General features: G+C 43.5%; 1 protein-coding gene across 1 annotated transcript; it reads right to left on the reverse strand.

Moving 5' to 3' along the window:
• Positions 1 to 12,032: 12,032 nt before the first annotated feature.
• On the reverse strand, positions 12,033 to 85,117 carry LOC126282308 (myrosinase 1-like). Its single transcript, XM_049981963.1, has 11 exons — positions 84,979 to 85,117; positions 84,680 to 84,810; positions 77,164 to 77,298; positions 56,710 to 56,832; positions 56,453 to 56,633; positions 44,814 to 44,908; positions 42,277 to 42,424; positions 35,655 to 35,770; positions 26,983 to 27,117; positions 26,786 to 26,892; positions 12,033 to 12,277 (listed from the first exon to the last, which is right to left on the reverse strand). The coding sequence occupies exons 1-11, from the start codon at positions 85,115 to 85,117 to the stop codon at positions 12,151 to 12,153; spliced, it is 1,437 nt and encodes a 478-aa protein (XP_049837920.1). The 3' UTR covers positions 12,033 to 12,150.
• Between the last annotated feature and the right edge of the window lie 59,062 nt (positions 85,118 to 144,179).

Genomic DNA, 144,179 nt, shown 5'->3' on the forward strand with positions numbered 1-144,179 from the left:
GCGACATTATGAAGGTGTGATAATTAAAGTGAGTGGATTTGTCTGCATCAGGAGTATGAGACTGCACTCCCAAAAGTGCGTCTATATGGGGGCTGCATTCTCATTAGTCTGACAGAAATCGGCGTGGAGCCTGTGTGTTCAATGGCGACGCAATTTCTTTGTTGCAACGTTATCGTGAGTGTGTGAGGATTAAAGTGAACGGATTTATCTCTATCGAAAGTATGAAACTGCACTCGCAGAACTGCTTCTATTTGGGGGCCGCAGGCTCACTAGTGTCTCTGAGAGAATTCGGCGTGGAGCCTGTAGTGTTCAATGGCGACGCAAATTCTTTGTTGCAACATTATCGTCAGGTTGTGAGGATTAATGTGAATGGATTTATCTCTATCGAAAGTATGAAACTGCACTCCCAGGACTGCTTCCATTTGGGGACCGTAGGCTCACTAGTGTCTCTGAGAGAATTCGGCGTTTAGCCTGTAGTGTTCAATGGCGATGCAATTTCTTTATTGCAACGTTTTTGTGAGGGTGTGAGGATTAAAGTGAACGGATTTATCTCCATCGAAAGTATGAAACTGCACTCCCAGGACTGCTTCTATTTGGGGACCGCAGGCTCACTCATGTCTCTGAGAGAACTCGGTGTGGAACCTGTAGTGTTCAATGGCGACGCAATGTCTTTCTTGCAACGTTATCGTGAGGGTGTGAGGATTAAAGTGAACGGATTTATCTCCATCGAAAGTATGAAACTGACTCGCAGGACTGCTTCTATTTGGGGGCCGTAGGCTCACTAATGTCTCTGAGAGAATTCGGCGTGGAGCCTATAGTGTTCAATGGCGACGCAATTTCTTTCTTGCAACGTTATCGTGAGGGTGTGAGGATTAAAGTGAACGGATTTATGTCCATCGAAAGTATGAAACTGCACTCCCAGGACTGCTTCTATTTGGGGGCCGCAGGCTCACTCATGTCTCTGACAGAATTGTTCCTGGAGCCTGTAGTGTTCAATGGCGACGCAATTTCTTTGCTGCAACGTTATCGTGAGGGTGTGAGGATTAAAGTGAACGGATTTATCTCTATCGAAAGTATGAAACTCCACTCCCAGGACTGCTTCCATTTGGGGACCGTAGGCTCACTAGTGTCTCTGAGGGAATTCGGCGTTTAGCCTGTAGTGTTCAATGGCGATGCAATTTCTTTATTGCAAAGTTTTTGTGAGGGTATGAGGATTAAAGTGAACGGATTAATCTCCATCGAAAGTATGAAACTGCACTCCCAGAACTGCTTCTATTTGGGGGCCGCAGGCTCACTAGTGTCTCTGAGAGAATTCGGCCTGGAGCCTGTAGTGTTCAATCACGACGCAATTTCTTTGTTGCAGCGATATTATGAAGGTGTGATAATTAAAGTGAGTGGATTTCTCTGCATCAGGAGTATGAAACTGCACTCCCAAAAGTGCTTCTATATGGGGGCCGCATTCTCATTCGTCTGACAGAAATCGGCGTGGAGACTGTGTGTTCAATGGCGACGCAATTTCTTTGTTGCAACGTTATCGTGAGTGTGTGAGGATTAAAGTGAACGGATTTATCTCTATCGAAAGTATGAAACTGCACTCGCAGAACTGCTTCTATTTGGGGGCCGCAGGCTCACTAGTGTCTCTGAGAAAATTCGACGTGGAGCCTGTAGCGTTCAACGGCGACGCAATTTTTTTGGTGCAACGTTATCGTGAGGGTGTGAGGATTAAAGTGAACTCATTTATCTCTATGAAACTGCACTCCCAGAACTGCTTTTATTTGGGGGCCGCAGGCTCATTAGTCTGACAGAATTCGGCGTGGAGCCTGTGTTTTCAATGGCGACGCAATTTCTTTGTTACAACGTTATCGTGAGGGTGTGAGGATTAAAGTGAACGGATTTATCTCTATCGAAAGTAAGAAACTGCACTCCCAGAACTGCTTCTATTTGGGGCCGCAGGCTCACTAGTGTCTCTGAGAGAATTCTTATTTGAGCCTGTAGTGTTCAATCGTGCCGCAATTTCTTTGTTGCAACGATATTATGAAGGTGTGAGAATTAAAGTGAGCGGATTTCTCTGCATCGGGAGTATGAAACTGCACTCCCAATGGTGCTTCTATATGGGGGCCGCAGGCTCATTAGTCTGACAGAATTCGGCGTGGAGCCTGTGTGTTCAATGGCGACGCTATATCTTTCTTGCAACGTTATCGTGAGGGTGTGAGGATTAAAGTGAACAGATTTATCTCCATCGATAGTATGAAACTGCACTCCCAGGACTGCTTCTTTTTGGGGGCCGCAGGCTCACTAGTGTCTCTGAGAGAATTCGGCCTGGAGCCTGTAGTGTTCATTCGGGACTCAATTTCTTTGTTGCAACGATATTATGAAGGTGTGAGAATTAAAGTGAGCGGATTTCTATGCAACGGGAGTATGAAACTGCACTCCCAAATGTGCTTCTATATGGGGGCCGCAGGCTCATTAGTCTGACAGTATTAGGCGTGGAGCCTGTGTGTTCAATAGCGACGCAATTTCTTTCTTGCAATGTTATCGTGAGGGTGTGAGGATTAAAGTGAACGGATTTATCTCCATCGAAAGTGTGAAACTGCACTCCCAGGTCTGCTTCTAGTTGGGGGCCGTAGGCTCACTAGTGTCTCTGAGTGAATTCGGCGTGGTGCCTGTAGTGTTCAATGGCGAGGCAATTTCTTTCTTGCAACGTTATCGTGAGGGTGTGAGGATTAAAGTGAACGGATTTATCTATATTGGAGGTATGAAACTGCACTCAAAGGACTGCTTCTGTTTGGGGGCCGTAGGCTCACTAGTGTCTCTGAGAGAATTCGGCGTGGAGCATGTAGTGTTCAATGGCGACGCAATTTCTTTGTTGCAACGTATTTGTGAGGGTGTGAGGATTAAAGTGAACGGATTTATGTCCATCGAAAGCATGCAACTGCACTCCCAGGGCTGCTTCTATTTTGGGGGCCGCAGGCTCACTCATGTCTCTGACAGAATTGTTCCTGGAGCCTGTAGTGTTCAATGGCGACGCCATTTCTTTGCTGCAACGTTATCGTGAGGGTGTGAGGATTAAAATGAACGGATTTATCTCTATCGAAAAATGAAACTGCACTCCCAGTACTGCTTCTATTTGGGGGCCGCAGGCTCATTAGTGTCTCTGAGTAAATTCGACGTGGAGCCTGTAGCGTTCAATGGCGATGCAATTTCTTTGTTGCAACGTTATCGTGAGGGTGTGAGGATTAAAGTGAACGGATTTATCTCTATCGAAAGTATGAAACTCCACTCCCTGGACTGCTTCCATTTAGGGACCGTAGGCTCACTAGTGTCTCTGAGAGAATTCGGCGTTTAGCCTGTAGTGTTCAATGGCGATGCAATTTCTTTATTGCAAAGTTTTTGTGAGGGTATGAGGATTAAAGTGAACGGATTTATCTCCATCGAAAGTATGAAACAGCACTCCCAGGACTGCTTCTATTTGGGGGCCGCAGGCTCACTAGTGTCTCTGAGAGAATTCGGCCTGGAGCCTGTAGTGTTCAATTGCGACGCAATTTCTTTCTTGCCACATTATCGTGAGGGTGTGAGGATTAAAGTGAACGGATTTATCTCTATCGAAAGTATGAAACTGCACTCCCAGAAATGCTTCTATTTGGGGGCCGCAGGCTCACTAGTGTCTCTGAGAGAATTCGGCCTGGAGCCTGTATTGTTCAATCGCGACGCAATTTCTTTGTTGCAGCGATATTATGAAGGTGTGATAATTAAAGTGAGTGGATTTCTCTGCATCAGGAGTATGAGACTGCACTCCCAAAAGTGCGTCTATATGGGGGCCGCATTCTCATTAGTCTGACAGAAATCGGCGTGGAGCCTGTGTGTTCAATGGCGACGCAATTTCTTTGTTGCAACGTTATCGTGAGTGTGTGAGGATTAAAGTGAACGGATTTATCTCTATCGAAAGTATGAAACTGCACTCGCAGAACTGCTTCTATTTGGGGGCCGCAGGCTCACTAGTGTCTCTGAGAGAATTCGGCGTGGAGCCTGTAGTGTTCAATGGCGACGCAAATTCTTTGTTGCAACATTATCGTCAGGTTGTGAGGATTAATGTGAATGGATTTATCTCTATCGAAAGTATGAAACTGCACTCCCAGGACTGCTTCCATTTGGGGACCGTAGGCTCACTAGTGTCTCTGAGAGAATTCGGCGTTTAGCCTGTAGTGTTCAATGGCGATGCAATTTCTTTATTGCAACGTTTTTGTGAGGGTGTGAGGATTAAAGTGATCGGATTTATCTCCATCGAAAGTATGAAACTGCACTCCCAGGACTGCTTCTATTTGGGGACCACAGGCTCACTCATGTCTCTGAGAGAACTCGGTGTGGAACCTGTAGTGTTCAATGGCGACGCAATGTCTTTCTTGCAACGTTATCGTGAGGGTGTGAGGATTAAAGTGAACGGATTTATCTCCATCGAAAGTATGAAACTGACTCGCAGGACTGCTTCTATTTGGGGGCCGTAGGCTCACTAATGTCTCTGAGAGAATTCGGCGTGGAGCCTATAGTGTTCAATGGCGACGCAATTTCTTTCTTGCAACGTTATCGTGAGGGTGTGAGGATTAAAGTGAACGGATTTATGTCCATCGAAAGTATGAAACTGCACTCCCAGGACTGCTTCTATTTGGGGGCCGCAGGCTCACTCATGTCTCTGACAGAATTGTTCCTGGAGCCTGTAGTGTTCAATGGCGACGCAATTTCTTTGCTGCAACGTTATCGTGAGGGTGTGAGGATTAACGTGAACGGATTTATCTCTATCGAAAGAATGAAACTGCACTCCCAGTACTGCTTCTATTTGGGGGCCGCAGGCTCATTAGTGTCTCTGAGTAAATTCGACGTGGAGCCTGTAGCGTTCAATGGCGATGCAATTTCTTTGTTGCAACGTTATCGTGAGGGTGTGAGGATTAAAGTGAACGGATTTATCTCTATCGAAAGTATGAAACTCCACTCCCAGGACTGCTTCCATTTGGGGACCGTAGGCTCACTAGTGTCTCTGAGAGAATTCGGCGTTTAGCCTGTAGTGTTCAATGGCGATGCAATTTCTTTATTGCAAAGTTTTTGTGAGGGTATGAGGATTAAAGTGAACGGATTCATCTCCATCGAAAGTATGAAACTGCACTCCCAGAACTGCTTCTATTTGGGGGCCGCAGGCTCACTAGTGTCTCTGAGAGAATTCGGCCTGGAGCCTGTAGTGTTCAATCGCGACGCAATTTCTTTGTTGCAGCGATATTATGAAGGTGTGATAATTAAAGTGAGTGGATTTCTCTGCATCAGGAGTATGAAACTGCACTCCCAAAAGTGCTTCTATATGGGGGCCGCATTCTCATTCGTCTGACAGAAATCGGCGTGGAGCCTGTGTGTTCAATGGCGACGCAATTTCTTTGTTGCAACGTTATCGTGAGTGTGTGAGGATTAAAGTGAACGGATTTATCTCTATCGAAAGTATGAAACTGCACTCGCAGAACTGCTTCTATTTGGGGGCCGCAGGCTCACTAGTGTCTCTGAGAGAATTCGGCCTGGAGCCTGTAGTGTTCAATCGCGACGCAATTTCTTTGTTACAACGCTTTTGTGAGGGTGTTTTGAGGATTAAAGTGAACGGATTTCTCAGCATCGGGAGTATGAAACTGCACTCCCAAAAGTGCTTCTATATGGGGGCCTCAGGCTCATTAGTCTGACAGAATTCGGCGTGGAGCCTGTGTGTTCAATGGCGACGCTATATCTTTGTTGCAACGTTATCGTGAGGGTGTGAGGATTAAAGTGAACAGATTTATCTCCATCGATAATATGAAACTGCACTCCCAGGACTGCTTCTGTTTGTGGGCCGCAGGCTCACTAGTGGCTATGAGAGAATTCGGCGTGAAGCCTGTAGTGTTCAATGGCGACGCAATATCTTTGTTGCAACGTATTTGTGAGGGTGTGAGTATTAGAGTGAACGGATTTATCTCCATCGAAAGTATGAAACTGCACTCCCAGGACTGCTTCTATTTGGGGGTCAAAGGCTTACTCGTGTCTCTGAGAGAACTCGGCGTGGAACCTGTAGTGATCAATGGCGACGCAATTCCTTTCCTGCCACGTTATCGTGAGGGTGTGAGGATTCAAGTGAACGGATTTATCTCCATCGAAAGTATGAAACTGCACTCCCAGGACTGCTTCTATTTGGGGGCCGTAGGCTTACTAGTGTCTCTGAGAGAATTCGGCGTCGAGCCTGTAGTGTTCAATGGCGACTCAATTTCTTTCTTGCGACGTTATCGTGAGGGTGTGAGGATTAAAGTGAACGGATTTATCTATATTGGAGGTATGAAACTGCTCTTTCAGGACTGCTTCTATTTGGGGGCGCAGGCTCACGAGTGTCTCTGAGAAAATTCGGCGTGGAGCCTGTAGCGTTCAACAGCGACGCAATTTTTTTGGTGCAACGTTATCGTGAGGGTGTGAGGATTAAAGTGAACTCATTTATCTCTATGAAACTGCACTCCCAGAACTGCTTTTATTTGGGGGCCGCAGGCTCATTAGTCTGACAGAATTCGGCGTGGAGCCTGTGTTTTCAATGGCGACGCAATTTCTTTGTTACAACGTTATCGTGAGGGTGTGAGGATTAAAGTGAATGGATTTATCTCTATCGAAAGTAAGAAACTGCACTCCCAGAACTGCTTCTATTTGGGGCCGCAGGCTCACTAGTGTCTCTGAGAGAATTCTTATTTGAGCCTGTAGTGTTCAATCGTGCCGCAATTTCTTTGTTGCAACGATATTATGAAGGTGTGAGAATTAAAGTGAGCGGATTTCTCTGCATCGGGAGTATGAAACTGCACTCCCAATGGTGCTTCTATATGGGGTCCGCAGGCTCATTAGTCTGACAGAATTTGGCGTGGAGCCTGTGTGTTCAATGGCGACGCTATATCTTTCTTGCAACGTTATCGTGAGGGTGTGAGGATTAAAGTGAACAGATTTATCTCCATCGATAGTATGAAACTGCACTCCCAGGACTGCTTCTTTTTGGGGGCCGTAGGCTCACTAGTGTCTCTGAGAGAATTCGGCCTGGAGCCTGTAGTGTTCAATCGCGACGCAATTTCGTTGTTGCAACGATATTATGAAGGTGTGAGAATTAAAGTGAGCAGATTTCTCTATATCGGGAGTATGAATCTGCACTCCCAAAAGTGCTTCTATATGGGGGCCGCAGGCTCATTAGTCTGACAGTATTAGGCGTGGAGCCTGTGTGTTCAATAGCGACGCAATTTCTTTCTTGCAATGTTATCGTGAGGGTGTGAGGATTAAAGTGAACGGATTTATCTCCATCGAAAGTGTGAAACTGCACTCCCAGGTCTGCTTCTAGTTGGGGGCCGTAGGCTCACTAGTGTCTCTGAGTGAATTCGGCGTGGTGCCTGTAGTGTTCAATGGCGAGGCAATTTCTTTCTTGCAACGTTATCGTGAGGGTGTGAGGATTAAAGTGAACGGATTTATCTATATTGGAGGTATGAAACTGCACTCAAAGGACTGCTTCTGTTTGGGGGCCGCAGGCTCACTAGTGTCTCTGAGAGAATTCGGCGTGGAGCATGTAGTGTTCAATGGCGACGCAATTTCTTTGTTGCAACGTATTTGTGAGGGTGTGAGGATTAAAGTGAACGGATTTATGTCCATCGAAAGTATGAAACTGCACTCCCAGGACTGCTTCTATTTGGGGGCCGCAGGCTCACTCATGTCTCTGACAGAATTGTTCCTGGATCCTGTAGTGTTCAATGGCGACGCAATTTCTTTGCTGCAACGTTATCGTGAGGGTGTGAGGATTAAAGTGAACGGATTTATCTCTATCGAAAGTTCCATATATTGACCATAGCCGCATTAGCAGCTTGGAACTTGTAAAATTGAATCGCGACTCAATTTGTGTGTTACTTCATCAATGTGAGCGTTCAGGAGTTAGAATAGACTGGCAGTGGTGCATCGGTGACAAGCTGCTTGACTCCCAGGAGATGTTCTATACGGTGACTATATCTGTGTTAGTCGCTTGGAGAGAAGTCTGTATTGTGTCTGTAGCATTCAATCGCGAATGTATTTGTGTGTTGCATCGTCAATATGTGGGCACGAGGGTCACATTAAAATGGCATTTGTGCGTTGTAAACAATGTACTTGACTCCCAGGAGAAGTTCCATACAGTTACCGATGCCGCTAGTCAGTCATAAACCACACATACGAAACGTAGTACTGGGGAACACCGAGATGATGAACTAAATATGAATATTTGTCTGACTGACAACTTTGTTAAAGTTAGTGAGAGACATCCCACCTCTCAGCGTTAATAGGAGCATAGGTGGTTAGAATTCTGGTGTCATTTTTCTCTATATGAACACTATCATACTGTGCAGTAGGCCCATTTGAACCACAAATAGTGAACTGTAATAGCAAGGCTTTGAATATTCTCTACCTCAGCCACCACATCAAAGTCACAGTCGAGTGAAAGACCCACATTCACCCACTTAGATCCACTTGTAGTCACGTTGTAACTATTGGAAAAAAACAGTAATCTTGTGGAGCTTGCCCTCAGCTTGAGTAATGTCTGCAACTGTGCTGCAACATACTGTAGTTGGATGACACCAGCTCCACAGACATAAGACCTCTTGTGTACAGTGACTGCTGCGATTAAGAGAGGATCTAATGCGTTCCTCATCTGTAACAATAGCAACAGAAACCTGAGTATAAACTTTATGAATACATTGTGGAATAGCTGGAAAATGCATGTGCATGGAAGCAGTATGACACTGGAATTCTGTGACGTTCACATGCAAAATAACCATATCTTTATAGCAAAAATAACTGACAGATATTTACTGATAGGCTTCTTCTTGCTAGCTGATTACTGCTGTTGCTGTTGGTGGCGCTTTGTATTGTCAGCAGTGTAGATGGTAAATGATAAATGGTAAATGACAGCGCTCATGCAACTGAACTATAAAAATTAAATTTACTTGGATGGTGGGGGGCGAGCTTGCACACTATTGGCTGCCCCACATTTTCACAAAAATCATAATGCTGTCTTCTACAGGGGGAGGGCGGGAGAGGAGGTAATTCTGGGAATAATGGCATTACTTCGGCTGTGGAGGCTGGCGTTGGCAGTACTGGGAAGAGAGCTGATGCTGATGTCAGCAATTCCAGAAATGCTGATGCTGATGTCAGCAACACTTCTCCCAGAACATACACTGCGCCTCTACTACAACAAACAATACACGTAAAAAAATGTAGCGTTGAGGAGACATGAACCCTAATAACCTCCATTGAAATCTAGTGCCTCAGACACTGCAACTGTCATGTAACTGTACAGTCCCACTCTTTTTTTGTTTAATTGAGGAAGACCTATCTCATCTGTAAACAGGCATGCGACTCTGCTGCCTGTCGATGGATTCGAATATTCGTTTACAGTTGGGTTTGAGGAAAAGGATGGTGGGGGTGAGTCCACGGATGGCTACTGAAGACAGAATACGAACATTTACTGATCAACTGCAATACATTGGTTGTTTGCCCTCTAGGCGAGTTTTGCTTCCTCTTGTAACGTTCTCAGGGGTGGCGAATGTGGCTGGTGGACGCTCACACATACACCCACTGCTGCGACTGTAGCTGCGCTGTCATAACTGGAACCTGCTGCCTCAGCGGCAGTGCTATGGCCCTGGTGGGTCATACCGTGGCAGCTGGAACCACACGCCGCAGGGCTCTGTTGTGATCACTGCCGGTGGTGGTGGTGTGGAAGGGGTGGGGGGTGCAGTGGCAGTGGCGGTGGGACAGACAGGTCTGTTCCCCGTCTCACTGACCATCCCGGTGGTGGCTGCCTGGCATCGTTGGGCCGGGGCTGCCCACTCTGGCCCAGGCCACAGGTTTGTGGAGGCTGCGTCCCAGGACGATGGCGACAATGCGTTACCACAACGCACCGGAGGTGATGACTGCCAATACGGGTGGTGGCAGCATCTACTCTGTAGGAATCAGCATGGGTTTCGAAAAAGACGATCGTGTGAAACCCAGTTCGCGCTATTCGTCCATGAGACTCAGAGGGCCATAGACACGGATTTTTTGACTTCTGCAAGGCGTTCGATACAGTTTCCCACAGTCGTTTAATGAACAAAGTAAGAGCATATGGACTATCAGACCAATTGTGTGATTGGATTGAAGAGTTCCTAGATAACAGAACGCAGCATGTCATTCTTAATGGAGAGAAGTCTTCCGAAGTAAGAGTGATTTCAGGTGTGCCGCAGGGGAGTGTCGTAGGACCGTTGCTATTCACAATATACATAAATGACCTTGTGGATGACATCGGAAGTTCACTGAGGCTTTTTGCGGATGATGCTGTGGTATATCGAGAGGTTTTAACAATGTAAAATTGCACTGAAATGCAGGAGGATCTGCAGCGAATTGGCGCATGGTGCAGGGAATGGGAATTGAATCTCAATGTAGGCAAGTGTAATGTGTTGCGAATACATAGAAAGAAAGATCCCTTATTATTTAGCTGCAATATAGCAGGTCAGCAACTGGAAGCAGTTAATTCCATATATTATCTCGGAGTACGCATTAGGAGTGATTTAGAATGGAATGATCATATAAAGTTGATTGTCAGTAAAGCAGATGCCAGACTGAGATTCATTGGAAGAATCCTAAGGAAATGAAATCTGAAAGCAAAGGAAGCAGGTTACAGTAGGCTTGTTCGCCCACTGCTTGAATACTGCTCAGCAGTGTGGGATCCGTAACAGGTAGGTTTGATAGAAAAGATAGAGAAGATCCAACGGAGAGCAGCGCGCTTCGTTACAGGATCATTTAGTAATCGTGAAAGAGTTACGGAGATGATAGCTAAACTCCAGTGGAAGACTCTGTAGGAGAGACGCTCAGTAGCTCGGTACGGGCTTTTGTTGAAGTTTCGAGAACATCACCAAGGAGTCAAGCAGTATATTGCTCCTTCCTTCGTCTCGCGAAGACACCACGAGGATAAAATCAGAGAGATTAGAGCCTACACAGAGGCATACCGACAATCCTTCTTTCCATGAACAATACGAGACTGGAATAGAAGGGAGAACCGACAGAGGCACTCAAGGTACCCTCCGCCACACACCGTCAGGTGGCTTGCGGAGTGTGGATGTAGATGTAAATGTAGATAGTGGCATTGATGACTACAGTGGCAGCATCATTCTGGCGCCTCCTAGGCGCTGACCCGCATCACGACAGTGACTGTGATTACTCTGAACTGGTGGCAGCACTGACTGACACAAGCTCTGCGTGACTCCAACGCCTCATGACGGTCGATGACGGCGAGCTGGCTGACGAACCTTAAATATGGCGTTCTGCCACTGACGTTAAACAGTTCTTCCTCTCCAGTAGGTCGGTGGAACACTCTGGTGTTCATCGGCTTTCGTAACTGATCCGATTACCATCCTCGATGTTGACACCCTGGCGTGTGACGAACTGCTTCTTGTCACGTCTTTTGTTGGTTGGTAACACAGTGTTCCCATCGTGTTGCTGAACTCGGCGTTCCGCGACCCACTCACCCTACTGCTTTGCTGCACAACAGAATGTAACACACATACGTCTTCTGGTTCCCAACATTCCTTCACATTTTAACTAATTTCATTATTGTAAAACTTCTATCTTTAACAAACTTAATCGCCCTAATCATTCGACGCTCTACACAGCCTTTCAGACAGATAAAAGGATTAAAATGTGTATGCTGTGTAAAACGATATACGGTAATTCTAAGCCATCACAGAAATTAAAAATATGTGTAAGTGAAATCGTTAAAACGAGAAGGGAACATACACAGTGGTAAAACTGTGTTACATGTGGTGCTGCCGCTGTAGCCAACGTGTGTTGTGTTACAACTGGTGAGCACTGTACGCAACCGAAGGTACCTGAGCGTAACAAGAAAAGCGAAATGTTTTGTTTTGCGGACAGTACATTCTAGAGTATCAGTTATATCAGTATACACATCTACAGTGATCGAAGAGTTATAATGAAAGGGTAGAAATAAAATCTTGGTATTTCTTTTAAACCGGTTCATTTTTTGCAGCTTTTATTTTTTAAAAAATACTTCAGTCTTTCAATAGTCAAATTTCGCTTACAACTCATTTCAGGCTTATATCAGCACATGGAAACTTTCTACCAAAAGTACTGCTCTGGAAGCTGTCTGGTTCCGTACACTTCTGCTATAAAGGCAGCCGAGTCCTTGGGCGTTCTCGTTCTGTTTGGACTGCTGAAATCCACCTCGTACACTCCGAACTTTATCCTGTGTAAAAATATTACCGTATTACGCCACACGCGTTTGCAATACGCCACACACACACACACACACACACACACACACACACACACACTCATTATTTAAAAATAAATCGCACACACAGTAAGCCTTTTTTTATGTCTATTATTACAAAAATTTATCCTCATGAACATTTCAGCATCAGTATGTGGAGAGTTGATTGATATGTGGATAGCAGTTTTAGAACTGGTTTACATTATTTTCTAGATCCAGATGCAGCAACGTTAACGATTAGTAACATTTTTGGAAAACAGCGATCTTGTAAGCTGTATAAAGTGAGTGAAAAAACTGTAGATCGCAATGGTACGTATAGAATCAACAAATGGATTTATATAAAAGAATTATTATCCATGTTAATTATGCACGAATTACACTGTGTTCTGAATAACACGAAATTTAGTAGAACGTTGGAGCACTCCTCTGGCCTGAACTTGCTATCTACGGTCGCCATTGCCATGGAACACCGTAGTAAGATGGTCAACAAGTGTCAAAGATGTGTATCCATAACGACTGAGGTCGATCGCAGCTGTCAAAGATAAGCAGATTGGTGTCTTGAAGTGGCCCCAGTACAATCTTTACTATGAGTTGCCAGCAAAAAGCTAGTCATATGGTAAATGTAAATGGTTGCGAAAACATACTTGACCTCTTAGCCACAAACAATCCAGAGCTGATAGAGAGCATCATGACTGATACAGGGATTAGTGATCACTAGGTCGTTGTACCTAGGCTCAATACCGTTTCTTCCAAATCCACCAGAAACAAATGCAAAATAATTTTATTTAAAAAAGCGGATAAAGTGTCACTAGAAGCCTTCCTAAGAGACAATCTCCATTCCTTACGAACTGACTATGCAAATGTAGACGAGATGTGGCTCAAATTCAAAGATATAGTAGCAACAGCAATTGAGAGATTCATAGCTCGTAAACTGGTAAGAGATGGAACGGATCCCCCGTGGTACACAAAACAGGTCCGAACGCTGTTGCAGAGGCAACGGAAAAAGCATGCGAAGTTCAGAAGAACGCGAAATCCCGAAGATTGGCTAAAATTTACAGACGCGCGAAATTTGGCACGTACTTTGATGCGAGATGCCTTTAATAGGTTCCACAACGAAACATTGTCTCGAAATTTGGTACAAACTCCGAAGAAATTTTGGTCGTATGTAAAGTACACAAGCGGCAAGACTCAGTCAATACCTTCGCTGCGCAGTGCCGATGGTACTGTTACCGACGACTGTGCCGCTAAAGCGGAGTTATTGAACGCAGTTTTCCGAAATTCCTTCACCAAGGAAGACGAATGGAATATTCCAGAATTTGAAACACGAGCACGTGCTAGCATGAGTTTCTTAGAAGTAGATACCTTAGGGGTTGCGAAGCAACTCAAATCGCTTGATACGGGCAAGTCTTCAGGTCCAGATTGTATACCGATTAGGTTCCTTTCAGATTACGCTGATGCTATAGCTCCCTACTTAGCACTCATATACAACAGCTCGCTCACCGATAGATCTGTACCTACAGATTGGAAAATTGCGCAGGTCGCACCAGTGTTCAAGAAGGGTAGTAGGAGTAATCATTGACGTCGGTTTGCAGTAGGGTTTTGGAGCATATACTGTATTCAAACATTATGAATCACCTCGAAGGAAACGATCTATTGATAAGTAACCAGCATGGTTTCAGAAAACATCGCTCTTGTGCAACGCAGCTAGCTCTTTATTCGCATGAAGTAATGGCCGCTATCGACAGGGGATCTCAAGTTGATTCTGTATTTCTAGATTTCCGGAAAGCTTTTGACACCGTTCCTCACAAGCGACTTCTAATCAAGCTGCGGGCCTATGGGGTATCGTCTCAGTTGTGCGACTGGATTAGTGATTTCCTGTCGGGAAGGTCACAGTTCGTAGTAATAGACGGCAAATCATCGAGTAAAACTGAAGTGATATCAGGTGTTCCCCAGGGAAGCGTCCTGGGACCTCTGCTGTTCCTGATCTATATAAATGACCTGGGTGACAATCTGAGCAGTTCTCTTAGGTTGTTCGCAGATGATGCTGTAATTTACCGTCTAGTAAGGTCATCCGAAGACAAGTATCAGTTGCAAAGCGATTTAGAAAAGATTGCTGTATGGTGTGGCAGATGGCAGTTGATGCTAAATAACGAAAAGTCTGAGGTGATCCACATGAGTTCCAAAAGAAATCCGTTGGAATTCGATTACTCGATTAATAGTACAATTCTCAAGGCTGTCAATTGAACTAAGTACCTGGGTGTTAAAATTACGAACAACTTCAGTTGGAAAGACCACATAGATAATATTGTGGGGAACGCGAGCCAAAGGTAGAGTTTCATTGGCAGGACACTTAGAAGATGCAACAAGTCCAGTAAAGAGACAGCTTACACTACACTCGTTCGTCCTCTGTTAGAATATTGCTGCGCGGTGTGGGATCCTTACCAGGTGGCATTGACGGAGGACATCGAAAGGGTGCAAAAAAGGGCAGCTCGTTTTGTATTATCACGTTATAGGGGAGAGAGTGTGGCAGATATGATAACACGAGTTGGGATGGAAGTCATTACAGCATAGACGCTTTTCGTCGCGGCGAGATCTTTTTACGAAATTTCAGTCACCAACTTTCTCTTCTGAATGCGAAAATATTTTGTTGAGCTTAACCTACATAGGTAGGAATGATCATCAAAATAAAATACGAGAAATCAGAGCTCGAACAGAAAGGTTTAGGTGTTCGTTTTTCCCGTGCGCTGTTAGGGAGCGGAATGGTAGAGAGATAGTATGATTGTTGTTCGATGAACCCTCTGCCAAGCACTTAAATGTGAATTGCAGAGTAGTCATGTAGATGTAGATGTAGATGTAGATGTAATACAGACCTGTTTTACAAGAGAACAATAGTACTTCGAAGCCAATAAACTGTTCTTTGTGGTGAAATTACGTCACAACTGATTAAAAAATAGCGTCTGATCATATAATAAAACTGGAATGTTGGTCTTACTGTTTAATAGAGTACATTTTGTAAAAAAAAAATGTATACTTTGAAACCTATAGCTCGTACTTGTCGAGAAATTACGTCAGCCTATAAAATCTGGCGATTTGTTTATTCTATACACATACCCTACTGATTAAATAGCCGATCCTATGAATATTTTCTTCTAGTTAAATAAATTATTTCCACCAGATGGACAGCTGACGTTGACGTCATACAGTACAAACACGCCCGCATCAGATTTATACAGAGTAATTTTTCCCACAGTGTACAAACTATAGGGATTGATCGATGAAAGGATAAGGAACAAAAAAGATCTAACAAACTTATGTCTGGAAATTATTTCCATGCTAGAGACCATTTGTTGAATCATTCATTGTTACAGAGACTGCGGTCTAGTACGCACTGTACCACGCAGTCACAGTTACAGTATTTGTTGAAAATGGTTCCTTGTGCCTGAACTCATGCGTGTACGCGCCGTAGCATATTCTGTCTCACACGTTCACATCGTCCAGGTTTCATCCGAATAGTGTCAAAGGCAGATATGGATTGAGCTCTCCGTACAAGATACTTTTGAGATGGTCCTCTAACGAGAAATCACACGGGTCCAGATCCGGTGAACGAACAGGTCATGCAACTGGACGCCCCTTCCCCGTCTGATCGGTCCATCGAGGAAGACACGATTGGGATGCGTCCGGACGTTAATGGTACTTCTTCCAGCAGGGGAGGCAAATCCACCCGCAAGAAACGCCGACATTTCTGACCCGTTAGGCGACGTGGAAGGAGGACTGGTCCCCAAATGCGGTCGCCAGTTATCCCGGTCCCCACATTCCGCCTGCATCGATACTGATGATTCGCTGTCACCCTACCATGGGAGTTCTGCATACTATCCCATAGATAGTTGATATGAACGCGGAAGATACCACTCCGCGTAAGGTGGGCTTTTCTGTGAATAGGATGGAAGACACAAATCCCGGAATCGTGGCTGCCTGCTGAAAAAACCAGTGGCAAAACTACTCCCGACGTGGAAAGTCTGTTGCTAATAATCCCTGCCCACACTATAAGAGATAAGGGTAGTAACAACTCTCATGGAGAATATTCCACATGGTCGTCTGGATTACACTGTACTGCCTGTTACTGCCTGGTACTGCCACGGCGGTCGTCTTCCACAGTGTTAATCACATTTTCCTCAAAGTCTGGTGTGCGAACATTTCGTGTATGTCTTTCATGATTTCCTACTTCCTGAAACGGCCCTGTCTCAGATAAACGGCGAAACGCTATTGCAAAGATTTAATGCTGTGGTTGTTGTCGACGGGGCATGTCTTCTGATATAACCTTGCTGCCGGCCGCCCGTTGCCATTCGCCTTTCCGTAAGGGAACATCATGTCGACAAGCCCTCGATTCGAAAACATAATTATTGTGTACAACGCTGTATCACATCCACTACAAGCTGAGTTACCTAGAGAAGTGAGTCGGACACAATATTGCCAATTACTATGGCAGGAGAGGGCGCTAGGATATGACGTTTGAGGAACAGTACAACCTCCAGGAGGAAACCGTGCATACTGTGACTGTGGCTGCATAGTACAGCCCGTATTAGACCGCAGTATGTCTAATACAGTATGGCTGAATAAATTGTCCTTAGCATGGAAATAATGCATTTTCGGACATGAAGTTTATTAGACCTTTTTTGTTCCGTATCCTCTCACCGATCAATCCCTATAATTTTTACACGGTAGAAAATATCACCTTGTATAACGCAATGCCAACAGTGTCAGTTTTAGCGACTTAGGTCAGCTGAATGTTCTCCTCAACGTCAACTTCAGCGGGTGATAGCGCCCCTTCCATTTTAGTATGCATAAATTACTTCATTTTAAGTCACTGACTTCTTTACGTAATTAGGAGTTTTCTATCTTTCCTAGTTTTATCTGAAGATGGCCAAAGAATGGGACGAAACTGGTCATTTTAATAAAATAACAATCGCAATCTAGACTGTGTTTTCACTGATGTTAACGGCTAGACCACGATTTGCAGACAGTATCTAAGGAAATTGAACCACATAACATAGCTGCAGTAACGGAGACGTCTGTCATATACTGAAGTGAGGAAAACCCTAATATCGTGTCGGATGTCGTTTTTCCCAGTTTAGCGCAGCAAGTCGACGTGACATGGACTCAAAAAGCCTTTGGAAGTCGCCTCCAAAAATATTGAGTCATGCTACCTCTATAGCTCTCCGTGCCTGCGAAAGGTTCAAATGGTTCAAATGGCTCTGAGCTCTATGGGACATAACTTCTGAGGTTATCAGTCCCCTAGAACTTAGAATTACTTAAACCTAACTAATCTCAGGACAACACACACATCCATGGCCGAGGCAGGATTCGAACCTGAGACCGTAGCGGTCGCGCGGTTCCAGACTGTAGCGCCTAGAACCGCTCGGCCATCCCGGCCAGCACCTGCGAAACTATTACCGGTGTAGGTTTTTATGCACGAACTGACTTCTCAATTATGTCCCATAAATGTTCTATGGGATCCGGGTAACCAAATCATTCACTCGAATAGTCCAGGTTCTTCATACCAGTGACATGGCGCTTTGTCATCCATAAAAATTCCATCGTTGTTTGGGAACATGATATCCGTGAATTACTGGCTGCTAATGGTCTCCAAGTAGCTGAACATAGACATTTTCAGTCAATGATAGATTCAGTTGGATCGGAGAACGTAGTCCATTCCATGTAAACACAGCCCACACCATTATGGAGCCATCACCAGCTTGCACGGTGCCTCGTTGACAACTTGCGCCCATGGCTTTGTGGGGTTTATGCCGCACTCGAGCCCTACCATCAGCTCTTATAAACTGAAATCGGGACTCATCTGACTACTCCACGGTTTTCTGGGCGGCCAGGATCCGACCGATACGGTCACGAGGCCAGAAGAAGTCGCTACAGGCGGTGTCGTGCTGTTAGCAAAGGCACCCGCGTCGGTCGTCTGCTGCCATAGCCAATTAAAAACACATTTCGCCGCACTGTCCTATCCTATACGTTCTTCGCACGCCCCACAATCATTTCTGCGATTATTTCATGCAGTGTTGCTTGTCTGTTAGCAGTGACAACTCCACGCAAACGCCGATGCTGTCGGTCGTTATGGGATTGCCGTCGCCCACTGCGCTGTCCGCGGTGAGAGATAAAACCCGAAACTTGGTATTCTCGGCACACTCTTGTAGCTGGGGATTTCAGGATACTGAATTCCCTTACGAATTCAGAAATGGAATGTCCCATGCATCTAGCTCCAGTCTTGCAGCAAAAATCACGTCGGAAACCTTTTCGCATGAATCACCCGAGTACAAATGAGGCCTCCGTCAATGCACTACCCTTTTATACTTTGTGTAAGCGATACTATCGCCATTAGTATATGTGCACATCGTTATCCCATATCACCTCAGTGTAGAATGAAAAGGCGAAGGAACGTTTGGTGCAAACGTGTCTACTTCTATCACATACTGACAACTTTTAGGAAGATGGCGTTCACTATCGATTTTCTACATTGTTCTTCTGCGATCTGTCTCTAGTTCTGTTAGGCTCTCATGCTAGACAAACAGTTCTTTAGCCGTTCCTATTTCCCTTCTTCGCGCACGCTCTGATATACCTTACCTATATGAATCTCCCACTCCTGGGTTGTTCATTCGGTTATTCATCATTACCTCACAGATTTCAGAAGACGACTGGGTAAACAATACAGAAAATGGAAAGATGCCACTGACACGTGTCTAAGTTTTTGACTCACATTACAGGTAGTCAGACGACAGAAACGGCAGCAAGTCCGTGTAGTCCATTGACGTCACTGACAGGAACCGCCCGGGGACACGTGGCAGCGGCATTAATTTTGAATCTAACCGTCAGTTTGCAGTTACAGGGATTTACAAAAATGTGGAAACATCAGAAACACAACAATTGCCATGTCTAACTGGGGGCCGGAAAATCCAGTGGCATTTAGAACAGCTTCCCATCGTCTCGGAATTGGGAAATATAGGTCCTGTAGATTTTCCAAAGAATCTTGTACCTGCGATAATGATGGAAACAGAAGACGGGAATAAAAATTTGTGCCACAGCCCGGACTCAAACCCGGGTCGTATTACTTACTAGGCAGAAATGCTAACAAATGATAATTAATTGAAACGCTCAGCTGCCGACAGGTGTTGTTGATATACGTCGATGGGGACAGCTGGAAATGTATTCCCCGACCGGGACTCGAAACCGGGATCTCCTGCTTACATGGCAGACGCTACGCGGCCATTGACCTTCATCTGTGCGAATGCGCACAGGTTTCCCGAACTCTTACGGGAGTCGTCACCTTCGTGGGAGGGAGTAATGAATGGATGAGCAAATATCTATTAGGAACATTACGTATGTAGATTGTGGACAGTTGGGAATGTGGGTCTCACGGGAAGCGTGCAAGGGATGACTTCCTGCAGCCACGCTGCTCATCTGTGTTCGCGGTGGCTCAGATGGACAAAGTGTCTGCCATGTAAGTAGGAGATCCAGGGTTCAGGTCGGGGCACACATTTCCAGCTGTGCCCATCGAGGTATATCAACAGCTGTCGGTAGCTGAGGGTTTCAATTAATTATCATTTGTTCTACAGGAGCTGCACGGCCATCAATGGTATCTGTTCTTTCGAGAACAGTTACTATCTTGATATACAGAAATACTAACCGTTACACCACCGCAGCACTACGATCAATAGTGCTGCCCGAGTGCCCGCCCCAACACAAACTTCAGTTCATATCTACAGCTTATTTTCCCCTCATTCTTTCTGCAGAATAGTGGAACGATGATGTAGATGGATAGCGGTCACGCCGTTTCTCTCCACAGTGGACCACAAAGGCTCAGTAACACAGAGATCTGATGACTGTGGAGAGCTATGGAGGTGTGGAAGTTCATTCTCGTGCTCAGAAAACCAGTTCTGGGTGATGCGAGCTGTGCAGTGAGGGCCCCTGTCGTCTTGGAACACATCTGCACTGGAAAACGTTGCACCACGGGGTGGATCCGATCTGCCAAAATGGTCGCATAATTGTTGACAGTAATGTGATCTTGCAGAGTGATCGCGGGGACGTACCGATTACCACGTTATGGCTTCCCAAATTATCACCGATCCCCCACCATGTTTCACTCATGAGGTGTAACTTCGGTCAGAAGTTGTGAAACAAGACTCAGTCTACCAAATGACTTTATTCCATTACTCCATAGTCCATCTTTTATGATATCTTGCGTCTGCCTCACTCATAAGTGGTTTTAGAATTCCATCTCGCCCTGCAATTCCCTGCTTGTGGAGCTCCCTTAGTGTTGTTTTGGTGCTCACAGAATTCTCGTCGTAGCGACATTCATTTCTGCAGTGACTTGTGCAGCTGTCGTCTCCTTATTTTGTATCACAATGACCTTTCATTTTGTATCACAATACTCTTCAATTACCGTCTCTCACAATCACTAAACATACATTTTCGTCCGCGTTGTGACTTAGCGAGTGATGTTTTTCCGCTTCCCCTGTATGCGGTATAAATCTACAATACGGTTCCTCTTGAAACACCGAAAACTTCGGCTAGTGTGATTACTGAAGCACTCACGATGCGAGCACCAGGAATTTTTCCACGTTCGAATTCACATAGCTCCGACATAATGCACTCACAACTACACAGAACACTTCCAACGTGTGAAGGACATTCTACAGGGGCTGTTCGCTATCAAATACAACAGTGAAACCTACAGGTCTGCATTTATGTTCAAGCGCGTGTTTCTCACAGTGTTCCCATTTTTTCCGGCTCGTGTAAGTTGTTTACACGTTCTGACACTCCTTCTCCCAAGTGCAACTATGCCATAGCGTGTGTTACGAATCGGATTTAGGAGAGATTCCATACCCACAGATAGACGTAATTTTTCTTTATGTCTCTAGTTTTCTGAAAACCCGGAGATACTTATGAATAATTCTATACAGACGCTAGAAGAGTAATTTCTTCCACAGATAAACCTCAGCTTCCAGTCTCACAAAGACAACTGCTTGTTTCACCTACAACTGCGGCCATGCGATCGCTCTACTTTGCATTCCAACTAATTGTTGAGACTCAATCGCTTTGGCAAAGGTCTAATCGTATTTAAGATTTCGTGAAGTCCAGAACTTAACGTTAAGCATTAGTTGACACCCTTTGCAGCAGGTTCATATTTTGTAGATCTAGCTGGACATCATTACAGTTTATGGTTACCTCTTTCTCATAAGAAACCTTGTCATCTCCAAAACATTAGGGTTTGTAGCTTAAAATTTTACGACGAGAAAGTTATATGTAAACTATAATGACGCTATTATCCTTTCCTGCTACATACTACAAAGTATTCCGGTGTCTTTGGAACAACCTCTGTAATACGTCTGTCTATGCGGTAATAGCAAACCTAGCTACAGATTCCGGAATAACGAATTTTCTGCACCAGATATCTGTTTGAAATCTGACACTTGTAAACACCTATCCATGACTTTTAATGAATCGTGCGTGTAGGATGCAGTCTGACATTGGCTAATCAGTGGTTTTGAAATTAGTGCCAGTAACCGCGTACAAGACTATTTTGTTCCACGTTGCACGTTGTGCATAAACTCATCTGAACTAGGTCTAGATTTCTGCTAGAATGGAAGGGGTAAAAGAGCCTCCAGTGATCATCTAAAGACCTTAGAAAGTATGTCAAAATAAAAATAAAAACTTTCAGATACTTACGCTAGCAAGTTCGGACCTCACTAGAACAATCGGACTATCACTTCCAGCCTACAACCAAAAATTTTTGCTCACGTGTAATGGAAAAAATAATCATAACTTGGCGCAGAAGTCGCATGCACCATCTTTTGCTAATATAACAATGACCGAGCGAGGTAGCGCAATGGTTAGCACACGGGACTCGCATTCCGGAGGACGACGGTTCAAACGCGTGTCCGGCCATCCTGATTTAGGTTTTCCACGATTGTCCTAAATCGCTTCAAGCAAATGCCGGGAGGGTTCCTCTGAAAGGACACAGCCGACTTCCTTCCCCGTCCTTCTCTAATCCCATGGCCTCGCTGCTTAGTGCCCTCCCACAAACCAATCAACCAGAGGTCACGTTTATATGAGACGCCTACATTCAATGAATGTAGTGTAGAGGGGCGATCCTTATGTTGTGAGCACATCCTTAACCGTCGTTTAAAAGACTCTGTAACGTACGAAAGCAACAGCCATCCACAACAGTTTAAAGACGTTATCGAAAATGTTCGGCAGGTTGTTTTTTGCCTTTGAATGCTTTAGTACACTCAGTTGTGTAGTTACAATCTAATTCACGCAAATAAATACAAGAGCAGAAAATTTAGATATGGATGACTGTGTCTTGGTAATTTTAACTTACTTCAATGAATCTTAAGAACAAAATAAATGTCTACGGTAGAAAAATACATGCTCGTACACTTTACTATGTTCTGCATTTTTTGCCGGAAGAAGGATACAAACATGTGTACCTGATTATGTTCTCCTTGTTTTATCCAAAAGAGGGCACATGTATGACTATCTGATTGTCTTATATACCTAAAGGAGAAATTATACCTGAGGATGTTCCACATGCTTTATCCACAACGAGGATAAAGGCATTTACTTTTTATCTGACCACAATATTATTGCACTTGGCCTCCGTTGGTCGCTATCGAAACGCACAGTGACGGTACAGTAAACAAGTACTGTGGGAACTAAGGAAAACTCACGGCACTGTGAATGACTACATGGCAATTGTCCATATACCGCCAAGTGGTTCAGAGGGTCCTGGTGAAACATTACGATAACAACTCACGATAAGACGACCGAAGCACCCTCACCCCCAGGTACAATAATATTGTGGTCGACTCATACACCTACCTCATTGTGTTCTCTATAGAAATAATAAAATCAGTAATATTAATAATACTGTGCAATAAAATAATATTTAAAAGTGAATAATACTATAAGGACATTACCAGTCGAATATACGGCTAATAAAGGATGATTTATGGCCAATTTGTTCGCTGACTGAATGCTCCATTGAAATAACCAATAACGAATATTTCCACCCAATCCTCTTTCCATTCCAAAACAAAAAATACTGTATATAGACTTCCAGTATATAGTAAGTACCAGCAAGAGTAACTCGTCGCAGGAAACATAATTACAACAGCTACAATAAAATTTCACGAAATACACATCCGGATAGATGCGCGTGTTAGCACGTCGCTTCCAGCATTCGAACGGACACGTCGGTCCCAGAGCGAATCCGGACGTCGGATTAAGACGAGAGTCGGTGTGCCGGCCAGCCTGGGAGTGGTTTTTAGGCGGTTTCCCACATACAACTAGGTGAATACCCCCTTCTGGCCTCAATTACACGAGTCACAAAAATTTAGAAAGTGTTCGCACATTTTCTCATGGATAACACTAGGCGCAGGGACCACAGGGTGAACATAATCTGTTCCAGGGGCTGGGGGCTGGGGGGAGAGATCAAGAGCTGGGTACGGGGAGGGCATACCGCCACCCTCTAACACATCCGATAATAACCATCTGTGTACGTACGTGATAAAGGCAAAAGGAGAAGACAAGATTAAAATTTGACGACGTCGATAACACAGCAATTTTTTTCCGTATGCTTGGCTTAATATGAAATTATTTTGCACCAAAAATTTCTTCAGGCATCCCAGTTTAGTTTCTTGATAAATGTTGGCCACTGCGTTGTAAATATATACGTATCAAAAAGTTATGAGCATTCCACAGGTACAGCATACAACACCGGCAGCCGCCTGCGCTGGTTCATCTACGCCTCAGACATCTGCGTGGACTCTGAAGCTTTCACCCTAACAGTTAAACTATAAGAAGTCCTAACACGTCATCAAACGAAGCATAACACTGCTTTTGTCCTTGAAACTGTGAAACATTTGAAGGCATCCATTGGTCCATTCACAGTTACATTTACAATGTGTATGCGTCTTTGAATTTTACATGATAGATTTAGTGGAACAGCTGTGACTTTATTGCTTTTGTATTAAGGTTGCACGCACATCACCATTCTTTTAGTGGGGAGAAGAGAACGTACGCGAAGAAACACAGCTCTTTCTCCAAGATCGTTCAGTTAATTATTCAGTCTGCGCAGATGTGGTTTGAACCCACAGATTTGAGAGGTTTTGCTCAAACCTCCAACTCCAGCTTCCAGGTTTGCACACAACTCAGGTTGGTGCAAATCTTCTGTCCACACGCAACGATCTGTCTGCGCAGATGTGATGTGCGCAGACAGATCGTCGCGTGTGGACTGGCCTTAATGCTGGTGGTCGGAAGGCACCTTGGACTTTGGCGAGTGAAGTGGCATTTCATATTGTCGAGCCATGTTTGGTACAAGTGGCACGGTCGGATCGGCCACGTAGTAGTGCCCCATTGGATCTAACGGTGGACGCCGACCAAAATGCAATCAGCGCCGCAGAGAGTGGATGGTCCACGGTCCACGATCGATGGCAGCAGAAGAAATGAAGTGCTATCGATGACGAGTTCCTGGCAATATAGCGGCCATTAAACATTTTCGGTCGTCTGTCGAAGGAAGATATTTTACAGCTTTTACTGACTACAGACCACTGACTTGTTCGTTGTAATGCGCAACGAGTCTTGGCTCACCGTGGCAGTGTAATAAAGCGGAATATATTGCCCAATTTAACACCGACCAGCGTCACGTTTCAGGTAGAAACAGCCTTCTCGCAAACTGATGGTCGCAAAATTGCCCCAGCGTAGAGGCTGTGTCGTGGGCTGATGTAGCGGCTAAGCAACACGAGGACACAGCACTATACAACTTACTCTAAAGTAAATACGTCCCCCCCTCCCCCCTCCTCCCCCCCCCCCCCCTCCAGGAGCTGCGATGTATTTGTGTTGCACATTGTGGCATGAGTACCTGGTGCGATACGTCCCGGGACAAACAACGCCCATAAATTTTGGCACATAGTTTTTCGAGCAATGCGTAGCCAGTCTCATACTGGCATTCGAGCAACAGTTAGTAGCGAGCAAGGCTGTGCGGCCAGGAATCCAGAGGGACTGTCGAGCTTGGGCGCATTCCTGCCTCACTTGCCATTGGATTATTGACAGATAGGAGAAATTTTTAATGTTAACTGTTTTTGTTCCATGTAATTGCGAAGTGAACTGGTACAGAATTTTTTCCGGCGCATGATGAAGCCTCGAGAGCTTGCGACTTCGGGATTTGGCTACATCTTTTCTAATTCATATTCAAATTAAATAATTGGCGCGAAGCATTAGCCGAGCAACATAATTAATTGCTAATATTTCCCAACAGGTAAACATTAAAAGAGCAATAAATTAGCATTCAGCAGTTGGTAGTAGGTACGAGGTGTGATTGGAAAGAATGGGCTTGTAATTGTACAATAGACTTACGAACTATTAAAATCAGCTTATGGAGAAAATTGTATGTGGCAGTCAAATGTTTTTGTCTGGTTCAATAGATTTAAAAATGACTGTGAATCATTTGAAGATGAACCACGGTCCGGCTGTCCTTCCACCTCAAAAACGAATGAAAATGTTGTGAAAGTTCACGACTTAGCTCACTCTGATTGTAGACTTAGAATTAGGGAGATGGCATATGAACTTAATTTAAGTTTCTATACAGTTCAGTCAATTTTAACTGAAGATCTGAACATGCGTCGAGTGTCTGCAAAATTCATTCCAAAAGATTTGTCAAGTGACCAGAGACAATACAGACTTGAAGTGTGCCAAGAACTGATTAATCGGACTAAAAATGACCTAGATTTGTTAAATAGGGTAATTACAGGTGACGAATTATGGATATATGATCCTGAAACCATAGTGCAGTCCTCACAGTGGAAGACTCTAGGTTCACCACGACCGAAAAAAGCACGGCAAAGTCGATTGAAGGTGAAGACAATGCTGGTGATTTTTTTCGATTCTTCCGGTATTGTGCATCATGAATTTACCCCTGGAGGACAGATAACTAACGAGGAATACTACAAATGTGTCCTTGATCGTTTGCACGAAAAGGTGTGAAGAAAAGGCCTGTATTGTGGAAAGACAGGAGTTGGGTGCTACACCATAACAATGCTCTGGCTCATCGTGCCTTGTCCATCGTTGAATTTTTGACCAAATTGAAAATTCATGTGCATCCACAACCGTCATATTCCCCTGATTTGGCCCCTGCGGACTTCTGCCTGTTTCCTAAACTGAAATTTTCACTGAAAGGGAAGCGATTTGACTCGATTGAGGACATCCAGGCAAATATGAAGAGCGTCCTTAACACACTTTAGGAAAAAAAATTCCAGGCATGTTTCCAAAAGTGGAAACACCGTTGGAGTAGGTGTGTTAGACGGGGACTGTTTTGAAGGAGATGCAACACAGTAGCAACAGGCCATGGTACGTTTACTAGATGAAGTGTATGATGGACACAGACATTCAGTATATGTAAGTACAAGCATTACTCACGTGAATCCCAAATTCCATTCCAGGTTGTCCATGAGAGACCACGTTGTGTAGCCGATCACTGGAACTTCGTCCGTGTTCACAGCTTCCAGGAGAGCTCCCAAGAAACCCTGTAGAGCAAAAAAAAGTAAAACTAATATGAGTTTGAGGATGGCAGGACGTAAGTTGGACTACGGATCAGGGCAGTGAGTGTTACATACGATGTAGTAATTGATCCTGTCAGTGTCGTTACGTCCTCCTGAATCCTTCCAACCATTCTCAGTTACAATTATCGGGTACCCAGGGTATTCATTAGCAATCCAGTTCAGCAATCTTCGGAATCCAGAGGGCGATTCCTGAAAGAAAAAGAAAATTCTTTATGTATGATTTCTCCATCCTGTCTTTTTAAGATTTGTGAGTGACTGATGTGAACATTGGAATCATTCATTTTACTTTCAGCTTAGTTCATACGCTCACACTGTATCCCTAGTTCTCTCTCCATTTTGTGTGTTGTGTGTGTGTGTGTGTGTTCTCCTTCCTTAACATATGTCCTACATGCTGCTGGGTTCCGATGTTTTGGCTCTGTCACCATTTTATATGACATTCGGGTCTGATCGAGGTACGATCTTGCATGTAGGGCATTAAGCCATCACTGCCTACGTCGTCGCACTGGCCTTTTACCACTTAATCTCAAACTAAAACCAGTCTTCACACTCATCGATGCCTCTGATGTAAGGACATGACGGCTTTTTCTCATCTTTTCTGCTGTTGGTGCTATTCCATGTAACATAAGAATTTGCTCATTTGCTCATTTGTGACATGATCTTGCAGTGTTAATCCAGATCCCTGTCTGAGCATCTTTGTTTCCATGACAGCAAATCTTCTTTTGTTGAAGGCCAGCATTCAGCACCACCCAGTGTAGCTGGACAGACTACAAATCGGTATACTTTCGACTTGAACCTGTCTAGAATCTTCCGATCACAGGTGCTTCAGTCACAGAAAGCCACTTGAGCCACGTGCTGCTCACGCAGGAAGAGATTTCTCCACTGACGTATCGATCAGCTGCAGTTGTAGAGCCTGGTAGTTGATGGTATCCACCTGACGATCTGTAGTGAGGTACTACGTTTTCTGTATGTTCAGTCGTAGACCTACTTCTGCAAGGTCATCGTTCCTGGGTTGGGCTTGACACTGCCTGTCAGTGTTACCTTAAGAGGCCAGTAGCACGTCATCAGGATATAGCAACGTGCAGGGTGCGGCCGTCTGCATATCCCTGATGACTGGACCCATGACTGTGATGATCGGCAGAGGCGGGAGAGAATATCCCTGATGCACTCCTACAGAAACAGAAAAATCGCCCCATAGACCAGTAACACTGTGTCCTGCTCTTTGGGTCATAGTAGAGACGTCTGACCCATTCTACTAATTCTTCAGGTACTCCATGCTCCCACAAGGCAAGCCGATAGATTCGTGTGGCTCTCGGTCAAAGGATTATTCGAGGTCAAGGGAGGCGAGGTGTAGGTGCATTGACTTCTCACGGTGTTCTTCAATAACCTGGCGAGCAGTATGGATAGCGTCTGTCGCGCCACAGTCCTTCACGAATCCACATGGACTGATAATCTTAGCACTCTTTTATCGATGATGCGTTCAGAGATCTTCATTGTACGTTATGGACGGTGCATTGGATGACTGTTGCCACATTTAGCTGGCATACTCTTCTGTTTCCAAACTGGAGCTATAGTTCATGGAGCTATAGTTCATGTCCAGTCAGCTGGAATCCTTCCCTCTTCAGTAATTTTGTCGAAGAAACCGGTCAGTCACTCAATTGAAACCCAGTGCTTTAACTTCCACAGGTCTGGAGATAGATCGTCTGGTTCAGTCACCTTTTTTTCATTTTATTCAATGCTTCGTTCATTTTAGGTGGGTGATGTTATGGACCCTTGTACAGGTTTTATTAAGAGCATTTAGAAACTCCTCATTGCAAATTTTTTCAACCTATTGCCGCAATCGTTCTGTTACTGAAACCCCATCGTCAATAAGTGAAAAAAATATCAAAATCCGTCCATATATAGACAGAATACGTGGAACTTTAATATATGGTATAAACAGACTACATATACAAAATTTTAGATTATATAGAGTACTTAAGAATAAAATACTTTTTTGTGTGGCAAACATGTCGCACGTGCACCGTTTCTCTGCTACGGATCCTTAAAGGCTTTGGCGTTAGTGAGACAGCGTTCAAAGTGCCTTGTGATGAGTATTGCTTCAGAGGTGTTACTGAAAATGTCGTCCATTAACGATACTGCACAGCTGGGGGAGAGAGGTGTTTGCTGTATGAGACTCTGATAGCCCCTCCAGAAGAGCTGGTTGTCGATTTGGCAGAAGCTGCAACTGCTATTCGTGAAATAGCTGGTTAACTTTTGTTTGTTGGACAATCATTAGCAAACAGATGCCAATTACGTATTAGCCCTTTGAGTTCCACCTGCCACGTGCCCCCTGTTGGCCGAAAGGGATCGGCGACCCCTCAGTCACCGAAGCGTCACGGGCTTGCATATGTACAAGGCGCTGCGTCCCCGAACTGCGTGGACCACAGTAAGGACGGCAGGCGGCAGGACAAGCGCCACAAGAGGTCCTCCGTGCCAGGGACCTATTTCCTCAGCCGTGTCACGTCAACGGAACTGCATCGGCACGAATTCCTCCGCGCCCCGGCTATATAGAGCAGCGCAAGCCAATACATCGGCATTTCGCTCTACCGGAGCTCTGGGCCGATTTGTGTGACAGCTCTTACAAGGGAACCTCCCCATCGCACCCCCCTCAGATTTAGTTATAAGTTGGCACAGTGGATAGCCCTTGAAAAAATGGACACAGATCAATCGAAAAACAGGAAGAAGTTGTGTGGAACTATGAAAAAAAATATGCAAAATATACAAACTGAGTAGTCCATCCGCGAGATAGGCAACATCAAGAAGAACATGAGTTCACGAGCGCGATGGTCCCGGGGGTTAGCGTGAGCAGCTGCGGAACTAGAGGTCCTTGGTTTAAGTCTTCCCTCCTGTGAAAAACTCAATTTTTTATATAATCAACTTCGCTCTCCAAAATTCCAGTGCATGTTCAGATTTGCTTGGACATATGCAGGATTTGACTGTCTACTCACAGCAAAAATTTGAAAATGTCAAAAACATATATTTTGACAGAGCACAGGGAAAACTATGCCACTGGGAAAGTGTTGCATTCATTTGTTGCAGTTTGTGTGACAAACTCTTATGTTTTCATCACTTTTTTGGTAATGATTATCATATCCACAAGAAAACCTAAATCGGGCAAGGTAGAAGGTTCTTTTTACCCATTCGCCAACTGTACAAGTTAGGTGGATCGACAACATATTCCTGTCATGTGACGCACGTGCCGTCACCAGTGTCGTATAGAATATATCAGACGTGTTTTTCTGTGGAGGAATCGGTTGACCTATAACCTTGCGATCAAATGTTTTCGGTTACCATTGGAGAGGCACGTCCTTTCGTCTACTAATCGCACGGTTTTGCGGTGGGGTCGTAAAACACAGACTCTAAACGTATTACAGTGAACAGAGACGTCAATGAACGAAGGGACAGATCATAACTTCGCAAAAGTACAGAAAATAAACTTTTCGCTCGAGGGAAGACTTGCACCAAGGGCCCCTCCTTCCGCAGTCGTTCACTTTAACCATAGGACCACGGCGCTCCTGAGCTCACATTAGCCTTGATGTTGCCTATCTTGCGGATGGACTACTCAGTTTGTATATTTTGCTTATTTTTTTCATAGTTCCACACAACTTCTTCCTGTTTTCTCAATTGGTCTGTGTTCAGTTTTTCAAGGTCTATCCACTGTGCCAACTTATGACTAAATCTGAGGGGGCTGCGATGGGGAGGTTCCCTTGTTAGTAGCCCATCAGCACAGAGCCAGGTCGGAACCCACCGCACCGGGACCTACGACTTTCCAGCGATATCACGAGATGTACCTGCTGGCCAACTACGACGAACGTTCAACGTTCGTCTTTAAGGATTATCAGTGGCGGACTCTTCACGTTCCACTACATTCACTCACAGTGTGTTCCAGGCAGATGTCTCTTAGTGTCTCAGAAGTTTTATTATTTTTTTAATTTGTTGTTAAATCTCTCTATTGTGCTCGTAATAAATACTTGTTCCTGTTTAGCTGTGTCTTATTATTTCTTGTCGAGCATATCCTCGTGGGAAATATAGCACCATCAGTATTAAAAATATGTAATAATAAAATTTGTCGCATAATTATTCTTTATTACCATTGCAAACAGCAAATAGAAGACTGGATTAGCAAAACGTAAACTATCAATTGTCTTGGAGGTGGTAGCAGCCGGAATAAAACATTAGTTTTTTCAGTAAATTAATCTTTATGATCATAGTAAGCGAGGCATATAAGATTAAACTGGCAAAAGGTAAACAATCAGTTGTTTTAAGGCGATGGTTTCGCATTGGAACCTCTGAGACGTACAGTTTTCTACCACTTATCATTTCATGTGATATTTTTGAAAGCAAAGTCGCATTTTTCCTAGACAAACTCCCACATCTCGAAATCTCCATGAACTCGAAAGTCTAGAACAAATTATAGTCCTAAATAACAAACCAAAATCTACATCTACTACATCTACATGACTACTCTGCAATTCACATTTAAGTGCTTGGCAGAGGGTTCTTCGAACCACAATCATACTATCTCTCTACCATTCCACTCCTGAACAGCGAGCGGGAAAAACGAACACCTAAACCTTTCTGTTCGAACTCTGATTTCTCGTATTTTATTTTGATGATCATTCCTACCTATGTAGGTTAAGCTCAACAAAATATTTTCGCATTCAGAAGAGAAAGTTGGTAACTGAAATTTCGTAAAAAGATCTTGCCGCGACGAAAAACGCCTTTGCTGTAATGAGTTCCATCCCAATTCGCGTATCATATCTGCCACACTCTCTCCCCTATTAAGTGATAATACAAAACGAGCTGCCATTTTTTGCACCCTGTCGATGTCTTCCTTCAGTCCCACCTGGTAAGGATCCCACACCGCGCAGCAATATTCTAACAGAGGACGAACGAATGTAGTGTAAGCTGTCTCTTTAGTGGACTTGTTGCATCTTCTAAGTGTCCTGCCAATGAAACGCAACCTTTGGCTCGCCTTCCCCACAATATTATCTATGTGGGCCTAAAATTTAATAAATTTTGTATGGCAACTACACTCTGTCCCAGTGGCTTCATTTCGATTATACTCATATAAGGCGTAGTACATACTGAAATTTATGTTACGATAAATCGGATACTCTTACTTCAACTGTCAATGATCTCCTCAACATGGTCGCTATAAGGAAAACTGCTTATCAGAATCTCCCACAATTACGTAGCACGATCTCTGCACCGACCGTTGCTTTGAACGCTGCTACAATGCAGTTCCTCAGTGTACCACTAGAGGTGTCTGTCATGCAAAAGCATCGGTGGTTTCAGGCGAAAGGCATTGGTACCTAAAAAGTTAATAAACTAGCCGTTTCACGCAGAAACCACTGGGGCTCAAAGAGTTAAAGTAAAAGGGCGACGTTTTCGGCAACGCGTCTAAAGCAGTATTCATCACACGGCAGTTTGAACACCGTCTCTGAACATCAGTGGCATCAGATTCTTCACAAACCCCTGCGCACTGGTAACATTTACGTCACATATGGAAGTGTTTTTATCTCCTACAAATGCTCCAGAATTTTTTATACGTCGTTCTTTAAACCCTTTGACCACCACAAATAATTTTTCGTTCAGAAGTAAAATAAAAAAATGCGTGATACAAGTGCTGTTTAGCTAGAGGGGGAAAGTACCCTGCATGATTGCCTTTGTCCGTTGCAAAGATATGAATAGCAGTAGGTCTTTTTTTAATAGCATCTTATACTTTTTATTCGGTTACACGCTTCCTGTCTTCAAGGTCGTATTCACGTAAACATGATTTTGTTGCAAACCTTAACACAAAACTAACGTTGAGTGGCGGTACACGGGGCAAAGCCATTCCACTTGATACAGGTGACAGTGGACAAACGTTAACACAGAGAAAATGCACGCCGGTCATTCGGTCAAGCGTATTCAGTTGAAGATTAGTGTGACTGCGGTGTACACCAAGAACGAGAAGGAGAATGCAAGTTATAAGAACAGAAACTTTTCTTACTTAAAATACAGATACTTGTAGTACAGTACTGCAGTAATTTTGAACGGTAGGTTGCTACAGTAGAAAAAGTTCTTTGTTAAAAACTGGGTCACCATTAATTTCCTTTTCTCGTGCTTGAAGACAGGAGCAATGCTGCTCAGGCAGAGGAACTCTGAGAGCAATATCCTGACAAGAATGAAGTTAATTTAGCTGTAACGGAGGAAAAAAAAATTATTAACTTACTTTTGCCTGTTGAAGACCTACTGCCTCCATGGCTATTACTAACTACGTTGACATTTAAAAAATGCAGTATTTATTGGTTAAAAACAGTCTTGGTTGAAATGTTAGTTTTTTATTTTTCAACGACACGTTTCGCCTTATTTAGGCATCTTCAGGTTCTCTTTTCTAGATGGTCGCGAGCGGCACCAAGATCTGCATAACGCGTTCCCGTTCACAGGAGCGAGTAAAAGAGTATTTTTTCGTGTCCTTATTGTGTTCAAAATATCTTCTTAGGTTTTATATACACATATTTATATCTCGTAATACTGCGCTATGAGTATTGTCAAAAGGCAAGTTTAAAAGTGTTAAATTTTACTGTATGTGTGTTAAATTCCGCCACAGAAAAACAGTCACTAAAAACAGTTTTAAATTCGAAATGATGCTAGAATACACGTACAAATAATATTCCTTCCAGTTAGGCGCACTCTCCAACACAACTGGATGAAGTTGTTGGGGGAAAGTTGCTTGACGTTACCGCCGCAGTCGACAGGGAACGTTGGAGAAGGTGCATCCGTCGCTGGTTTACTGTGTTGTCGTCGTCGTCCTCTTCCCTGAGATTTTGCCAGCTTCTACGTGTAGTTGGTGTTCTCTGTGGCAATGGAGGGCGTGGAAGCCACAGTTGGATGCAATCCCCCCTCCCACCGCGTACCATGACTCGGGGGTTTCCAGCTGCGTTTTGGCCGGAGCAGCTTCCCCGCATTCGCCCTTTTGTCCCGCTCACGCCTCTTCTTGCTTCTGTCTCTTGATCTTCTTGATTCTTGGATACAGTGGTGTTCATTGGGATTAGTCTTTTACGTTCTTCCTCTTTGGGAACTATTCCGTGCATTACGCACAATGGATTGAGGGATCCATGACCTCGTAATTTAACCCCGTCAGCCCCATCAATCCACCCATCCTAAAACGTCTGCTAATTTTTTTCTGATTGTGTGTTAAATTTGACGAAATACACTCCTGGAAATGGAAAAAAGAACACATTGACACCGGTGTGTCAGACCCACCATACTTGCTCCGGACACTGCGAGAGGGCTGTACAAGCAATGATCACACGCACGGCACAGCGGACACACCAGGAACCGCGGTGTTGGCCGTCGAATGGCGCTAGCTGCGCAGCATTTGTGCACCGCCGCCGTCAGTGTCAGCCAGTTTGCCGTGGCATACGGAGCTCCATCGCAGTCTTTAACACTGGTAGCATGCCGCGACAGCGTGGACGTGAACCGTATGTGCAGTTGAAGGACTTTGAGCGAGGGCGTATAGTGGGCATGCGAGAGGCCGGGTGGACGTACCGCCGAATTGCTCAACACGTGGGGCGTGAGGTCTCCACAGTACATCGATGTTGTCGCCAGTGGTCGGCGGAAGGTGCAGGTACCCGTCGACCTGGGACCGGACCGCAGCGACGCACGGATGCACGCCAAGACCGTAGGATCCTACGCAGTGCCGTAGGGGACCGCACCGCCACTTCCCAGCAAATTAGGGACACTGTTGCTCCTGGGGTATCGGCGAGGACCATTCGCAACCGTCTCCATGAAGCTGGGCTACGGTCCCCCACACCGTTAGGCCGTCTTCCGCTCACGCCCCAACATCGTGCAGCCCGCCTCCAGTGGTGTCGCGACAGGCGTGAATGGAGGGACGAATGGAGACGTGTCGTCTTCAGCTATGAGAGTCGCTTCTGCCTTGGTGCCAGTGATGGTCGTATGCGTGTTTGGCGCCGTGCAGGTGAGCGCCACAATCAGGACTGCATACGACCGAGGCACACAGGGCCAACACCCGGCATCATGGTGTGGGGAGCGATCTGCTACACTGGCCGTACACCTCTGGTGATCGTCGAGGGGACACTGAATAGTGCACGGTACATCCAAACCGTCATCGAAGCCATCGTTCTACCATTCCTAGACTGGCAAGGGAACTTGCTGTTCCAACAGGACAATGCACGTCCACATGCATCCCGTGCCACCCAACGTGCTCTAGAAGGTGTAAGTCAACTACCCTGGCCAGCAAGATCTCCGGATCTGTCCCCCATTGAGCATGTTTGGGACTGGATGAAGCGTCGTCTCACGCGGTCTGCACGTCCAGCACGAACGCTGGTCCAACTGAGGCGCCAGGTGGAAATGGCATGGCAAGTCGTTCCACAGGACTACATGCAGCATCTCTACGATCGTCTCCATGGGAGAATAGCAGCCTGCATTGCTGCGAAAGGTGGATATACACTGTACTAGTGCCGACATTGTGCATGCTCTGTTGCCTGTGTCTATGTGCCTGTGGTTCTGACAGTGTGATCATGTGATGTATCTGACCCCAGGAATGTGTCAATAAAGTTTCCCCTTCCTGGGACAATGAATTCACGGTGTTCTTATTTCAATTTCCAGGAGTGTACTTTGGTTTAGTGTTGTCGACTATCTCGCTGTTGTCACAGGTTCCGGCGACTGCAGCAGCTCACCTCGTTCCGAGAAGTGATTACGCCGGAGTCGCGGCTTTTCGACGGCGATATGCCACTCACACCTGACGTCACAAACTCCGTGCTGTAGTGGTTTAGCCCGATAAAGTCTGCCGACCCTGCAACATAGTTATTCGTCGGACATGTTTCAAATACATTCACACAACTTCGTAATGTAACATGAAGAGATAAAAACAAAGTACAGAATTAGTTCAGGGTAGCAGATATGTAACTATCAGTGATCTAAACTACAATTGTTATAGGTAAAAATAATATCTAACACATATTACTACTATAATTGATTGTCTGAACAGAATTATAAATTTATCTGACGCCAGCTAATACGGTTGTATGCGGAGATGGACGAGATTGTTGGTTTCCTTACTATTTTCTTGCACGTGAATCCGATGCACAGCAGTGACAGCTACCCGACAGAAAAATTTAAACACGATAAGGACTTTGCGTTCTAGAAAAGTGAGAATTCTTGAGTAATGAGAGAGGATATATCCAGAAAGAAGGTATTAAATCAAACAACGTGTATGAGAGTTTTTTTTTAATAACAGTGTAGCGTAAAAATAGCGTGTGCAGCATAACTCGGATAGAAAAAAGTAAATTCCCATCCAAATGACATAAGTATAGTCGTTTTAATACCGTTACATAGAAGAGGGAGAGGCTACTACAAACTTTCATGGCGCTATCGCCCACTTGTCAATGACTTTGGTTGGTGTGGTAGAGTATTTTCGGAAAAAGGAGGATAAAATTGAGTTTCAGTTTAGCGAAGTAGCGGGTTTGTTATTTTGAGGCTGCTACAGAAACTACTTTTGTGTCTTTCTGAGCAGATGTGCAGATTCGTGAAAGGCAATAAGAGAGCCGTTGTTTTAAAAGCGCTTTCAATAAAATTCTTTTCTTTCTTTTTTTGTATAACGATTTCTGCCATTTTTCGTTGTATTTAAATTCCTTTTGTATCGTGATTATTATACCTCCAATATACACCTGCAAAACACAGTACTAAGGATTTTAGATGTTCGCCGAACGTTATATATCGTTATCAGCACACACCAGTACGCGTTCTGTGAGCGATAACTATCACCATATCATGCGCATGGCACGTGAGATCGTACAATGTAATAAGTAATTTTGGAAGAAAAAGGTCTTAACAAACGTACAGAAAGGGTGAAAGTAATTTTTAGAACATGTAATTATTAATAAAACTTCTTTATTTTTAAACACTGAAAAAGTATTATCTACTCGTATTGACCGCAGCATGACCACTGGATATAGTTCTTCTATGAAAGCGAAAAACATTCTGTGGATGAGTTTCTCAGTTTGTAATGCTGATGTTAACACAAAAAGAACGAAAAGTAACAGTAGGAAAAAGGATATTGACCAAGTTGAGCATGGACTCAAATTCATGAGTCAGGTAACCCAAGACACAGCAGTTCGGAAATCATTCTCTGTGTCGACAGCTGACGGAATGAAATTCAGAATTACGCTAACCGACTGTGTCGTATTCAGTTGCAAGTAGAGTAGTATTTAACGTAGCTGCCTTTTCTTACAATTACAGCTTGATAATACTCATATGAATATTTGGTAGTCTAGATGAGAAGTTAGTATGAAATCATCAATAACAAAATAGGAACAAATTGCGTGTAACTGCACAGAATCTCAGCCCAGCGCCAACATGGTGACCCAGATTCCTCTGGGGAACAATTAATGGTAAACATCTTATTTGTGTCACCAGATATGTAACACTATCTTTTGCGGATACTTACTAGCCTGTTCAAGGGAAGATCCCTTTTCTCAAGGATTAGTGATTATTTCAACTTCAGAAAAAGAAAGTGATGGCAACATAATTACATTTTTACCGGTAATGTAACTGAATAGAAGCGCTCGCTATTGTTCACTAGCCAATGGACGAAGTCCAGGAAAAAGCAGAGATGTGACCGTTCACTGACTTGCGCTTATTTGAATTAGATGATGCAGTAGCCAAAACAGGGGCAGATGCAGAATATTTCTCTGCGGAGGGATGGGGGACACATATATTAGAAGCGTGAAGAAGTCCTTAAAGGCTTCATGGGTCTAATTTTAACATGAAGACACACTCACACACACACACACACACACACACACACACACACAGAAACAGAGAGAGAGAGAGAGAGAGAGAGAGAGAGATATGATTTTACTGCAGTCGTAATTTTATCACATTACTATTACATATGATGCAAAGAAAGTTTCCTACAGAAGATACCGTTCTTCATCGTTCTTCATTGATGCAATACCTTGATGGAAATGCAACACTGCCAGTCCGTTTCAACGATCTTCTGTCATCTTACTGAGAAGATATTTCTTCACACGGCGTAATGCTGAGAGAGATCTCTCCACAGTGCTGGTTGTTACAGGAAATATGAAGAGCAGCTGACTCAAGATCTAATATTTAGCAGCACCGATGCTCTTTTATAGGCCTCAAATGGGAAACTTTTCCATATTTTCGTCCATTTGTTGCCAAATTTGTAGCTTTCCCTTCAATGCTAAGGAACAAGGGAGAATTTCTTTGTATGGCTCAGCACTTTGGAAAACATGTGCTATATCACTGAAGGTTTTCTACAGAAATCTTTGTAGATGTTCGATTCTTTGCAGCTGAGTAGTAGGGAGTCTTAATGACATTTCATTTAACAAATGATTGAGAAAAAGTGTGAACACTGACATACGGTTGTAGTCTTTTCTACAGACTGTGTCAGAAAATTCGGTCTGTTGGTGTGTTTAAAGCGTAGGTGTACACTGCCACGTAAACAGAGTGCCACGTGTAAGCATTTCCGAAGGTTCTCCATCGATTAGTAAAAGCGTCTGTCTACTAATATATTCAGTTAGCTTTTACTCTCGGCTTCGTTCGCGTATCAGTAGTATTGTTATGGCGAGGAAATATCGCAGAAGCACAGATCGCACTGTGCGTCGTCCCCTCCGTTGCCCCAACGAACTAAGTCAGATGTTAGAAGTGTTTATATGTCAATGGCATCAGAACACCGGCACGAATGCGTCGATTTCAGTGCACATATTTTATTTACTTGAAGCCTAGTTTAATCTAAATATTCGTGAGATCTATTTGATGAAAGTTTGTTCAGGCGTTTGAAGGTGATCTTCTGTATGAAGTAAAGAGTTTGCCTGCACCAGCACCTTGCCACAATCACCATTTTTGTGATGTATTTCGGAATCGCTGCGCCAAGTCCAATCAAAAGACAAAAATTGTTATGCCTGGACTGTAAACGCTAAACATATGCTCTCGCGGACTTTTGTGCAGGTCTTTTTGAGATCTACAATATCATACTTTCCAGTCTGACATAGATCTTATTGCCTGCGCAATGCCTTGATTTACTATGATTGACTCTCATCACCACCGCCCACCGATTTAATGTTTTTAAGTAGCCTATGTTCTCTCTCGGGATACAAGCTACCTCCACACTACATCAAATTCGATTCAGTGGTTCTGCCGTTAAAATGTGACAGACAGACAGACTTTCACATTTATAATATTGGTGCCTTATGGATTACTCACTGTGTCCTTCAGCAAGAAAGCGAAGTGCTATGTCATGACATACGCTGATCCCCGATAAAAACGCCAAGCAGGACACAAGATACTATTCACCAACAAGAGAACTTTGACTAAATGTCAAGGCACATAGCACAACAAATAAACTGACTGTAAGAAGCCTGAAGATGATGGAAAATTGAAACATGAAACTGTTTATAGTAGTAACTCGTGGCAGTATTATTTCTTGCTAACTATGAAAGGAATCGAGAGAGATGAAATATTTACCGAAAATGTCTGAGTGTGTGAGCCTAACGAAGCCCTAGAAATTTACAAATTTTTCACAAAGTAAAAGATTTAACTTTGCGTACATAGTGAGTGAAACCTAGACAACAGCTCATTTATTTACTGTGCAGTCACGATAGCGACGTCATCGGTTATAGTAATTCCACCGTAAATTCTGACTAAAAAGAAACGAGAAGGCATAACAGAACAAGCCGCACTTGCGTTCAAGTATACCAGGCTGGAATACTCTCTTTCAAATTCTAAAGGCGGCAGGTGTAAAACACAGGGAGCGAAAGCCTATTTACAATTTGTACAGAGACCAGATGGCAGTTTTAAGAATCGAGGGGCATGAAAGGGTAGCAGTGGTTGGGAAGGGAGTGAGACAGGGTTGTAGCCTCTCCCCGATGTTATTCAATCTGTATATTGAGCAAGCAGTAAAGGAAACAAAAGAAAAATTTGGAGTAGGTATTAAAATCCATGGAGAAGAAATAAAAACTTTGAGGTTCGCCGATCACACTGTAATTCTGTCAGAGACAGCAAAGGACTTGGAAGAGCAGTTGAACGGAGCGGATAGTGTCTTGAAAGGAGGATATAAGATGACCATCAATAAAAGCAAAACGAGGATAATGGAATGTAGACGAATTAAGAGGGTGATACTGAGGGAATTAGATTAGGAAATGAGACGCCTAAGGTAGTAAAGGAGATTTGCTATTTGTGGAGCAAACTAACTGATGATGGTCTCGAAGTAGAGAGGATATAAAATGTAGACTGGCAATGGTAAGGAAAGCGTTTCTGAGAAATTTGTTAACATCAAGTGTAGATTTAAGTGTCAGGAAGTCATTTCTGAAAGTATTTATATGGAGTGTATCCATGTATGGAAGTGAAACATGACGATAAACAGCTTGGACAAGAAGAGAATAGAAGCTTTTGAAATGTGGTGCTACAGAAGAATGCTGAAGATTAGATGGGTAGATCACATAACTAATGAGGAGGTATTGAAAAGAATTGGGGAGAAGAGGAGTTTGTGGCACAACTTGACAAGAAGAAGGGACCGGTTGGTAGGACATGTTCCGACGCATCAAGGGATCACAAATTTAGCATTGAAGGGCAGCGTGGAGGGTAAAAATCGTAGAGGGAGACCAAGAGATGAATACACTAAGCAGATTAAGAAGGATGTAGGTTGCAGTAGGGGCTGGGAGATGAAGAAGCTTGCAAAGGATAGAGTACCATGGAGAGCTGCATCAAACCAGTATAAGAACTGAAGACCACAACAACAATAAAAACAAATACCAGGCTTTCTTCATCTTTTAAATTCAAAATGCTTCTCATAAGTAAAAATTGCAATCAAAGAACCCTCCCCCCCCCCTCGCCTGTCTCTCTCTCTCTCTCTCTCTCTCTCTCTCTCTCACTCTCTGTTTCCCCCGCCCCCTCTCTCTCTCGAACTATCTAGGCGGGGAGGGGGGAGGGAGCACATGACCTCCACCCCCGTCCTAAACTCACCCTTGCCTCAAAACACCACTTTTAAAACTGTGCTAAGTGGTCCTCACTCACCTTCGTATCGGACACTGTCCAGTGACACATGCGTATGTCTCGTGGTGCCAAGACCCAACCGAATGCAGTGTTTGTGGGGTCACGCTCACAGGTCATCTTGTTTTAACGTCGTGCGTTCTGTGTGCTGATCGGAGGGAAGCTTTTGGTCTGCCGTGGGGATGCTGAGGCAATAGCAAGAAAACTGTTGATAATTTTTGTGTCGTTTGGACACCTATTCAGCTGTGCGGCTGGTCCCGGCGGAGGTTCGAGTCCTCCCTCGGGCATTGGTGTGTGCGTTTCTCCTTAGGATAACTTAGCTTAAGTAGTGTGTAAGCTTAGGGACTGATCACCTTAGCAGTTAAGTCCCATACGATTTCACACACATTTGAACATTTGAACTCCTATTCAGTTTAATTGGACGAAGATTTTGTTGTGTTTGTGGATGGCTAGTTCATCCTATTAGTTCCGCGGCCAGGCAGCCATATTTATGCAACCCCTGTTTTATTGATACTACTTAATTAAGACGACGGCGTAAAGAGATGAACTGGAGATTACATATGAATTTATTACTGTGGTTGCAGTTATGTGGCCTTTGCTTTCTATTTTAAAAATACTGACTAGTTGTACATTTGTACCACTATCTTGAAAAAAGGGCACTGATGACCACGCTGTTTGGCGCGCAACAACTTTAAATCCATCCACCCATCCATTGAACCTGTGGTCTCGCGGTTCTAGGCGCGCAGTCTGGAACCGTGCGACTGCTACAGTCGCAGGTTCGAATCCTGCCTAGGGCATGGATGTGTGTGATGTCCTTAGGTTAGTTAGGTTTAAGTAGTTCTATGTTCTAGGGGACTGATAACCACAGCAGTTGAGTCCCATAGTGCTCAGAGCCATTTGAACCATTGAACCTGTACTGTCGAATTCAAACGTCCCACGAACATAGAATAGTGAGAGTACTTACTTCATGTTTGCCAGTTACTGGGGACGCTTGTGTGAAACATTACAGATTAAACGAAGTGCAGGGCACTCTAGAAAGCCGGATCCGTCAGCAACCCAAGAATATCTGCACTAAAGCCACCCACCCCCTTCCTGCACGCCGAAATCGGTGTGTTAGTGTCAACGACAATTATGTATAATTGTACCGTTCCATATGAACTGTAATTATAATATTGTCATAAAAATTTCTTTACACGTAACTGTAGTCTCCTTTTAATTTGGATACGCTTTATATTTTGTGCATCCCGTGACATTGCTTAGCACGCATATAGTCGCTAATCTACTCACCCCTGATGTAGTCGACCTCTTCCTGTGTGAAGGACGGCAGCCTGGACCGCGGTCTCCCCTCTGCTGCGCTGTTGGCGTCCACCCTCTCTCTCACCACAGCCGGGTAGTCACCTTCTGCACTGAAGATAGGGTGAGCGAAGATGCCCACCTGCGATGAACAGACCAGTATCTTTCTCTGTCAAGCACTGTGTACAGGGAGTGAAGGGTACAAGTGCAGGTATTTTTGTTGGTGACTGAGGACGGTGTACTGAACAACATCAGACCATTATTTACTTCATTTGCAGACTAATGATTATAACTATTAAAAGTCTTATGCTTTAGGCTGGGTAGTACTCATGACAAAAGCTAGTCATTAAAGTTTATTTTGGCCGCACGGGGTAGCTGCGCTATCTAGGGACCTTGCCACGGTTCGCGCGGTTCCCTCCGTCGGAGGTTCGAGTCCTCCCTCGGGCATTGGCGTGTGTGTTGTCCTTAGCGTAAGTCAGTTTAAGTTAGATTAAGTGGTGTGTAAGCCTAGGGACCGATGATCTCAGCAGTTTAGTCCCATAGGAACTTACCACAATTTTTTTTTCCAAAAGTTTATTATACTCCGGGCGGCGGTCAGGTACGGAAGTGTGAATGCGTGGAGGCAAAAGGATAGTCCATACTGACAGACGTTGTTCATTTCATAGTGCCGTTACGGCTGTGCAGAATACTTCACGTCGTAAAGTTTATGACATGTTTTGTGGGAAGACTGCTAAGAAAACACAACTAACACACTGTTGTGCGTACGTATAAAAATATCTGCACTTACATCCGTTATACTCCGTGTAAGCGCCGAACCACTAAACTTGTAAGAAATCCAAATTTGTTTGCGGGCCATCCTCCGCAGCAAGCAGAGAAACACTTGTTTTGTAAATAAAACCGCCTTTTCCTGCTGCCATTTAATTTATTTACCCCAGACGCGTTTCGCCTTTTTCTTGTTCTAAGGCGTCATCAGTGGGATCTATAACGATACGGTTTTGTTAGTTTTAGATTATTAAACAGTTCACGGCCCAAGTTTTCATCTAAAGAAGTAATTACTTACGGTTTCCTGACCTACGTTTCTTCTCATCTGGTCCGGAGGTAGCACTACCACTTTATTACTGACATACAAGCACAACTTTGCGTTTTGACCTTCTTCGCACTGTTCACCATGTATCTCCTTCTTTTTTGTGGTTACTATTGTTCTTTTGCCTCACTGTTCACCATGTTTCTCCTTTTTTGGTTACTATCGTTCTTTTGCCACTCGATGTAACTATTTCGTCGCACACTGCTTTTCACAACGTAAATATTGCAACTCCATAACTTGTTTCCTCCTCTTTGGCATGTTTACCTACTTGTAACCAACCTAATGAAGTGTATGTTCAAGACTAATTTTGTCTTGGGGTTGGGGGAGGTTGGTGTTTTGAATTGTATGGTACTGTACTAGTCGTTAGAGAGTGGTTGAAAGCTTTGGTGACAGCTGATTCGACTTTTCGTTTCAGTATTCTGTGGAGGGGTCCATGAATTGTAATTATTTTCACATCGTCTAAGAATCAACAATAAAAACACCTCCTAACCCTGCAAGAAAATTACCATATACAGAAAACCAAAGCAGAGAGGCAGACGCTGTTGAATGGTCAAGTACACATGCCAAGCAATTCATTATTTACACTAACAGATAAAATAATAGAATAACGCTCCCAAAGAGGATTAACATAATAACAGTACCCAATATAATAATCATACTGCCCAACAACTTCTCCATGAACCCCTCCACATAATATTGAAACGAAAAGTCAAATCAGCTGTCACCAAAGCTTTCAACCACTCCCTAACAACTAGTACAACACCATACAATTCAAAACACCAACCTCCCCCCCCCCCCCCCCCAAAAAAAAAATTAGTCTTGAACATGTGCTTCGTTAGATTGGCAACAAGTAGGTAAATATGGCAAAGAAGAGGAAACACATAATGGAGTTTGCAATATTTACGTCGTTAAAAGCAGTGTCTGACGAAATAGTTATATCGAGTGGCCAAAGAACAATAGTAACCGCAAAAAATATGGAGAAACATGGTCAACAGTGTGAAGAAGGTCGGAACTTAAAGTTGCGCTGATATGTCAGTAATAAAGTGTTAGTGCAACTTCCAGACCAGATGAGAAGAAACGCAGATCAGCAAATCGTAAGTGATTACTTTTTACATAAAAAAATCCCGCCGTGAACTGTTTAATAATCTACAACTAACGAAACTGTATCGTTATAGATCCCACTGATTATGCCTTAGAATAAGAAAAAGGCGTAACGCGTGTAGGATAAGTAAATTAAGTGACAGCAGGACAAGCCCTGTTTATTTACAGGTATTTCTACAGTCAACTTTCAAACTGTATAGTTCTAGGTTCAAAATACAACAATTTCTTAGAATTGAACAAGTCAAGACCAACGTGGATAAATTTCTTTGTGGCACTAGACGTAATTACAACTTCAGCAGCGGGATGTAACAGGCTAACTAGCCCATCTCAGAGCTACAGTACTCACCTGGAACTGGCGGCCTCTCTCGCTAGCTTCTGCATCCTCTGTCGAATTAGAAGCTGGCTCAGGACCTCCCATATTAAGGGTGATTCCTACACTACCTGTAAACCATTCGTAAACAAATGTCTTATTTGCTGTTTAGATAATGTCACATACAGTTATTGAAACGTAAGACGCCTAACAAAGTGAGGTAACAGAGACAAAGTGAACTCATTACTGTTCACACACTTCAAGCTGACACTCGGCGCTGTGATTGATGGAAGCGATCGCAAATGGGAAATGTCTTAACGGTGGCTACCATCAGCCATCGCGTCGACTGTCAATTTGAGGTGTGCGAAGAAAACCTGGTCGAGGTGGCAGCACGCTGGCGAAACAGCGATGGAGAGCGTTAATAATCTTGCATGCGGACCGCTGTCAACGTTACACGTCTGTATCATCCACTGAATGAAGTGTCCATCTAGATGAAGAACAGAAACAGGACTGGCAGTTGTAGTGTTAGAAAGTTTACAATATATTATTAAACTGCACGTGAGTGTGGCATTTACATATTAAATCAAAGAGATCACAATTGAAACCTCCTGGCAGATTAAAACTGTGTGCCGGACCGAGACTCAAACTCGGGACCTTTATCGATCGCGGGCAAGAGCTCTACCGACTGAGCTACCCAAGCACGACTCACGCCCCGTCCTCACAGCTTCAATTCCGGATGTACCTCGTCACCTACCTTCCAAACTTTACAGAGCTCTCCTCTCATTCCGAGACCACAATTTCTTAAGCTAAGTGCAGCACTGCAAGTTACATGAAAAGGATAGCAGCCCCAGTTGCAAGCGCGTAAAGAGATTAATCAGGAACATTAATTTTTATCATAAAGTGCCTACGGACCGCGGTTATTCAAATGCAATTCAAAAGTCACTTTTACTTCTGAGAAAGAAAATACACTGCTTAGCAGATTTAAAGGATTACTTTTTCAAAACAACTTAATGTCTCCCATTGCGACGCATAAGTTTGGAATTTGGCTGTAGGATGCCTACAAACTTCCTCTGTAGTGGTGGAAAAATATGGATCCCTCCGATATGACACTCGGGCTCGGTGAAGCTTCAAACAGCATGGTGTAGACACATGCGGGAAAAAGGTCACAGCTCGGAAGTTCATGTGAGTTGTAAGATGGCATACTGATGTTACGCTGGCTCCAAATTTCACCACAATTCTGCCTAACGCTAGCGTGGAAGTGTCACACGATTGGACGGTCGCCACAACCCCTCTTAGCCACATGTAACCCCCTTTTCTTGACGTCTCTGCGATGGAGGCCAGAACCACGACACCCAGCATTGAAATCACGCTGCTTTCTAATGAGTAACAGAGGAAAACATTTCGCAAGCACCGTCACACTGAATCGACACGAATGGGTCTCAGGGAATGGCATAAAGGCCGTCAGTGAACCACCTCTTTCTCTGAGGCTTCGATTCTCACACATTTCGTGGTTGAAAGCGATAGCTCGCAGTTAGATGAGCAACGTCTGACGCTGCAGACAGCCCCAGACGGGTCAACCCATCGCTAAAGACGTTTTGGATCTCCATCCTGAGCTATTGCTCCCCTTTGGAGCGCAACGCGACCGCTATTTGCGGCTTGGAACCATTGGGACCTATCAGAAATACTCAACGGAATTTGAGGATATTCTTAGGCACGAAATCGTACTTTTGCTTTTTCAGCCCTCCCATGGCGTGATAACGTGGGAGTGCAACATTAACACGTGCGTGAATGAAACAGCAAAAGCTACCTCAAAGATCCTGCAGTTCGGCGACATCCTCGGTGCCACAGATGCACATTAGTTGAGCACGTTAGAAATGTACCTCCAGAAATTTCGACACAAAACCAACCTAGCGTCTGCTCTAGTGTCTGAAGATTAGGCAACCGCTTCGACACTGCTTAGGTGGGGTTGCCCTCTTTCAGGCGCTAGAGCAGCAGCCATTGATGTTGAAGTTTCTGAAGGTACATTTCTGCCGTCCTCCACAAAGGTGCGTGGGTAGCGCCGAGAAATGTCGGGTCTTGGAAGGACCCTTTGCCAATTTATTCACGCATATTTCAATGTTACACTCCCGGTCGATCACGCTACGGGAGGGAGGAAAACAGGAGGGCTGAAAAAGCACAAGTACCCTTTCCTGCTTCTGATAGCGTTAGAATTTCAATAAATGGTATAGAACGGTCTCTAGTCGTTCCAACCTGAACAAGAGAGCAAAAACAGCGATGTGTCTGAAATGTTTTTCTCGGCCACCCATGAGAACACTGCGTGATTTCAACGCCGGGTGTCGCGGTTGTGACCTCCATCGCATAGACGTTAAAAGAAAGGGTGAAATGTGGTAAGAGGTACTGTGACGACCTTTCCATCGTGTGACGCGTCGACGGTGGCGTTGGGCAGTATTGTGGTGAAATGTGGTGCCAGTGACATATCGTTAACCCACATTACAGCTCACACAAACTTTGGAGTTGCCTTTTTTTCGCAATTTAGCCACTAAAATTACTAAACACAAAACAGGTATCAAGAAGGTAATTTGTATTAATCTATGTCACATTCTACGCTCACATCGTAATCGTTTATGAACATGAGTCACATTATTTCTGTGTTTTATATCTTGTACGTTGTTATAATTTACGTCTTATTGATACCTGATCTACATTTAGTAGCTGTTGTAGCCAACATTCTACATGAAATCTCTATACTTTGTTGTATTATATTTTTTTCTGTGCAGTAGATAAATTTTTAAAATGTTATGCCTGCAGGGGATCAAGTTGTATAGTACACGATTGATGTTCATTGCGCTATCTTTTGTTGATTACTTTTTTCTATAATCATTTGTGTACCGTATTAATTACCTATGCCATCTGATTATGTCAGTTGTTTTCCTCGCCACTACCTGTCTATATGGAAATTTTGGCACCGTCGTAGACGTAAGGGCTGTTTCCAGTACCTTACGTTCCCATTGCTGTATGGCTCGTTGTATTTCTTTGTAAGTATTGATATAACGTATGACGATTGCATGTATACTGTTCTGTGGCATTTCATGTTGCAACTCTTCCTTTCCTTTTCGACACAGTTGTGCTCTGGTGACCTGAATAAATGAAACTGCGACAAAGACTTTACACAGTTCACTAAGGGCCAATTTTTCATGGTCGCCTATCTCATAGATCGAAGCATATATGTATCAAGTGACATAAGAGAAATGAAAAGTATAATAACCGTTTTATATCGTACTGTGAACGCGAGGAGGTCGCCAAAGTAATTCTTATTACAACTGAGTACATGTAACATATTTGTTAATCGCATATTTTACACTATTTCTATTGAATTTTGCTGAAAATACATTTTAAAATTTTCCCTCTCTTCCACGGTTGCTCGCATTGCATCTAATTTGTAAACTGTCGTGCAGTTTTTGATATATTTCGGTACAGATCGTGGAAAAATGCAGCCTCAGCCTCTTTTATTGATTCAAGATCACAGATGGCGTATTATAAAGTCATAGCTGTCGCAATGTCTACTGTGTTTTCCACACTTGTTTCTTTAGATTTATGCAAACTTCTAATTGTAGATGTTATATGGGATGATTCTGTCATGATGTTACAAGCTTTCAGGGATGACGGAGGAGAAATGTATCAATTTGACAGATTTTGCAATAGACTGCCGAGAAACATTCAAGCTCCAATGTTAATTTTCTTTATTACTTTGAGACTAGTTTCGAGCCTAAGTTTATTATCAAATCACCCCCAAAAAATCAAACCGTCCCAAAAAATAGTGAGTACTTTGCACATTGCAAAACAGTGCCACAGCACAAACATAACTGATGACAATTGGTACCACTAAGCTATGTAATAACACCAATTACGACAGCCACATGACTGCTCACATTCCGGTTGAACGCGTCTTGTGAATTAGTGCAGGGCTGAACTTGATTCACCTACGACATCACAGTGTGGATGGAATCAGGAAGACCATGGCAGCGGCCGCTTATCCGAACTGCGCCATCTATCACCAGTTTTATTTTGCGTAGTTTCTTTCGTCTCCCTCTTTCTTGCAGTTTTCTTATGAAGTGATTATCAGCCCATGCGGCAACAAGCATTACAAAATACGTATTTCAAATACAAGCAAATATCTTTACAAGAAGATATTTAAGTTACAATTTGTAACGGTATCAGAAAATTTGTACGTCATCATGCGAGCGCCACTCTCAGCGCACCTATGGAACAAATTTTGAATTCCTGAGCAACGCCAGTAACACTAAAACAAGTTTCCAAAACACCAAAATGCAGATCCATAGACAATTTTTTACGTAAGATTTACGTACGACATAGCAAGATAAGAAACTTCAACAGCATTAAAACCACACATTCAGGTGGAAAACTACGCAATGTCAGAAATAAAATAGTGGTAAAAAACACATCGTCAAGTATAAACTATCACATACAGTCGGAAATAAAAGACAATTCAGTATAATATGGCAAGGTAAGAAAGTTCAGCTTGAATAAAATCAGACCGTCAGGTATAAAACAGTTACATGAACCCATACAAAATAGTGGCAAAATCACACAGTGAAATATAAAACCACGTCATGAATCAGGCATAAATTAGAGGTAACGAGTAGAATTTAAAGGTAAATCTGCCTTTGAACTCATGGTAACAAAGCCATATGATTATAACAAAGGGCATATATTCGCACACGTTGTAAGATATCTTACATAAACGTACAATTTTTTTCCCATTGTGGAACTCCATTCTTTTACCTCTATAAATGTCTGTAAAGCACATATCAGTAAAAAAATTTTAGAGAATAATGTAACAGCATATTTCTTACCGAAATTTAAAATCGTTCTCCACTGTAATAAAATAGCTTCATGACTATAAAGATAATACGTCAAATGTTATAAAACTAAGTTCGTATAAGATATTGATCATAGATGAAAAGAGACTGAATTTTCTCCTTGTCAAGCCTTATATATTGGCAGGTAAACTAATACTACCAACGAATTTTGTGGACCACATGGATGGGTACGTATTGTATTGAGGAACTCATTGACAGTTTTTACTGTAAAGTACAACGCTCGTCTTATTTGTCGTAATATACCAGATAATATAGAATTACATACCCTCCCTCATCTTCCTTCTCCCCACCATCTGTACATTCCGGTGCGGGTATATCATGTCGGACATCCGTTTGCCCGGCTTATTGCAGCAACTCGGCGTGGCATGGACTTAACAAGTTGTTGGAAGTTTCGTCAGCCATGTTGCCTCTGTACTGTGCGTAATTGCCAAAATGTTACCGGTGCAGATTTTTATGCACGAATTGACCTCTAGATTATGCGCCGTAAATGATCTTTGGGATTCGTGCCGGACGATTTGGGTGGCCAAATCATTCCCTCGAATTGTCCAGAACGTTCTTCAAGACAGTCGTGAACAATTCTGGCCCGATGACAAGGTGCACTGTCATCCATGAAAATTGTCTGCAAATGGTCTCCATGTAGCTGACCATAACAATTTCCGGTCAATGATCGGTGCAGCCGGACGAGAGGATCCACTCCAGTTCATGTAAACACGGCCCACACGATTATGGAACTATTACCAGCTTACAGAGCGTCTTTTTGACGTCCTGGGCCGGTGGCTTCGTGGGGTCTGTGACACATACGAACCCTACCGTCAGCTCTTACCAAATGAAATCGGGACTCGTCTGACCCCGCCACTGTTTTCCGGTCGTCTACCATCCAACCGGTAAGATTACGAGCCGAGGAGAGCGAGGAGAGGCACCGCAGGCGGTGTCGTGCTGTCAGCAAATGCATTCGCGTCGGCCGTCTGCTGCCACAGACCATTACCGCCAAATTTCACAGCACTGTCCCACATTGATTACTGTGGTTATTTCACACAGTTTTGCTTGTCTGTTAGCAATGACAACTTTACGCAAACGCTGCTGCTCTCGGTCGTTACCGGATTGCCGTCGGCCACTGCGTTGTCCGTGGTGAGAGGTAACGCCTGAACATGCTATTCTCGTCGCAATCCTGATACAGTGAATCTCGGAATACTGAATTCCCTAATGATTTCCGAAATGGAATGTCTCATGCGTCTAGCTGCAACTACTATACCGCATTGAGAGTCTGTTATTCCCGTCGTCGGGAACCGTTTCGCATGAATCACGTGAGTACGAATGGCAGCTTAGCCAATGCAATGCCCTTTCATACAATGTGTTGAAAGTTTACCGTCGTGCCTCCTTGCCTAGGGACGCCAGATGAAAGCTGATGTCAACCCCTGCAACGGATAACTGGGAAGAGGAGCTTGAGAGCGCTACCTAGAGAGCGTGTCCTTTCTGGCAAGCGGCTAGAGGGCTCGCACGCTGATGTGTGGGTTCCTGCATTCTATAGCTTTTATTTTAAATAAATTCCTTTAACTTGACTCCGTTGTGATTTTTAAGGTATGTTAAAGATTGATGACAGTTGATTTCCTATTTACTTTAAACATTATCACTCGACTTTACAGCGATAGCAGCAATTGTTTCAGTTTACAGATATTACAATTTTACAACTTATAGCTCGGGTATATTATATACTAATCTAAACGCATATTTCTACGGGTAAGACGGAATTGCGTTGGCCAAATGTATACCACCAAAGCCTCCCAATATTTTACATAGGACATTCACTATATGAGGAGGATAACGAGCAAACTGAGGACCAGATACTTTAACACAGGGGGTCAAATTTCAGGAATTAAACGAGCACATTCATTACCTTACAAAATCCGAAGCTGGAAATAAAAGCATTAGTACAAGTATTCAAATACCTCTCTTTCATGCGTGAACATTGAGACAGGCGCACTGAGGGCACGTCTGCTCACTTACCCGTCTTCTGTAGCACCCCCGGAATATGGCGGGCACCCGGAGGTCTCCTTGGGCCCCGGTGGAGGGGGTGGTCGAACCACTTGGCCGTGACCACCCTCTCCACCCCAAATCTTGTGACACTGGAAAGTCTTTGACTTTTCCCTGCCTGTGCTGTCTCTCTTATCCCCTACCCAGGAGTAAGGCTGGCACTACTATACTACTGAACTACTTCCCAACAAAGATTTGGCCACGCTTTACGGAAAGGTGTGAGGAGGATTAGGAAAGTTCATGTGCAGATTTACATCCACGTACAAGAAATGCATAATACACGACACATATAAATACGTATTATGAAGCCTGACACATTTCTTTCCACCCGTCCACATGGGTTCTGTTGCACCAGCGGCCGGCCGCGTCGTGCAATAAAATTGGCTGCGGAGCCGCCTCTGTTTCTATTTCGCGGTGCGAGCGAGCAGCGAAACCTGCTGCTTATAGAGCGGAAACTACTGTACCGTTTCAGTGTAAGCGATATTACCGCCATCTGTAATGTGGAAATGTCCCATGACTTTTGTCATCTCAGTGTGCTTCAGCATCTATTTTCTCCATACTGTAGAGAGATATGGCTTTCGTTCCAGCTTTAAAAAGAATTTTGTTATAGTTTCATTTAATGCGCAACAGTGTATGACCTAAAATGAACCAAACGTAAAGTAGCCAGCGACTACATTCTTCAATGCATACAACTGAAATTTCATGGGATAACTTGCTTAGAAATTAAGTATCACGGTAACCATGACCAGCATCGAAAAAAAAATAGACACTTCATCAACAAGCTGTGTTGCGAAACTGTAAGATACGACAAAAATCAGTTTCGTGTGCCAGTTACTTTTCTCAGAGTCGAATGAGAAGTTTTATATAGCGAAGAAAACGAGCAGAATCGAAATGAACGATTTTTAGTTTTTTTTAAAAGAACAGAAAAATGTTTACCGAAAAACTATACTAGCAGTTGATGTAGCATTGCTTCATTAACATACAATATTTTTAACAGTAAGAAAACGAGAAGATTTATTTTTCTCGTGCATCTTATCAGCACACCCAGGACAGGGCAGCCGCACTGCACCGCTTTACGCCGAATCACTCGGCTACGCACGCCGTCAACAGACCGTCCACCCGCGCAAGACGAGGAGACTGACTACGGCAGACGTTCTGTGACGTATCATTCCTATGCATGTGTGAGACAATGGTTCAGAGGAGGAAGCACGCAATTCGGACTTTAGTTTGGGGGGCAAGGCGGTGTATTTCCTTCTGAACCGGCCCTGATGAGATAGCACCGGCTATTAGCGGGCAGCATCTGGCGGAATTTACGAGGCTAAGTCAAAAAGTACCTGCACAACATTTTTCTGATTACAGTAACAATATAGAATTTACTGTGACGTCATTTTAAACATCATCGCCTGCTTGTCAGTGTGCTTGGTCCATCGTCGTACGAGATTTCCGGCACCCTCTTTAAGTGGATCAAACAAATGGAAATATTACGTCATCAGGGATTGATGTCCCCCAAAATGCAAAGCCTACACAGTTTGAATTGTGTGGTTGGTGAAAAAAAAAAGAACAGCATTTGACAATAGATTTTGGTGTTTGTTTTGAATTGCAGACGTCAGTTCATTCCAAAGTTTATCAACGTAATATCGATTGTTTACTGTTGATCACTTTTAAAGGTAATGTTCCAGAATTGGGCCTCAGGCCAAAAAAAAAAAAAAAAAAAAAAAAAAAATAGCGCCACAGACCCTTGAGGGTTTTTTTTAAATGAAGATTCCGGGTGTTTTGATTCCATTCTCTGGCGTTCGTTTCTGATTCTCGAAGAGATTAATCTCTGTTTCATCTCCAGTAATGAATCACTTCAAAAACATTTCAGCTTCATTAGTGTGATAATCCTGTAGCTGCTGACAGAGTCTCGTACGACTCTGTTTGCGCTCTTCACCTTATGGGTTTGGAACACTACTTGCGCAGGCTTTACGAAAGTTTGAAAAGTTTCGGCTACCGTTGACATTTCGTTGGACTTACTCAAGTTCTCCATGATATGTTTGGGCAAGTGCTATAGCAAAATGAAGTATCTGACAAGTTCCATACTACTAACTTGATCAAACAAGGACGCGTCGTCGCACCATCATACTTTGTCTCGTACTAGCGCCCACGATTTTGTTGCACTTTGTCTCCTGTGGCCGTTACTGGTAACGCGTGGTGATATTTCATTAATCAAGTACAGTGGTGACGAGGAAAACGCATCGCGTTATGAATGATTTCAAGACAGCTATGCATATATTACTACGTGTTTCAGCGTGTTCTCGAAAAATATCACAATAGCAACTTAGGATAATCCGACCGAAGCTCCCTCATTCCCATATGCAATATTAGTCGCAGCCACACTTTGCGGGTCGTCGTCTGTAAACAACGAATGAGTAGAACTTAAATACAGTGCGGAGTCCATTGGAAAAGGTTCACAGGCATCACCAAGGCACTAAACTGCAATGTTCAGGCGACCGTGCCTCTTCGGCTCATACAACTGACCAGTTGCAACTTTCTGTACATTGTTTCAGTAGTGCATATGAATAGTATGGCCTGACCATCAACACTCCAAAAATAGAGGTACTCTCCTAGGCAGCTCCTTAACTGCCTTTGTCTTTTTTATCTTCTGGGACCAAACTGCTTAGGTCGGCGGTCCCTAGGCTTAGACACTACTTAATCTGACTTAAACTAACTTACGCTAAGGACAGCACACACACCCATGCCCGTCGGGGCGAACCGCGCGGGCCGTGCCAAGGCGCCTCAGACCGCGCGGGGTACTGCCTTTCCGGATATCAATATGTCTGTTCGCAACATACATTTGGAACAAGTAGATTACTTCCTCTATCTCTATTCGCTGTTCACCGAAAGAAAGGAGCCGGCCGTTGCGACCGAGCGGTTCTAGGCGCTTCAGTCCGGAACCACGCGGCTGCTACGGTCGCAGGTTCGGATCCTGCCTCGGGCATCGATGTGTGTGATGACCTTAGGTTAGTTAGGTTTAAGTAGTTATAAGTCTAGGGGACTGATGACCTCAGATGTTAAGTTCCATAGTGCTTAGAACCATTTGAAACATTTGAAAGAAAGGATGCGAAGGAAACAATATAGCGGCGATGTGGGTTTTGAGCGTCTCAAACATCGGGTGTTCCCGAATAAAGATCTGACACTACGCACAAAACTGGTAGTGCCTCGGGCAATTGTTTTTTTCTATCCTGTTCTCTGGTTGTGAACCCTGGACGGTACATAGCTTTGATCTCTCGAAACTACCAAGCTTAAACCAACAGAAGGTTATATACAGCAAAGGACATGACTTCGTATTAAACATAACTACTCTTGAGAAGGCAAAGACTTAGGGCATAGAAGCCGCCGTCATTATCACCCGCTGGAGAAGCGGAATCTGAGTTAGTAGCCAAACGACAGACTTCCTCGATAGCTTCAAACGTCGGATTACTTTACAAATGAGTTAACGTGTTAAATAATTGACGTAAAGAATGTAAAGCCATTACGATTGAAGACGTAAAATCCTTAAATTGTTTACATTAGTTCCGGATTATTCATTCATGCACTAATGAAAATTTTGCAGATATATTCAGTTGTATAAGTGTTCAGTTGTATAAGTGGTTAGCGAATTAAGTAGTCAAGAAGTAATAATCTAAAACGTCATGCTTGATGCCGAAGTTATTCTACATGTACAAGGTACAATTAGTATACGATAAACTGTTTTCCTTTCGTTATTTAATGGCGACAAAAGGTTTAGCAAAAGTTTGGAATTGTGTTTAAAATTTGTTGGAAATCGCTAAGTTGTCTCGTTATCGAACACTGCATGAGTTCAATCACTGAGGTAGGAAAGAAACTAGGTTTTCTTAAAACGTAAATTACAATGCTTATGACGTTACATCTCCTGAACTACGTGTCCTACAACGATATACCAATAATTTTCCTGCAAAATTATATGTGGATACTGTCTGCAGTACGTGTTGCGAATACAGTTAGTGACAAATAAATAATAAAATAAAACATCGTGCCATATGCTGACGTTCTACTGAATAACAAAGACAATGTCAAGAACTTTTTTCCTTTCACTATTTTGTGAGGGATGTCAGCGAGAGAAACTTCCAACAAACTTTGCCCACAACTTAAAACGTTTTCGAAAGTCGCCGAGTGATCTCATTCTCAAATGCTGGATCAGTATACGTAATCTAGGTAAGTTGTAAACCATGAGAAATGCACGGTTTCTAACTTCAAGACTTGACTTATTGCGTTAAACCTTTAGCGTAAGATGATACCTGTTAATGAGTATATTATGAAAGGATTTTAAATTTTTAAAGCCGATCAATAACTGTAACTACAGAAAGTCAAATTACTGTTGCCCCTGGAAGTAGCTAGATACTCAGCCTTCAGCTGGGAAGTGTGGCCCTTCAGCCGTTTAGTAATATTCTTAGAGGAGAGGTCGGCTAAAAACTTAAGCCGAATACGCCGAAACAAAATAACTATGTCTGTGACTTTTACGATTATAAGAGGTCTCATACAACAGTACTGAAAGCAACGCTTTATGAACGTTTGTGGGACAGACTCTTTTCCGGGGCAGGCTGAGCCTATGTAGCCTGCCGTATGAATGAGGCCCTGTGTAGAGATACCAAAATAGAAGACACGCAGAAAACTGCAGGTACGGCAGAGTGCCGACTGGAAACGCAGGCGGATGAGTGGAGCTGCGACGGCGCGCTGGCCACCCACCGTTCTGAGTCGCTCTGTACTGCTCGTCGTACAGGTGCCAGACGCGCGCGTGCGCCTTGATCACCGTGTGGGTGGACAGGTAGTCGCCGATGCCCGAGGCGTTCTGCGACGGCGCGAAGCCCACACTCGCGTACCCATTCGCAAAGACGGCCGGCTCGTTGAACGTGATCCACCACTTCACCTGCGCAGACAGACGCTGCGAATAAAGTCTGAAAATAACCGTCTCACCGAGGATGCTGAGTGGAACCGAGACTCACCCTGTCTCCGAAGTTTTCAAACAGTACCCTGGCGTACTCCACAAAGTAGTCGGCCATCAGCTCGTTGGGCCAGCCCCCGAGGTACTGCAGCGCTTGAGGGAGGTCCCAGTGGTACATCGTCACCTGCACAAGGCGACACGCCACGGAAGTAACTCTGCAACGTGCTAGCAGTTTAGGAGATTTATTATGCACTGATGTCCACATATGATACTCTTTGTCAATGGAATAGTGTTTACTCCAAACTAAATGTTCACTTTATATATATATATATATATATATATATATATATATATATATATATATATATATATATATATATGTGTGTGTGTGTGTGTGTGTGTGTGTGTGTGTGTGTGTAAGCGTCAGTGCCTGAGGCCTGGTCGCACTTAACCTTCTTTTTATTTCGTAGTTTGTTCAGAAGGAATTAAATATATTTAAATATCGATCGGTATTCTATTATTATTAAGAGTCTATATATCAAGAAAAGTCGTGTCAATTGAGAATTTAAAGTTCAATGTTTGAATTTCTTAGAAATTAGAGGATATTTGTGTGGTGCACTCCATTGGTACTGGAACCTGAACCTTCGCCTTTTTCGGGTAAGGGGTCCGCCAACAGAGCTATCTTTTCCCTCCTCACTACTTTCTCTCGATCTGTTTCTTCTTAGTTATGTCGTCAATCGTTCTTCGCTGATGTAGCACGACAACTTTCCAATTCTCTCGATGAGAACTCTACTCAGTTTTGTATAACAGAGGGTGGCGAGTCCCCGACCAAACACAGCGACATATCGTGCCGGCGCTTTCCAAGCACGACTCACTGCCCGTTCTCAAAGCAGCACTTACGGAAGTACCTAATCTCCTGCCTTGGAAACTCATAACCTTTCTTCCACGAGTGCTAGCCCCGCAAGGAATGCAGTGGAACCGCTGTGAAGTTTGGAAGACGGGAGATGAGGCACTGCCGGAAGTAAAGTTATGACGGGGGCTCGGCAATCGCGCTTGAACTGCTCACACGGTAGAGCGCTTGCCCGCAGAAGGCAAAGGTCCCATGGTCGAATCCCGGCCTGGCCGACAGTATTAATCTGTCAGGAAGCTCCAATAAACTGTTCTTTTTTAGCAAAACGATGCCTCACGCTGGTACCGCATTTGTCCATTGCCCACTCATCATTTGGCTATGAAAATTCGTACAAAAAGGAATTCTGTAATTTACAGGGAATCTTTGTTTTCACTCAACTCAATCATTTGAACAAAAATTGTAGCACTAACACTGGCTTGATTCTTTTTCTAAGTGCTGAGCGTGTCGCAGTTACAACAGTTCAAAGTAATGCACTGTCGGATCGTGTGTAAGTCGCTTCTGATGCTGTACATAAGAGAAAAGACAGATTATATATTGTTACAAACTCCTGCCGAAAATGTGATCCGTTTTAAGTTTCTGTCTCGCCATGGACTCTCTTTCCACGTCCCAACTTAGCCACGGCAGAAGTTTAGGATTTCATTTTGTACCTGACACAGTGGTCAAGAAAATACCCGGCAACTGAACAGGAGATGAGCCACATTCGTGGCACCAGGGCCTCCGAAATGTCCACCTGTTACTAGTGTATTTGGAAGGCAGTGAGCAGCGCCTCTGCGTGGCTTCGATTGAGCAAGTACGTGGTATGTTTCCGGTGGTATGTAGCACAACATGTCTACCCACAGATCACACAGTTCCCGTAAATTAAAGATAGGTTGTCTTTAAACTCCAGTACCTTGGGGCGTGGTGACTAGGGGAATATCTCCGGCGCGACATACAAGGGTTAGGCGTTGGCACGTCGCTTGTGTAAAATCTAGGACTCTGTGATATTTTGGCTCACCACCCAACCGTTTTTGAGAAAAACTGGTCTAAAGTTCATGACGCGCAATCGATATATAACTGAAAATTGAGCATATTTCATCATCATATATGACATCCGCATATGAATATTTTCTTATAAATCGAGGAAAGATACTTCTATGACTGCCTCTTTGTACGAAAACAACTCTGAGTAATAATGCTGTGAGTACGCGCATTCAACGCATGGTGTCGCATGACGTAGGAAAACGAACCCTATCCACTGTTGATAGTTTACACATAGGAACACATTCGCACATGAAACGTGTGGAATATTGTTATTTAACGTTTCCCTGTGACTTTATTTAGCGTATGGCTAATACAGACATATCATGAAATTACATATACATGTGTACATATTGACACACAAGAAACTTAAGTTTGTCTTTACAACTGAATATCCAGTCCTTCAATCCAGCGCACTGCATCTGGAGTTGCTAGCAGGAAGTCCTCTTTGGCGCCGCGATAGGCTCGAATCCTGCATTCACTGACAATGTGGTGAACAGTCTGGTATGGAGCCCCGCAGTCACAAGCTGGATCAGGCAGCTTCTTCCACTTAAAGAGAGCATCCCTGCATCGCCCATGGCTGGTACGGATTCTGTTGAGAGTAGACCAGGTCTTGCATGGTAAGTCGAATCCACTTGGAAGTTTAGCACCTGAGAAGATGTCATGCAAGTGCACATCTGTCACTGCTTCCCACCGACCTTTCCATTCGTCAAGAGGTTTGAAATTCTTAGCAACCATGTCAGCAGCATCGCACAGAGTTGGATGGTGTGATTTCAGTCTCTTGCGATTTAAAAGTGGCAGGTCGCTATGTACGGGTAGGTTAGAATTCCTGGAGATCTTATGGAATTCTCTCGTAAGGGCAGTACATCTGCGTAGATCAGGAGGCATAATACCGGTTAACAGTGGAAGCCAATAAACTGGAGTAGATCTGATTGTGCCAGATATTATGCGCATTGTCGTATTCAGATGGGTATCAACAAGCCTTGTATGATGACTATTCATCCAAACATATGCACAATGCTCAGCACTTGAGTATACCAAGCCCAGAGCTGAAGTTCGCAGGGTGGTTGCTGAAGATGCCCAGGTAGTTCCGCATAGCTTATGGAGGATGTTGTTTCGAGTCCTCAGATTTTGAGCTAAGTTAAGAAGGTGTTGTTTGAAGCATAGTGTACGATCCAGGATGACACCAAGATATTTTGGGTTCCAATTGTGACGAAGAATTCTGTCTCTGAAACTTACTTCCAGTTTTACTTTCGCCAACTGGTTATTTAGATGGAAGCAACACCCTTCTGTTTTACTCACACTGGGTTGGAGTCTCCAGATTTTGAAGTAATTGTCTAATGCAGACAGGTCATTGGCTAAAATCTCTTCTGTTGTCGTCATTTCCTGGTGTTTGACGGCTAGAGCCAGGTCATCGTCATAGCAGTATTTTCTGGACGAAGTGTCAGGTAGATCAGATAGATATAGGTTGAACAGTAAGGGTGATAGAACTGATCCTTGAGGCAATCCGTTGTTCAGCTTCCTCTCCTCACTTATGTTGCTTCCAGTGATTACCTGGAACTTCCGATCACTTAGCATGCTGTTAATCAGTCGAGCCATTGTTCTGCAGAGTATGATGCGGAGAAATTTGTAGATAAGGCCTTCCCTCCACACAGTGTCGAAGGCGGCAGTTAGATCAACAAATGCCACAGATGTTTTCTGCTTCATTTGGTATCCTGACTCTCTGAAGGATGTGAGAGACAATACTTGGTCGCAGCAGCTACGCCCTGGTCTGAAGCCTGCCTGATCAACTGGAACGTTCTCTAAGATAGCGCTACTTATTCTGTTATATATTCGCCTTTCAAAAAGCTTGTAGCAGCAGCTGAGTAGGGAAATGGGGCGATAGTTTTCTACCTTGTTGCTGGGTTTGCCAGGTTTCAGAACAGATATTATCTTCGCCTTTTTAAACTCAGATGGAAGTTGAACAGTCAGCAGGATGTCAGTGAAGAATTCTGCCCTCCATTTCTTAGCTTTTCCTCCCATATGGATCAAGAATTCTTGATGGATACCATCGAATCCAGGTGCCTTAAGAGGTTTGAGGTCCTTCAGTCCAGAGTCAATGTCTGAAACTGTGAAGGGATGGGTATACTCGGATGAGGGAGATTCCTTCTTTTTCAGGTCACTATGCTATCGTCTGATATGTCTTGTATGTTTCTTGTCAGGAAGTACTCTTGAGGTAGTAATGATGTGGGAAGCAATTTGGTCTGGTGTTACTTCGGAATTTTTTCTGCATGCTGGTGCACTTCCTCCCAGTTTTCTCAGAAGACTCCATGCTTTCCTGCTCGAGTGGGTAAAGTCCATAGTTTTGACTGTTTCTGCCCATTTCTGCCTCCCAGACATGTCCAAGCTGGACAATAGTTCCGTAGCTATCTCTGGGTCACCACTTTGCTGGAAGTATTGGTACAGTGTTTCACTTTCCTCATTCCATCCTGGAACATATTCTTTTCGGTATCCTCTTGGCATACACTTTTTAGCTGTTGCTGTTACTGCACTAATGAAGCGTTGATAGTTATTATGTGATGCAGGTGTCCATCGAATGGTCTTATCCAGTTCCGCTGAAAACTTCATCCAGTCGGCTTTCTGGAAATTCCATCGAGCATGCGGAGTTGATCGTATGACAGGAACAGTGCAGCCAATTTGTATTATTACAGGTCTGTGTTGGCTGTGAGGAAAGGCATCTATCACTTTCCTTGTGTTGTTGATGGGAAAGCCAGTTTCGTTGCAGCTAACAAAGCATAAGTCAGGACTTGAATCCTTGTCCCAAGCAGCTGACCTGAAAGTGCCTTGATCTTTGGCATCAAACACTAGATGAAGATTATTCTCTTCGATCCATTCTGCAAGCATGCTCCCATTTTCATCATTTTGAGAGTACTTCCAAAGTTCATGGTGACTATTGAAGTCTCCTATGTAAATTGCAGGATGTTCTGCTGTGTGTAGGACAAAATCGGGCCATGTTGTTTTGGGTGGTTTGTAAACATTTGTAATAGTAATGCCGTGCAATTGTATGACAACTGTATGTATATCTGGCTCCACACTTACAGAAATCAGTGAAGCTTCGTGTATGTTGTTACGGACATACGTAGCAATTCCATACACCTCGTGGTAAGTTACACCAAGTGCAGAATATCCAGGAATTCGACCTCGGCTTCGGAATATTTCTTCGCTGGAAACACGAGTTTCTTGAATGGCGACGACATCGATATAGTTGCCCAGCAAAAATTTTGGCAGGTAGTCACACTTTGCCCTGCTAATGCTTTCGATATTCAGTTGAAGGAGTCTGATAGTTGGTCCAATGTTTCTTGTTAATGAGCTCCGAAAAGAACTGTTCCTGCTATTTAGTTAATATGCCGTTGCCAGGAGATCCTATGGATAGTCTGGCTGCCTGTAATCACTGTTGCTCAATTAGCACCACCCAGGAGGCACGTGTAGGGTATTTTAAGGTTAAACCTACGGACGTGAGCAACGCTACCTCCCTCCCTGTGACTAAAAGCAATTAATGGTTAATTTGTTCCTCGGGGTATAGGAGAAGTCAATCGTTTAATCGACACAGTAAGAAATGTTTACGTCAATTGCTCCAGTTCCGATAAATTGACAAATTGAATTTACAAAATATTTCTTGAGAACGTTCTAAAACCATAACATGTTTAGTCTGAGACAACAAGTTTTGTCTGGCACAGGCTTCCTGAGGGGGACAAACTAATAGTGTTATGTATGATAGCATGCTTATATAGGCTGGTCCATCTGAAATTTCGGATGAGATTATCTCGAAAACTATATATCGGTTAAAAATAGTGGGTAAGCTCAAAGGGGGACATCAAATGATACTATACATGACCCCATTCCTCTGCCCCCTTGGGTGGGGCGGGGGGCAACTTTTAAATCTTAAATGTAAACCCCATTTTTTGTTGCGGATTCGGATTCTCCATAAATTACTAATCAAGTTTTGTCTGAAACATTGTTTTAAACCATTGACAGATGGCGCTGAAATCGAGAAAAATTAAAATTGGGGAAGAACTCTTATTTAGAATGATCGGAGAAAGACGCATCAAATCGATACAAAATGTGCACCAATTCTTTCACTACGCCAAATTAAGATTTTTTTTTTTTACAAAATGTATCGTACCCGCCACAGTTTTTGATGGAGGTAGGCGGAGCGGTATTAAAATCTCGTTAGGAAACTCTTCACCATTGCATTACTCACTCGACTGTGGCGCTACTGTGGCCAGACTGCGAACTATGGCTCAGTATAAAGGTCGGTGCAATGCGATCAGACGTCACTTAACTTTCAGATTGTGAACCGTTAACATCAACTGACGAAAGTAAATTATTCTTTAGTGAAACGTGAGTCACTATCCTCCTACAGAGATTGTTGATATGATGTTAATTGTAGGTGAATGCCATAAGAATTACGCTGCAGCTCCGCAATTGTATGCGGATCGTTTCCCAAACAGAGTGAAAACATTATTCGAAATTGCTCTCAACGAGCTCGAGATGAATACATGCACCATCCACCTCGTCCTCGCGAATACAATGAAAATGACGCTCATACTCTTACTGTTCTCGCCTGTGTTCTACTGGATCCTGAAATTAGTATTCGTGCGATTCAGAGACAAACTGGAATACCAAAATCAATTGTTTTGAGGATTTTGAAGGCACATAATTATCATGCGTATCATATCACACTGACACAGGCATTAACACCGAAGGCCAATGGGCCTTGGAAATGATAAGAGTTGACAATGATTTTTTAGATACGTTATGTTCAACGGTAAAGCCATATTCAAAAAAATGGCGAATGAAATCGTCATGATTGTCGTTATTGGTCCCCTCTCAATACACACTGGCACGGACCCGTTGACAATCAACACAAATGGTCGTTAATGGTCTGGTGTGGAATTTTAAACAGTTACTTGATAGGACCGTATTTTTTTGACCAAAATGTTACTGGGGAATCTTATTTACAACTTCTCAGTGATGATTTGTTGGAGTTAATGGAAGATGTTGATTTCGAAACTTGGCAACGAATGTGGTTCCAACAGGACGGAGCAGCTCCCCATTATGTTAAAAATGTGCGGAACGTTTTAAATTTACGGTACCCTGGTCGGTGGACAGGACGCAGTGGCCTCCACAATCACCAGACGTAACATCTCCTGATTTTTTCTTGTGGGGTTATTTAAAAAATATTGTTTACGAAAGACAGCCCACAACCCGAAACGATATGGATCAACACATTCGAAGAGCATGTGCAACCATATCACGGGCCGTGCTGCTCAAAATTATGGACAACTTTCGCAGACGATTGAATTTATGCATTGAAGCAAATGGGCATAATTTTGAACAATTTCTTCGTGGCTAATTTCATTAATTAAGCACTCCAAATTGTGAGAGACAAGGGGATTCACACTAATGAAACACCCCAAGATGTGAGAGGCAAGGGGACCAATGAAGCACCACAACACGTGAGAGGCAAGGGGACTCACATTAATGAAGCACCCCATGGGAACATCATTCTACTACGTCCATTTCGTTGTTCCTAGGTAACACTAAAAGTACGATGCACTACATTTTGTACAAAAATAGCTTAATTTGGCGTAACGAAAGAATTGGTACACATATTTTTTACCGATTTGACGCGTCATCCACGGAAAATTCTAAATAAATCAGAGTTCTTCCCCAATTTTACTTTTTTCTCGATTCCAGCGCCATTTGCCAGTGGTTTAAAAAATGTTTCAGACAAAACTTGATTACTTTATTATGGAGAATCCGAATCTGCAATAAAAAATGGGCATTTCCGTTTAAGATTTAGAAGTTTGCCCCCCACCCTCCTCTGGAGGTCACGTGCAGTATCATTTGATGCCCCCCTTTGAGCTTACTAACTTGTCTTACCCACTATTTTTACCTGATGTATAGTTTCTGAGACAGTCTCATCCGAAACTTCAGATGGACCACCTTGTAGATGTCAACAATCAACCGACTTGTACAGTACACGTAATATCACTGAACTGTACAGCTGTGTGCTAACCATATAATGTTTATTTTTATCGCCAAGTTAATAGCTTCATTTTGAGTTTTTAAAATTGCAATTTGCTTTTGTGAAATCTAGTGGGATTTGCACAACATTACACGGGCTTTGGGGTGGAATCACAAAGACGAAGGCGTTTATCGTTGCTGTGCGATCTTATGAAATTTCAGTCACCAACTTTCTCGTCCGAATGCGAAAATATTGACCTACATAGGGTGGAACAATCACCATAAAAAAATAAAGGAACTCAGAGCTCTCACGGAAAGACATAAGTGTTCGCTTTTTTTGCCCGCGCTGTTCATGAGTGGAATAACAGAGAATTATTGTAAAGCTGATCCGATGAACCCTCTGCCACGCACATGTGTGATTTGCAGAGTTTCTATGTAGATGTTGATGTGAACCGTGCAGATACAATAACAATTCGCAGCATAGTTCAGGATCAACTTTCAGCACCTATTTTTCAGGCATTGGTGCCGTGTCCATTGCAAGAGCCAAAAATTAATTCCCAAAAAAGAAATATTTTTAAATATAAATCAAGTCTGTTTTGTGCCGATTCTTCAAAAGGAACGATGTAATTGTGCGATGATTGCATTTATTACATGTCCTTGATGCTGCGAGTATATTTGTTTCGAATGTTTTAACGGCAATCTAACAGTTCGAAAGAAATGAAGTACATGTAACAGAGTGAGTGATATTCTTTTCTAATCCAAATTGTTAGGGAAATTTATTTGCCTACTGTGTCACTATTGCTTATTGGTTTACTTACATACTTAACACTCCTATCCCTACCAAGTTCGAAATGCAGTAAATAAGTAAATAAATAAATGAAAGAAAATGAAGACACTAGGGAATCGAACAGACGTCCTCCGCTCCCCAGCCAAATATGTCACTATGTCACTATGTCAACGGCGCTTTCGTTGCATAGCGTGTACATTATGACTACATGAGTAACAGTTAAAAAAGTTTCCTTCCTTAATTTCTAGGAAAATATACATTTGCAGACACACACATGATGATGAAAGATGTTCAATTTTCAGTTATTCATCGATCTCGACAATTTTGAATAGATTGTGTTTCATAAACTTTAAGGGTGTTTTTCTCACAAAAAGGTGGGGCAAGTGGAGAGGATGTGTTGAACTAAATATGTTAGAGTCTTTAATTTTAGGTTGTTCACAAACGACCTGCCAAATACGTGACGAATCGGTTGGCCATATCTGCGGCCTTCCTTTTAGTGGCTCCTCCCACGTTGCAAGCCGACACCAAGTGAGTTGCAAAGTAGACTGTCTACTAGTTATCCTCTACAACTTTACAGCACAGAAATACGCAAAGTGTTCGGTAACTTCACTTATGGCTCTTGACTTCGTACAACTGGTAAAATAAATAGTTCTTTTATTGATGTACCTGCTTTGAATCTGACGAAAAGCATTGTTGTCAGCATTTTTTCCAGCAGTGCGTTGTGTCATTTGCGATGTCATTGCTGACGCGAACGGACACAGTCGCAGTCTTGAGGAGCGATATGTGGCATGCGTGTGGGTGCACGAACGTCCGCAGACGGGCAAAAAATGACAGAGGTAGCGAGTGCGTTTACAGATTGCTTCTCACGAGGGCCCACCTCGTGCAGCAGCCCTGCATGATTAGGAGGAACATTGTTTTCCGTTAGGCAGTCTCAAGGACTGGTTGCGTAGTGGACGTAAGAAAACACAAAAGAGCATCTGGACCAAGTAGCTCAGTCAACGAGGCGTGACGACGCTAAAAAAGATTTGAAAACGTATGGATTTAGATTGGCATTTGGGAATGAATTATCTGACAAGGACATGGAGTAGTGAGCTGTATTCTGCTGTGCCTTGTTGGCACTCTTCCTAAATTCTGCTTATAGCTGAAGAGAGTTATTTTCTGGTGGATGTCCAGTACATCGCAGTTCACATGGAGGAACGTGGTTGTCTAGTGAAGGAAATTCCTTATTATATGTAAGAGCTGATGTTACGATGTGCGTCTGGATGTCATCACGATACACCTATTTGGAGTTTTTTTTTAAGCATACGTGAATCAAAATTCTTATTTGTACATGTTGTAAAAGTGATGAATACCTGAGCTCGAAGACGTGAGAATCGTGGATCATGTATGGTTGCAGCAGGACGGAGCTCCAACATATTTTGCTATTCAGTTGCTGACGTTCCTTGATGATCAATTTCGAAGCTTGTCGACTGCTAATGTTTCAGCAACGACTCCACCACTATTGAAACGGCCACCACGCATTCCAGATCTTACCATGTCTGACAACCCACTGTCTTGAATAATCAAATTACATGTATGAGACTAATGATTAATATCTCAAAAGTGTTGAGGAGGCCTTTCGAAACATAGTTCCTTAGATGTCAACGAGAACACAGCCACACTTAGAGCTCTGTCAAAGGCATGATGGTGCACATACACAGTTTTATGTGTAATTACTTCACTCGAAAGTTCCTTTTATAATTGTCAACTACCTTATTTTTAAGTTTTATGCCTTTGCTAACTTGTGAGCAGTTTTGCTATGATAACCCATGCCCACTAGTCGATACCTGCGATGCAGTCAGTTATCGATCCGCTGCAGTGATCTGTCTTAACGACGCTCTGTGGTGAACAGTAATGTTCGGCCAGTACGATAGAAATGCAGACATGGTTTGTATTTGAATCGGTAACAAAAGGCCGCGTTATACAGTGTTCTGTGGTGTGTGTGGGTGCTCTGAGGTACATAGTAGAGAGAGAGAGAAATTGGTTTGTGGTGACAACATGGGTCTGTATACAGGGTGGTCCAGTGATCGTGACAGGGCCAGATATCTCACGAAATAAGAGTCAAACGAAAAAACTACAAAGAACGAAACTTGTCTAGCTTGAAGGGGGAAACCAGATGGCGCTATGTTTGGCCCGCAAGATGGCGCTGCCATAGGTCAAACGGATATCAACTGCGGCTTTTAAAATAGGAACCCCCATCTTTTATTGCATATTCGTGTAGTACGTAAAGAAATATGAATGTTTTAGTTGGGCCACTTTTTTCGCTTTGTGGCAGATGGCGCTGTAATAGTCACAAACGTATAAGTACGTGCTATCACGTAACATTCCGCCAGCGCGGACGGTTTTTCCTTCGTGATACATTACCCGTGTTAAAATGGACCGTTTACCAATTGCGGAAAAGGTCGATATCGTGTTGATGTATTGCTATTGTGATCAAAAAACCCAACGGGCGTGTGCTATGTACGCTGTTCGGTATCCTGGACGACATCATCCAAGTCTCCGGACCGTTCACCGGATAGTTAAGTTATTTAAGGTAACAGGAAGTGTTCAGCCACATGTGAAACGTCAACCACGACCTGCAACAAATGATGATGCTTGAGTAGGTGTTTTAACTGCTGTCGCGGCTAATCCGCACATCAGTAACAGACAAAATGCGCGAGAATCGGAAATCTCAAAAACGTCGGTGTTGACAATGCTACGTCAACATCGATTGCAACCGTACCAGATTTCTATACACCAGAAATTGCATGGCGACGACTTTGAACGTTGTGTACAGTTCTGCCACTGGGCACAAGAGAAATTACTGGACGATGACAGATTTTTTGCACGCGTTCTATTTAGTGACGATGCGTCATGCACCAACAGCGGTAAGGTAAACCGGCATAATATGCACTATTGGGCAACGGAAAATCCACGATTACTGCGACAGGTGGAACATCAGCGACCTTGGCGGGCTACTGTATGGTGCAGCATTATGGGAGGAAGGATAATTGGACTCATTTTATCGATGGCAATCTAAGTCGTTCAATGTATGCTGATTTCCTACGTAATGTTCTACCGAAGTTACTGCAAGATGTTTCTGACAGAATGGCGATGTACTTCCAACATGATGGATGTCCGGCACATAGCTCGTGTGCGGCTGAATCGGTATTGAATAGCATCGCATATTTCAGGACAGGTGGATTGGTCGTCGAAGCACGATACCATGGACCGCACGTTCACCGGGTCTGACGTCACCGGATTTCTTTCTGTGGGGAAAGTTGAAGGATATTTGCCATCGTGATCCGACAACGCCTGACAACAAGCGTCAGTTCATTGTCAATGCATGTGCGAACATTACGGAAGGCGAACTACTCGCTGTTGAGAGGAATGTCGTTACACGAATAGCCAAATGCATTGAGGTTGACAGTCATAATTTTGGGCATTTAATGCATTAATGTGGTATTTACAGGTATTCACGCTGTAACAGCAAGCGTTTTCAGAAATGATAAGTTCACAAAGGTACATGTATCACATTGGAACAACAGAAATAAAATGTTAAAACCTACCTACGTTCTGTATTTTCATTTCAAAAACCTACCTGTTACCAACTGTTCGCCTAAAATTGTGAGCCATGTGTTTGTGACTATTACAGCGCCATCTATCACAAAGCGAAAAAAGTGGTCCTACTAAAACATTCATATTTGTTTACGTACTACACGAATATGTAATAAAAAATGGGGGTACCTATTTTAAAAAAAACGCAGTTGATATCCGTTTGACCTATGGCAGCGCCATCTAGCGGGTCAGCCATAGCGCCATTTAGTTTCCCCCTTCAAGCTAGACGAGTTTCGTTCTTTGTAGTTTTTTCGTTTGATGCTTATTTCGTGAGATATTTGGCCCGGTCACTATCAATGGAACACCCTGTATAAAATATTATAGTGAGAATTGCGATCTGTATTTTGTTGCTACAAGCGACGAGTAATAAGGCAACAGCTGCTGCAAGCGCTGCTTGGCGTGCCGTACTCATGCAAAATATTCACGTCTGGATTGATTGTGAGTGATATTGTAGGTCATCCAGTTCCGATTAATGTGACCCATAATTCGATTTCTCCATGCTAAGTATTTGATTCTTAGGTGACCCATATGAAGGGTGCTGTAAATTCCCTTACAAACTTCTAAGCCTTGCAAAGGGGAGCGAGTAGACAATATTTTGAAGTGGAACCCGTGTCCGGAAACGCGCTACAGCCGTTACAAAACGTGTCTGCAAGGTAGGTTGTAACACCATAACTCTAGTCCTTACTGATTTAGTTTGCTTTTGTTTTATTTAATGGTACACCACTGAGCTTCTGTAAATGTGTTTGTTTGAATCGATAACATAAAATTGTATACAACTTTCTTTGTTTAAAATTTTGATGTTGTGGCTTGATTCTATGCAAAGTAGTGTATCTGTCATTTAATTTCTTTGTCCCATTTGGAGGGAAAAAATCTTACTATATATAATTGTAATTTCTGTGTGAATAATTTTTTGTAGAAATGTCAATATGTGCAAATATTCTGTTTTATTGAATGAATTTGGTTGCTGTTATGTAAACTGCTGATCCTCACTTAGGGTTCTTAGTTAGTTTGTATGTAAAAAGTTGTGATTCCCTTCGGGACGGAACTGTGTAGAGCGCGCAAATTGTGGTTGGCCTAGGCAGAAAACGTGGAACAAGAGTCAGTTGGGACGAGCCACCAGTCGGGGACGAGCTACCAAACTGTGCACTGCCATGTAAAAGATGCATATTGTGCTGGTTCCGAGAAAGGCTTTTTCTGCTACTTTCCAATGCCTCGGATGGATGGATAAATAGCTGGAACTATTCTGGAGTTTGTATCTATCATCGCCACCAAGAAACGATCGAGTCCAGCAATTCTACCTGCAAATCCATCTACCAACATGCAGTTGCCACCACATTGCGCAATCACTGTAATGGAGCGCTATAGTAATGTACAGTGAAGGATCAGCTTTAATGGATGTGTTAGTGTGCTCAAATATAAGGTAATTTATAACTGAATTTATGTACCTACCTTGATTTTTCTCCTTATCATAACACCTCTCAGGTTCCTCTCCGTTTGAACTAAAGTGATTTCCGAGTGTCCTTACTGAAAGAACATTAAAGCCCAGTGTTTTTGCTAATTAATGCCTCTTGAACATAGTAAAAAGAAAGTTAAGGTGGCAAGAGAGTGAGTTAATGATGCTTGCTAAAAATAATTTTCCTAGTAAAGCTGCTTATTAATGTGTTGTTGCCAACTTCAAATTAAGAGTTCGTAAGACTGAGGCTTATGAAGTTTTGCTTAGTAAATGATCACATTACTGCCTGTTGTAAATCGCAGAAGGTGAGTCAGTACCTTACATATATGTTAATTTTGTCTCCCAGTGTAGTAAGAATGGAAAACTGGAGTATGAAACGTTATATACTCATGTTTGCTAAGTGTTTGTCTCTCTTGTGTATCAGAAGTGCATATTAATAATATAACAGGATCCACAGTTTGTATATTGTGTTACTGCTAGGTAACAAATAATGGGAAAACCACTAATTATGACAAACATTATTTCTTTATTCAAATGATAGTGAGAAGCAACCTGTTAGTGGATTCCAATTAACTTTCATTTTAAATAGTAAATACAATTAATGATTCTGCAGTGAATAGTAATAATAACGTCATAAAAAACCATTCAGTTTGTGTAAGCCCTGAAAGTAATAGTGTGTTTCGGTATCTGTTATAATTTTGCAAATAGTTTGTGCTGCTCTAACTGTTAGTTTCAATCATATCAACACATGTATGTGTCAAGAGTTCACTGCAGTAGCGTGTGACAAAGTATAGGTTGTGTTTATCTATTAAAGTTATTAATAACTATTTTCTTGAACGAGAATGTTAATCATTCTCTTGCCTGGTTAGTCTGGTGACCGTTTTCTTTATCCGTTGAACAGTGCAGATAGGCAAAATTTTGTTTGCTACTGTTCAAATATTTACGTAATTCTGACTTTCATTTCCGATAAGCCACCTTCGTTAGGTACAACACGGTCAACATACACTCCTGGAAATTGAAATAAGAACACCGTGAATTCATTGTCCCAGGAAGCGGAAACTTTATTGACACATTCCTGAGGTCAGATACATCACATGATCACACTGACAGAACCACAGGCACATAGACACAGGCAACAGAGCATGCACAATGTCGGCACTAGTACAGTGTATATCCACCTTTCGCAGCAATGCAGGCTGCTATTCTCCCATGGAGACGATCGTAGAGATGCTGGATGTAGTCCTGTGGAACGGCTTGCCATGTCATTTCCACCTGGCGCCTCAGTTGGACCAGCGTTCGTGCTGGACGTGCAGACCGCGTGAGACAACGCTTCATCCAGTCCCAAACATGCTCAATGGGGGACAGATCCGGAGATCTTGCTGGCCAGGGTAGTTGACTTACACCTTCTAGAGCACGTTGGGTGGCACGGGACACATGCGGACGTGCATTGTCCTGTTGGAACAGCAAGTTCCCTTGCCGGTGAGGAATGGTAGAACAATGGGTTCGATGACGGTTTGGATGTACCATGCACTATTCAGTGTCCCCTCGACGATCACCAGAGGTGTACGGCCAGTGTAGGAGATCGCTCCCCACACCATGATGCCGGGTGTTGGCCCTGTGTGCCTCGGTCGTATGCAGTCCTGATTGTGGCGCTCACCTGCACGGCGCCAAACACGCATACGACCATCATTGGCACCAAGGCAGAAGCGTCTCTCATCGCTGAAGACGACACGTCTCCATTCGTCCCTCCATTCACGTCTGTCGCGACACCACTGGAGGCGGGCTGCACGATGTTGGGGCGTGAGCGGAAAACGGCCTAACGGTGTGCGGGACCGTAGCCCAGCTTCAGGGAGACGGTTGCGAATGGTCCTAATTTGCTGGGAAGTGGCGGTGCGGTGTCCTACGGCACTGCGTAGGATCCTACGGTCTTGGCGTGCATCCGTGCGTCGCTGCGGTCCGGTCCCAGGTCGACGGGCACGTGCACCTTCCGCCGACCATTGGCGGATGTACTGTGGACACCTCACGCCCCACGTGTTGAGCAATTCGGCGGTACGTCCACCCGGCCTTCCGCATGCCCACTATACGCCCTCGCTCAAAGTCCTTCAACTGCACATACGGTTCACGTCCACGCTGTCGCGGCATGCTACCAGTGTTAAAGACTGCGATGGAGCTCCGTATGCCACGGCAAACTGGCTGACACTGACGGCGGCGGTGCACAAATGCTGCGCAGCTAGCGCCATTCGACGGCCAACACCGCGGTTCCTGGTGTGTCCGCTGTGCCGTGCATGTGATCATTGCTTGTACAGCCCTCTCGCAGTGTCCGGAGCAAGTATGGTGGGTCTGATACACTGGTGTCAATGTGTTCTTTTTTCCATTTCCAGGAGTGTATCAAAATTCCTCCCAAAGGTTAACACTGCTCTGTTGCGTTGTACCATAATTGCTTTAATAAAATAGTTTTATTTCACAACCTGCTTCAAGCTTTAAGGTTATGGTACAGCAGTAGCAGACGGGAGTGTTATAAGGTATGCAACAAGGTAGTCACGGTGAGGGGTGCTTACGTCGGATCGGCGAATGTCACTTAACGTCTGTCCTACCTCTCTGATCTGGTTCGAGCCTCATGCACGTGTCTGTGTGTGTCAGAGTAACATGGCTGAGTACACGTTTGCGAAGTTCACGGAAATGGAAGAGCAGTTCGTCATCTTTATCAAGATCATTCTTCCCAACGTTCGACTCCATCGCATATCCTTTTCGACACAGTTACGCAACGGCTTCGAGACATAGTACCCTGACAGTCAGTAAGTGTGACTGTGAATCTCCAAGGAGGCGCACAATCGAAATGGCCGTAGTGCATCACACTGAAGAGAACAGGTAAAGAGCACACGAGTAATTGCGCGTGCAGTGGATGCCACTTCGAAGATTCCTTGTAGTGGACACGAATGCTAACCCTCCTTCGAAAGGGACAAAAGCAGTTAACTGTAAACAACAGTGTTTGCGAAAACTGGTTAAGTTTCATTTTTGTTTCTTTGGTTATTAATGGGTGGAATTATAAAACAAATGATATACTGGGTCACGCCTAAAAAATTACTTGTAAAAGTGGTTGTGTAACCAACATGTATTCAAATGACTGTAAGTTTCTGGAAATTAGTTCCAATTCAAAATAGTATCTACTCAATTTCCTCTACAAGTCCTACAAGTCTGTAATGGGAATTTTAGTGTACCCTGTAGATCTGTTCTTCAGTCATACGATTTGTACTATTTTTGTCGGTTACATCGATCACATGGCATCTGTACCACTGCAAGACAAACATTCCACCCCTATATTCTTCATGTAAAATGACTATGCATTGAGTTGTTGTAATTAAATATTGGTACACGATCTTTCGAATTTTATTCACGCACCTTCCTGTCACATAATCGAGAGCATTAGCGTAAAGTTCCTTTTCAAAAACCCATGTGGTCATGGACTTAAAAATTATTCTGTAATGGGGATCATATTGCGTTGATTTGCATTGATCAAGAGTGTTTATTCCGTGAGAAATGATTTCCATGTTTTTCACGCAGTTAATCAGCATAAGATTGCTAGCAATATTTTTTGTACGATTCCTGCAGGTTCCAGAAGGTGAGCTTAAGTCGAGATCTTAAACCAAATGATGTATAAATTCGATTACAGCATTTTTAAATTATTCAATTTTTCCTTTCCTTTGCGGAAAAGTGTTTAAATTATAATTACAGTCCAAGGATGTTCACTGTAGATGATTTGCCTGTAAACTGGAGCACATGAAACATTTCGTAAGTTAAGTAAGAAGTTGATTGTCGGAAACTCCATCATTACAGTTAAATTTAACAGTCTTTAAGCCCAAATTAACAGTTGCGCGAAGTAAGTGGTAGCTGTGGCAATTTATTCTTGAAAAGTAGTCAAATCACTTACAACAGTACTTTCATGGGCCAAGAGTCACAGATGAAAAGGGGTATTTTAATAAGGGCAATTTTCTGTAGTTACTCTATATGGACTCATATCCGTAGCCAAACACAGGACACATTTCACGCTGTGCAGTGTACTGTTTTGACCTAGTGGTACTGGAACTTCTCTGACGCACTGTGCACACGTGTCCATAGACTTTCCTCTTCTTTCTTGTGCTCAGTGCGAGTGGTTGTATGTTGGCCAGCCACTGCTGCAGACAAATTGTGGTGGACTAGGAGCCATTCCAGATCAGAACATTCTACCATAGGAGACTTATGGTATTTCAGAGAGTTTTTGGGTAATTGGAACAGAAGCTGTCAGAGACATGCTGCACTGACAACATGCTCATCGTCACTAATTCTCGGTATACAGGAGTTCAAGCGCAGTCACAGTTCAACTCCTCTACAGGAACTCATAACGTGCGGTGATGATTCTGTACCTGAAGATGGTCTGAAGGACCTAAACGGGTTGTTAAACAAAATCAGTTCACGCTACAACTGTTCGTGTGTCTACACGTTAAGAGTTTCATACAGAACTTGTCAGTATGCACGCGCGATTGGTGCAAATATTTCGTAATGGTATAAGCAGTCGGAGGTCCTAACCGGTCCTAACCATCAGCACATAATGGGAAGGTCAAATGTCTTTCAGAGCGCTAATTTAGATTTTACATTGTTGGTTGATACTGTTTTTGGAGGAAGTGTATGGATGACAGTAGGAATACTACCAGGTCTTCGTGCAGACTGAAGGTCTAGAAGCCTTTCCAGGATATAACATTCTGGCACGCCTGACATGTGCTATTCCAGATATTACTGTTCTACTGAACAAAACAGTATGTGGGTTAATATCAGTACATACACCAGTTACACCGACAAGTGAAGCGCACACACAAGGCGTTTGTTAAGCATTTTCGAGTAACGGACTACCAGTCTCTCCGTACTCCATTCGAGTTACGTCATTTTATTTGTCTGTTTTCTTTCCGGTCTCCAACGGAACACTTGTTTCTTTATTATTATTACATTTAAGTAGGTACTGTATCCGTGCCAAAGGGAAGCCCTCTCGAGAACTGCTGTGAGCACGCTGCCTTTGGGAGATCAAAGCCAGAAGATTAAAACCAATGAAGGTGAATATAAACTATATACTCTCCTGGAAATGGAAAAAAAAGAACACATTGACACCGGTGTGTCAGACCCACCATACTTGCTCCGGACACTGCGAGAGGGCTGTACAAGCAATTATCACACGCACGGCACAGCGGACACACCAGGAACCGCGGTGTTGGCCGTCGAATGGCGCTAGCTGCGCAGCATTTGTGCACCGCCGCCGTCAGTGTCAGCCAGTTTGCCGTGGCATACGGAGCTCCATCGCAGTCTTTAACACTGGTAGCATGCCGCGACAGCGTGGACGTGAACCGTATGTGCAGTTGACGGACTTTGAGCGAGGGTGTATAGTGGGCATGAGGGAGGCCGGGTGGACGTACCGCCGAATTGCTCAACACGTGGGGCGTGAGGTCTCCACAGTACATCGATGTTGTCGCCAGTGGTCGTCGGAAGGTGCACGTGCCCGTCGACCTGGGACCGGACCGCAGCGACGCACGGATGCACGCCAAGACCGTAGGATCCTACGCAGTGCCGTAGGACACCGCACCGCCACTTCCCAGCAAATTAGGACCATTCGCAACCGTCTCCCTGAAGCTGGGCTACGGTCCCGCACACCGTTAGGCCGTTTTCCGCTCACGCCCCAACATCGTGCAGCCCGCCTCCAGTGGTGTCGCGACAGACGTGAATGGAGGGACGAATGGAGACGTGTCGTCTTCAGCGATGAGAGACGCTTCTGCCTTGGTGCCAATGATGGTCGTATGCGTGTTTGGCGCCGTGCAGGTGAGCGCCACAATCAGGACTGCATACGACCGAGGCACACAGGGCCAACACCCGGCATCATGGTGTGGGGAGCGATCTCCTACACTGGCCGTACACCTCTGGTGATCGTCGAGGGGACACTGAATAGTGCATGGTACATCCAAACCGTCATCGAACCCATTGTTCTACCATTCCTCACCGGCAAGGGAACTTGCTGTTCCAACAGGACAATGCACGTCCGCATGTGTCCCGTGCCACCCAACGTGCTCTAGAAGGTGTAAGTCAACTACCCTGGCCAGCAAGATCTCCGGATCTGTCCCCCATTGAGCATGTTTGGGACTGGATGAAGCGTCGTCTCACGCGGTCTGCACGTCCAGCACAAACGCTGGTCCAACTGAGGCGCCAGGTGGAAATGGCATGGCAAGCCGTTCCACAGGACTACATCCAGCATCTCTACGATCGTCTCCATGGGAGAATAGCAGCCTGCATTGCTGCGAAAGGTGGATATACACTGTACTAGTGGCGACATTGTGCATGCTCTGTTACCTGTGTCTATGTGCCTGTGGTTCTGTCAGTGTGATCATGTGATGTATCTGACCCCAGGAATGTGTCAATAAAGTTTCCACTTCCTGGGACAATGAATTCACGGTGTTCTTATTTCAATTTCCAGGAGTGTATTTTTCTGGTGAAAAGTTGAAGAGAATGTCTGCTCCAGTATTTACGCCGAGATGAACAGAAAGGCAGATGAAAGATAGGTAAATTTCTAGTAAAATTAAAGCTGAAATAGCACAGGAACCGGGATTGAAGTGATATGTGATGAGCGAACAATCTTCAGACGAGTGGCTTTCAAGATTATCCTGTTTCAAGTGAGAGATGTTTAACTTACCAGAGGCTGGATTCCGTTGGCGAGCAGCTCGTTGATGAGGTTGTTGTAGTAGTCGATACCAGCCTGGTTAATGACGTCCACGTCCCCAGTTGGCAGGACGCGCGACCAGGAAATCGAGAAGCGGTACGCGTTCGCCTGTTCGTTGCATCGCAGTGCGTAAATAACGAGTAACAGCAACATCGTAAAATGTTTCAGGTGGTTATAATTAAAGTGCAGCTACTCGCGGAGCTCCTGCGTGGGCTGTAATTATCTTATGGCTGCGAAACTTGATGAATCTCCTAAAGCGTTAATGCTGAACTGAATTACGCTGGAAAAAATTTGTTCCAATTTTTGCAGACAGGAGCAAATCTGACGCTGTACACAACTTGTATGACGGTATGACATCCACCCTGTCATTTAACAAGCCATAACGTGAGTGAACAATATGTCGTCTAGAAGAGAGACCGTGCACTCTTAGTGAAACTGTTTTATGTGAATGGCAGCAATTACTGTCCTGCAATGAGATAGTCTTGCCGACAGAAAGGTCTGAGGAGAGTCCAAATGTCATTACATAATTCAAATTCGAAAACACGGCTGAGTTTGGCGTGGCACCTGACAGAGGAAGCCGTCCTATCCTGGTGGCAGTTATTGACGAGGTTGCTGCTGCTGTAACAGACCACGCAGCACCTGCCCCGAGTTGTGCTAGTGGTTGGGCAATTTCACGAGAATTGTTTACTCCATGGTCAACAGTAAGGAAAGTTTTACAGTCTGTATTAACGCTGGTGCCTGTACAAGATCCAAATGGTACAGCAACTGAAGCCTCATGAACTGCAGCAAACATTCTGAATTTGCTCTTCGGTTTCTGCCACGAATAGAAGTGGATGACATGTGGCCAGGCAATATTCTATTGAGTGACGAGGAACATTTGAACTACAGGATGTAGTGAATACGCAGAATTGCCGTATCTGAGGTAATGTCAAACCGCGTTTTTAGCAAGAAGAGTCATTGCAATCACCGTATGTGACTATGGTGTGGATTCACAAGCACCTTCATATTGGACCAGTTCTTCTTTGAAGAGAGTACACCCAGAGGGCCTGCCAGGAGTTTTGTGACGTCTGCACGTTTCTAGAACTCCTTGTGCAGCATGTGACCCGTGCTCTGGAAGAGCGCAGCCGTGTGGAAATCACTGATTTCACGCAAGATGGGGCAACACCTCCTGTAGTTCGACCAGTGAAAGATCTGCTTGATGCAACCTTCCACAAACGCGTCATCTCGAGAGGTTTTCCAGATGCCTGGTCTGCAAGATCACCTGGTTTGCATCCATGTCACTCTTGGCATTGGGGATACGTAAAAGAACGCGTTTACCAGGGACACATTCGGTCTCTACCGGATATGAAAACCAGAATACAGGAACACGTAGCTCATATTCCACCGGAATTGCTGCGAGCAACTGTTGATCACATCGTTTTCAGGATGAAACATTTCGTCGACGTCTTCGATGCTCATATTGAACACATTATGTAAGCGGCGGTTAATAATAAAATCAACATTATGCATTTCCTCTTGTTTGATCTTTTCTGCCCGCATCCCATTCCAAACCCATTACACATGGAAAACTTTCTATACGTCTTTCTTGAATTAACACCTCCAGATTTGCACCTAGAGGCCAAAATTGGCACTACTATTTTTCCAGCGTAAATCGGTTCTGCGTTAACACATTAGCATGCCTACCAAGTTTCCCTGCCATACGATAATTACAGCCCACAATGGACCTTTCTGACCAGCTGCACTTTATTTATAACCACCTGGTTATTTGTTGATTTCATTGAAGTTCCTACAGCTTAATCAGTTATAGATCTAATTTGCTACTCATTATAATAAATGTATGTGTGAAATCTTATGGGACTTAACTGCTACGGTCATCCGTCCCTAGGCTTACACACTACTTAACCTAAGTTATCCTAAAGACAAACACACATACCCATGCCCGAGGGAGGACTCGAACCTCCGCCGGGACCAGCCGCACAGTCCGTGACTCCAGCGCCCTAGACCGCTCGGCTAATCCCGCTCGGCTATTATAAATCCAAGAAAAATTATCACTACCTAAGCACATCATTCTGAACGTCTTTTTTTATTGTTTCTCGAAACCTAAATAGCATACTTATCGGTAGATTAAAAGGAAAATTGGAAAATTCAGTTGGTTCAGATTTCAGAATCATTATTATTATCGTATGGCATTACGGAGCATGCACAGGTAGAAACGTAGCCTATTTACAGATTACTGTTTAATTCTCAAAATCAGGTCGCAGCACCCATTCTCACTATCAGACCAGCTTCAGTAGTATGGAGCAGGCAGTTTTCCACAAAAGTCCTGTAGCCTGTTCCTCTACATCACAAACTTCGTCGTTGGGTTTTGAATTATGAGAGCGTTCAGGTTGGATGTTCTCTTCTCGGTGACATCGAAAACTTGTGTGACCCAAAGATCAAACGTAGCAGGCGTGTAGTTTGTGGATTCTGGAAGGCGCTACTTGAAGCTGAGTTCTTATGGAACTCCAAGAAATTGCTTCCTAACAACTGAGATAAAGAGGAGCTTTATTAGATAGATCAGGCAACCACTGAATTGGACTAGATCTGACATTTACATCTGTCAGATGGCAGTGTGGTCCTTCAATGTCTAACAATGATGATTCGAGACAAAATTTGCTCACCAATACAAGTTGTGGCCCTACAACATAGACCAGTCATCATCCGGTAAGATAGAAAATTCCAGCCGGCCGCTGGTGGCCAAGCGGTTCTAGGCCCTTCAGTCTGGAACCGCGCGACCGCTACGGTCGCAGGTTCGAATCCTGCCTCGGGCATGGATGTGTGTGATGTCGTTAGGTTTAAGTAGTTCTAAGTTCTAGGGGACTGATGACCTCAGAAGTTAAGTCCCATAGTGCTCAGAGCCATTTGAACTGAGTACTTTATATTGCCGTATGCCTTCCTTTTCCTAAAGACTTTCATATTTCCTTCTTCGTCTATCAGACGAAATATTTCTTTTTTTTTACCTACAGTTTTTTCGCGCAGTTACCTCTTATGCCATATTTGATGTCCAGCTTCCGTAATTACCCATTTTGAGTTGCCCATTCGGCCTCCAATGAACTACCAGCTATAACACTGATTACTGCCCTATTTATAACGTCAAAGAATTTCAGAAGGTAAATCATCATTTCTCAATACTTCAGCGATCGGTTATTTTACTCCTCGTTTCTTCTTGACAAGTTACTTAAATTAAAACCACTATTCTCCTTGCTAAATTTGCTCGGAGTCTACGATAGCGGCTGGATTCGTTTTGCATCCTAGTATCTGAATTCGAAATCTCTGTCTTACTAGTTGGTATCTTGCCGTGACTCCTGGCCTTTCTCAAGTATACCATCACCCTTTGGAAAGTTTAATAGTGTATTTTCTATTACCAACTGAAATTCTTTGTAGATTTGAATTGTCTTTCTCCTCTTTCATTGCTCATGCCGAGTCCGTATTCTCCTGTATCTATGTCGTCCATTTTTTCCGCTTCTATAGCGTTCCAAACTACCGCGGTTATTAGATTTTATTTCCGTTTGGATACCGAATTCCCCATTCAGTTCCCTCATGTACTCTCTTTGCATCTTTATGGTCTGCTTTCTGCTTGTGACAACGCCATGTGTACCGGAATTGTCTTTCCGAGGGAGTTAATCGTTTCTTATATTTAGCTGATCAAGACTTCAGTCTTCTGTAATGGTAAAATAATATAAATGTTTATTGCTTCCCTGCACTCTCTTTACCAAATTGCAGTTGTCTTTTGCAGAAAGTGACTGAACAACTAAATTGAATGCCCTCACTCCTGTTTTAATACCTAAATATTCAGACATTTCGCCACTGAGGCACTCTAGTAGATGCCTACTGTTTGTGAATCTTTTCTGTAGTTAATAGTACAGAAAAGATTCAAAAAGAAGAAGATATTCGTGGATGATTTGGTAGTAATTACTAACAGAAATACATAAAGGAGATAGCAATAAAAGAAATAAGACATTCACACATTAAACTTGAATTAACTGATTTCTAATTTCAGAGAACTGTGACTACTTTAATGAATACTACTGAAGAGAAATTAGTGAAAAAGAACGTCTTGAAGTCACAGGAATAAATTACACTTTTAACAAAGGTGAAGAGAATGCTACTAGGAGAAAATAAAATAATCCTTCGCCAAATGGAAATTTAGGAGTGTTTTGGACGCGGTAATAAACTTGCAGTGCAAGTTATTGAAAAATCAAACTGAGTGGAATTCCGAAGAAACAGATTAACAGAGACAATAACAAAGAAATAAAAGTACGAAGAATAGTCTCTCATATAGCAGTATAATGCATTATCGGAACAGCGAAAAGTAGCGATGATTAAATAAGGGTAGTAAAAAAAAAAAAATCAGAATTAGAACTAAAGTCCAGAAGAAACACACGATGATGTTGTGCTATAGATGAGTAATCCTGTAGTCTGAGCTAAAGAGCACTTAAAAAAAAACTATAAAACTGGTTGGACATGTTGCTAATCATATGTAAGTTTGCAATCACAGATAGCTTAAACAAATACAAGACTAATCGAGAAAGAATGAGAACAAATGTTGTACACTGCAAAAGGTAAAACAATTACCTTTTTGATGTAACAAAAACACGCTTTAAAGGTATACATTATTTTTAAAAAAAGCACCACGAAAGAATTATCCGAATGAGACTGAAATGGCTAGATGTGATACACATGTATAAACAAGCAAATTATCACAGTTTTAGAAAGATTGGGTGATTTATTCAAGAGAAAGACCTTCACAAATTGAGCCGTTCAGTAACGCATTGGTCCACTTCAGGCCCTATTCAACCAGTTCTTCGGCTTGGCATTGACTGATACCTCTGATACCTCAGTGGTATCGTTTCAAATTCTGCTCCATTGGTGCGTTAGATTGTCAAAATCCCGAGCTAGTTGCAGGCCCCTGCCTATATCGCTCCAAATGTTTTCAGTTAGGGACAGATTCGGCGAACTTGCTAGCCAAGATAGGGTTTGGCAAACAAGAAGACAAGTAGCAGAAACTCTCGCCATGTGTTGGAGCTTGCCACGAAGGGCAACAAAACGGGGCGTAGAATATCGTCAACGTATCGTTGCGCTGTAAGGGTGTCGTGGATGACACCCAAATGGAAGAAATGGCACCCCAGAACATCACTCCCGGTTGTCGGGTCGTATGACGGGTGACAGTCACGTTGGTATTCCAACACTGTCCGAGGCGCTCAAAAATGGCTCTGAGCATTATGGGACTTAACATCTGAGGTCATTCAGTGATGAGCCCCGACAGCCAGGAGTGCTGGAGTGGGGTGCCATTTCTTTTCATAGCGGGATCTCTTCGATTGTCATCTGCTGCACCCTCACAGTACAGCGCACGTAGACGATATTCTGCGGTCCGTTTTGTGGCCTTCCATGGGACGCCATCCTGCACAAAATTTCTGCAAGATATAGCCCGCCCTTACAAGGGTACAGTTTCTACAGCTTGCCATGGGACTTGCCAAGATCACCGAATCTCTTCCCAATTGAGATCATATGGCCAGTGCCTTCCCGCCAACTTGGGATTTTGACGATCAACGTGCAGTTTCGACAGAATTTGGCACGGTATCCATCAGGATGACACGCAACAGCTCTGTCAATCAATGCAAAGCCGAAGAACTGCTTGCTTAAGGGTCAGAGGAGGATCAACGCGTTTTTGACTTGCTCAATTTGTAAAGCTGCTTCTGTTGAATAAATCATCCAGTTTTTCTGAAATTGTAATAATTTGTTTTTCGTCATTTTTTCTGTTTTCTGTGTTTCCCTTAGTTTCTTTAAATTCATGTAGGTATGTACCGTCTATGCAGCTAATTGAACAAACTGCCTTCCTTTGTTTTTCTTCACATGTTAATCACCTCTATCGATTTCCGTCCCATTCGGATAAATCCTACGTGGTGAGTCTTTTTTTGGCCTAGAGTATACAAAGCGATACATGTGCATCGGACGACTACAGTCGAACAAATCGTTCCCAAATACAACAGATCGAGTTCGCTATCAGTATGTTCGGAACACAGCAAAAATGGCTCTGAGCACTATGGGACTTAACTTCTGAGGTCATCAGTCCCCTAGAACTTAGAACTACTTAAACCTAACTAACCTAAGGACAGCACACAAATCCATGCCCGAGGCAGGATTCGAACCTGCGACCATAGTGGTCACGCGGCTCCAGACTGTAGCGACTAGAACCGCTCGGCCGCTCCGGACGGCAACACAGCACTGTGTAGAAGTGAAAGAGTAACAGTGTGGAAGCTGGATATTGTAATGTGGTACTGTTGAAAGTAAAGATGGACGGATAATCGAAAGAATAAAGGAAGGCAGGCGACGTAAGGAATCTGCTGTATGCTCGTAACATAAAATGAAACTTATTTCAGCGGATTGCTTCTGCTAAAGATGCTCCTAAGGAATCAAAAAAACTGTGTGATAATAATAATAATAATAATAATAATAATAATAATAAAGTTGTGGGATACCTTTTGAGCTACGGATTTAAATCCGACAACGCAGTTAGCATTACAGGATGAACTCAGTGTATACGTTTCCTGGTGTCAGATACAGTAAATTTGTGAAAACGAGCAATTTGGGCAGGATAGTAATAAATTGACGAGCACATGAAACTACTTTAAGGCCTTTAGAGATCTAACAGTTCTGTGTTTCGTATCAGTTTCTACACGATATTCATTTAGTAGTTCGGTTAACAATTACAACGCGCTTGACTAACGTAATCTGCTGATGCGAAGGTGTGCGTATTTTTTATGTTCAGTCTAACAGCTGCGAATCTTTTGTTGCAGAAACTACGTTACATTTGCCCGAAACTATCATTTTCATTTATTTCCGAGCATTACGTAGTTAGTCCTACGATGTACATAACATTTGTCTGGGGTGTGAAAAACTGCTCAATACGAAACCCAACGTAAGTCCACGCGAAATCTCAGTCTTCCTTAGTGAACGAAATCTACCAGTTTTAACATTATATTTCGCAAATCACTATTCAGTCCCAAAAACGCACAAGTGAACACAGATATAATACGATGGTTGATCAGATCTTTGGATCCCTTCGATAAAAATGTTTGTCTATTTATTTGATATTTTATGTTTACATTATGTACAAAACAGTCGATATTCTCTATGTTCAAATGGTTCAAATGGCTCTGAGCACTATGGGACTCAACTGCTGTGGTCATCAGTCCCCTAGAACTTAGAACTACTTAAACCTAACTAACCTAAGGACATCACACACATCCATGCCCGAGGCAGGATTAGAACCTGCGACCGTAGCAATCGCACATTCTCTATGTAAGTGATTTGTTAATTACGAACTGAAATGCATGTTATCGTATTTGTAAACGAAGGAAACTGTATGCTAAAGACCCATTTCACTTTACGATCTCGAATGTTAGCAGAACTCACGAACTGCACGTCTCATTTTGGGAAATATACTCACGTTGATGTTCTTGAGCATCTGCACGTCCTCCTTGTACTTGTGGTACGAATCACAGGCGACATCCCCCGTCATCCCCAGTGTGTATTCCGGGTAGTTGTGGAACAAGTAGTCCTGGATGCTTTCACCCTTACCTATAGAAACATGCAAATCGCACTTCTGAAACCTGCAGAAGGCAGACAGGTCGTTATCACTTATAATGAACTTAATATGGTGGAGTCCCCATTGTGTCTTAGGCCTCTTATTTGAACTCAGGGATTGCTTGAGTTGTTTGCTACTGCTGCAGGACGCATCTCACTCACCATCTTCGTCCCAGCCTCCTTCTATTTGATAGGCAGCCGAGGCTGCACCCAGTAAGAATCCGTCCGGGAATCTGTTAGTGGCGCTCTGTGCTGAACCGGTGGTCAACACCGCCGACACAGCGATCACTAGAGCCAACATTGCTCCTTACTAGTGACCGTATGCGAGTTGCTGACAAGTATATATTCCTTGCCCGTAATTTATTCTTATAAGCACTTTTGGCAGAAAAACCCTCTACCCACTGTTATCTGTTGTCGTCGGAATATTCGAAAGAGAAGAGAGATTAATCAGACGATTTCCAAGTACCTAGACGTTGGTGCAGTTGCGAGAGACAGGAAGACGTTATCAATATAGACGCTATGACGGTGCGTACTTGGAGGAGCAGCCATTCCTGTGTAGTAGCCATTTCCTGCTTACTTTCTCAAAGTCATTTTGATAAGCCCACAAATAATGTTCATTTATGGTCATCTTGTAAGAGACAAGAAGCTGTTATCAGCGTAGATGGAGTTTATTTGCAAGAAGTTGTTCCTCTGGAGTAGCCATTTCCTGTTTACTTTCTGGAGGTCAGTTTTCATAACCTCACAGACAATGTTTGAGTGATCAGTCTTCTGAATGGTTCGATGCGGCCCTGCGCCAACCACTTCATCTCAGCACAGCACTTGCAACCTACAAACGCAATTATTTGCTCGAAGTATTCCAATCTCTCTCCCCCTATAATTTTTACCCTCTGCGCTCCCTCTAGTACCATATGAGTTATTTCCCGACGACTTGTCACAGGTTCCAAAATCTTGTCCCTCGTTTTTTTTTATTTTTTCCATGTTCATTTTTTCGTTGGCTCTGCGTAGAATCTCCTCGCTCCTTACCTTATCAGTCCACCAAAATTTCAACATTCTTCTGTAGTACCACATCTTCAAATACTTCGATTCTCTTCTAAGCCGATTTTCTCATTGTCCATTATTCACTATAATAGAATGCTGTGCTCCAAATGAACATTCTCAGACATTTCTTCCTCAAATTAAGGTCTATAGTTTCTCTTGGCTGGGAATGCTCTCTTTGTCTGTGGTAGTCGCTTTTCATGCCCCCTCTCGCTTCGTCCGTCACATTATATTTTGCTTCCAAGGTAACTGAATTCCTAAACATCGTTTACTACCTGATCATCAACTTTGATGTTAAGATTCTCGCTATTCCCACTACTGCTACTTCTCATTACTTCTGTCTTTTTCCAGTTTAGCCGGAAGGAGTGGCCGTGCGTTTCTAGGCGTTACAGTCTGTAACCGCGTGACCCTACAGTCGCAGGTTCGAATCCTGCCTCGGGCATGGATGTGCGTGATATCCTTAGAACAATGCCTATTATCACAAAATACAAAGTTTTATTCAAATTGGCTATTTACAAAAAAATGCAGAGATGTCCACTGGAGTGGACACTACGCACTTAGGAACTCCCGGGTCTGTGTCTGTTAATTATTTCTTTTTGTATGGAAACTCTCAAAACAATTTGGACATAGAGGTTCCTTAAATTTAGTGCAAACGTACTTAGTTTTCCGTCTGCACAGTTGACTATGACATCTGTTTACATTTTTTATGTCCAAAAGTTTCGGCCAATGACCCCCTTGCCGGCCACGTTGGCCAAGCGGTTCTAGGCGCTTCAGTCCGGAACCGCGCGATTGCTACGGTCGCAGGTTCGAATCCTGCCTCGGACTTTGATGTGTGTGATGTCCTTAGTTTAGTTAGGTTTAAGTAGTTCTAAGTTCTAGAGGACTGATGACCACAGCAGTTAAGTCCCATAATGCTCAGAGCCATTTGAACCATTCTTCCAGTTTACGCTCATTATTCTGTGCCTATTAGACTGTTCACTCCACTCAAGAGATATTGTAATCTTTCTTCACTTTCACTGAGGATAGCAATGTCAACAGCGGGTCTTTTCCTTGGCATCCTTTCACGCTGAATTTCTTTTATAAGTGCTTTAAGAACATACTACTTCGCAGATGCTAATAACTGTTGGCAGTTTGATTCACACCGCACTAGAAAACATTGATACTCAGTACGAAGTGTTCTTCTATCGCGATTACAGCCAAAGTCCCACGTCCAGTCCCTAGACGGGCCAACTGGGATCGACCGACCACCGTGCCATCCACTGCCAGTGACGTCATCAGATGCGATTTGGAGGGGCACTTGATCAGCACACTGCTCTTCCGGTCGTTGTTGGGTTTCTTATGTTGGAACCGCCCCTACTCGGCTGAGTAGCTGCACAGCTGGCCTCACGAGGCTGAGTGCACCCTGTAGAAACAGTCATCACCAAAGTATTTTGTCTTGCGTGTCTGTGAACTGAAGAGCCTCTGAGTGGCTACGAAACCACAGGAACGTGGAGGAAACAATACGAATATAGCCGCATGAACATCTCCTTTCTGTTGATCATTGAATACATTATTAGTAAGTATCAGTCGTTATTGTGCACAACAGAACTTTTGGAATGTTTTTGATCCGTACGACAGTGATCGTTCAGACGTGTAACCATCCCGTAATATCTACATAACGAGGACTACTTGCAGGCTCGCGATTACTTAGCATATTCGAGATAGGAACATGCCTCTCAGATGACACCAGGGGAAGCGAATGATTTACATCTACATACAAATTCCGCAAGCCACCATACGTTGCGTGGCGGATGACTCCTCGTACCACTACTATCAATCCCTTTCCCGTTTCACTCGTAAATAGAGCGAGGAAAACGCGTCTATATGCTTGCGTAAGACACCTAATCTCTCTTGTTTGCGCAGAACTTTCGCGGAATACACCTTGAAGGCAGTAGAATGTCTCTGAAATCAGCCGCAAATGACAGTTTTCGAATTTTTTCAACATTTTTTCGCCAAAAGAACGTCGTCTTCTGCCCAGGACTTCTCATCTGAGTGCAAGAAGCTTTTTGATCGAAACTGCCGATAACAAATCTAGCAGCACACCACTGAACTACTTCAGTGTCTTTCTTTAATCGGACCTGGTGAGCAACCCAGACACTAGAGCAGTTCTCAAGAATGGGCCGCAAAAGTGTACTACTCGCAGTGTCCTTAACAGACGAGCTACACTTTCCTAAGATTGTCTCATTCAAACAAAGTAGACATCCACTGTGTAGCAGCTTAAATCCCTTAATAAAGACAAGTCCAACGGTCCTGGCTTTGTACCAGTTAGATTCCTTTCAGAGTACGCTCATGTAATAGCTCCATAATAACAATCAATTACAATCGCTCACACACCAAAAGATCGGTAGCTAAAGACTGGAAAGTTGCTCAGGTCACACCAATACCCAAGAAAGGTTCAAAAATGGTTCAAATGGCTCTGAGCACTATGGGACTTAACATCTGACGTCATCAGTCGCCTAGAACTTAGAACTACTTAAACCCAACTAACCTAAGGACATCACACACATCCACGCCCAAGATAGGATACGAACCTGCGACCGTAGCAGTCTCGCGATTCTGCACTGAAGAGCCTAGAACCGCTCGGCCACCGCGGCTGACTCTCAAGAAAGGAAATAGGAGTAATCCGACTGAGTTGCAGACCCATATCACTGACGTTTATTTACAGTAGGATTATGGAGCACATAATGTTTTCGAAAATTATGAATTACCTTGAACAAAATGGTTTATTGACACATTCGGCACGGATAATATCGTTGTTGTGAAATACAACTAGCTGTTTATTCGCATGAAGTAATGAATACTGTTGACAGGCGTCCTCAATTTGATTCCATTTTTCTAGATTTACAGCAGGCGTTTGATGCCGTTCCACACAAGAGAATTTTAATCAAATTGGATGTCTGTGGCACATTCATTCAGTTATACCACGGGATTCGTGATTTCCTGTCAGAAGGCTTATAGTACGCAGCAATCGACGGAAAATCATAGCGTAAAATAGCAATGACATCTAAAATTCACCAAGAAAGTGTTATAGGCCTTCTGCTGTTTCTAAGCTGTATAAATGATTTAGGAGGCAACAGGAGACAATCTGAGGAGCCGTTGATGTCATTTACCATCTCGTTGTAAGGTGGTACATTAAATGGATGTCAGGTTCGCACATTACATGAGAGATTTTATACATCGTAACAGGAAGGTGACTGTCACCTGACGTACTTCAGCGAAAATGAGCAGATTTTCCTGTTAAAATGTACAGTATGCAACGCAAAGGGATGACACTCAGTCGACGGTGTTAACACAGCGAACCTAAATCCTGCATGTCAATGAACAAGGGAAGAAAAAGCTGTTGGAGAGAACGTCTTAGTTTGGGAGCAGATGCGAGATGCGACGTCACGGCCCCAGTACAATGGGATGCTCTTAAAGTGACCCTTGGTGAAGGACAACGAACGCGTTGGGTGACTCATCGAAGAAGGCAGGTAGCGAGCCAGCAGCGTGATATTGAGAGAATCTTTAGAAAACTGCGTTGGGGAATTTCCAGATCTATACAAAGAGACCAGAGACGCAGTCGATCATATGAACTGTGCGTGGCACGCTCCTGACGTACGCGTGTAACTTTTAGGCGTTTGGAGTTGGCACAAAATATACGATTGGGTGACATGAACTAGGAAGGAGTAAATTGCCGAAATTTCGACGCAGTTTGATGGTGAGCCCTTTGCGATTGGCAGAGATAGCATCCACAAGATGAAAGGAACGCTTCTGTTGGTTGGAAAAAACCGTGATGTGGAGCACAAAAGGGAAGACAGTTTTGCTACAAGAGACACAAGACCGAAAATGTAATACACTCTCCTCTGACCCATCGTCAAGTGCAGAAAAGGGTGCATAACGCTCTGTGCGACGCAAGGGAGGAATTTTGTGTGAACACTGCGTTCACTTCGGCTGACATTGAGCTAGATATTAGCTGTAGCATTGTTGAGCTCCAGCAGCGGAGAAACAAAACAGCCACATAGTTAATTTTTCTTGCGAGAACTGAGAGGGCATTGTAATATGCTTGCTGATCCATCCATGTGCGTGCATATCGCCATATTTCAAGTCTAGGGATGAGTGCATGTTTTCTCTCCTAACGAGAAACATAGGAAAGTTTCTGGTGAAAAAAATCAGCAAAGATGTTGATTAGCTTTTACAGGACTTTCAGAGGACGAGAGCAGCCATGCAGCCAACAGCTCATCGCAGCTAAGGTGAATACCGCTAGAAGAAGCGTAAACTTGTTGGTTCCACTGTGAAATCGAGCAACCGTGAGTAATCTTTTGCTCAGCTTGTCACAAAAACTAACCCATCCTCTGTAGACTTGATTGTCATCCTAAATAGTACCAAACTTAGAACCGGAATCGGATGATTTGTCGTAATATTGACCAACTTCACGATGTAGTAGTAAGACCAATTTTGTAGAGAATCTTCTGGTCAAAATGTAATATTGTTGTGTTCAAAGTTATTTCGATTAAACAGGACGAAGTGTGTTATCTTGACATCTGTCCTAACATTGTCATGTTACGACCTACGCAAATTTGTGTATTTCTTTGGCAATAATCCTGAATTAAAAACAATTTGTGTACAGCTAAACACCGTTGTACTCTGTGATAGAATAAGGGTCTGCTCCTCACCCCAGTCATTTAATTTATTGACGCTAACGCATTAAATGAAACAACGCACTCACTGGATGTTTTTGCTGATGTCTGACGATAGAGAAAAGGAGTGTGAGATAGTAAAGCCATCAGAGGATGAAACCCAATTGCAAAATGATTTAGACAGATATATGTATGGCTTGAAAAGCGGCAATTGATCTAAATAATGAAAAGTGAGAAGTCGTCCACTTAGGTACAAAAAGGAATCCATTAAATTTCGGTTACCGCATAAGTCACAAAAATCTAACGGCTGGCATTTAGCTAAATACCTAAAAATTACAGTTACGAACAACCTAAACTGGAACGATGACATAGGTAATGTAGTGACGTAGGCAAAACAAAGATACGTTTTATTGGCGGGACACTTAGTAGATGATGCGACAGGTCTGCTAAAGACGCTGTCCACACTACGCTTGTCTCTTCTCCATTAGAGTATTGCTCTGCGGTATAGAATCCTTACCAAATAGGACTTGACAGAGGGCATCGAAATAGTCCAAAGAAGGGCAGTTCTCTTTATATTATTTTGAAATAGAGGAGAGAGTGTCATGAGTATGATACGCGAGTTGGGGTGGCAATCATAAAAATAAAGGTGTTTTCCGTTCCTGCGAGATTTATCCATGAAGTTTCAATCTCTAATGTTGTCCTCAGTAAACGAAAATATTTTTTGACACCAACCTACACGGGTAGAAATGATCCTCATAATAAAATTAGAGAAGTCGGAGCTGTCACATTTTTCCCGTGCGCTGTTCGAGAGTGGGACGATAGAGAAATAAAGTGGTTCTATAAACCCTGTGTGTGAATTGTAGAGTAGTGATGTATATGTACATGTAGAAGTCGAACACTTGGCTTCCCTACTACCAACCTTACGTGCTTATTCCTGTTTGTATTTCTTTGCAGTATTACGCCCTGGTATTTAACCTTTGTTACTATCTTAAGCAGGAGGGAGTCGACATATGCGAAGAAAAAGGCCAGAGCTTAGTTCATGTGAGGTGCAATGTGGGTTTATAAGTCACATTGGCATCAAATTTTACGAAATGCTGCTCAAAGCGCCCGTGGACGCCCCACACCATGGGTGAGTCGTCATACCCTGCTCCCCCTCCCTTATCCACATTTCACCCACTCCCTTGACGCCTGTGCGATGGAGGTCAGGACCGAAATGTCAAGCGTTGAAATCACGCGATTTTCTTACAGGTGGCGGAGGAAAACATTTCAGCCTTCCTCATGGGCGTACATTTACACGCATTTCGCGGTCGAATACGAGAGTTAGACATTCACGTCCATATAAACATTCTGGTCGTAGCACTGTGGTGTAGCACTTTTGTTTTTCTAGATATACATTTCTTGTTGTAAATATTCCATGTAAAACCATGTGCTCTCTCCATTTTGTTAATTCTTACGTCCACTGCAAATTTTGCTAGTCCATTCTGTTGTATAGTTTCTCCAAGTTATTTGAATTTACTTACTCGCTCTATTTTACCTATTTGTGTTACTATGAGATTTGGTGCAGTTTTTATGTTTGTCATTAATTTTCTTTTTTCAGCTCAAATTTTGAGACCAGTTACATTTGCTATTTCTTCCAAAAGATTTATTTGGGTAACTTTTTCTGAAAGTATTGCAAAATCGTGACAGTTTACCTTAATTCCATTTATTTGCCTTCTTAGAATTATTGTTTCAGTGTTTGTGATTCTTAAGCTCCAAATTCCAGATCCTTACAAGTTTTTCTAGAACGCAGTTAATGAGTAAAGGTGATAAACCATCCCTTTCTCTAACATTAGTTTTTATTTCAACTGGCTGAGATAATTCTCCCATAGTTTTAACTTTAGATACCCTCTTTGTTAGAGTTTCATGAATATTATTTTGTTTACTCGACTGCTCTTACAGGCATGATTACAAAGAAGATTTAGTGCTTTCTGGGCATTTTTAGAGGCATTTGCTTTAAAACAAGCAATTATTCAGTACTTACTTGTCTAAGGCATACTTCCGAAATTGATACCAGACGCAAATTTAAAAACATTGGTAAAGACGTTACAGGACAAGGAAAACTGTGTTCAAGTACTACATTTACACATCTGTGTCTAATAACGACACACTGAAAACACTAACACTGACAGAAAATTCCAAGTCGAAAGAGAGAAAATGTTAAAGTCTCTCGTTAAATCTTATGGTCATTCTTACTAGATAACTTGTTCCTTATGTTCGACGTAACTTGTTTCAAGCGTAATACGAGACAGATATCTTAAAAATGTTCTTTTCTCATTGCAATAAAATCAGATTCTATCTTTCCGTGTGATTTAATGTCAAAAATGCGAAGAAAAGAGAAATGTGCATGAAGCATGGAATTGAGATAGATACAGCAGTTTTATTGTCATTAGACATTCTGTGGTGTCACCTCCAGACACCACACTTGCTAGGTGGTAGCCTTTAAATCGGCCGCGGTCCGTTAGTATACGTCGGATCCACGTGTCGCCACTATCAGTGATTGCAGACCGAGCGCTGCCACACGGCAGGTCTAGTCAAGAAAGACTCCCGAGGACTCGCCCCAGTTGTACAGCCGACTTTGCTAGCGATGGTTCACTGACTACATACGCTCTCATTTGCAGAGACGACAGTTCAGCATAACCTTCAGCTACGTCATTTGCTCGACCTAGCAAGGCGCCATATTCAGTTACTATAATGTATTCTGAACAGATAATATTGTGAATCATGTACCGTCAAGAGCGGCATTCATCATTAATGGATTAAAGTTCCTCCTCACGCCAGCCTGCGTGAGCTAAGACGCGTGCATTTCGGCCTCCTCTAGTAACACAGTGTTGGCTCTTCTGCCAATACAACACATTCAACTACAGCTAGATCTACATATATACTCCGTAAGAGCCAGTACGGTGCGTGACTGAGCGTACCCTTATCGCTACTAGTCTTTTCCTTTCCTGTTTCACTCGCAAACAGCGAGGGAAAAACAACTGTCTGTATGTCTCTGTACGAACCTTAATTTCTGGAATCTTACTTTCGTGGTCCTTTATATGTCCATATGAGCCCTAATTTCTCAAGTCCTATATCCGTGGTCTTTATGCGCAATGTATGTTGGCGGCAGTAGAATCGTTCGGCAGTCAGCCTCAAATGTTGGTTCTTTAAATTTTCTCAGTAGTGTTTTTCGAGAAGAACATCATCTTCCCTCCAGGGATTCCCATTTGAGTTCCAAAAGCATGTCCGTAACACTCGTTGTTGGTAGCTATCAGTAAAAAAACTTAGCAGCCCGCCTCTGAATTGCTTCAATGTCTTTCTTCCATCCGACCTGGTACCGATCACATACATTCCAGCGGTACGTAAGAATGTGTCGCACCAATGTCCTATATATGCGGTCTCCTTTACAGGTGAACCACTCTTTCCTAAAATTATTCCAATAAAACGAAGCCGACCATTCGCCTTCTGTAACAGAGTTCTCACATGGTCGTTCCGTTTCGTATCACTTTGCATTATTACACTCAGATATTTAAACGACCTGACTGTGTCAAGCAGGACACTAATAATACTGTAACCGAACATTACAGGTTTGTTCTTCCTACTTATCCGCACATTAACTTATATTTTTCTCTATTTAGAACTAGCTGCCGTTCATCACACCAACTAGAAATTCAATGGTAACAAGCTGTTCAAATCTAATGACCGTGGGTTTGGCTTCAAATCTAGCGACTGTGCGTTTGATTTCAGTGTCCCCCCCCCCCCCCCCCGCCTCACCTCCCCCCACCCACCCATATTGAGTAGAATACATAGCAGCTTTACTAATCAGCACTGGTCACTTCTTATGAAGTCCAGACGATGGAACCCATCCGACTGATTGCAAGTCACTACTGTATAGCTTCATGTCTAGTGGAGTAATGTCCCATTTATACAACAATAATTAGAACATTTACACACATATTGTGAGATATATGGGGTGACAGTTATTGAACTATATGAAATAAAATCGTTATAACGTCTCAAAGGTTGGCGTTAGGACGTTCAAGCTTCGCGGTTGGCCGCGGAGCATGACGGGAATTAGTATTCGCACACGCGATTTGATTTTACGACGAAGTCCACTTTAATTTGGATGGGTTCGGCAATAAGTAAAACTGGGGGGACTCAGAATCCATATTTCGCGATCGAAAAATCTCTTCACCCACAACGGATGACTGTGTGAAGTGCATTGTCCAATCACGGAATAATCGGTGCGATATTCGTTGATGGCACCGTGAATACCAAACGGTAGGTGAAGGCTTTTGCAGATGACTTCATCCCCATTATCAAAAGTGACCCTGATTTTTACAAGATGTGGTTCACGCAAGACGAAGCTCGACACCATCGAAGCAGGAGAGTATTTGATGTCCTGGAGGAGCAGTTTGGGGACCGCATTCTGGCTCTGGGATACCTAGAGGCCACTGGCATGGGCCTCGATAGGTCGCTACGTTCTCCGCATCTGAACGGGCTGTATTAAAGAAAAGATGTACAGCAACAGCCCGCCGGCCGCGGTGGCCGTGCGGTTCTAGGCGCTCCAGTCCGGAGCCGCGCTGCTACTACGGTCGCAGGTTCGAATCCTGCCTCGGGCGTGCGTGTGTGTGATGTCCTTAGGTTAGTTAGGTTTAAGTACTAAGTTCTAGGGGACAGATAACACAGCAGTTGAGTCCCATAGTGCTCAGAGCCATTTGAACCATTTTTTGAAGCAACAACCCCAAAACATTTCTGAGCTGAAAACAGCCATTCAGGAGGTGATCGACAGCTTCGATATTCCGTCACTTCAGTGAGTCATGCAGAATTTCGCTATTCGTCTGCGCCATATCATTGCCAATGAAGGCAGGCATATCGAACATGACATAACCTAAATCCGAATATCTGTAGTGACGTTAACATGTTGGTTAAAGTGTGTCCACGCCGTAGTTTGTAACTAATTTACGTTCTTTTTCACATACAGTAGTTCAATTGGCACCCTGTACATACTACTTAAACACTCTTAATAAAATAACAGTCAGAATTGTGTAATGTGTATTGAAGCGAGGAGCTAGAAATGACGGAGAGGCTTCTTCCCCACCGTAGCCGTTAGTGGTTCACAACCCCACAAGAGGCTACAGTAGTCCATTCACCCCACTGCCGCCCCACAACGAACCCAGGGTTATTGTGTGGTTCGGCCCTCAGTGGACCCCCAACCCCCCAGGAACGTCTCATACCAGATGAGTGTAACCCCAAATGTTTGTGTGGAAGAGTAATTATGGTGCTCGCGTATGTGGAGACAGAAGATGGACGCGCCTTGTCCTGCAACAAAAGAACGCCTTTCGACAATCGACTTCTGCGTCTGTTGCGAATTGCAAGCTTTAACGTGGTTAAGAGCGTATCACTTTAACGTCCATTTTTTACTGCTGGCCCCTTTTCCGGGTAATGTACCAGAATTGGCTCTTGTCGATCACAAAAATTTATGAGCATCACTTTCCCCGCAGGAGGCCGACTCTTGAATTTCTTTCTGATTGGAGATTCGGGGTGCTTCCAGTCCATGCTTTGGGTTTTGCTCTCTGCTTCTAAGTGATGAATCCATGTTTCATCTCCAGAGATGGTTAGTTGCCGGAAATTTCACCTACGTCAGCAAGATAGTCCACTAGGTGCTGACAGTTTCTCAGGTTTAAACTTGTGCTCTTCATCCACTTGTTGCCGGCCGCGGTGGTCTCGCGGTTCTAGGCGCGCAGTCCGGAACCGCGCGACTGCTACGGTCGCAGGTTCGAATCCTGCCTCGGGCATGGATGTGTGTGATGTCCTTAGGTTAGTTAGGTTTAAGTAGTTCTAAGTTCTAGGGGACTGATGACCACAGTAGTTAAGTCCCATAGCGCTCAGAGCCATTTGAACCATCCACTTGTTTTCGAATCCACAGACTATGTGAAAATTGAATCTGTTAAGCGTGATTTCATGTATATAATCCTGACTAATCTGCATATACCGGGTGGTTATAATTAAACTTTCCCTATTCAACACGTTATAGCAAGGAAATTAATTACGTACGAGTACCAAACTCGGTATCATTCATGTCAAGGACATGGGGAAGAGAAATAATGCAGACTCAATTTAAATGAAACACTTTTATTGCGCTGTGCTACGGTACCTTATATAGTTACATACCGGTTCCATTACTGCTACAAAAAGGCCTCCATTTGGCTCCCATCAATGCCCAGAAGAGCATGAAAGAGCAAGATTTCATTCTGCACAGCAGAACGAAGCATGTTCGTAGGTATGGTGGTTACCTCTCTTGATATGCGGCGCTTCAGATCAGCACATATGTGCTGGTAAACCCTGTCCTTCACGTAGCCTCGCAACTAGAAATCACAGGGATCAAGTATGTTTCGGAGAACAGGTAAACTTCACGGCCGATGTGCAGTGGGGCCTCATCTTGCATGAAAACTATTGAGTTCGATGCGTCTCTATCCTGCAGGGTGACTATGACATGCTGGCAAAGCATATCGTAGTAACACTGGCCAGTCACACTGCAGGTCTTTGCTCCTCGAGCGCCAACCTGTTCAAAAAAGACTAGGCCACTGATGAACGCAGTCGTGAAGCCACACCATATGATGACACGGTCACCACACACAGAAACTTAATGCACAGTGACTGGATGTGAAGATCCCCACACTCGGTAATTTTGTGAGTACACCTCACCTGTTAGAGAAACATGAGCTTCGTCTCTTCTTAGGATGCTCCAGAGCCAACCCTCGTCAACTTCAATCGTTGCGAGAAAGTGGAGAGGGAAGTCAACACATCGTTGTGTGTCCTGTGGTGCAAGCTGCTGTACGATGTCGATCTTGTACAGCTACCATCTGAGAACGGTTCTCAGCATCTTCCGTACAGTGGACCACGGGATGTTCAACTGTCGTGACACAGCACGCGCACTGCCTGACGATCGGGAATTGCGCGATGTTGTCTGCCATAGCGACAGCGATTTCATCCACTACCTGTGGTGCAACCGGTCGCCGACCTCTTCCTGGAGCGACGCCCAGTTCTCCAGTTGATTCGATTTTTTTCATCAAGCTCCGCACAGCAAGTGGAGAAAGAGGACCCATCCGTAATCCTTTCAGACGGTCATATTCTCGAAGTGCAGGTGCAGCATTGTTGTTGTTTTGATAATAGAGCTTCAGCAATGGCGCCCCGCCCCATTTGTCCGAGTTCACGTTGACACGTCAACAAGCGCACAGCGACTGGTCAGGTGTGTGAGGCTATGAATCACGATGACTGGTCACGGTACCTGGTTGCCGTAGTTGGAACTGGACAGTGGCGCTGTGACGCTTAGAAATCGTGGACCTCATACTCTGGACATTAATGTTGGCAAGTTTGGTACTCGTACCGTAATTAGTTTCCTTGTTACAGCGTGTTAAAGAGGGAAAGTTTAATTATGACCACTCAGTAGTTTGCACATCATCAAGAGTCTCTCGTCTGCTATTCAGAATCAAATCACGGACTCGGGTTTTCTGTGCGAGTGTACCTGTTAGTGCGTGTATATGTTCCGTACGTCAGTTTGTAAAATCGGAATCCTCATAGGATCGGTTTGCTGTCCGCCGGTTTGTCTGCCCATCTGACTGTCTGTCTGTCTGCCTGACTGTTAGGAGCCCATTTTCTCGCGAACCAGTAGCCGTATCATGCTGAAACTTACGTCATGTACCAAGACTTATGGGCCGTCGACGGTGTGAAAAAAATGTAAGATAGTAAGCCGTTACAATCAAAAGATATGGCTATTAATGTCACAAGGTCACTCACCAAAACCAGTAGGGTACTTCCCGTCGAGCTAGAATCACGAAATTCGGCTAGAAGGGATGTTTAACAATACGAAAAAAATATTTTTTGTCATTTTTTTATCTGTCTGTCAGTAACTTTTCTCTGAGTAACGGATAGTCGTATAAAGTTCAAATTAATATCACACACTAGATTTACGGTATCTTGATGGTGGAAAATATTTATGCGCCTATGTCAATGGAATCAAAAGATACGACAATTTGTGGGACGTACTTTGTAGCTCGGATCTATAGTGTACTTTTCTTTCACCTAGAATCATGAAATAGGAAGAAACAAGATGTCACAGCACAAATAAAAGAAAGCACGCAGAAATTGTTAATTTATAATTATATCTCACAATTTTTTTTTCATTTTCAACTGTCTGTCTGTCTGTTCGTCTATTGAGACCACTGTTTCTCAGGAACGGTTCGACTTATCAAGTTGAAATGAATGTCACACACTAAGGTCTATGGTCCCTTGGCAGTATAACAAATTTAAGAGTCTCAGACAATGTAATTAAAGGATATGGGCATTTATGTCCCACGTTTTGATATTCGCAAACTCATTCATTATGCGATATGCCTCGTGACCTAGAACATGAAATTTGCCAAGAAGGAAAGTTTCACAGTTGCACTCATCATCTGTCAAAATCATAGTAGGATAGTATTACTACATGCAGGCATAGAATATAAGTTGTAGTGTTGTCTCAGTAAGCGGAGAAAAACTATTTTAGCAAATCTTCTGTCTACATATACGAACTGTAATTCCCTGCTCGCTTCTTTTTGTTGTACATTAAATGTATTCCCAGTTGCGAATAATGACAACCGCCAGCTGTAGAATGGAATGACGACAATGACAATTTGTGCCGCAGCGGGACTTGAACCCGGATTTCCCGCTGATCGCGAGAAGTCGCCTTATCTTTTAGCTATCTGTGCACGACTCACAGCCAAACACAAACTTTCATATGTTGTCAACCATGCGTCTACCACCTGGACTGATACATCCATTATGTATATTCTACTGATCCATCCATTATGTATGTTCCAGACGGAATGATAATAACAGCGTGATCAGAATAACACAGGCACTGTGATAGCGTATCGTCTTTTTGTTATAGATTCTGATACGGACTTGGAATTCTCGGGACCGATAGCTCGTCAGTATCGATATCGAATACAGGCAAAAATCAATAGAAAAGTCACTACTTGGACAGCTGCCGGCCGAAGTGGCCGAGCGGTTCTAGGCGCTTCAGTCTGCAACCGCGCGACTGCTACAGTCGCAGGTTCGAACCCTGCCTCGGGCATGGATGTGTGTGATGTCCTTAGGTTAGTTAGGTTTAAGTAGTTCTAAGTTCTAGCTCAGAGCCATTTGAACCATTTTTTTGGACCGATCCAGCCATCTCAACCGTGGAACATACGGCAGTGTGTTTCGACAGTTTAAGACATTTATTAGATCCGTGCAGTACCCGGTACGTAGTTGAATAGGATTACACTTGTCATGTGATTTATGTTAATTTATGACTGTCAAATATAAGGACAAAACAACACCCAGTCTCTGCAGGAGACACCTCAGACCCAGCCGGGAATAGAACTCAGACCCCTTTGATTAGCAATCTGCCTTGCTGACGTCGCAGCTACTTTTTCTGTCTTATTTTTAAAGAAGTGAGCGACTATCTCTTCAGCGGATCACTAGCGTATTTGGAATAATTCGTAAGAAAATTGTTGTTGTTATATTGTCTTCAGTCCTGAGACTGGTTTGATGCAGCTCTCCATGCTACTCTATCCTATGCAAACTTCTTCATCTCACAGTACTTACTGCAACCTACATCCTTCTGAATCTGCTTAGTATATTCATCTCTTGGTCTCCCTCTACGATTTTTACACTCCACGCTGCCCTCCAATGCTAAATTTGTGATCCCTTGATGCCTCAGAACTTGTCCTACCAACCGGTCCCTTCTTCTTGTCAAGTTGTGCCACAAACTCCTCTTCTCCCCAATTCTATTCAATACCTCCTCATTAGTTATGTGATCTACCCATCTAATCTTCAGCATTCTTCTATAACATCACATTTCAAACCCTTCTATTCTCTTCGTGTCCAAACTATTTATCGTCCATGTTTCACTTCCATACATGGCTACACTCCATACAAATACTATCAGAAACGACTTCCTGACACTTAAATTTATCCTCGATGTTAACGAATTTCTCTTTTTCAGAAACGCTTTCCTTGCAATTGCCATTCTACATTTTATATTCTCTCTACCTCGACCATCATCAGTTATTTTGCTCCCCAAATAGCGAAACTCCTTTATTAATTTAAGTGTCTCATTTTCTAATATAATTCCCTCAGCATCACCCGATTTAATTCGACTACATTCCATTATCCTCGTTTTTCTTTTGTCGATGTTCATCTTATACCCTCCTTTCAAGACACTGTCCATTCCGTTCAACTGCTCTTCCAAGTACTTTGCTGTCTCCGACAGAATTACAATGTCATCGGCGAACCTCAAAGTTTTTATGTCTTCTCCATGGATTTTAATACCTACTCCAAATTTTGCTTTTGTTTCCTTTAGTGCTTGCTCAATATACAGATTGAATAGCATCAGGGAGAGGCTACAACCCTGTCTCACTCCCTTCCTAACCACTGCTTCCCTTTCATATCCCTCGACTCTTAAAGCTGCCATCTGCTTTCTGTACAAATTGTAAATAGCCTTTCGCTCACTGTATTTTACCCCTGCCACCTTCAGAATTTGAAAGAGAGTATTCCAGTCAACATTGTCAAAAGCTTTCTCTAAGTCCACAAATGCTAGAAATGTAGGTTTGCCTTTCCTTAATCTATTTTCTAAGATAAGTCGTAACCTCTGGTTCTTTCAGTTTATCCAGGTCTCATCTCCTCAATTTCCCACCTTTTTGCAGTTTCTTCAGTTTTAATCTGCAGTTCATAACCAATATATTGTGGTCAGAGTCCACATCTGCCCCTGGAAATGTCTTACAATTTAAAACCTGGTTCCTAAATCTCTGTCTTACCATTATATAATTTATCTGATACCTTTTGAAAGGTCCCCTTTAAACAATTATACAAGACTGTGCTTAAACTGACACACAATATTTTTTTAGCGCAGCGTAATCTGACTTTTAATAATCCCTACAAAAGAATGGCCCTAACTAACATTAACCTATACGTTTCACAAATCACTTACCTCACAAAAATCTTGGTTACTCGAACTACTGCAATACAGCGAGCGCCACTACTGCCAGCTAAATAAAAGATTCAAACTACGGAAGGCACTAACTACTGATAGGCATAGTTAGCAAATGAAAGATTTTAATACAGAACAAACAATGTATTTACCTTTATAGTCATAATGTATATAGCAGTTCATGACATCCAGTCTTACAAATTTCAAAACTCCGCCATCTCTCCCCCCACATCCACCACTGCTGGCGGTTCACCTCCAACTGCGCAACGCTACGCGCCGCTAACAGCCAACCGCCCAACGCTACAATGGCGAGTATTACAACAATGCCAACCAGCCACAGACTGCGAACAGCACAGCCAGTGATTTTTCATACTATGTGGCGTTACCAATAAAAACACCTAAACAGCCTACTTACACTTTTAGTATCTCCAGGGTTCTTCCATGTATACAACCTTCTTTCATGATTCTTGAACCAAGTGTTAGCTATGATTAAGTTATGCTCTGTGCAAAATTCTACCAGGCGGCTTCCTGTTTCATTTCTTAGCCCCAATCCATATTCACCTACTATGTTTCCTTCTCTCCCTTTTCCTACGCTCGAATTCCAGTCACCCATGACTATTAAATTTTCGTCTCCCTTCACCACTTCAATAATTTCTTTTATTTCGTCATACATTTCTTCAATTTCTTCGTGATCTGCAGAGCTAGTTGGCATATAAACTTTTACTACAGTAGTAGGCGTGGGCTTCGTGTCTATCTTGGCCACAATAATGCTTTCACTATGCTGTTTGTAGTAGCTTACCTGAACTCCGATTTTCTTATTCATTATTAAACCTACTCCAGCATTACCCCTATTTGATACTGTATTTATAATCCTGTATCCACCTGACCAAAAGTCTTGTTCCTCCTGCCACCGAACTTCACTAATTCCCACTATATCTAACTATAACCTATCCATTTCCCTTTTTAAATTTTCTAACCTACCTGCCCGATTAAGGGACCTGACATTCCACGTTCCGATCTGTAGAACGCCCGTTTTCTTTCTCCTGATAACGACGTCCTCCAGAGTAGTCCCCGCCCGGAGATCTGAATGGGGTACTATTTTACCTCTGGAATATTTTACCCAAGAGGACGCCATCATCATTTAATCATACAGTAAAGCTGCATGCCCTCGGGAAAAATTATGGCTGTAGTTTCCCCTTGCTTTCAGCCGTTCGCTGTACAGAACAGCAATGCTGTTTTGGTTAGTGTTACAAGGCCAGATCAGTCAATCTTCCAGACTGTTGCCCCTGCAACTACTGAAAATGCTGCTGCCCCTCTTCAGGAACCACACGTTTGTCTGGCCTCTCAACAGATACCCCTCCGTTGTGGTTGCACCTACGGTACGGCCATCTGTATCGTTGAGGCACGCAAGCCTCCCCACCAACGGCAAGGTCCATGGTTCATGGCGAGGAGGAGGGGGGGGGGGGAGGGGGTGGGGTGTCTCACTTATAGTTGGAAAAAATGTCAGCAACAAATTTACGAGTTAGAGTGTTTGTATTTTTGTCTGTATCAGTGGTACCACGTGTTTGTGAACATGTTTTTTTTTTTTTTTTTTTTTTGCTTCACTTCTGATCCACAGTAATATTAACATTTATTTAGTAGGAGGCCATAGAAGTTCTAAATGGGATTGGTAATGCTAAATATATTACGACTAGTAAATAAATTTGGTCCAAAAGTGATGTTGCTTGTAAGCAACGTTGTAAGTGTATGGTCAGTTATGGATGCGGAATACTTCTATAGCACAGGGAAACGGCGGTATGCTGTGATGTTGCCCGAAATATCACACCTGTCTTATGGTGATGCAGAAGGAGACCCTGAGCCTGAAATGCTAGCAAATGACAGGGAGCCTGTTCCTTCTGGTATGGTGGCACAAGAATCTTGTATAGGCCCTCGTTGGAATCAAACAATGACAGTGTTGATTTTGGAGACTCTTAACTGCACAGTGCTGGATACTTCGCCTAGTGCGTCGGATAAGACAGAGCTAACAGCCTGGGAAATAAAAAACCATCCATGGTGCACAAATTGATAGAAGAAGCCCTTTCTTCATACTAAACAATATGTTACCCTGCTACACAGTGTTAGCGACGCACTATTGCAGTAGTTCAAGAATTTCTCACCTCTCGAAAATGGACGCAACACTGTGGGTGAAAAATCTCTTTTCAGTTCGCTAGGCAACTTCGGCAGCTAATATGAACAGAAATGAAGTCGACCACCAATATTTCTGTGTTATGATGAGAGACAAAACTGGAATACTGCTGTGTGTCACTTTGGATGTATAGTTAGAACATGTACCTCAGACTCGTAATGTTGCTTGTAAATAACATACTGTCTTGTATTTACGAGACACAAAAATAAAACTAGAAAAAAATCATATAAAATTGTTTATATGAACGTTTGCAATGAAATAATGTAGCTAAATAATTTTTCAACTAGATACTTTTGACATTGCTAAATAAAAGGTTAATTTTGGCCTCTCTTGATATTATCCATCATTAGTTTGTGAGACGAAGGGGTAACTGCCTTATATTTGTCTGAAAAGGTGCGTTGTTGATGCTGAGATTCAGGAGTGACTTTGACTACAATAGCACGTCCGTGTGCTTCAATATAGTATTAGTATCCAGTTCTGGACTACCACAGTAACTTCTACATTTCCAACCTACTGCCGTTATCTGTCCCTTAGCCACGGTCATTGAAGTAAATTTAGGTCGCTTGTATTACTTCAATTAATACGGTTATAAAACTTCTCGGAGTATCTGCGAATGACGACATTGGGTTCAAATTGTCGAAATTTTGATCATATCATTTCAAGTTAAAACACGCAGAAAGCTCGCTAATGAGCTATGACTGCAGAAGCCGGGTTTGAATCCAGGTGAAAGGAGTATTGAGAATTTGTCAGACAGAGAGCCCATCGATGAATGCGATGTGATATACACTTTGGTTCAAAAATCGACAAGGGTGGTTTGTGGTCGGTGATAAGATGAACTTCGTTACCACCCGTGTGAAACTAGTGAGCACCAAAGATGCTGACCAATGTTTCGTTTTCGATCAGGAATATAGTTTTTGTGCTAGAGTAAGCGTCTTTAACGTATATGCACCTGGCCTCATCATACCACCTCTAACTTACGAGAGAGAACTGCCCCGACCCTGTGTCGCGATGACTGTTGCAAACACCCATGACAAGTCGCAAGACAGGGTGCTGAGCAGATTTCAACATCTGGAAATCTCGATGTCATTCCTTGGGCCATGAAAAAGGACACCCTTAGTAACTCGATGTGTATGCGTCATTGACTGGAAATTCGCGTTTTCTCTCAAAAACTGGTGGAAAAAATTATAGCAGTCATACTAAGATAATTACTTCAGCAAGGAGTCAGATACATGGGTACACATGCATTTAACAAACTTAGAAGGAATTCAGACTGTCTTGTGGGAAACATAGTGAGATTTTGATGTGAATTAAAGAACTGTCTCTTGGCCAATTCCTTTTACTCCATTGAGGAATATCTCACAGAGACCCCTAAAATTAATATTCTAGTTTTTTTATATAATTAACCTAAGCATCATATAAAATATTCGATAAGGTTTACTCAGTTTATTTTATCGCACTTAAATAAAATATATATGCGTAACTTCTTTCCAAATCCCTAAGATCCTTTGGCACAGAATATTTGGAGAACAACTCATGTAAGCTCTGTAAGTAGGCTGTTTAGGTTTTCTTATTGGTAACGCCACATAGCGCTCTGTATGAAAAATCACTGGCTGTGCTGTTCGCAGTCTGTGGCTAGTTTGCATTGTTGTAATACTCGCCATTATAGCGTTGGGCAAATGGATGTGAACAGCGCGTAGCGTTGCGCAGTTGGAGGTGAGCCGCCAGCAGTGGTGGATGTGCGGAGAGAGATGGCGGAGTTTTGAAATTTGTAAGAATGGATGTCATGAACTGCTATATATATTATGACTATTAAGGTAAATACATTGTTTGTTCTCTATCAAAATCTTTCATTTGCTAACCATGCCTATCAGTAGATAGTGCCTTCAGTAGTTTGAATCTTTTATTTAATTGGCAGTAGTGGCGCTCGCTGTATTGCAGTAGTTCGAGTAACGAAGATTTTTGGTGAGGTAAGTGATTTGTGAAAGGTATAGGTTAATGTTAGTCAGGGCCATTCTTTTGCAGGGATTTTTGAAAGTCAGATTGCGTTGCCCTAAAAATATTGTGTGTCAGTTTAAGCACAGTCTTGTATAATTGTTCAAAGAGGACGTTTCATAGCTAATAATCAACTCCTGCTGTAGCGAATGCTGCTATCCTGAAAATTTCTCACCAGAGACATTGCACTGAAACATGGTGCCTTAAGCTATATGTAAATGTACGCTACCAGTGAAGGCAATCAAGCGCTGCAGCTACAGTGCTTGAGGTCTCTTTATCAGTCACTAGGCAGGCACGTGTCTAGTTGACACAAGATCACTGTTATTTCACATATATTTTTCATTTTCTCATATATGTGTACAATTTGAATGTATCTGACCGTCTGTATTAAGAACACAAGTTGCATTTCGTATTACCATTTCAAAAAAGTCGGTGACACATGATTTTATTTGAACCCAGAGCAGCAAAGATAAGAAATGTAGCAGCTGCTCCCTTATTATGATCATCTACATCTACATTTATACTCCGCAAGCCACCCAACGGTGAGTGGCGGAGGGCACTTTACGTGCCACTGTCATTACCTCCCTTTCCTGTTCGAGTCGCGTATGGTTCGCGAAAGAACGACTGCCGGAAAGCCTCCGTGTGCGCTCGAACCTCTCTAATTTTACATTCGTGATTTCCTCGGGAGGTATAAGTAGGGGGAAGCAATATATTCGATACCTCATCCAAAAATGCACCCTCTCGGAACCTGGCGAGCAAGCTACACCGCAATGCAGAGCGCCTCTCTTGCAGAGTCTGCCACTTGAGTTTGCTAAACATCTCCGTAACGTATCTCGAAAACGGCCCTAAAGATTTGGATGAAATTTTGTATTTAGACTGGTTTTTGCTTTTTACGTTCACCTACATAGTTCCATTCATTCGTAAAAAGTCAATATATAGTTCCATTCGTCTGTAGTTAGATACGTTCAAGCCATACAACCAAATTGACATACCACGTAATTTTGCACCACCTTTCGCACAAATTGACTCCTCTTTCCTGCCATTCTGAAATAAAACAATAGATGCAATCAAATCAAACGTGACCTTTCATCAATTAAGGCATTACACGTACAAATCGAGAATTACACTTGTAACGTCATATGCATGTTTACTCATAAATAAACTATTTCTGACAAATCTTATCATGACACAGTTCGATTCTAACCCCATTGACAATTTCAAGCATGTCCTGCCATCTGTGTGTAAGATGTAGAACTTTTTGCATTCCGTAAGAATCGTGCCATCGCAGACTAGAATGAATCGTGAAAGAATCGTAGAAATCGATTCGCAATGTGAGATTGAATCGAAGGAATCGAATCGGGAAAAAGAATCGTGTTGCCCAACTCTACTGAATACTTGTAACTGGTGTGTGTCTATATCATGCGGAGTGAAACAGCGAATTCGTCGTGTGTTGTACCGTGGATTCCTCCACAAACAATTTGTTTGTTTCTTGGAAAGAATGGGCGTGGTTGGGTGATTTCGATGCTGTGACAGAAGACCTCCAATTTTACTGCGCAGGACCCATTGTTTACCCGTCGTAACGTGCTTATTCAGCACCCTACGGTAAGGTAAATTCCTTATAAAACACTTTTACACAGTTCCTTGCCGAACTGCCGTCCAACTCTATTAATCACTTATTTTGCATAAAGTGTCTTCTTTCTTGTGCTGTTATTCTTTAAAGAAACCATTATTTACACAGTTAAAATTTTAATACATTTACGTATTACATATTATTGCTGACATTCCACTCACACTTGCTATATAAACGGTCACATAAGTTTAGTTTGTAAATAATAGGCTCATTTACATTCACACTATAGAATAAAATGCGTAACCTCAGTTACATAGATCATCCTTATATACATATATAAATCCGCATGTTCGTGTATCACAGATCTTTGCATAAGAAATATTATATATAATTCCTTTCACAGTATTCATGGGAGGTTGTTGTTTATTTATGAAGCAGGTGGGAAGTATCGGCATTTACTTCAAATACACTACGCGCTGCTTGTCTAACTACGCTTTGAATCGCTTCTAGCAATGAAGGAAGGAATCTATTTGACTACGGCTCCATCGGATTACTAAGGAAAGGACGCAGAACTCATATATCATACTACAAGAAGACTCTCAATCATCATTGTTCACGGTAGATTCTTGTTATGTTCCTACTACACGAAATACATATTGTTTACTTCAGACGACGTGTAACTTACGTGCTCATGACTTGTGTTTAATTGTCATAAATATTATTATTCGACATTTAGAAATAATAATCTTGTTTATATTGATCACATACTGTAAGGAGAAAAATGGGTGTTGAGAATTTTTGAGGCAGTGTGTAGGTTGGCCCTTCACTTGTTCGTTAGCATCAGACCTATATCATTACGTCACTTACCGGACTGCTATTGTGTATAGTTCGAATCATTCATTCATAGCCGGCCGCGGTGGTCTCGCGGTTCTAGGCGCGCAGTCCGGAACCGTGCGGCTGATACGGACGCAGGTTCGAATCCTGCCTCGGGCATGGATGTGTGTGATGTTTTTAGGTTAGTTAGGTTTAAGTAGTTCTAAGTTCCAGGGGACTAATAACCACAGCAGTTGAGTCCCATAGTGCTCAGAGCCAGAGCCATTCATTCATACCACTTATATAAATAATATTTGTTACAACTAAATTCTATTCGCTTGTGGTGCGGCCCATTCAACATGTATGGTACCGTGCCACTCTCGAAGATTATCTTTTCTTTCACGCCGTGTCGATGCACAGGTGGTTGAAAAGAAAAACTTAAAACTACTTTAAAACTATATCTGTAGTAGCTCAGTGGGCATTGATTCAGTCATTTTTTTACGTCAGTATGCAGCCGTTTTATTCGCCTGTTCTGCCGAGTTCATCACCCGCTTCACTTGTCTTCACCCTGTAAAGAAACGTATGTACAAAATTGTATAAAGCGTGAGATACTTATGCGCCTATCTCTGTATCCTGCTTTCATCTTATCTGTCATCACTCATAACCTTAAATATAGTACGCTTTCTGTAAACACCTGTACATATTTGTATATAGTAGGGTAACAACATCATTTTATGTAGATATTGGGCAAGTTGCGTTTAACTGCGTTAGCTGGCGGTCGTTTGTCATGTCAGGTGTGTAGTAATTAACCCTGTGATGCATCAGTTATTAGCAAGTGAGAAATGTTTCTGAAATGAGATTTATGTAGAACAATGGCTCTGGCTCTGGGCACTATGGGACTTAACATCTGTGGTCATTAGTCCCCTAGAACTTAGAACTACTTAAACCTAACTAACCTAAGGACATCACACAACACCCAGTCATCACGAGGCAGAGAAAATCCCTGACCCCGCCGGGAATCGAACCCGGGCGCGGGAAGCGAGAACGCTACCGCAAGACCTCGAGCTGCGGACTGTAGAACAATGCCTATTATCACAAAATACAAAGTTTTATTCAAATTGGCTATTTACAAAAAAATACAGAGATGTCCACTGGACTGGACACTACGCACTTAGGAACTCCCGGGTCTGTGTCTGTTAATTATTTCTTTTTGTATGGAAACTGTCTAAACAATTTGGACATAGAGGTTCCTTAAATTTAGTGCAAACGTACTTAGTTTTCCGTCTGCACAGTTGACTATGACATCTGTTTACATTTTTTATGTCCAAAAGTTTCGGCCAATGACCCCCTTGCCGGCCGCGTTGGCCAAGCGGTTCTAGGCGCTTCAGTCCGGAACCGCGCGACTGCTACGGTCGCAGGTTCGAATCCTGCCTCGGGCTTTGATGTGTGTGATGTCCTCAGTTTAGTTAGGTTTAAGTAGTTCTAAGTTCTAGGGGACTGATGACCTCAGATGTCAAGTCCCATAGTGCTCAGAGCCATTTGAACCAGTTGACCCCCTTGATGAAATCTCACCTCATCTGCTGCTTTACAGAATGGTCTCTCTTCCTGGAATCATGGAGTAGAAACAGGTCTTCCTCTCGTTACTGGTAACTGTTCTTATTTTCCCAGGTTTATGAGTGATCGTGCCACTGACACCTTGAAATCGAGGAGACAGATGTCATTACTTGCCTGCCTATTTAGCTACCAAGAGTTCACAATGGCCACATCAATAAAATGAAAAAAGACACGCAGGTACCACCGCCTGTTTCGTCGACGATGTGGATATAATGGTAGACACTGGTCCATGATGTCTACTCCTACCATATGGAGATTGTAACAAGTAGGACTGAATGGTTGAAGTACACTGATGATCTTGTTCTCCTTTTTGCTCCAGTGCTGAATTTGTGATATGGGCTGTGCACCAGCACAGGTAGAAGCAATATGCACACACTTATTGTCAAACCATTTCGTAATGGTCATGCCCTCTTTACATACAACATATGCACAGTGCCCTCGTGCACCCTTTCTCATGGCATTGTCTGAAGGAAGCACCGACTGAGCACCTTTGAACTGGTTTTCTCGGCATGTCCCAGTGCCCCAAATGCCATTTTTTAACTCCTGGAGTAGTGGGACACTTGTAAATAAGTTGTCGAAAAATACTTTGTGGTCCTTGTACGTGATATCATCACAAAGTCGTAGAACGACATCAGCACAAGCTCCAAACTCACTAACTGGCTGGCTCCCACCAGATCCATCTTGGTATATTTCGGAATGGTACACATAATCAGAAAACCAGCTCTCACCCAGACTTTCAGTCCCCATTTCTTTAGCTTGTTAGCTACAAACTGTTTGATGTTGCTCCGACCCTTGAAAGGTATGATCTGCTCGTCAATACACTGATGATCCTCAGCTTCTGTGGCATGAAGAAAGTTTTTTAGCAGACACTCCAGAAATGAACGGTTTTTGTACAGACGATCTGTGTTGCTTTGATCGACTATTATCCACAAAACGCAGTATGTTATCATACCAATTGACTAGTAAAGAGTTGGCTGCTACCTAGAAATGTTTTCAGTTCAGGAACTGTCAGTCCAATATTCAGTTTGTCATTATGAAGAGCATAGAGATTAGTTTGAAACACAATGTGTGCCAACATTTCGTTAGAAATTATTTCTGTGAAGAAATCAATAGGACTGTCGTCAGTTATATTTATTTTTTCCACACCTGTAAATTTTGGTAATGGCACAGAATTACTGTCGATCAGCTGCCACTTGTAGTTTGACAGCTGTGTTCTCTTCACTGGCTGGAAACCTGTAGAATCACATGGAGTTTCACTCACACTATCGTCGGAATCAGAACCATTGTCGTCAGAGCTGGAATTTGTTTCCGCAATTAAGTTTCTCGATGATTGTGGTTCCCCGAATTCATCGTCAGTTTCGTCTGCCAGTTTGCAATCTGAATTAGATGACAAATCTTCGACTACATCCTGAAATTAGGAATTATAGAATTTGTTATGTCATAAATTATAAGATCTAAGCTAAACTGAGAAACTGTACAAAAAACTGTAAAATAAGAAGCAAACTAAATGTTTCAGAGTTCTGAGTTACTATGTCACGTTGTAAGACAGCTCATGACCAAGGCCATTATTGAATGATGTCCACTGCAGTGGATACATACTTTTTGCTTCATAGTAATCGTAAAAATATGTTTAGGCGACCTCTGATTATTTAGAAATGGAGCAGTATCTATCTAGATTCATTACAAATTTTCTTACCCTGCATTTTGAACGCCCATAGAAGTCTTTCGCTGAAATACTACACGCTGGTCCATAGCCACGCTTCCTAGACATCATCTTGATCATTTGTCGTGGTACATATAAGGTAGGCGATTCCGGCAGTGTCCGCGAGCAATTTACTCACAGTTCACTTCGCGCTGTGACGTCACTGGGGAGAGAGCATTGAGTACGGCAGCAGTGTGTTTATTATTGGCGCATGTTGCGAGCAGGTCGAATTCTGAATAGAAATACAAGTAGTTTTGCCGTTGCAAACCGTAAAAATTATGGAACTAAGACTAGTGGTATAGTGTATCATCGTTTTCCTAAGAATTCCCTACAAATGGAATGGATAGCTCGGTGCCAGCGAGCTGACGAATTTAATGTTATTAATGCCCGTATCTGCTCCATTCATTTTCTTCCTAGGGATTACGAGCGGGATTTAAAGAACGAACTCCTGGGGTTGCCGCAAAAGAAGAAACTTAAAGCAGATGCAGTTCCATCTCAACATTTACCCAACTGCACGGAGATTTACGTACAGCTGAAAACAGCAGTGAACCTGACAATGAGGTAAGCAAGCTGTTTTGTTATACTGATCAATTAGATTTAGGTACTAATTCGTTAAGTTTTATCTTCTCAAATGAGTCATTTTTTAGTGAAGGTATCATTTTAGTACTAATTTCCACAGCGCATGTCATGGCAAACATCGAGAAACCTTTTTAAAGTTTTGTCTTGACTTTTAAAGTTCAGACCAAATTCGCAACGTATAGGCGTGACATCATCAATGGAATTTCTAGAGTTTAAACGTCTAAAACATCGTTTACTAAATCAAAGAACATGCTTTCCCGTTCTTTTCCCAAAACATACACTACTGGCCATAAAAATTGCTACTTTAAGAGGAAAGGCAGATGATAAACTGGTATTCATTGGACAAATATATTATACTCGAACTGGTATGTGATTACATTTTCACGCAATTTGGGTGCATAGATCCTGAGAAATCAGTATCCAGAACAACCACCTCTGGCCGTAATAACGGCCTTGAAACGCCTGGGCATTGAGTCAAAACACAGCTTGGATGGCGTGTACAGGTACAGATGCCCGTGCAGCTTCAACACGATACCACAGTTCATCAAGAGTAGTGACTGGCGTATTGTGACGAGCCAGTTGCTCGGCCACCATTGACCAGACGTTTTCAATTCGTGAGAGATCTGGAGAATGTGCTGACCAGGGCAGCAGTCGAACATTCTGTGTATCCAGAAAGGCCCGTACAGGACCTGCAACAAGCGGTCGTGCATTATCCTGCTGAAGTGTAGTATTTCGCAGGGATAGAATGAAGGGTAGAGCCACGGGTTGTAACACAACTGAAATGTAACGTCCACTGTTCATAGTGCCGTCAATGCGAACAAGAGGTGACCCAGCTGTGTAACCAGTAGCACCCCATACCATCACGCCGGGTGATAGGCCAGTATGGCGATGACGAATAAACGGTTCGTCGTTGAGTACACCATCGCAGGCGCTGCTGTCTGTGATGCAACGTCAAGGGTAACCGCAGCCACGGTCTCCGAGCTGATAGTCCATGCTGCTGGAAACGTCGTCGAACTGTTCGTGCAGATGGTTGTTGTCTTGAAAACGTCCCCATCTGTTGACTCAGGGATCGAGACGTGGCTCCACGATCTGTAGCAGCCATGGTGATAAGATGCCTGTCGTCTCGACTGCTAGTGATACGAGGCCGTTGGGATCCAGCACGGCGTTCCGTATTACCCCCCTGAACCCACCGATTCCATATTCTGCTAACAGTCATTGGATCTCGACCAATTCGAGCAGCAATGTCGCGAAACGATAATGCGCAATCGCGATAGGCTAAAATCCGACCTTTATCAAAGTCGGAAACGTAATGGTACGCATTTCTCCTCCCTACACGAGGCATCACAACAGCGTTTCACAAGGCAACGCCGGACAAATGCTATTTGTGTGTGAGAAATAGGTTGGAAACTTTCCTCATGTCAGCACGTTGTAGGTGTAGCCACCGGCGCCAACCTTGTGTGAATGCTCTGAAAAGCTAATCATTTGCATCTCACATCATCTTCTTCCTGTCGGCTAAATTTCGCGTGTGTAGCACGTCATCTTAGTGGTGTAGCAATTTTAATGACCAGTAGTGTACAAGAGAGCTTTAGCCGTGCGACGTAAAAATAAGCGGTCTGCCATCCTAACATTTCTTCCAACACGTCCTGTAACACTGATGGGCGCTTTTGGAATGTGCTGTACTACATTCAGATCGCCTTTCTGGCTGTCTAACAAATTCTCAATTACATTCTTGGTTATCAAAGTTCCATCAGGAAGAGATAACCCTTCCTCTAAAAGTGGTTCCTAAGGAGCTTCAATAAATGTGGCACATCGTAAAAAACCCAAATTTTCCTTTTACTGTGCGCTGGATTTTTAAAAAATAATTTTTGAAATATTGACACAAAGTTCATTCCACACTTTAGAGTTTTTTGCACCCATATCACACATTACAACTACAACATGTAGTTCTGAATTTTCAATTTTTAATATTATATCTAGTAGCAGGCCACAGTTCATTGTCACATCAAAACTGTAATAAATCGGCTGCTTCCAAAATGAACACAAGCCACGAATCATTGCAACTAAAACATTTGTGTGAGGTTCTAAAATCCTGCCTTCCGAAGAATGATAGCAGATTCTACCATCAATGTTCATTTCATCGAAACACAACACAGTTGTCTTCTATAGGGAAGTAAATGTACGACCCTTTGCTTTCAAAATTGCCAAAACTGCTTCTGAAATACCTGGATTACCCTTAAAATTCGTAGACCATTTTTTAAGTGGTGCTCAACATGGCAAAGGAATATTTCGCGCCGGCCGCGGTGGTCTAGCGGTTCTAGGCGCTCAGTCTGGAACCGCGCGAGTGCTACGGTCGCAGCTCGAATCCTGCCTCGGGCGTGGCTGTGTGTGATGTTCTTAGGTTAGTTAGGTTTAAGTAGTTCTAAGTTCTATGGGACTGATGGCCACAGATGTTACGTCCCATAGTGCTCAGAGCCGTTTTTTTAATATTTCGCTTTCCTCAAATATGTATAAGCTTTTTGAGAAACGCATTGGCATTGGCAATATCCTGACCACTCCATTTAACACATCTGTTGCCTTGCAACAAACAGCGAATCTGTCCTGGAGTGAAACACTTAGATTAGATATTTTGTACTTTTTTCTTTACGACACTTTCTTTCACCGTAGCTCTTAATTTTTTCTTCTTTAATAAGACGCGACTAACATTATTGGCTTTCTTCAGGGCTGCTTCACACTTTTTAAGGCTACTTTCAAGCACGGCATTTCTCTTATAAAGAACTTCTATTTCTGATTTCAGTCTTTTTATTTTTATTTCTTGTGGCCGTGCGGTTATAGGCGTTACAGTCTGGAACCGAGCAACCGCTACGGTCGCACGTTCGAATCTTGCCTCGGGAATGGATGTGTGTGATGTCCTTAGGTTAGTTAGGTTTAATAGATCTTAGTTCTAGGCGCCTGGTGACCTCAGAATTTAAGTCGCATAGTGCTCAGAGCCATTTGAACCACTTTTTTTTTATTTCTTCGTCCTTCATTTTCAAATCAGGGAGTTCACAAATGGGCACTGTATTTGTGTCTTGGTCCAGTTTCCTTTTCCTTGGGGACACAGACTGCAAGGCATTAATTGGTCTCTTACGCATATCTCTCTTCTGATAACGTAGAGCTCGCTCACGAACATCCTACAGGAACAAAAAAGCTTGTTAATTGTTTCGTTTTTGTTGCCATTTCAGAAGGTGTTTATAGTGTCAATCACATCCCTTCTAGGGTTACTCGAAGAGGTAGAGAAAGATAACGTGAAGTTTATCTTAAGATCACGTCTAAATACGGACTGCTTGGAAAATGATTTTTCTAGAATTCGATGACTTGGTGTTTTCTACAATAATCCCACACCTGTAGAGGTCAAACACAGAATTCGGCGTCTTCCTTTAACTGGAAATGCAGACAACATACCTTTATCTGGCAGTGCAGCAGTTGCTGAAGAAAGAGTCACTGCCGTTTCTGCAGACACTGGTACTGAAACACACGATGACGACATCTTGAAGTTCATCACAAGTGAACTCTGTATTGAGATAACAGATGAACGACAAGTGAAACGTGCAGATAGTTGTGACGTCTTAGGTATTGTCGAAGAGGAAGAGGAATTCCTGGACACTGTCCCGAAATAGATCAAAATTGTGCTGATATAGAAGATGCCACTCCTGGCTCTGTTCAATACTTGCTGGCTATCTCACGTTTAAAAGTCATTCTGTCGATAAAACCTTGGGATCACACACTGAAATGTGCTAGATTCCTGGGACAAGTTCTCAGTCATGGATAAACACTGTTTCTCATGGGGGTCTTCTTGCACCAACAACAGACTGGATGAATACCGTGAAACAGTTCGAAGTTATATTTTCAGGTCTCCATGGACAAACAATTTCAAAATGTAACAACATAATTAAAAGTTTAACTTATATTATCAAAACAAGGTATCCTCATGTACATGTAAACATAATTAGTTTTTATGTTAGAACGTGAACTTTTATATGTACCAGTTGTTTAAATAAAGAAAGACTAGTAGAAGCAAGAAGTAAGAGTGACACAAGGAAGAATCTCATGTGGACGGCATATAAACCGTGTAAGAAATGCAGCTTGTCGTCAGTAACTGAAGCCGATCGATACACTTGAAAATTACGGAATGGTGTAAGGTTGTTTTACGCATTCTTTATTACCTCCTATGTCGAACTATGTTAGTTACGTATTTTTTAGGTTTAGTTTTGAGTGTGTGTGTATGTATATGTGTCTTTAACGTGCATGAAAAGTTGGTAATTCATTTACAAAACGACAACATTGCTTTTGTAATGCGCGCTTTGTTACGTAGGCGCGGCTTTTCTGTCGGGTGACGTCATGCTAGCGCAGCCAATATCAATACGATTGACAAACTGCTTATTTGCTTCTGTCTCGGGTTCTTCGGCCGACGTTCGTGTGATGATTTTGCTGACGTTTCGCCAGCACGAGTGGCTGGCATTGTCAAAGCTTCACCCTCCATTGCCGGAGTTCACTCCGGCAATGGAGGGTGAAGCTTTGACAATGCCAGCCACTCGTGCTGGCGAAACGTCAGCAAAATCATCACACGAACGTCGGCTGAAGAACCCGAGACAGAAGCAAATAAGCAGTTTGTCAACAAGTGGCCACGAAAGTCTTAACAATTTTGTATCAATACGATTGTCGGAATAGCCCTCGCTGACTGGAGTGGACTGCATGCATTGAAGACTTAAAAACACTGTCACAGTGTAGGTAAAAGTGGCCAATAACAGACGTCCACTACTGTGCATACCATGCACCACAGGGTTAAATCTCCTCCGGCCGTGTTTACATGAGCGTGGGCGACGTAGCTGCCGGTCGGTGTGGCCGAGCGGTTCTAGCCGCTTCAGTTTGGAACCGCGCGACCGCTACGGTCGCAGGTTCGAATCGTTCTAAATTCTAGGGGACTGATGACCGCAGATGTTAAGTCCCATAGTTCTCAGAGCCATTTGAATCTTTTTTTTTTTTTTTTTTTTTTTTTTTTTTTTTTTTTTTTTTTTTTCCCTCTCAATCTCACTTATCTGCTACATCATATATAGAAATACAAGTAAAAATCTCTTATAGCTAAACAAGTTTCCTTAACACCAGAATTCAAAAGAAAACCGAAATTAAATTACTATTGTGTACGCTATGTACAACCATTCTCTCTCTCTCTCTCTCTCTCTCCTCTCTCTCTCTCTCTCTCTCTCTCTCATCTGGAACAGATATGCCCCCCAGACTCTGAGAGGAGGTGTACGTTTACAGAGAGAAGTCCTTCTACATATCGGTGTTGACGAAGCATAGTTTCATTAACTAATGCCTCGTTTTTAGTCCGAGAAATGGGATATAAGGAGACACAAAAAGTCTCTTGTGGATGAACATCCATTTTGTACCGATAATCCTTGATAACTTCAGGTTGTTTTCCAAATAGAAGTGCAAACTTAAATAACAGATCTGTAAGTTTCTGTTGCTCCTGTTCATTTAAGGTGATGGAGTCTCTTACCTTTTGATCTACCATTTCATACTTTTCGTCTGATTCTGGCAGTTGTTCATTATAGTGAGTGTTTGCAAATAATACAGTAGGAAATACAATTTAATTGTCACATCTGATTCCTCCTTCTGCTTGATCTTCTTGTCTGACGTTTTTATTAAATCTACAGAAAATACCTGTTCGTTTACACTTAAGTAGCGCTTACTACGTCCTATGTAAATTTGCGTCTTGTAAGTCCTAAACGTATCCATCTCAATCAGACAATTTACTATTAATTTGTCAGTTAAGAGGACATTACATTTGAGAGTAAAATGTTCTATTTTCAATTGAATAAGTGCTTGTAATTTCACAACTTTTGATTTGTTTCCAGTGACCGCCTGTATTCTACAATTCTGCACTGGGAACGTGGGAATTTTACCTCTTTTTTTAACTCTTGGAAAAATACAGTTGACATTAAGGTAGTCGTAGCACTTGTCTAAAACTAAGTGTACTTCAGTGTCAAATATCGTTATCTTTGTAACTGCCTTTACCTGCTCTTCATACAAGTTTTCTTGAACTTCATATTTCACGTCACCTTCTCCATCGTGTCTCACGAAACATGTGTTTATAAGGTTAATGCCCCCACTCCCTACCTGGTCAGCAGTGTGGGACCTCACTGCGACCGTTTGCAATTTTCCCCGGTGCAGGATCATTGGCCTCGGTGAACGGAGTAACTTCAGCGAGCTGTATAGTGTGTATTGTTTTACGCCAGTTCATGTCATTGGCTGCGTGTGACCCATTTACGCCCGAGTTCGTATTGGTACACTACTGGCCATTAAAATTGCTAAACCACGAAGATGACGTGCTACAGACGCGAAATTTAACCGACAGGAAGAAGATGCTGTGATATGCAAATTATTAGCTTTTCAGAGTATTCACACAAGGCTGGCGCCGGCGGCGACACCTACAACGTGCTGACATGAGGAAAGTTTCCAACCCATTTCTCATACACAAAGAGCAGCTGACTGGCGTTGCCTGGTGAAACGTTGTTTAGATGCCTCGTGTAAGGACGAGAAATGTGTACCATCACGTTCACGACTTTGATAAAGGTCGGATTGTAGCCTATTGCGATTGCGGTTTATCCTATCGCGACATTGCTGCTCGAATTCGTCGAGATCCAATGACTGTTAGCAGAATATGGAATCGCTGGGTTCAGGAGGGTAATACGGAACGCCATGCTGAATCCCAACGGTCTGGTATCACTAGCAATCCAGATGACAGGCATCTTATCCGCATGGCTGTAACGGACGGTGCAGCCACGTCTCGATCCCTGAATCGACAGATGGGGACGTTTGCAAGACAACAACCATCTGCACGGACAGTTCGACGACGTTTGCAGCAGCACGGACTATCAGCTCGGAGACCGTGGTTGCGGTTACCCTTGACGCTGCATCATAGACACGAGTGCCTACGATGGTGTACTCGATGACGAACCTGGGTGCACGAATGGCAAAACGTCATTTTTTCGGATGAATCGAGGTTCTGTTTACAGTGTCATGATGGTCGCATCCGTGTTTGGTGACATCGCGGTGAACATTCATTGGAAGCATGTATTCGTCATCGCCATAGTGACGTATCACCCAGTGTGATGGTATGGGGTGCCATTGGTTACACGTCTCGGTCACATCTTGTTCGCATTGACGGCACTTTGAACAGTGGACGTTACATTTGAGATGTGTTACGACCCGAGGCTCTACCCTTCATTCTATCCCTGCGAAACCCTACATTTCAGCAGGATAATGCACGACCGCACCAATTGAAAACGTCTGATCAATCGTGGCCGAGCAACTGGCTCGTCACAATACGCCAGTCACTACTCTTGATGAAATGTGGTATCATGTTGAAGCTGCATGGGCAGCTGTACCTGTACACACCATCCAAGCTTTGTTTGACTCAATGCCCAGGCGTATCAAGGCCGTTATTTCGGCCAGATGTGGTTGTTCTGGCTACTGATTTCTAAGGACCTATGCACCCAAATTGCGTGAAAATGTAATCACATGTCAGTTCTAGTATAATATATTTGTCCAATGAATACTCGTTTGTCATCTGCATTTCTTCTTGGTGTAGCAATTTTAATGGCCAGTAGTGTAGTTGCGGAATTATAGCTCGCGCTATTATGTTGTCCGAAGGTTGGCTGCGGCACAGCGCGCGGTATTTGATTGTTGCCGACCGCTTGCCACTGCAACGGCTGGCTGGCTGTACTTACGGGCAGCGGACAGCCTTGTACTGGCGCACCGGAATTCGCTTGTCCGTTGTAGTTGTTCCTGTTGTTCTGATAACTTGTTTAAATCTTTTTTTGGACTACTACCATTACCACATCCATTCTATTTTTTACCGAGCAAGGTGGCGCAGTGGCTAGCGCACTGGACTCGCATTCGGGAGGACGACGGTTTAATCCCGTGTCCGGCCATCCTGAGTTAGGTTTTCCGTGATTTCCCTAAACTGCTCCAGGCAAATGCCGGGATGGTTACTTTAAAAGGGCACGGCAGACTTCCTTCCCCGTCCTTCCCTAATCCGATGAGACCGATGACCTCGCTGTCCCTTTCCCTTTTTTATGTACTATGTCGGATATTGTTTCTATGCTTGTTGTGCACTAACATTATTATTTACAGGTTGGTTTCTAAAGACGGGTTGAAGTGTTTGCTTATCTGCTGCTTTATGTTGCCATAAATCAAGTCAGTGTAATCCAAAACTGACAAAATGTACTCAGTGTTGTGTTCTGCTCTAGTTATTAGTCCATATGTGTGATGGAAGTCGGCTCTTTAATATCTTCAATACATCTACCTGTGATATGGGATTGGTCCAGTATCTAGTCTTATTTTAATACTTTTCGAAATAACCCCGCAAGATTCCATGCTTGCTGTTAATTTGAACCGGGTTAAAGACTTAATGTCTTAATTTTGTTTGAACGGCTCCGGTCCAGTACTTGTCTAAGAAAGGACGTTCAAATTGCTCGTAACTGTGAGAACGTTCTGCCATTTCAGTGACCCACAAATGAACGTCGCCTTCGGTGTAACCAACAACAAATCTTATCTTTTGAGCATGTGTCCAGTTCCGCGGAAATACGTTGCGGAACGCACTGATAAAAACTACCGGTTCTTCCGCTTTCCATGTGTCGAATACGTGGGAAACCGCCTATGTCTAAGCAACCCTTCATCAGCGAAAATGGAGGTTAAACATGCGGCATTATCTGGCATCGGTGTGTTGTTACAAGTGTGTGGAGCACTGTGTGGCATTTACGCATAGATTGTAGGTACTGCTGAAGGTGAATCACGAATTATACTGTCTTCGCTTTCGGTCGGTATCGGGCTTGTGACCAGATGTGCATAACTAATACACGCATCTGTCTTGGGTACAGGTAGTTGAATATTAGCAGCCTGACCTACTTCGTTTGATGATTCGGTTTCCCTTTTCTTCATGGCATCTTCTACCGTTTCCACATGTTCTTTGCATTCAGATACTACTTTCTGCGCTAATATACTACCTTGATCTAAGGTACCTGCCTTTGCTCTTTTGGTTATATCGTGTAAATTTTTCCTTACCTGTGCTCTTTCTCTTTTGGCACATTCAGACTAGTTCCCAGCTTTCTAATCTTATTGTTAGCTCCTCTACTGCCAATGCTAAAGCTTCATCATTCTTGTGAAGCTTGTTGGCAGCAGTGGTCACTTTCTTTATAGTATTACACATTTGGTTTTGATTTGCTCTTGTATTATTATTCGTGTCCGTGATTTTCTTTTCATTCACTTTCTACATGTTCTTGATTGTCAATAAGTGAACTAACCTTTTCGTTCAAAATATCAGTACTTTCTGTAACGTCAGAAAAGACCTCCTTTTTTCAATTGTTTTTCATTTCTTTTAAATTTCCTAATAGCTCTGTGGTTCGATCTTCTGACAGATTATTGAATTTTTGTGCGACACTGTTTTGAAAACCTTCCAACACCTGCTTTTGTTCCGTTTTGTAATATGAAAAACCTTGTGACAGATCGTTACATTTTGTGTTCAAGTTACTAAACTGTTGTGTAACTGTATTGAATTTCGTGTTCATATCAAGGAATTTCGCGTTCACAGCTGTCAGTAATTGCAGTAACACCGCATTGGCGGTTGGTTACTACTATCGTTGTTATAACCTGTACTTTTCATGTTAATATTCGGACTACCGATAATCGGTGTGCGCCCTATGTTAGCGAAATACTCTGCTTTTTCACGTTCCTCTGTTTCGTTTAGCTGCGATATATCGCTTCGGGAGATGTGCGGAACAGTTTCATCGATAGTCATCATGGTATCGTCATAGTTTATCTGTGTTTCTGTGCTGTCGTTTGTTACATCTGTGATACCTATCTCTGATGTATGTCGGCTTTCAGCTAGCTGCGCGGTTGACGCCTCGTTTTCATTTATTTGTTCGTGCAAATCACCGCCATCTTGGCCGATTGCACCTTCTGTATTACCATCAACAATGGGCAACTTTTGGTCAGCCGTTTGATCGTGCAAGCAATTACCATAAAATTTAATAAAAATCAGTAGAAAATTTTTTTATGCAAATAAATCTTACACCCAAAACCCAAATTCCTATGAAATCATGTTTCTATAAATTCCTGTCAATTTTTCGAAAAGTATTACGACACAAATGATTGAAATTTTCGTAATAATTTACACTATACTGATGAGTCAAAGTTTGGTATGATTTTTGAGTCCTTTCGATTAATAAATTTTCTACTATGGAAATGGAGAAGAAAAAGGAAAGAATGCTACCTACGACAAGAGTGGCGCTACTAAGCGTAATCATGCAAGCTACTGAGCAAAGTTCCTACTTCTTCGTAGTCAAGCTACTCACTTACGTCTCCCGTTAGTAATAAATTGGTCTTTTTAATTCTCTGCTCCTCGTTTTTATATTCGTTTTCATATCATATGGATTTTGTTGCGCTCGTATTCATGCAAAAAGAAAATAGACAACAATTAGTTTTTCATTTACAAAATAATAACAAATTTTTTTTCGTACGTTCATTTAACATTCGCTAGAAAAAGTCTGTTCATGTTTAACTACTACTTGGTCCTGGAAAATCGATCGCTAGTTGTGTTGCTCTTGTTGGTTGGTTTTGGAGCCCAACAGCTAACACAAAGTGTATAAATCGGCATGAAATTTACGTAACTAGAGATAATTAACATTTGCAGTACTGAAGTTAAAGCATGAATTCTTGCTGAAGCTAAAATCATTGCCATGAACAGTCTTCCTCGCAATGTAAGAAAAATACAGAGTAACGTACCAAGGTCACACAAACGGTATTTTGCAGGAACTTGGTGCTTAACAAAAAGTCAATTATTCTGATTATTACAGTTTCTATATATTTAATAGAAGTCACTATTAAGTTACGCTGACGTTACCTCTAATGTTCTGTGGTTGCCGATCACACAGTCCATCTATTAAATCTTGATTATCAGACGTTTTGCCAAGAAATTACTACCTCTTCATACAATAGCAGATCAAAGTCATACGCAGAAATAAAAGAAAAAAATCTTGCATCTTTTATAACACGCAATATATATTTTTCTCTTGCGTTTGTATAGCACACAGCAGTTTCAACACTCATTGTTGACACAGGAGAAAAAAATTACACGTTCTTCTTGTGTGCTGTCTAAAACGTCAGGACTCTCAAGCGAGACTGAAACAAAAGTTGTTAAAAAATCGAATATTCCCTTGACATTTCTCTTTATTACAAAGATTATATTAAATTCCTGTCTTTGTCGTCTTCTGCGGTGATATACCAATTTCTTATTACTAATGAGGAAAAGAAAATATTCATATAAACTGGCATTGCGAGAAACATAAAACGGTATTACACAAACCGAATCAATACCTATTTTATAGGAATAAATTTTAAATATTTATTCTTAGTTATGGATTATTTGTTCGTGCAGGCTACACTAGCTTATTTTAAAAACTTACGTAAGTTGAGAGTCCTTACCTTACTTTTGTTGAAAACAGCAGCAAACACCACTCAAACAATTTCATGGACTAATGGAAACAGGAACTAAACAAATTGTTCAAAATGTATTTCGATACAAGAAATACATGGAAATAATGTTATATACACTTTGAAAAATTGACAGTTATGTTATGTGAATTGTATTTAAACATGAATTCTACGTGATGTCCTTGTTAGACTATAACAAGTTTACTTTATAAGATTACAAAAGCTTATGCCACATCTTTAGACTTACAAAAGCAAGTGCTAGTGATGGTGATAGAGCAACCATCATGGCAATTATTTTGCTGCAACAGAAACCGAAATGCAAACAGATTGCTTGACACATTTTGCAGCACATGAGTTAAGCAGAAATAAATCTACACACAATTTCAAAAATTGCCAGGTACATTATGCAAATGGTATTTCAAAGCATGCACAGCAAGTATAATCTTTTTCTGTGGCATTTACTTATGTAAATTAACTTTATTAGGACAAATTTTATTAATTATGAACAGTAGCATCTTAATCTTCAGTAGATTGACACACAGAACAAAAACAAAATTCATCTACTACTTCAAGTGTCACATCTAATTCCATTAGCATCACCTGATTTAGTTTAACTACAGTCCATTCATTATCCTCGTTTTGCTTTTGTTGCTGTTCATGTTATATCCTCCTTTCCAGATACTGACCATTCCGTTCAACTGTTCTTCCAAGTCCTTTGCTGTCTCTGACAGAATTCACAATGTCATCGGATAACCTCAAAGTTTTTATTTCTACTTCCTGGACTTTAATTTCTACTCCAAATTTTTCCTTTGGTGCCTGTATTGCTTGTTCAATAAAGAGACTAAATAACATCGTCTCAGTCCCATCTCAACAACTGCTTCCCTTTGGTGCCTCTCGACTCTTATAATTGCCATCTGGTTTTTGTAAAAATTGTAAACAGCCTTTCGCTCCCTGTATTTTACTCCTGCTACTTTTAGAATGTGAAAGAGAGTATTCCAGTCAACATTGTCAAAAGCTTTCTCTAAGTCTAAAAATGGTAGAAACGTAAGTTTGCCTTTCCTTAACCTATCTTCTATGTGAAGTCGTAGGGTCATTATTGCCTCGCGTGTTCCTATATTTCTGCGGAACCCAAACTAATCTTATCCGAGGTGGGGTTCTACCAGTTTTTCCATTCTTTGTAAGTGATTCGTGTTAGTATTTTGCAGCCATGACTTATTAAACTGATAGTTCGGTAATTTTTACACCTGTCACCACCTGCTTTCTTTGGAATTAGTGTTATTATATTCTTCTTGAAGTTTGAGGATATTTCATCTGACTCTTACGTCTTGCTCACCATATGGAAGAGTTCTGTCAAAGCTGGCTCTCCTAAGGCTATCAGTTGCTCCAACGGAATGTTGTCTACTCCCGGGACCTTATTTCGACGTAAGTCTTTCAGTGCTTTGCCAAATTCATCACGCAGTGTAATATCTCCCTTCTCATCTTGCTCTACGTCCTCTTCGCCTTCCATAATATTGTCCTCCATTACATCTCCCTTGTATAGACCCTATACACACCCCTTCTACCTTCTTACATCAAGTGTTGGCGATGATTAAATTATGCTCTGTGCAAAATTGTACAAGGCAGCTTCCTCTTTCATTCCTTTCCCACAGTCCACATTCACCTACTACATTTTCCTCCCTTCTTTTTCCTACTATTGAATTGCAGTTCACCATGACTATTAAACTTTCGTCTTCCTTAAGTACCTGAATAATTTCTTTTATCTCATCATACATTTTTTTCAATCTCCTCCTCATCTGCGGAGCTAGTTGGCATATAAACTTGTACTACTGTGGGTGGTCTATCTTGGCTACAATAATGCGTTCACCATGCTGTTCATTGTAGCTCATCGACGGTCCTATTTTTTACTCATTATTAAACCTACTCCTGCATTACCCCTATTTGATTTTGTATTTGTAATCATGTATTCACCTGTTCCTTCTGCCACTGAACATCACTAATTCCCACTATATCTAACCTATCCATTTCCCTTTTTAAATTTTCTAACCTATCTACCCGATTAAGGGATTTTACATTCCACGCTCCGTTTACTAGTTGGGTTGAAAATTTCTATTGATCTAAGGTCATGCCACTGTCATTTAAAACAAACCAGTCATTGTATTTTGTAATGGACTGATGAGTAGGTGACAAGTGTATAACAGTAACTACGAATTTCTTCCACAGAATGTCTGTGAATACAATGACGCAAGCTTTTGCTGAGAAAGCACTGAAATTCTTTGTGTGTTGTTTTGGAAAGCTGTATACATATAGTAGCCGAAGAGATGATTCAGATGCTGGGATGTCTGCCAACTACACATTCCTGTGCACTCGGACCTGTGAGCAAAAAGACATATGTACATTGCAGTGGAAAAGAAAATTTTGGATGCCACATTTTGCTGTGGGATTGCAGACGTATTGTTTCTTACGGATGCCTTTGAATTGTTTTCCGATTATATACAACTTGGTGAGTAAGGAGAGGAGAGCATCATCAAAATTTTTATTCTGGTTTTTGTTTAAGGTTGTCATAAGAGACATGCAATTGTGACTGACCAGATATGACACACGGCGTGGCCGAGTGATGCAGACTGGCTGGAAGGGATGCCATTGCTGTATCTGAACTATTCGGTACTTATCTACAAGATTCTAAGACTTCTGAGCAAGGCTTTGGGACGATTTGATGAGCGAAAGACACAATAAATGGTTTCAATGTAAGTGTAGTGAGGATCAGATCAGAGTAGAGTGCAAAAGGAAGTTCATCAATCACTCAATAGCAGCAGGACAAGGAGAAAAACCATGGTGAATCATGGAGGGTTATTTTAAGAAGGCACTATTGGCTTTTGGAACAGCAAAACATTATTTAATGATTCCCATTTTCTAAAACTGGACTGAGGGCAGACGGTAAAAATTTGAACCAATATTTGTATCAAAGTTCATCACTGTTCTCTTATCTTGATGATCCTTTGAACTACTGATTTACTTTTTTCTTCATCTGATAACTAACAAGGAATCTCTTGAGTGCGAGGTCGCAAAAGGCCAATGATGTTTACGGCATTCGACGCCCCACACATTCTCTACGATGCAAGCACAATATTGGCTACTAATGGTGACAAGGGGCGGGACTAAAGGTATCCAATGATAAACACAGCATGAGGCAATGGAGCGTGGCTGAAGTGGTTAGTCGACGAGTAATAGTGCCGCACTCCTAGTGGTGTTGGCACAAAGCAGAGCACTGGCAATGATAAGCAAAGCAAACACTGCATTATACACTACTGGACACTAAAATTGCTACACCACGAAGATGACGTGCTACAGACGCGAAATTTAACCGAAAGGAAGAAGATGCCGTGATATGCAAATGATTAACTTTTCAGAGCATTCAAACAAGGTTGGCGCCGGTGGCGACACCTACAACGTGCTGACATGAGGAAAGTTTCCAACCCATTTCTCATACACAAACAGCAGTTGACCGGCGTTGCCTGGTCAAACATTGTTGTGATGCCTCGTTAAGGAGGATAAATGCGTACCATCACGTTTCCGACTTTGATAAAGGTCGGATTGTAGCCTATCGCGATTGCGGTTTATCCTATCGCGACATTGCTGTTCGCGTTGGTCGAGATCCAATGACTGTTAGCAGAAAATGGAATCGGTGGGGTCAGGAGGGTAATACGAAACGCCGTGCTGGATCCGAAAGGCCTCGTATCACTAGCAGTCGAGATGACAGGCATCTTATCCGCATGACTGTAACAAATCGTGCAGCCACGTCTCGATCCCTGAGTCAACAGATGGGGACGTTTTCAAGACGACAACCATCTGCACGAACAGTTCGACGACGTTTGCAGCAGCACGGACTATCAGCTCGGAGACCGTGGCTGCGGTTACCCTTGACGCTGCATCACAGACAGCAGCGCCTGCGATGGTGTACTCAACGACGAACCTGGGTGCACGAATGGCACGAATCCAAGTTCTGTTTACAGCATCATGCTGGTCGCATCTGTGTTTGGCGACATAATGGAGAACGCACATTGGAAGCGTGTATTCGTCATCGCCATACTGGCCTATCACCCGGCGTGATAGTATGGGGTGCTACTGGTTACACGTCTGGGTCACCTCTTGTTCGCATTGACGGCACTATGAACAGTGGACGTTACATTTCAGTTGTGGTACGACCTGTGTCTCTGCCCTTCATTCTATCCCTGCGAAACCCTACACTTCAGCAGGATAATGCACGACCACTTGTTGCAGGTCCTGTACGGGCCTTTCTGGATACACAAAATGTTCGACTGCTGCCCTGGTCAGCACATTCTCCAGATCTCTCACGAATTGAAAACGTCTGGTCAATGGTGGCCGAACAACAGGCTCGTCACAATACGCCAGTCACTACTCTTGATGAACTGTGGTATCGTGTTGAAGCTGCATGGGCAGCTGTACCTGTACACGCCATCCAAGCTCTGTTTGACTCAATGCCCAGGCGTGTGATGGCCGTTTAATACGGCCAGAGGTGGTTGTTCTGGGTACTGATTTCTCAGCATCTATGCACCCAAACGGCAAGAAAATGTAATCACATATCAGTTCTAGTATCATATATCTGTCCAGTGAATACACGATTATCATCTGCTTTTCTTCTTGGTGTAGCAATTTTAATGGCCAGAAGTGTATCTACAAAAGTAGATGCCGAAGTTGACGTTTATTAGGAACTCTAGGATTTTCACAGAGTGAAAATGAAGTGCAGATGATATATTAGCGTTTCCGCAAAAGAAGTCAGTGGTACGTGCGGTGTCGTATACGCTTGACTGTGTGGACAATGTACATGAGGAGTACAACGATTACCATACGTGCTTAACAAGTGAAAGTGATACTGGAGCAGGTTTCGAGCCATGCAATTCATCATCTTTGTCGTACAGGGTGATAAATATCCCGTCTCCAGAGAAATGTAGTAAAGGACAATCGTTGTCCAAGGATCGGGTACTAAACGTAATTACGCACATGGAACACCATAGCCAGCAAAAAAAAAAAAAAAAAAAAAAAAATTAACAGATTTCGAACACGTCCCCAACAATATGAACGTGTAGTGCGTAAGAAAAACTACGGAAATGAGAGCAAGGCGCACCTGTTACAAACATTGGTGTTTGCGCATTTCCATACAATTTACAGTATGTGCATGATAATGACCTAATACGCAATGCATATCAAATTGAACGCGACATAGATTACAGTGATTTCAAGAAAAGCAGTGAATGGTTGCATAATTCCAACAGTGCCTTAGAACTGAAAGACGTAACGAAATTTCAAACAAAGCGTCAACTTGACGATACATAGCAAACTGCCGAATCGGCCCGAAAAGTTGAAACCGACGTAAACAAACTTATCGTTCAGTAAGGAATTTGTTTTCAGCTCCGACCAATTGGGATTAGAAAAGGACAAACATATGAAAGGAATCCTGGAAATCAGAGGACCAGTAATGCCGATTGTTAGTCTAGATGGTAAATTGGCTGGAATGTTATTTACTGTGCTGTGATAAGTTGGAGGTACTGTACCTCCTACGATTCTTTCGATTGTGTGTGATCTTGCAAGGACAGTAGGAAACATTTACATCACAGCAAGAAAGAGTGGGAAAATGGGCGTAAGAGAACTACGACTGTGGTATGAGCACTGCTTTCGGCCAATAGCCGGTCAAAATAACTTGCTTTTGTTTGATTCCTGGTCTGCGTACAAAAATCATACTCCTTTTGAACAAACTATTCTTTCTGAAAAGCGTGTGACACTGTAATTCGTACCACGTGGAACCACTGGACAAATCCAGACTCTGGGTGTTTTATTTTCGTGCGCATAAAACGTATTATCGCTGTATCTGCAGCTACGCCTTAAACTATAGATAGTTTCAAGATAAGCTGCACGACAGACTGTTTCGCATTCGGTTGCACGCCTTCACATTCCATCAGTTCTCATCAGCCCTTCGAACCGATATGATTTTGTATCCGTTCCTTAACAGTGGACACCTAGCTGAATGTCCTGCACGGTTTGTAACTTCCACGGAGTTCGCCTTCTATCTTGATGGTACGAACCTTCGTTGCCAATGTGGTGCGCCATTTTTCATTCGGTGTTCATGGTGCAAGTTAAAAGTTTGTTTTGAACATTTCTTGAATGTCGACAATACCCGTTTCGTCCCATAGAAGGTTGATCTCTGCACCTCCCGAAAACTCATTTTCTGTCGCCCTCCTGATGCTACGTTACGGCATTGGCAGCTAACATTTTTCCTGTGACAGTTGTTAGCACAATACTTTCTAATGAGCCTTAATAAAGACTGAACTTGCGACCTCGCAAAAACATTGAAACGCATGCCACTAAAATGTTATTTTATATATCTTAGGTTAAAAAATAAAAGTTTATTTATATTTCAGTTTCCAGATCCCTGCATGTATGGTTAAATGGACTGAAGCACGCTGTTACGCAATTCCACCACAGATACACATGAAAAAAATTAACATCTAAGAACAGGTTGAAAAAAACACAGTTTATGCGGAACTGCTGGAAACTAAGAAGAATAACGTAAGAAAGTGAGTGGTGCTAATTATTGTGTCATGTGTCTAAGAGACAACAAAATCGATGCAGTGAAAGAGACGAGCAAGAGCCCTCTCAGACAGATTGAGTGCAAGGCAATGACTGAAGTAGAGGAGTAGGAAAGCAAAGAGGTGTACCCGATCAGGTATATAGCTGCGTGCCTGGTGTGACTGTATTCTGAGTGACAAGCAATTCTCTCTTAAGTTAACGTTGAGGCACATGAAAAACACAACTGAAAACACACACAATAGCAGCCACAGGTGAACTCGAACAGAGATACATGTGCAGAAATCCAGAATATCAGCAAAATACAAACAAATAAGGAGTGGATCCTTACTGATAGTAGTAGAGAAATATCACGTCCCCTATCAGTGATCTGCCAAAACCTTTCCTATGAGGTTCTTGACGAAGACGTGACAGTGTAGTTCTGTGCCGGTGCCATTCAGTTAAGTGTGAATCCACTTTTACTGTCTGAAAAGCGATGTATAACGTATGAAATTAAGACTAGCTTCATTTCCAATGAGAAGGTGGAAATTTATTTATTTATAGTCAAATTATAGACCTGTCACCTGATGTTTTAAAACAAGTCGTACATCTCATTTGGTTATTCTTGGAGTTCTCTTGTATTTTATTCTTATCTGCAGCATTTTACAGACAATAACACTTTTTAAGATAACAATAATTTAAGGTTGAGATATTTATATATAAAATTATTTTTTTTAGAAGAATGTGAGAAGATGATAGGATAGAGGAGAGATTTGTTAGCGCCATCAACGATTGTGACTGGAGGTGAATACATCGGATTGATTTCTTCGAACTGTTGACCGCCAGTCACAACAACTACTACAACAACAACAACAAATTTGGTGACTGGTAGAGAAATGTTGTTGTGGTCTTCAGTCCTGAGACTGGTTTGATGCAGCTCTCCATGTTACTCTATCCTGTGTAAGCTTCTTCATCTCCCAGTAGCTACTGCAACCTACATCCTTCTGTATGTGTTTGGTGTATTCATCTCTTGGTCTCCCTCTACGAATTTTACCCTCCGCGCTGCCCTCCAATACCAAATTGGTGATCCCTTGATGCCTCAGAAGATGTCCTACCAACCGATCCCTTCTTCGAGTCAAGTTGTGCCACAAACTTCTCGTCTCCCCAATCCTATTCAGTACTTCCTCATTAGTTATGTGATCAACCCATCTAATCTTCAGCATTCTTCTGTAGCACCACATTTCGAAAGCTCCTATTCTCTTCTTATCCAAACTATTTATCGTCCATGTTTCACTTCCATACATGGCTACACTAAATACCAATACTTTCAGAAACGACTTCCTGCACTTAAATCTATACTCGATGTTCACAAATTTCTCTTCTTCAGAAATGCTTTCCTAGCCATTGCCAGTCTACATTTTATATCCTCTCTACTTCGACCACCATCAGTTATTTTGCTCCCCAAATAACAAAACTTCTTAACGACTTTCAGTGTCTCATTCCCTAATCTAATTCCCTCAGCATCTTATCAAGTTCTAATTCTATGTATTGGTAGTCCTATGTATTAACTTAAGGTGCTCATTCGTGTACAGCATTTGGTGCTTATTTACTGTCACATCTTGTCTTCCTCCACCTGTTCTTCTTCAGTGTCTCTGTTTCCGCTGTCACTGTGAGTGTCACCCCCCTGTGGGTTCGGGGGTAAGAATAGGCCCACGGTATTCCTGCCTGTCGTAAGAGGCGACTAAAAGGAGTCTCAAACGTTTCGGCCTTATGTGATGGTCCCCTACCGGGTTTGACCTCCATCTTCTAAATTCTTCCGAAGAGCGAGCTGATTGGGGAAGGGCGCCTTACAAGGTGCAATGTGTCCATCGCTCATTACCATCTCTAGCTTGGTTGGTCGTCGTCGCATAGCTGTCCCGCCCACTCACCATCTCTAGGGCGTGGCTTTGTTCTTGGGTGCGGTTTTTGCAGTCTGCTCTGCTGTGTCGCTTTATGCGCCAATGACGATCATGGGCTACATTTCACCTGAAATCCAGCACGGTAGCCAGTCCGTTGTGGTGGGGCCGCCATGTACCCTGTCGGTTGTAGCCCCCTGACAACACAGGGATCGCTCTACTGATGCCTGCGCCGTTAACTCCCCGCGTATGCCAAGGAGTAGATGCCTGTCTCCTTGGGGCATTGGGACTCCCGGCAATGGCCATCCCGCCAGGTGGTCGTTGCTGAGGCTGGGTGGCGCCCGTGGGGAGGGCCCTTGGTCGGAGTAGGTGGCATCAGGGCGGATGACCCGCGATGAAGCGTGGTACATCATCTCTTGCTGGCGGCCAGCCGCCAGCAGTCTCTAAGCGTTCTCGGCCTCAATACAACGCTCAGGCATATGATCCACAATCGTTCCCCTCCCTGGCCACACCATGGGAGGAACGAAAGGCTACGGTTGGCAGCGAACCTTATTCACCTCGCTATTTAGTCTGTACACGAGTCGATGGGGAATCGTTTATGGCGACCAAGCCTCAGTTTTTTGTCGAGCACTTAGAGGACAAGTTTGGGGAGGTGGAGGGCTTGTCCAAAATGCGCTCTGGGGCAGTATTGATCAAAACGGCATCCTCTGCACAGTCATGGCGGTTACTCGCTTGTGACAAGTTGGGGGATGTTTCCGTCACGATCACACCCCATAAGAGTCTCAACATGGTCCAGGGCATTATATTCCATAGGGACCTACTCTTGCAGTCAGACGACGAGCTACGCGCCAATTTAGAACGGCGGGGTGTTCACTTCGTCCGGCGCGTCCATCGGGGTCCGAGGGATAATCAGGTAGCCACCGGTGCCTTCATCTTGGCCTTCGAGGGTGACGTCCTACCCGAAAAGGTCAAGGTGATGGTCTACCGATGTGATGTGAAGCCCTATATCCCTCCCCCGATGAGGTGTTTCAAATGCTGGAAGTTCGGCCACATGTCATCTCGGTGTACTTCCAGCATGACATGCAGAGATTGTGGACGCCCTTCACATCCTAATACTGCATGTGCGCCGCCTCCCATCTGTGTGAACTGCGGCGAACACCATTCCCCTTGCTCGCCAGACTGCAAGGTTCTACTGAAAGAACGAAGGATCATGGAATATAAGGCCCTGGACCGCATGACCTATACTGAGGCTAAGCGGAAATACGAGAGGCTACATCCTGTGGCTCTGACCAGCTCCTATGCCACCGCTGCCAAAACGGTAGTTTTGTCATCTGCTGCACCGATTCCACTGAACACTCTGAGCCGGAATACTACACCTGCCCCCTTGATGGTGGGGGGCACTTCCCCATCTGTTGCTCCTGCACCACCTACCTCAGGAGCAGCGACCCCCCAACCATCGGGGACACAAGTCCCCAACTCTAAGCCGGAGAAGCGTTCGACTTCTTCGGCGACTCTCTCTCGCAAGGGATCCCTCGGGTCCCTCCCTTCCCAGGTTTCCACCTCTGGGAAGGGTGACGTCAGCCAATGGCTGAAAAGCAGGCCAGCGGCTGGTCGCAGGGCTTCCCGCTCCTCCTCCGTCCCGGAGACTGACTCGGTGGAGCCCTCCCAGCCAGTAAAGCCCAAGGAGCAGAGAGAGAAGACGAAGAAGAAGAAGGCCTCTAAGGCCAAGGAACGCGCGGTGGCATCCACCCCACCGCTCCCTGCAGGCTCTGCTTCTGAGGATGAGGTGGAGATCCTGGCGTCCGCTGAGGACCTGGATCTCGCCATACCCTCAGACGCCAAGGACGCCGATTGTACTGGTCCTCGATCGGTGACAGCAGGTGACCCAGTGACGTGATCTGCCTCCTCGGTCCCTTCACGCCTATTTCGCCCATGGACAAAGTGATTCTCCAGTGGAACTGCAGCGGTTTTTTCCACCACCTTGCTGAGCTCCGCCAACTCGTCAGCAGTCACCCTTTCTTCTGCATTGCCCTCCAGGAAACGTGGTTTCCGGCAATGCGGACCCCTGCCCTACGAGGGTATCGGGGTTATTATAAGAACCGGGCAGCTTATGAGAGGGTGTCTGGTGGAGTCTGCGTCTACGTCCTTAACTCTATCTACAGCGAGTGTGTGCCTCTTCATACACCCTTAGAGGCTGTCGCTGTAAGGATGTGGACGCCTCAGCCTATTACTGTCTGCAGTTTGTACCTTCCGCCGGATGGTGATGTCTCTCGTCATGTGTTGGCTTCATTGATAGGACAACTGCCGCCTCCCTTTGTGTTGCTGGGCGACTTTAACGCCCATAACCCCTTGTGGGGTAGCGCCGCGATTACCGGCCGGGGCAGAGATGTCGAGACTCTTCTGTCACAGCTTGACCTCTGCCTTTTAAACACGGGAGAGGCGACCCACTTTAGTGCGGTCCATGGCTCGTTTTCGGCCATTGACCTTTCTATTTGCAGCCCCGGACTTTCACCATCCATCCACTGGAGGGTCCATGACGACTTATGTGGTAGTGACCATTTCCCCATCTTTCTGTCACTGCCACAGCGTCACTCTTCTGAACGCCCCTCCAGATGGGCTCTGAATAAGGCTGATTGGGACTTATTTACATCTGTCGCAGTGATCGCACCTCCTTCCACTGATCCGATTGATGCGGTGGTTCAGTCGGTCACCACCAGCATCGTTTCTGCGGCGGCATCTGCGATTCTCTGTACATCCGGGTCACCTCGGCGGAGGACTGTGCCGTGGTGGTCGCCCGAGATCGCAGAGGCGATTCGAGATCGCCGGCGGGCTCTTCAGCGCCATAAGCGGCACCCGTCGTTGGAGACCCTCATTGCTTTTAAACAGTTCCGCGCCCGAGCCCGACGCCTTATTCGCCAACGGAAGCAGGAGTGCTGGGAACGTTATGTTTCCACCATTGGCGTCCGTACCTCTGCATCGCAGGTTTGGGCCAAGATTCGGCGACTCCAAGGCTATCGGCCACCTGTCTCTGTCCCTGGGCTTTCGCTGAGTGGAGCAGTGTGCACCGACTCCGACACGATTGCGGACCGGTTAGCAGAGCATTTTGCTCAGTGTTCCGCGTCAACGAACTACCCGTTGGCCTTCCGCTCCCGGAAAGAGCGGTTGGAAAGTCGGAGGCTTTCCTTTCACACGCGCCACGCGGAGTCGTACAATGCTCCTTTCAGCGAATGGGAATTCCAGAGCGCACTTTCTGCTTGCCCTGATACGGCTCCTGGACCAGACCGCATTCACAGCCAGATGCTGAAACACCTCTCAGTGCCTTGCCAGCGACGCCTCCTAGATCTTTTCAATCGCGTCTGGGTCGAGGGTGTTTTCCCGTCTCAATGGCGGGAAAGCATAGTCCTCCCCGTATTGAAACCTGGCAAGAACCCGCTGGAGGTGGACAGCTATCGCCCCATAAGCCTCACCAACGTTCCTTGCAAGTTGCTGGAACGTATGGTGAGCCGGAGGTTGAGTTGGCTCCTCGAGTCTCGGGGCCTTCTGGCTCCGTCTCAGGGTGGGTTCCGTAAAGGCCGCTCTGCCGTCGATAATCTGGTCTCCCTGGAGTCTGCCATCCGTACAGCCTTTGCGCGCCGCCAACATCTGGTTGCCGTCTTCTTCGACATGCGGAAGGCATACGATACGACTTGGCGCCATCACATCTTGGCCACACTTCATGGGTGGGGCCTTAGGGGCCCGCTCCCGATTTTTATTCAGAATTTTCTTTCGTATCGTTCCTTCCGCGTGCAAGTAGCTGCGTCGCATAGTTCCTCCCGGGTCCAGGAGAACGGGGTCCCACAGGGGTCTGTCCTCAGTGTGTCCCTGTTTTTAATTGCCATCAATGGGCTCGTTGAGGCAGTGGGGTCGTCCGTCGCGGCTTCTTTATATGCGGACGACTTCTGCCTATATTACAGCTCCAGTGGCATCGCCGCTGCTGAACGGCAGCTGCAAGGTGCCATCCGCAAGGCGCAGTCATGGGCTGTAGCGCACGGCTTCCAGTTTTCGGCCGCGAAGACCTGCGTTATGCATTTCTGCCGGCGTCGCACGGTTCACCCTGAGCCGCGCCTTTACCTTGACGGTGAACCTCTTGCTGTGGTCGCGACGCATCGGTTCTTGGGACTGGTGTTCGATACCCGGTTGACTTGGCTGCCCCATATTAGGCAGCTGAAGCAAACATGCTGGCGGCACTTAAACGCTCTCCGTTGCTTAAGCCACACCAGGTGGGGTGCCGACCGGTCCGCCCTCCTCCACCTATATCAAGCGCTGATCCAGTCCCGCCTTGATTATGGGTGTGTGGCGTACGGTTCTGCCTCGCCTTCAGCATTGCGATTGCTGGATCCCATACACCACTGCGGGATCCGCCTCGCCACGGGAGCGTTCCGGACAAGCCCCGTCGACAGCATACTTGTGGAGGCTGGTGTCCCTCCATTGCGGTTCCGGCGTGACCGCCTTCTGGCCGCCTATGCCGCGCACGTTTATAGCATGCCAGGGCATCCAAACTACCGTCTCCTGTTCCCGCGCTCGATCGTCCATGTTCCAGACAGGCGGCCCCGGTCAGGGTGTCCCATTGCGGTTCGCCTCCGGGACCTTCTCCGTGGCCTTGACTTTTTTCCTCTGCCGCCTGTTTTCCGGGCCAATCTCCGTCTGCCCCCGTGGAGTGTGCCCCGACCGTGCCTTCGGCTCGACTTGGCACAGGGTCCGAAGGTCTCAGTGCCTCCGGAGGCCCTCCGCCGCCGCTTTCTTTCCATCCTGGCCGAGTTTCCGAACGCGGCGGTGGCCTACACCGACGGTTCGGTGGTCTCTGGTCACACTGGTTACGCTCTCACTCTACGGGATTATTGTGAGCAACGGTCATTGGCAGCTGGCTCCAGTGTATACACTGCCGAGTTGGTTGCCATCTATCGTGCCCTAGAGTTTCTCCGCTCCCGCTCAGGTGAGTCCTTTGTCATCTGTAGTGACTCCCTGAGCGGTTTACGAGCTCTTGACCAGTGTTTCCCTCGTTCCCGTCTGGTGATGGCCATCCAGGAGTCCCTCCATACTCTCGTCCGTTGCGGCCGCTCTGTCACCTTTGTTTGGTCCCCGGGTCACGTCGGCATCCCGGGTAACGAGCGGGTTGACGAACTGGCGAAACAGGCGGTCAGTTCCCCGGCCATGGAGATCGGTCTTTTAGAGAGTGACGTCCGATCCGTATTGCGGCAGAAGGTCCTTGCTGCTTGGCGTGATGAGTGGCGCACCCTGCCCTCTCCCAACAAACTTCGGGCAGTCAAGGAGACAACCAGTGTGTGGCGCTCCTCCATGCGGGGGTCTCGCAAGGACGCTGTCGTCCTCTGCCGGCTCCGCATAGGACATACCCGGCTCACGCACGCGTATCTCTTGTGCCGTGACGACCCGCCTCTCTGTCGCTGCGGATTGGCCCTGACCGTGATACACGTCTTACTAGACTGCCCACTTTTAACTGCCCTCAGGCAGACGTTCGCGCTGCCTGATACACTCCCTGCTCTTTTAACCGATGACTCTATTATGGCTGACTTAGTTCTCCGTTTTATTCGAGCGGGGGGTTTTTATCATTCAATATGAGAGTCCCTTTTTTTTTTTTTTTTTTTTTTTTTTTTTTTTTTTAAGTGTCGACTGTGGCTTTTGGCCTGGGGTTTTAGTTTGTGGTGTTTTAATGTGTCCCTTGGTTGTTGGCCTTTCCAGTTTTATTTTCATGGTCGGCCAATGACCGTCGCACTCTGTGTGTCTTTTAATCTCTTTTCTCTGGTCTTCGTCTATGTCTTTCTTGTACTGTGTCGTCCCTTGTCGTCTCCGTTATGTGTTTATTGCTTGTTGGACTTTTCTTCGTGTATTATTATGGTCGTGGAACAAGGGACCGATGACCTAAGTAGTCTGGTCCCTTTAACCCCCACAAACCAACCAACTGTGAGTGTCGCTGTCCAACCTCTGGAGATCGTTGTTACGTTCCATATAGGCATGCCGAAGGTGCTCTTCATGTGTTGTTTTTGAAATACTGTTTGTCAATGCGTTTAGTTGTGCCCATTCTTCTTCGTCTCTTATTGCTGTGTATATACCAATGTCTGTTAATGTGTAGTCTAAGTGTAGTGTATGTCTATTGTTCGCGTATTGCCCGCAGAAAAAGACAGTGTGTTCTGGGAAACCTCCTTCCCCGCATGTGTATATATCTGTCTGCCTCAGACTCGCGCGGTTTAAGTGTGTGGGACAAGGTCAGTGTCCGGTTAAGAAATGCGCCACACTGCGGCTGCAATCGATATGTTTCATTCACAACCGCTCTCGTGTGTCAAGGAGGAAGTCGTACAGTCTACGTCCTTTATCAGTTACATACTCCTCATCTTGCAGTGTATCCAGACGCCGGTTTTTGAGGTGACGTATCGTCTGTATCGGTACACCAGCTACTGTGTGTATCTTATCGAGTCTCGCCATCTTTAATCAGTACCTTGCAGCTCTGTATTTGATCCTGATGTGTATGGGGCATATTCCGAGTACCACATGCAGTGCTTCCGCTGAGGTGGTGCCGAAGGGTCCAGATAGCCTAAATACACGGTGATTATAATTAAATTTAAACTTTCAAACCACTGTAGAAATAACACCACTGATCAGAATGACGTCAAATTGCAGCGGAGTATTATCGAAGGGGGGGGGGGGGGGGGGGGGGACGTATGGCAGAGGAAAAATAAATGGTTAAAATATGTAGCAAGAGATGGCGCTGTAAGCATCATAATTTAGTAGTGGTCGATTACAAATGACAAATGAATCATACAACAATGCCTAAAGTGTACGTTTGACGTTAAAAAAATGTACTACTCAGTATGAATGGGTGTACAGGAGTGATACTGTTATGTAAGTCCACCTACCACGGCAAGGTCATATCACATCGGATGGGAAAAATATGTTTTTAATTGTCCTGAGGCCAAAAACCGCATAAAAAGGACCAATCAAAGTCAAATCGGATTATTAATTTCCGCTTCGCTGTCGCAAAAAACGTTCAATACGCTGTCCACCGTTTGCTGCAACAAGTTGAAATCGAGAAACAACATGTTCCACTACTGATCGAAATGTTTCTGGGTGCAGTTCAGAACGTGTTGCGCAATTCGTGCCTTCAGTGCAGCTATGTTTGCAATCGGAACACTGAACACGACATCTTTCAGATAGCCCCACAGTCAGAAGCGACACAGATTAAGATCAGGTGATCGGGACGGCCCGGCTGTAGGGAAATGGTGGTTGATAATGCTAGCATTTCCGAAATGGCGTTTCAGCAGTTATTTAACTGGATATACAATGTGCGGAGGTGTGCCATCTTGCATAAAAATGACCCCATCCACACATCCACGCTGTTGGAGCGCTGGAATGACGTGGTTGCACAAAAGACACTCATAGCACTTATCATTGACGGTACGGGTAACAGGACCGGAAGCACCTATCTCTTCGAAAAAAATATAGCGCTATTATAAATGATGCCGTAAACTCGCACCACACAGTGAATTTTCAGGGTGAAGTGGTACTGGTTGATTTGCGTGTGGATTTTCTGTCGGCTGTATTCGACGGTTCTGTGTATTGACATATGCTGTCAGATGGAAGTGGGCTTTGTATGTCCACAAAATCCTCCACGGCCTATCATTGTCCAGTTTCATGCGAGCAAGAAATTCTGAAGCATAGGTCTCTGTTGCTGGAAGGTCAACAGGAAGCAACTCGTGCACATGGGTAGTTTTGAATGTATAGGAATGAAGGATGTTTCGTAGGATTTTAAGCACCGTGCACAGGGATATGTCCAATGTTCGGACAATTCTCCGTTCACTACACGTTTGCACACCACCATTCGTCTCCTTTTTCATTGCTGTGGCCACTGCTTCCACTGAAGTCGAATCAATTTGTTTCCTCTATCTACCAGGTTGCATAAAAAAACCGTCTTATCGAATTTCCGAGTCATTTTGTCCAGACCTACGGCTGTCATCTGACCAACGCCTTTTTTCAAACCCTTCAGTGTCCATAACTTCTCCAGAGAGACTTGTGCACAGTCATCATTCTTGTAATACAGCCTGACAAGCAGAGCACGATCCTGCATTGAGAAAGTCATGGAGAACGCCGTAGATGCGAAAGTAGGAAAATCCGTGTACCCGGCGTGTTTATACCAACTTCAATGGGTCATGCGCATGACGGTTGCTGTCATTTACGAAGTCTGACACAAACAGCGCCATCTATTGATCAATTTTTCACACTATTTTTTTCTTATGCTATACGTTTTCCCTCTTCTCCGATAATATTCCGTTGCAATTTGACGTCATTCTGACCAGTTGTGTTATTTCTACAGCGTTTTGAAAGTTTAATTATAATCATCCTGTAGGGGGGAGGGGGGGGGGGGGGGGGTTCGATTTTATGTCCCAGAAGATGAGGGCCGCACATCGCCTCTTGAGGACAGACTTTGGTAATTCTTTTAATTACTTTCCGGCTATCCATCTGCCATTCGACTACTCGGCCGTCACAGTAGCCTAGGAAAATGTTGTACACTGGTTGCGGTACCTCCAGATGTCTTCATCTTTGAAACATTGCGGGCCACCAGAGGTTATCGAATGCCCCAGCCACGTCAATCATTATTGTCATGGCGAATTTCTGCGCGTAGTATTTCATGGCGTATTTCTGTGCGTAGTATTAACTATGTGTAGGGCCTGGTTGGCGGCATCATCTATTGAGTTTCCAGTTCTAAAGCCGAATTTGTGTTGGTTCACACCCCTGAGGGCGCTGTATTTCTGGAAGCGCTTAAACAGTAGCTTCTCTTGAATCTTTTCTAGGGGCCGGCCGCTGTGGCCGAAAGGTTCTAGGCGCTTCAGTTCGGAACCACGCGGCTGTTACGGTCGCAGGTTCGAATCCTGCCTCGGATACGGATGTGTGTTATGTCCTTAGGTTAGTTAGGTTTTAGTAGTTCTAAGTTCTAGGGGACTGATGACCTGAGATGTTAAGTACCGTAGTGCTTAGAGCCATTTGAGCCTTTGCTAGGGTATTTATTAGGCCTGTAAGTCTTTGGATCTGATGGATCCCTGTCTGCTGATTTCTTAATAAGTGAATTTGAGATTTTCCATGCTGTAGGTACGCTGCGAGACGTAAGGCATCGTTCGGTAACGTTGTTAGAAACGGGGTGATCTGCGGGGCTAGTTTTTTCAGTGTTTGCGAGTGGATACCATCTGGTCTAGGTGCTTTCTAGTTTTGAGCTCTGATATTGCTAGCGCAACCTCTTCTTGCGCAAAAGGACAGGTGACAGTTGCAGTGTTGTATCTTCTGTAGGTCATTGTTGGAAATTAAATTCAAAATTAACAGCCTCAGTTGCGGAGTTACCTACAACTGAGGCTGTTAATTTTGAATTTAATATTTATACAGTTGCTGACAGGGCCGCGAAATGCTGAAAGTATTGTTGGAAATGTCACGTGTGTTACCTCAAGTACCGTCCTCTCCTTTGGACTCCGTCTCTTCTGTAGCTTGTACAGGATCTAATACTGGTCTTCCACTTCACTGTGCGTGGCAGTGCGTCAATGGTACGGCTAGGCAGCCTGGGAGACAGCGACCGGGGAGACCTCCGGATGTTACATCCATTCCCCTAACCAACGAGTTCTAGGTGCTATCTAGCACTGCAACTGAAACAGAGCCAGTGAGATTCACTTCATTTGTGAGAAAACGTCATACGTCCCTACCAAGAGGACGCAGACACGAAATGGTAAGGGTCTATTGCCCATCGAAAAATTGTACCACTTAAGGAAATGGCAGAAAGGGATGGGAATGAAAACCATGTGTCCTCAGCAGGGATGGAAAAAACACCGCTTCAGTTGTAACTTTTTTTTTTATAATGCTTAGGAAACTTTGGTAATTTGTGGTAAGGTCTTATGGGACCAAATTACTTAGGTCATCGGTCCCTAAGCCTACACACTACGTAATCTAACTTAAACTAACTTGCGCTATGGGCAACACACATACCCATGCCCGAGGGAGGACTTGAACCTCCGACGGGGGGATCCCCACGGACCGTGACAAAACCACTAGTGGTTTCGGGCTATTAGATGCCCATCATCAGGTGTGACATTGAAAATAAACAAGATACTGACGCTAATAATAATTTTTGACGCAGTAATAAACATGCGAAAACAAAAAGTACCATTCAACATTTTGGAAAACAGTGGTCGGGCTATGTGCGGTGAAACATAAGTCCATGCCATAGCGGCACCAGACGATAAAACGGACGACAGCCTGGGTATAGAAGTATGGAATGAGCACCACGACACTTGCACTTTCTGCTGCGACCCCGAGCACCGCATTGGGGAGAACAGGGCGCGGTGTGCCACCAGCGAGTGCAGGGCACCAGAGTAACGTACACGAAGGAGGAAGCAAACTGGTAAACCAAAGTGGTGAAAGTACTGCCATCTGTTGACGGGAAGGAAAAGGCGTGACCAACTAGCCGGGCCGTTCACACTCTGAATTAATGATTTACATGCAAAAGGAAAGAAAGAACTTTACAAGAAAATTTCATGAAAAACTTTAAGGGTACATTAAGAGCGGTAAAGAATCATTTTGAACGGGGGCATTTCAGGACTGTAGTAAAACTCCGAATAGGAGCCCAGCGACTTAAAGCTTTTGCACAAACCGTAAAACACAATGAATTGTTTTCCTTCTGTTATGTAACGGGACTGATGCCCCGCTGCAACTTTTTCTACGAGATTTTAAGAAAATGCACCCCAAGATTCAGTGTACGACAGAATACCACTCTAGCTTTACGCTCTCTTTTGGATTTGGAAATTACCTTACGGAACAATGAAGTTCACTTTTACACATTTAGGAAACCAACGATGACCACTTCTAATATTCATTGCTCTTCAGTTCACCCAGAACAGCATAGCATCGCTGCTCTTCGTGCAATGCTTTACCGCGCAATCAGAGGTCCGCTGTCAAAATAAAGATAAGAGCGTGAGTTGGATATCATTAAATTTATAGTAATTGCTACTGGTTATCAGCCAAACATTGTTGACGTTTTCTCCAGCAAAAGCAATCGAGAGTCGCACTTAACAATCGGTACCAGATTACCCTATTATCTACTAGTAACGACAATTTAAAAAAAAATTACAGTAGGACATATGTAGCTATTACATGAGATAGGATTGCTAAATGCCTTAGAAAAGATGGGATTACACCCGCCTTCTCTACCACCAGTAAGATCGAACCCTAATGAAGCACCGCGAAAATACAGAAGAAATTCCCTATCACAGTCTGGTATCTATCTCATCCAATGTAGTGAGTATCCTCCCGTCTACATAGGCCAAACTGGCATTTAGCATAGAGAGAATCAGGACCATAGCAAATCTCAATCTGCCCTCACCAATCACCAGAAAAATCATAATCATTCCATCTCAGATATGAACACAGATTGCATCATTTTACACATTCAGCATAAGGGTTCTGTTTCAAATACTTTAGATGAAATTGAACCGCTAACAGTTAACCATGAACCATCGTGCATTTTGAACGAACAAACTTCGCTTAAGCACACATCCCTTTTGAATAACTTTTTCTTTTTTGAAGCAGTGTCCAGCCTCATTTCCTTGTCCTTCTGGTTTCTGATTATTGTGCGGTACCCATGTATACTTCATAATTGGGTCAGACTTTTCGCCAGTGCTTTGATGGCGCTCAGTTAGGGTTAGCTACTAAACGGTATATTCCTGCTTCCCGGAATGACGAATTCAAAGTCCGCCCAGTATTTATCTAATGTAGCTGTAAAATGTCCTCTTTCAACAGAACTTTGGGGAAAGGGACCAAACGGGTAGGTCACCGTTCCACATTTTTAGTTTTTAGCCTGTGACTACAGCTCGTTATTGTTCATCATTATTTGTGTCTTCACTAAATCAAAATTTTCCTGTGATTCACGACGTTAAATTTGTCTCACGTCTTATCTTACGTAGGCCTAGGCCTTGTTGAGTCATAGGTTTTTGATTATATTACCTTGCTGTTCTGTTCCTGTTTTCTATGTGTCCGTTTATTCCACGTCGCCATATGCGTCCCAGCTGCATTAAAATTTGAATGCCACTTGCGGAAAAAGGTCATTATGTTTTACGGTTTATGCATACGCTTCCACTTGTTTCAATATGTTTCTTT

Source organism: Schistocerca gregaria, chromosome 7 (assembly GCF_023897955.1).
Source record: "Schistocerca gregaria isolate iqSchGreg1 chromosome 7, iqSchGreg1.2, whole genome shotgun sequence".
Taxonomy (NCBI): domain Eukaryota; kingdom Metazoa; phylum Arthropoda; class Insecta; order Orthoptera; family Acrididae; genus Schistocerca; species Schistocerca gregaria.

What these genes read in the sequence shown, in the direction of transcription:
- LOC126282308 (XM_049981963.1), bottom strand. Translation starts at nt 85,117, where the DNA reads ATGTTGGCTCTAGTGATCGCTGTGTCGGCGGTGTTGACCACCGGTTCA. An exon ending in CCAACGGAATCCAGCCTCTG is followed by an intron (nt 56,833 to 77,163) that starts GTAAGTTAAACA and finishes CGCCTTGTGCAG; the next exon opens with GTGACGATGTACCACTGGGA. An exon ending in GTACAGAGCGACTCAGAACG is followed by an intron (nt 44,909 to 56,452) that starts GTGGGTGGCCAG and finishes AATGGTTTACAG; the next exon opens with GTAGTGTAGGAATCACCCTT.